Source organism: Osmerus mordax, chromosome 4 (assembly GCF_038355195.1).
Source record: "Osmerus mordax isolate fOsmMor3 chromosome 4, fOsmMor3.pri, whole genome shotgun sequence".
NCBI classification, from domain to species: Eukaryota; Metazoa; Chordata; class Actinopteri; order Osmeriformes; family Osmeridae; genus Osmerus; species Osmerus mordax.
Genome location: NC_090053.1, coordinates 2526331 through 2656964, shown reverse-complemented (window position 1 = coordinate 2656964; position 130634 = coordinate 2526331). Strand labels below are relative to the sequence as shown.

At 42.5% G+C, this 130634-nt stretch overlaps 13 protein-coding genes across 19 annotated transcripts; 8 read left to right on the top strand and 5 right to left on the bottom strand.

Moving 5' to 3' along the window:
- Positions 1 to 1830: 1830 nt before the first annotated feature.
- On the bottom strand, positions 1831 to 7105 carry LOC136942230 (mucin-2-like). The gene is made up of 18 exons (XM_067235071.1): positions 7028 to 7105; positions 6606 to 6867; positions 6379 to 6493; positions 6057 to 6147; positions 5870 to 5976; positions 5545 to 5758; positions 5252 to 5377; positions 4729 to 4846; positions 4492 to 4630; positions 4267 to 4374; positions 4088 to 4154; positions 3829 to 3966; positions 3554 to 3718; positions 3355 to 3449; positions 3116 to 3242; positions 2548 to 2803; positions 2083 to 2180; positions 1831 to 1971 (listed from the first exon to the last, which is right to left on the bottom strand). The coding sequence occupies exons 1-17, from the start codon at positions 7089 to 7091 to the stop codon at positions 2138 to 2140; spliced, it is 2235 nt and encodes a 744-aa protein (XP_067091172.1). The 5' UTR covers positions 7092 to 7105; the 3' UTR covers positions 1831 to 1971; positions 2083 to 2137.
- Positions 7106 to 8345: 1240 nt separating this feature from the next.
- Positions 8346 to 26641, bottom strand: muc2.1 (mucin 2.1). The gene is made up of 30 exons (XM_067234152.1): positions 26566 to 26641; positions 26196 to 26457; positions 25946 to 26060; positions 25670 to 25760; positions 25389 to 25522; positions 25014 to 25230; positions 24768 to 24893; positions 24552 to 24666; positions 24298 to 24436; positions 24065 to 24178; positions 23891 to 23957; positions 23601 to 23738; positions 23306 to 23470; positions 22962 to 23056; positions 22564 to 22690; positions 22192 to 22447; positions 21961 to 22019; positions 21662 to 21765; positions 21416 to 21567; positions 21189 to 21327; positions 20937 to 21044; positions 20624 to 20803; positions 20020 to 20259; positions 19735 to 19891; positions 19153 to 19281; positions 18866 to 19041; positions 9891 to 9989; positions 9665 to 9710; positions 9048 to 9171; positions 8346 to 8556 (listed from the first exon to the last, which is right to left on the bottom strand). The coding sequence occupies exons 1-30, from the start codon at positions 26639 to 26641 to the stop codon at positions 8346 to 8348; spliced, it is 4161 nt and encodes a 1386-aa protein (XP_067090253.1).
- Positions 26642 to 28902: 2261 nt separating this feature from the next.
- Positions 28903 to 34158, top strand: saal1 (serum amyloid A-like 1). The gene is made up of 12 exons (XM_067234815.1): positions 28903 to 29024; positions 29330 to 29556; positions 29839 to 30024; positions 30234 to 30313; positions 30457 to 30516; positions 30797 to 30912; positions 31027 to 31183; positions 31544 to 31626; positions 31758 to 31943; positions 32469 to 32653; positions 33008 to 33100; positions 33590 to 34158. The coding sequence occupies exons 1-12, from the start codon at positions 29021 to 29023 to the stop codon at positions 33680 to 33682; spliced, it is 1470 nt and encodes a 489-aa protein (XP_067090916.1). The 5' UTR covers positions 28903 to 29020; the 3' UTR covers positions 33683 to 34158.
- A 5581-nt stretch (positions 34159 to 39739) lies between these two features.
- Positions 39740 to 44405, top strand: tph1a (tryptophan hydroxylase 1 (tryptophan 5-monooxygenase) a). Its single transcript, XM_067234123.1, has 11 exons — positions 39740 to 39829; positions 41532 to 41669; positions 41780 to 41963; positions 42051 to 42151; positions 42254 to 42321; positions 42428 to 42624; positions 42931 to 43066; positions 43167 to 43293; positions 43394 to 43489; positions 43907 to 44040; positions 44174 to 44405. The coding sequence occupies exons 1-11, from the start codon at positions 39740 to 39742 to the stop codon at positions 44346 to 44348; spliced, it is 1446 nt and encodes a 481-aa protein (XP_067090224.1). The 3' UTR covers positions 44349 to 44405.
- A 990-nt stretch (positions 44406 to 45395) lies between these two features.
- sergef (secretion regulating guanine nucleotide exchange factor) lies at positions 45396 to 52765 on the top strand. Its single transcript, XM_067234949.1, has 11 exons — positions 45396 to 45444; positions 45652 to 45790; positions 45916 to 46065; positions 46142 to 46236; positions 46455 to 46515; positions 46617 to 46730; positions 46832 to 46894; positions 47010 to 47168; positions 47320 to 47486; positions 49195 to 49231; positions 51486 to 52765. The coding sequence occupies exons 1-11, from the start codon at positions 45403 to 45405 to the stop codon at positions 51662 to 51664; spliced, it is 1206 nt and encodes a 401-aa protein (XP_067091050.1). The 5' UTR covers positions 45396 to 45402; the 3' UTR covers positions 51665 to 52765.
- Positions 52766 to 56656: 3891 nt separating this feature from the next.
- Positions 56657 to 62899, bottom strand: kcnc1b (potassium voltage-gated channel, Shaw-related subfamily, member 1b). 2 transcript variants are annotated; one of them, XM_067234700.1, is made up of 4 exons: positions 62327 to 62899; positions 58573 to 59488; positions 57701 to 57874; positions 56657 to 56796 (listed from the first exon to the last, which is right to left on the bottom strand). In XM_067234700.1, the coding sequence occupies exons 1-4, from the start codon at positions 62897 to 62899 to the stop codon at positions 56657 to 56659; spliced, it is 1803 nt and encodes a 600-aa protein (XP_067090801.1). The 2 variants fall into 2 exon arrangements, with proteins under 2 accessions (XP_067090801.1, XP_067090802.1); XM_067234701.1 differs by lacking the exon at positions 57701 to 57874 and having other exon boundaries at positions 62327 to 62493; positions 62533 to 62899.
- A 1864-nt stretch (positions 62900 to 64763) lies between these two features.
- On the top strand, positions 64764 to 72888 carry LOC136942098 (CD81 antigen-like). The gene is made up of 8 exons (XM_067234874.1): positions 64764 to 64919; positions 67653 to 67767; positions 70698 to 70795; positions 70945 to 71019; positions 71251 to 71364; positions 71521 to 71622; positions 71857 to 71940; positions 72109 to 72888. Exons 1-8 carry the CDS (start codon positions 64854 to 64856, stop codon positions 72172 to 72174), a joined length of 720 nt encoding a protein of 239 aa, XP_067090975.1. The 5' UTR covers positions 64764 to 64853; the 3' UTR covers positions 72175 to 72888.
- A 2146-nt stretch (positions 72889 to 75034) lies between these two features.
- pkp3a (plakophilin 3a) lies at positions 75035 to 87751 on the top strand. Of its 2 annotated transcripts, XM_067234928.1 has the most exons (14): positions 75035 to 75178; positions 75829 to 76012; positions 79032 to 79123; positions 79642 to 80441; positions 81177 to 81300; positions 81678 to 81882; positions 82981 to 83155; positions 83315 to 83432; positions 83557 to 83721; positions 83837 to 84019; positions 84591 to 84744; positions 85158 to 85353; positions 85566 to 85653; positions 86568 to 87751. In XM_067234928.1, exons 1-14 carry the CDS (start codon positions 75176 to 75178, stop codon positions 86607 to 86609), a joined length of 2529 nt encoding a protein of 842 aa, XP_067091029.1. In that variant the 5' UTR covers positions 75035 to 75175; the 3' UTR covers positions 86610 to 87751. The 2 variants fall into 2 exon arrangements, with proteins under 2 accessions (XP_067091029.1, XP_067091028.1); XM_067234927.1 differs by lacking the exon at positions 75035 to 75178 and having other exon boundaries at positions 75644 to 76012.
- Positions 87752 to 87966: 215 nt separating this feature from the next.
- Positions 87967 to 92583, bottom strand: sigirr (single immunoglobulin and toll-interleukin 1 receptor (TIR) domain). The gene is made up of 9 exons (XM_067234663.1): positions 92417 to 92583; positions 90930 to 91134; positions 90678 to 90805; positions 90388 to 90528; positions 90134 to 90277; positions 89936 to 90038; positions 89617 to 89767; positions 88806 to 88983; positions 87967 to 88692 (listed from the first exon to the last, which is right to left on the bottom strand). The coding sequence occupies exons 1-9, from the start codon at positions 92502 to 92504 to the stop codon at positions 88520 to 88522; spliced, it is 1311 nt and encodes a 436-aa protein (XP_067090764.1). The 5' UTR covers positions 92505 to 92583; the 3' UTR covers positions 87967 to 88519.
- Positions 92584 to 92900: 317 nt separating this feature from the next.
- Positions 92901 to 101285, bottom strand: LOC136941841 (anoctamin-9). Its single transcript, XM_067234468.1, has 24 exons — positions 101107 to 101285; positions 99650 to 99724; positions 99288 to 99410; positions 99036 to 99175; positions 98427 to 98476; positions 98070 to 98128; positions 97620 to 97699; positions 97056 to 97190; positions 96869 to 96962; positions 96703 to 96763; positions 96502 to 96584; positions 96303 to 96407; positions 95727 to 95891; positions 95595 to 95631; positions 95357 to 95468; positions 95179 to 95236; positions 94973 to 95070; positions 94679 to 94872; positions 94438 to 94590; positions 94193 to 94340; positions 93904 to 94026; positions 93598 to 93691; positions 93368 to 93480; positions 92901 to 93284 (listed from the first exon to the last, which is right to left on the bottom strand). Exons 1-24 carry the CDS (start codon positions 101125 to 101127, stop codon positions 93269 to 93271), a joined length of 2337 nt encoding a protein of 778 aa, XP_067090569.1. The 5' UTR covers positions 101128 to 101285; the 3' UTR covers positions 92901 to 93268.
- A 2205-nt stretch (positions 101286 to 103490) lies between these two features.
- On the top strand, positions 103491 to 120304 carry ano5a (anoctamin 5a). Of its 5 annotated transcripts, XM_067234356.1 has the most exons (22): positions 103491 to 103654; positions 106689 to 106756; positions 107378 to 107506; positions 107826 to 107867; positions 110873 to 110983; positions 112137 to 112205; positions 112538 to 112822; positions 112974 to 113090; positions 113178 to 113293; positions 113501 to 113635; positions 113775 to 113880; positions 113968 to 114028; positions 114289 to 114440; positions 115223 to 115297; positions 115758 to 115986; positions 116202 to 116374; positions 116533 to 116630; positions 116742 to 116872; positions 117000 to 117205; positions 117337 to 117539; positions 117630 to 117735; positions 117965 to 120304. In XM_067234356.1, the coding sequence occupies exons 1-22, from the start codon at positions 103585 to 103587 to the stop codon at positions 118187 to 118189; spliced, it is 2907 nt and encodes a 968-aa protein (XP_067090457.1). In that variant the 5' UTR covers positions 103491 to 103584; the 3' UTR covers positions 118190 to 120304. The 5 variants fall into 5 exon arrangements, with proteins under 5 accessions (XP_067090457.1, XP_067090454.1, XP_067090453.1 ...); XM_067234353.1 differs by lacking the exons at positions 107378 to 107506; positions 107826 to 107867; XM_067234352.1 differs by lacking the exons at positions 107378 to 107506; positions 107826 to 107867; positions 115223 to 115297 and adding an exon at positions 114793 to 114873.
- Positions 120305 to 121116: 812 nt separating this feature from the next.
- Positions 121117 to 122088, top strand: LOC136941614 (P2Y purinoceptor 1-like). Its single transcript, XM_067234150.1, has one exon. The coding sequence runs from the start codon at positions 121117 to 121119 to the stop codon at positions 122086 to 122088; it is 972 nt and encodes a 323-aa protein (XP_067090251.1).
- An 847-nt stretch (positions 122089 to 122935) lies between these two features.
- Positions 122936 to 129776, top strand: slc17a6a (solute carrier family 17 member 6a). The gene is made up of 12 exons (XM_067234363.1): positions 122936 to 123021; positions 124390 to 124645; positions 124974 to 125092; positions 125746 to 125860; positions 127221 to 127308; positions 127453 to 127539; positions 127690 to 127832; positions 127923 to 128072; positions 128606 to 128738; positions 128848 to 128958; positions 129068 to 129195; positions 129447 to 129776. The coding sequence occupies exons 1-12, from the start codon at positions 122936 to 122938 to the stop codon at positions 129774 to 129776; spliced, it is 1746 nt and encodes a 581-aa protein (XP_067090464.1).
- The last annotated feature ends 858 nt before the right edge of the window (positions 129777 to 130634 follow it).

Here is a 130634-nt window from a genome sequence, read left to right as displayed (position 1 = left end):
CGCTGCAGCGTAGGCGGCAACAGCTGCACAGAAACATTCACAGTCTCCTCCTGTGTCACATGCACAGGAGTCTCTCTCGCAGGCCTTGTAGTACTCTGTAGGATTCACCTTTACAAAACATGACAGAATGAGTATCTCTCGCAGGCCTTGTAGTACTCTGTAGGATTCACCTTTACAAAACATGACAGAAGCGATGGTGCATCAAGTTAACAGAAGTCTTATTATGGCAAATGGTTCTCCATACAGACCGATTTTTACCAAAACAAGAAAGGTTACCAAAAAGGTAGCCTTTACTCTATTCTTATACAGATGTATGGAGGGCAGAGAGGTTTAGGTTGTATGGCATATTTCTTGAAACCCAAATACCCTAACTCTGTTCTGCTAATGTTTTTTGTGTGTTTGTGTTGTACACAAACTTAACACTTGCACCCACTTTAGTTAAACACATACGTGTGAATGTATACAACACTACATGAAGGATACCTTTTCACGTCATGATATTAGGTTTTGTCTGCTTACCTGTGAGTGGCAGGGTTTAAATACATCACTATTAATGATGCTGCAGTGTTTCAAAGCCCAAGCCTTTCGATGTGGTTGTGAAGTACAAGGGTCTTTTACAGTAACTGCATTAGGGCAACTTTGAGACACTTTCCAGCTGTTTCCAAACTCAACAGGGTCCACCACCACCGCTTGATTTCTGGTTGTGAAGTCATTTTTTGCATTTCCATCATAGTTTCCACACAGACCACAGACTTTTCCCTGGAGAGAAATTGTGAATAAGAAATTATTTAATATAGCACAAGTTCATGCTAGTTGAAGACTACAGTGACATCTGTCATGACTCACCTTGAATGTGGGGGCAATTTTAATGAACAGAGTTGTCTTCTTGTCCCATATGAGGATCAGTCCATTGCTAATTTCAACAACCAAGAATAAACCAATAGTGTGGACCTTATAGGAAACATCTGTTCCAGTGTTTTGTTTGAGGACTTGAATATTTTCCTCTGAGAAAAATAACTCGTTGTTCTAAAAGAAACAATTGCAAATGTTCAGTTGAATACAAAAAATAACTGTATACGTTTGTATCATATAATGTCCGTATTCTTTTGGTTAAATGTGTTTCCAGCTTACCCCTAAGAAGAGCTTGATAGCGGTGGAACAGGTTGTACCAGTGGTTCCGCAAGGTATGTTCTGTGTAGTCACGCTAAAGGTTCCGTTTGCATTGTTGCTGCACATGTCCTGGAACATGTCAATATACATTTTGGAGATGAGCAAAATTAGGTTCCAAATTTCAATTCTTATTGATATTGGTATAAAAATAAAAAAAAATGTACCTATGACATAAACCATTCCAGTATTTTAAAGCTCTCAACAGGCCGTAGTATTTGTGTATGTTAGTATGTTATAATATCACAGCTAATGGGTGTTGTTTGGCCTTTCGACCTGGGGCGAAGCTGTGTTTTCATAAATAAATAATAATGTTCAAAATACATGTACAAAATAAACTGAACTTGAGGAAGTAGATGTTCAATCAGATTGCTTGATTTGAGCAACATGTTTGATAAACAACATTATAGCCATTGCCCTACCTGTAGAAGTGTATATTCACAATTGCCATCGTAAGAGAAACTCCTGCCATCGAAAGTGATGTAATGTCCATCCCCATAAATGGAACAGGTCGCGCTACACTCATTTTTCGAACATTGCCAGTTTCTTCCCATGCAAACACTTTAAAATCAAAAACAAAAAGCAGCATTAGCAATGTCATGCCAGAGATGTGTAAGTGGCGTATAACCTAATCTATTGTAAATTGCAGTACCAGACATTGCAGTCCTCTTGGATTACGTTTCCAGGCTGATAAACGACCCCGTTGTGTGAACAGGGACAGTGTTCCTCCTCAGTGCAGCCACCGTTACCGTCAGACAACAGGCCCTCAGGACACACACAGCCTGAGATGCATTCTTTACTGACCTATAAAACAGAATGACCATTTCATTTGTAAATGGAAAAAAATCTACCTGGAGATTAGAATACTGAATGTTGTAATACTGCAGCCATTGCAGCAGTTTTTGAAAGACATACACATTCTGTTTGTGTTTGGCAGCTCTCCTGGCATTCTGAGCCCTTTTCATTGATTCTAGACCTTGTGCAGTTGAAGAACACCTTTGGTTTGCTGCATGCTGAAGGGAATAATAGTTAGATTTCTTGGATTAAACATAGGCTGACATCTGATTTTTCACATTTAACACACATAGTTGGGGTAGGGTGGTAGTACATACATATTTGTTTTGTTGTTCCTGTACAGCTTAATTTCCCATTGTGACAAAAGCTTGGTAAACAAAAAGGACAAGAAGACATGTTACATTTTCACCACAATAACCTGCACATTAGGAGAGACTTCACAAAGTGAAAACAATTTTAGGATTAAGGAATTACAAGATTTAAACACAGATTCACGTATGCGACAGGTAGGTCCAGTCCTTTTTCATATACATATCCCAATCAAGTGAACACACAAATGTTTTGGATGAACATGAGTCAACTCACCAAGTAGCCTCATACGTACTGAGCCTCTGCCCAGGGGACAGTGTTTTTTCTCTATAGTAGCAGGGGCACTCTGAGGCAGGGACACATTTTCCCTTTTCGTTTAAATAAGTTCCTTCGGCACAGCCACACCCATCCACAGGCACAAAGTCTACCTCACATGCTGCATCGGTTTGGCTGAGTGATCGACAGGTGCGACCGCAGCTTGTCATGCTGTAGTCATATACCATAGTTCCCGGGCAGTGTGATGTGTAACCACCTAATGAGTGAAGTGTATTATTCAATATTTTGGTTCTGTAAATCAAAGTTTTGTACTACATTTACATTTAGTCATTTAGCAGGCACTCTTATCCAGAGCGACTTGCAGTAAGTACAGGGACATTCCCCCGAGGCAAGTAGGGTGAAGTGCCTTGCCCAAGGACACCGTCATTTTGCACGGCCGGGAATCGAACTGGCAACCTTCAGATTACTAGCCCGATTCCCTAACCGCTCAGCCACCTGACTCCCCTACGTGAAACTATGAAAACATAAACGATGAAATAAGATAATACCCGTTTGAGGTGGAACTCACCACAGGTGGTGTTTCTCCATCCTTGTAGGATGACACCGGCCGCAGCACACGCATGGACATAGGAGGAGACCGCTGCACACATGCAGTCCTCACTCTTTTCACAGGTACAGCTGTCGTACATGCAGTACTTTGAAGAAGTAAAGAAACCGTTGTAGACACACACACACACTTACACCGGTGCAGATTTTAATATGAATCTGTAAAAAAATCTTTCAGAATTTTAAAATACTAGGACTTACTTCCTCATAACTCTCTGGATTTACTTGAGAATGACATTCAGAGAATATTCCGGGTTTTTTTGACAGCATGGAACACCAGTGTTTGGCATACTTTTCTGTAACAAAATTAGGACACAGCAAAATTAGTTATTTGCTGTATTGGCAGAGAGTAGCCCGAGTATTAAGGGACAGTTTTTTGTTATACAGAGGCTTAAACTACCTTTTTCAGAACTCATGGTGCAAGGATTATGAAACACATTGGTCACATCAGGGCAGCTTGTTTCGGTCTTCCAAGTGTTAGCAAAAGTCACAGCAGTCCCCTCAATCATTCCATGTATTATTTTGAAATCATCGGCCTCAACGTCATTAAAATCTCCACAAAGGCCTAAATGAAGTGTAAAAAAAAAAAGAGAAAATAAAATTTTGTCCAATACATAATATTATGCATTCTGTATATTATGTAACATTTTATTTTATCTAAATGAAAAAACATACCCTTCATTTTCCCTTTGTGGGAAACATCAGCTGTGATATAGACCTGCATCAATGGTACTAATTGAACCTTAAAACGAAGCCCATAGTTTGTCTGCACGACAATGTAGAATGTAGAGGGCTTGAAGATTGTTAAATTAGCTGTGAAAAAAAGTTTGACTTCAGATAACTTGTCACTAAAATACAATATAAGACAGAAATTTCCTGTAAATCAATAGTACTCAAAAATACCCATCTTGATTACATAATTGAAGCAACTGACCTATCCAAAGAGGCATTGGAGAAAAAACTTTATTGACAAAGACTCCACTTTCTTCAATCAAAACCGTCTGCAATTAATGAATGAACTGAAATTGTCACTTCAATCACCCAACGTATGCTAACATACAGGTGCTGATAACATACTGAACATACAGGTGCTGATGGACGGAATATTCTTACCATATCCCCTTGTGTAACCAAAGTTACTGACTTCAGGCAAGTTTCAATGTTAGACTTTCCACATTTTACTATGTCACCAAGGACGGTGAAATCCTGGCCCTTGGTTTGCTAAGTACAAGGTTGAGGGGTGATACGTAAAAATTCTGATAAAAATATCATGCCTCAGTATGATGCTGAATAAAAATATAGTACAAACATATTTCTGCATTTGTTTGTGTCCCTTACCTTTGACAGAACATAAGAGCAGTCTCCATGAAAAGTGTAGTCTTTGCCATCATAGGTGGTGATGTGAGAACCTCCCTTTATAGAGCAGGTGCCTGGACAGTCCAGATATTCACGACTCCACTTGCCGTTAGCGCAGGTACTAGCAGAGACATTCAATCAGTTTAGTCTGCCAATCTAATGCAAGTGCTTACACAATGTATTACTGCAAATACTTATTGAAAATGTGATAATTATTACAATTTTTGGCAAGTTCTTGAGTAGGATTCTCCAGGACTGTAAGACTTTCCATTATGGAAGCAGGAGCACAGGTTTACAGGAACACAGCCATGCTGAGTAATATCATCATAGACCGTTCCTTTGAGAAACAATGAATGAATCAGTTCTCGGATATGTTACAATGGCTTTGACTGTTAAAAAATGCAATCTGGTACAACATTTAAAGTACCGTGTATATTTAATCTCATTTATTTAATCTCATGTTATACTTAAGTACAAGGGTCCGGTTGCACAAAACACCCCTTAAGTAAATCCCTTAGCTAAGGAGAAATGTACCCCTAAGTGTCATAATTAAGTAAAAAAGTTAAGGTGTTTTGTGCAACCGGCATATGAACATTTGTAATATTTAGCGTATGGTGTTTAATGTCTCAAGCAGCTCACTTTTTAAGATCTACCGTGATATATGAAGTAGTGTCCACTATACAGTAATTCAGTATATTAAATATATTACTGTTTAAAGTATTTAAGGAAGGAAGGAATTTACCAGCAGGACAAAAGCAGCCATCAATGCAATGGTCTTCACACAAGTTGCGTCTGTGTTGGTTACTGCAGGTGTCAGTGCAGGCATTGCCACATTCCTGGTACTCCAAGTTCAGAGGACATTTTTTTGCTGTTGAACACAGAGATAATGTAAAGATGTAATGTATACTGTATCATATGTCATTGTGTGTAAATATCTGCAGATTAGCCTACAATCATTTAGCAAACATTTAACAGGCATTAAGTAATATTTGGAGTATTAACAGTATACACATAGAAAAGGGATCCCGTTCTTACGGCAGAGCTCTGCAGTCTTCCAGTTTTGGGGCTTTCCTCCTGTATGGGCACACTGGCGGGAATACTCGGACATGGTTAGACACTGACAAGAGACATTTCTACTGGTACAGTAGCACAAATCCATCTCACAGGCCTTGATAAAGGACTTTGTGTCTATCACGTCTTTGCAGCTGTTGAAGGCAGGATCCGACAGCAGGTGCTCGCATTGTCCTGTCTGCAAAATAAGTCAAGGTGGGACATATTCAAAATACTGGAACTATTCCTAGATGGAAGTCAATGACTGAGATTCCGTAACATCGGCTCAAGTCAGCACAATTCTAAGCACCTGATTTTCACATTTCAGTTGAGACAGAGGAGAGTTTTCCTTGCAGGTTTCCTTGAAGCTGTCTGTGTTCCACTTTTTACCATAAAATTCAAGGTTTGGACGGTTATCTGTAAAGGAAAACTTTACGTTTATTATTAACACTTGATAATGACACTTTTCTCTGGCTTGATTTCAGTGTTTTTTTTACCATTTTCTGGGACCATTTCATTGGTTTGAACCCCATTGAAGTCACCACACAGTCCACAAGTCTGATTCCTGAATTTGGTGTTCATTTCAACCTGATAACAAATGGAGGAAAGGGTTTTAACTCACATTTGGTATAGGAATGTAAAAAAACATGTAAAAAAACATGTAAAAAAAAAAAGTACATTCATTACTTGACTAAGCCATTTAAGATCAAATATCACCCTCCATCCTTGCTAAAACATGGTTTAATAACCCTTTGAGAGATGAATTGTACCCCCTTGTGGCACACTCTCAGGGCAGTGGGGCATCATAGGCAAACCTACCCAGAGGGCATCATCTTCATTCCACATGACGACAAAACCTAACTTTGCCGTGATCTTGATGTAAGATTGTGCCTTGACAATCAACAGTCCAGACTGACTAAATGGAATGGTGACTCTAGTGAAAGATCACAAAAACAATTGATGAGTGGAACCAACATAATAAGTTAATAATACGTTTCATTGGATATCATTCCTCTCTTTATTTGAACAGACCATTTCACACTTACCTTTTCTCATCCACACTGACTGAGTTGTTGGACAGCTCCACCAATGTCCCTTCCAGCTTAATGGTGACCTTTTTAATGATGGGATGATCATTTACTTCACCACGCTGTAGCTGGATGTAGAACTCCTCATAATCGCCCTTACACAGGGATGTCAGGACGTAGTTACAAGAGGAGGGAAGCTGGAAGAAATCTCCATCAAAGGTCTTGAAGTGGTAGTACCCCCATGTGCTGCATACATGTCCACTGTCAGAGGAGAGAACTCCTAAAAAATAAAAATAAAAACATATTCCTCCATATTTCCTAAACGTGTCTATTCGAGGATACAATCACAGATCATCCTTTCAACACTTTTTTACATTTTACAACAGAGCTGGGTAATGCTTTTAATTCAAATCCATGCATATGTCATTGAGCACACCAACCTTTCTGTGCAGCATATAATCCAAAACAGAGAACAAGCCATGGTTTCATCCATCTAAGAGCCATCCTTATGATGTCTGATGCCCCAAGACTGATGAATAGACTTGTTATTCTTAGTGGAATATATACTGTCACCCAGACATCCTTGTCATACCTGTTTTTTTATTTACCAAGTCTTCATCTGATGCAATTAACATATGGGTTAACCCCCCATGGCGTGCTTGATGTAGATGATAGGATCCAGATGGAATGTGATAGGCTCTTCTATTGTGGCAGAAGTTTACTCTCAGTGGTGTTCCTGATAATCTTTGTTTACCTTAAGAAGAAACAGATGAACTACCTGTGCAATTGAACTGGAGCGAATGTGGTTTAATGCTTGTGGTTCACCACATTTTTTTAAATGAGGATACATTTATTGACACTTGATATCCTGCGTAGCAGGATATCAAGAGTTTGAGTTTCAGCAGCTGTTCAAACTAGGAAACTCCAAGTGACCTTCGCGTTTCATTCTAAAGGAAGTTTTTAACAATAATCATGTGTCAAATATTGACCAATGGGATGATGAAAATATAACATCTTAAGCTTTTACAGTCAATCAATGTCATATACTATATTTAATGTACAGTATACATTTAATCTGATAAATGTAAGATCACATAATATGAAAGTATATAAAATATGGAATATTTAATATTGTGTGATTGATGTGGAATGTTTATGAAGCAGCTCACTTTTTAACCCTTGTGTTATCTTCGGGTCATTCTGACCCATCAGTCATTGTGACCCACCGTCGTATTGCGACAACTTTACCGCATACAAAAACAAAGTGAAGCATTTTCTTTTAACCGTTGGGCTGTCTCAGACCCCCCACATTGCGAAAGTTGAAAGAAAATTATTTTTATTTGTTTTTGTATTGAGTAAAATTGGGTAAACACAACGATGGTTCGTTATGAACCTTTGGGTCATGTGACCCGAAGGCAGCACAAGGGTTAAGATGTGCAGTAATATATAAAGTAGCATCCACTAAGCAGCAAAACAGTTTATTAACCACATTACTGTTTTGTAGTGTTTAATAAGGGAAGGAATTTACCAGATCAAAGTTAAACACTGCCTTTATGGGAAATAGGCCCTTAATACTGTACAATGTCATTATTCAGAAATAGAAACATGAACCAGTGTTGTTGTTTTTCAGATGCATTTATTAAGATAAATAGATTTGATTTCTACATTTAAAATATAATCTACAGTAGCTAACAGCTAAGGGGCTAGGGTAGACAACTTATTCATCACAGCAAAGTGGTGGGGGAATTGCAGTCCCTTTCAGACCAATCTGAGACTCCGGCTCTTGCGGAGAGACCATCTGCTGGCACTGTTGCAGTCAGTGTTCCCGCAGCTACATTCCTCCACGTGCATGTAGGTGTAAGGAACCTGATCTCCATTCAGGCACTGCAGGGTTACAGTACGGTTGGAAGAGCGCAACTCCTTGCAGCAGGTGCAGGACTGCTGCATGATTGCAGCCACTTCTGAGTACCTGCAACACAAAGAGATTCAAAGATTCAAAAAGCTTTATTGTCTAATATGTTGCCATGTTAGAAAATGTTCTTTTGATTGAAGGCAGAGTGTGTGTGATGTATCAGTAGCATGAGTTTTGAATATGTATTGCATTGGGAATGAAGGATTTGTTGTATAATGACTTTTTAGCCAGAGGCACTCTGAACTCTGATGGGAAGGGGTTCACACATAGTTATGAAGTTTACTCACTGTCACTATCTTTAGTATGCAAGAAACGGAAATCTGTTTGTGTCACTGATATCTTACTCACCGACTGCACTATTTCCTATCTATAATTCAAGGAATCTGTGTGTGTGTGTGTATCACCTACTTCGTCAAGGGCAATGTGCACTATCAATCTATAGTTCCAAGAATCTGTGTGTGTCCTTCTCACTGACATCACTGTCTGCATCACAGGCACTGTGCACTTGTTCATATTGATTTATAGTGCTTGTTAAATGTGTGTCGTACTTGGTGAAAGTGTTGCAGGCTCCTTCGCAGTAAGGCATGTCCACTTCCTCCACAGACTGGCATCCCTTGTAATTGATGCGGGTTTGCTTGCTTCCTATCTTACAGGCCATTTCCTTCTCCACACCTGTTCGAGAACAAGAAAAATACTTCCTTTTGTGGCAATTTTTGTATTTGAAATATGACTGAATATAATTCTTATCTTGTGACACCGCTTGTAGATGTTTTGAACAGAACTCATGTATAAAATATTTTGGAATTTCACCAAGGGGGTCAGGTGGCTGAGCGGTTAAGGAATCGGGCTAGTAATCCGAAGGTTGCTAGTTCGAATCCCGGCCGTGCAAAATGACGTTGTGTCCTTGGGCAAGGCACTTCACCCTACTTGCCTCGGGGGAATGTCCCTGTACTTACTGTAAGTCGCTCTGGATAAGAGCGTCTGCTAAATGACTAAATGTAAATGTAAAATAATAATAAGAAAATCCTACTCACAAATTTTACAGCAACCATTTGCTGCTGTCTGTATTGAATCCTGTGGTGTGGCAGAAATAAAAGTTTTACTTTTGACATCCAGATTTTTCTAGCAATGCAAATTGGAATTGTTGCATGTATCCAATATATACCGGCTGGCAGTTGCTCTGCTGGAATGGAGGACACTGGGTCTTGGAGCTGGTGGTTACATAGGTTGCACCATTCTTAAAGCAACTGTATCTTTCACATGTATTGCCAGACATTGGCCAGATTTCTCCTGGCTGGGTGGGCACAAACACACACACACGTTCAGTGTTTAAGCAAAGTTAGATTAATTAATAACTACTCAGAATTCTTTAAACAGGTAAGGACACTTACCTTCAGCAACTTGTTGGTTCCATTAATTTTGAGGATACAGTGCGTCTGCAAACACTTTCCACAGCATCCATTTGAGTCTGTCTCAGTATACTCATATCCCTGGGAGAAAAACACAATGAGACTCAGTTGACAGAGATAATTTATATCTTCACAGTTTCATGCTTCAAAATATCACTAGGAGCAATCAATATTCTCGTTCTTACCAGATCACACTTTTGATCACATTCCGGAAATTGACAGACTATTTTTAACAGGCCATCGACTCTCTCCTCCCTCGTACAAGTACAGACTTGACACTCCACCACTGGTACTAAGTCATCAGGCTAGGAACATGAAAAACATGTGAAATGTGTAAATGGAACTCAAAATATTTAACATTATAAAACTATTCTCATGTACAAATTGATTTTTTAGATGCAGTTGGTTAGACATACATATATCAGAGTGTTTATGCTTTTATTACCTGGTATTCCATATTTTTGTGCACACAAACTCTTTTAGCCTCTGGTATAAGGAGACAGAGACACTCACAATGAAATAACAGGGAATTCACAATCATTGTTGTTCTTGCTATAAAAACTTTGGGACAAGTTATTCTTAAAGAAAATACCACATGTGGTTTCTGGGCAGCATTTTCCTTCAGGCACTGAGACCATAGGCTTGAACCCAATCGGACAGTTCATGTCGTTAGATGGACAAGTACTGCTGACACACTCTGTGGAAAAAGCAATTGCACATATATTCTACTGTCTGAAATGAATAGTTTGCACATCATTATGTGATAGAATTTGTGAGAATGATTAGAGTCTGAATGAGTCTTACGGCAAACAAGGCTAGAGCAGCAGGAGTCTGATGGATTAGTCTGGTTGACAACGATTAACCCTGGATCAGTGCAGGTGGGTACAGGGGACTCTGGACAAACCTTAGGCTTGCAAGTCACAGTCTTGGTGGATTTCTCACAAATGCAGTCCTGGCATTTGTACTGAAACCTCTCATTGAACTGTATGAAGAATTACAAATAGGCGGTTGATTTAATTTAATTCAATGTGACAAGAATGGTTTCTATTACTTTCATTTGAACCTTTGTGAATAGGTAGTAATTTGTTTTACGTCTCATTAATTTACCTCTCGTGGTACACCTTCTGGATCAAGGCACCCTATGAAAACACGCACCACAATCAGTAATCAATTTTACAAAATGCAATGTCTTGTCAGAATCATCGATCATAAATGGGCCTCTAACAGTTTTAGTTGGTTTAACATCATGGATGATATGATCAGAATAATCTCAAAATGCTGCGTATACTTACCACATTTATCCACACAGACTCCAGACTTTTTGTTAAACAGCTTCATGCCATCTGGGCAAAAGCATCCCTCAGTTGTAAAATTCAAGTTGGTATCAGCAGGACTGTAAAAGGGAACTTAGTTATATTCTGATGTTTTTTTTCTGAGCATGCATGCATTTGAAATAAAATAAACAGTAATGGTTGGTCTCCCTGAATGACAAGCATAAGAACGATGTGAATGCCCGAGGGACCTGATGCTTGATGTAAGCATGACTTGTAACATGTCAGACATGTAAGACTTACTTATCATCACAGGTAGGCTGCTCTGCAGGACCACAGGGTTTGTAGACTTTGCCTGCCGGGCATTCGTTGGCTGTTGAGGAAGGAAAAGAAAGTACATCGTTTTGGTTTATCTACAGTATAATAATTGGTAACATTTTACATTAAGATTACATGAACTACCATGTAACTGCATAGCAACACGTACAGTGACAACATTGTAGGTCTATAGGAATGGCTATGTAAGTGTTAGGGTTGTAAATTATTACTAAAGTGTACGAAGACACACTGCGGGGGAGGGATTTAAGGGGGTGTTGTAAAGGGTCAGTTGAAGGATGTTTTACCAAAATAGGATCAATGTAAGCCTTGCCTGAAAAGCCCAGCCCTTACCGAGTCTCACTTGTGTAATAAATTGTACTGCTAAACAGTATGGGAGTAGCAGTTCTTATGTAACTACAATGTTGTTACTGTAGGAATAGCTATGTGTTTGCATGGTACTTAATGCAACCTTAATACAAAATGTTGCTTAAATGATTAAATAAATAATTGTACAACACACTGACAGGAAGGGTTGTCTTACCACATATTTGGACGTGGTTCCTCCAGTGTATGCAAACTCCAAACTGAATACAAGCAGCAGCATAAGTCTGCAAACTTGTGCACTCAACTGCTGGGTTGAGTACATGGCAGCTATCAAAAACACATCCCTCATAGAATTTGTCAGGTGAGACAAATGGATGGCATTCTGCAAACAAGCTGTGTAAATAAACCAGACAGAAAATCATGAGTAACAGACATTTCGAAGACACAATATGAAAAAAGGGTTTAAAATATACACCTGTGGCATGGCATATTGTTGTAAAACAAATTGAAATGTGTGTGTGTTTTTTGGGGGTACCTGCTCTTAAGAAGATCACAAATGGAATCAGGTTTGCATGGCATCGGCGAAGGATGAACCGGTGAGTCGGTCGGTGGGAACAAGGGTGGCACAAAACAGTCAGGCTGGTACAGGTCTTTGGCAGGCCAGTAATCTGCCATAACTGCACAGCTATTCACCAGCTGGCCACCTGGCAGCATGCAGTCATCATGCTGATTGTTGTTGCATGTCCCTGATAGGATACACAAATACAAATACTAATTATCACACTTTTAAAAGCAAATTTGATTTAGCGACAATGTAGAAGGGGATTGAAATCTAAATTGTCCACTACTGAAAGGCTTGGTCTGTAGAAAAAGGCTTCAACACTTACCACAATGTCCCTGTGTGTTGTTTCCAAACTTTCTAAATGGAAGGGCAACACTAAAGCCATTGACACCAAATGTAACAACCACTTCTAGATGAGGAATCTCCAAAACCATATTAAGTCCAGAGTTCATAATCTTCATCCCATGACGTGAAAAAGGTAGATCGAGGCCAACCCCACCAATAAGAGCCTTGATGAAATGAACAAAAGAACAAGTAATTTAGCCTTAATAATTAATGAACAAATGTTAGAATTTTACAAACCAGTGGGTCAATATAACTTAGCATAGAACATACTGCACAGTACCTCTAACTGCACAGCACCGATGAGGTTGTGATTCTTGAGTGTTATGACTTGGAAGTTATAAGACACGATGATTGACCTGGGACAAGACACTTCCTCAGTGGGATCACAGTAGACGTTGTCAATATAAATTCTTAAGTTGTGATTAGGTCTGATCTCCTCCATGAGGATGTATGTACAGTTTCCTTGATAACTGTAGAAGAGTCCATCAAATGTTATATAATGAGGGTCTCCCCAACCTTCACACACACCTGCAATAGAAATAGCATGAATCCAACTATTAAGATTGGGCAGTTATTACAAGAAGCAAAAAAAGAAAAGAAATACTGTGTATTTTTGAGACTTAGAAGAAGAGAAACTCACAGTCACACACATAGTGTTCGCAACAATATTCCTCATCATAAACAAGAACTGGATTATTGCCATTGGCACAAGTGATGTTCTCAAGGGGTGGACATTCATATGGAATTATTTCAATGGTATTATTCTCAATGCATCTGGCCAATGTGCAGTTGCAAATCCAGAATGTTTCGTTTTGCTGACGTTTAGAGGAAGAAGGAACAGGAAGACAATAAATTGGCAGTTTTCACAATATCCTAATAAACCAAATGTTGATTCACTCCATCAATAACATGAAAATATCAGCACATTTGTATTTGCTCAGTTTCATTTGAAGCATTTGTGTGGAGTGACTTACGACTTTGTCCCAATCTGGGCAAGTGGGAGGAGGTGGGGTTGGAACAACACATGGACCTGTTGTATTCTTAATCTCACAAATGTTGGAGCATATCATGGTAAGGCATATATCTGACCCCATGTGCTCCTGGTCAAATATGGTCTCTCCTAAATACCAAATTAATTGACAGTTAAGTTATCAAGTAATTATCATCCAATTAAAATGACATTCTCTTTCTTATTCTACAGCCATTTTTGTATTACCTGGTTTATAGTGCTTCCCATTGAAAGTACAAATGCATTCTGTAGTTCTGGGGGTTGTTGTTGTTGGTGATTGAGTTGGTGATGTGGTTGGAGGTTGACTTTGGGTGGTCACAGTAGTAGTTGTTGTGGGTTTTTCAGTTGTACTATGAGGTGTTGATGGTTTGGGAGTATTCACAGTAGTACTATTGGTAATTTGTCCACCTGTTGATGGAGATGTTTTTGTTGGACCAGTGATAACAGATTCTGTCGTAGTTTGGGCTGTTGTTGGTTCAGGAGTTGGAGGTTCAGTTGTGGTGGTTGTTGTAGGTGGTGGTGGTGTTGGTTTTTCAGTTGTAGTAGGAGGTGGTGTTGGTTCAGAAGTTTTCACAGTTGTCAATTTGGTAGTTTGGGCTGTTGTTGGTTCAGGAGTTGGTTCAGTTGTGGTTGTTGTAGTTGGTGGTGGTGTTGGTTTTTCAGTTGTAGTAGGAGGTGGTGTTGGTTCAGAAGTTTTCACAGTTGTCAACTTGGTAGTTTGGGCTGTTGTTGGTTCAGGAGTTGGTTCAGTTGTGGTTGTTGTAGTTGGTGGTGGTGTTGGTTTTTCAGTTGTAGTAGGAGGTGGTGTTGGTTCAGAAGTTTTCACAGTTGTCAATTTGGTAGTTTGGGCTGTTGTTGGTTCAGGAGTTGGTTCAGTTGTGGTTGTTGTAGTTGGTGGTGGTGTTGGTTTTTCAGTTGTAGTAGGAGGTGGTGTTGGTTCAGAAGTTTTCACAGTTGTCAATTTGGTAGTTTGGGCTGTTGTTGGTTCAGGAGTTGGTTCAGTTGTGGTTGTTGTAGTTGGTGGTGGTGTTGGTTTTTCAGTTGTAGTAGGAGGTGGTGTTGGTTCAGAAGTTTTCACAGTTGTCAACTTGGTAGTTTGGGCTGTTGTTGGTTCAGGAGTTGGTTCAGTTGTGGTTGTTGTAGTTGGTGGTGGTGTTGGTTTTTCAGTTGTAGTAGGAGGTGGTGTTGGTTCAGAAGTTTTCACAGTTGTCAATTTGGTAGTTTGGGCTGTTGTTGGTTCAGGAGTTGGTTCAGTTGTGGTTGTTGTAGTTGGTGGTGGTGTTGGTTTTTCAGTTGTAGTAGGAGGTGGTGTTGGTTCAGAAGTTTTCACAGTTGTCAATTTGGTAGTTTGGGCTGTTGTTGGTTCAGGAGTTGGTTCAGTTGTGGTTGTTGTAGTTGGTGGTGGTGTTGGTTTTTCAGTTGTAGTAGGAGGTGGTGTTGGTTCAGAAGTTTTCACAGTTGTCAACTTGGTAGTTTGGGCTGTTGTTGGTTCAGGAGTTGGTTCAGTTGTGGTTGTTGTAGTTGGTGGTGGTGTTGGTTTTTCAGTTGTAGTAGGAGGTGGTGTTGGTTCAGAAGTTTTCACAGTTGTCAATTTGGTAGTTTGGGCTGTTGTTGGTTCAGGAGTTGGTTCAGTTGTGGTTGTTGTAGTTGGTGGTGGTGTTGGTTTTTCAGTTGTAGTAGGAGGTGGTGTTGGTTCAGAAGTTTTCACAGTTGTCAATTTGGTAGTTTGGGCTGTTGTTGGTTCAGGAGTTGGTTCAGTTGTGGTTGTTGTAGTTGGTGGTGGTGTTGGTTTTTCAGTTGTAGTAGGAGGTGGTGTTGGTTCAGAAGTTTTCACAGTTGTCAATTTGGTAGTTTGGGCTGTTGTTGGTTCAGGAGTTGGTTCAGTTGTGGTTGTTGTAGTTGGTGGTGGTGTTGGTTTTTCAGTTGTAGTAGGAGGTGGTGTTGGTTCAGAAGTTTTCACAGTTGTCAATTTGGTAGTTTGGGCTGTTGTTGGTTCAGGAGTTGGTTCAGTTGTGGTTGTTGTAGTTGGTGGTGGTGTTGGTTTTTCAGTTGTAGTAGGAGGTGGTGTTGGTTCAGAAGTTTTCACAGTTGTCAATTTGGTAGTTTGGGCTGTTGTTGGTTCAGGAGTTGGTTCAGTTGTGGTTGTTGTAGTTGGTGGTGGTGTTGGTTTTTCAGTTGTAGTAGGAGGTGGTGTTGGTTCAGAAGTTTTCACAGTTGTCAATTTGGTAGTTTGGGCTGTTGTTGGTTCAGAAGTTTTCACAGTTGTCAATTTGGTAGTTTGGGCTGTTGTTGGTTCAGGAGTTGGTTCAGTTGTGGTTGTTGTAGTTGGTGGTGGTGTTGGTTTTTCAGTTGTAGTAGGAGGTGGTGTTGGTTCAGAAGTTTTCACAGTTGTCAATTTGGTAGTTTGGGATGTTGTTGGTTCAGGAGTTGGTTCAGTTGTGGTTGTTGTAGTTGGTGGTGGTGTTGGTTTTTCAGTTGTAGTAGGAGGTGGTGTTGGTTCAGAAGTTTTCACAGTTGTCAATTTGGTAGTTTGGGCTGTTGTTGGTTCAGGAGTTGGAGGTTTAGTTGTGGTAGTTGTTGTAGTTGGTGGTGGTGTTGGTTCAGGAGTTGGAGCTGCAGTTGTGGTGGTGGTTGGTGTTGGTGTGGTACAAATAATGCAACAATAAACACGGAGCTTGTAATTGTAGCATTTTCCTGGTCGCCTTGGCTGGTCCTCTTCTTTACAAATAAAACCAATATTTACATCACATGTCACAACTTGGTTGGTACTACTAAGCGCTTCTTCAAGGGTCAAATCAGGGTATCTTGTATCTTTACATTCAATATCCGATGGCTTTTCACAGACAGTCTTTCCACTTTGTGTGATATTTTCATATGTTTCCCAGTCACTTTTGTCTGAACTGTCATCCTCGTCATACCATTCTGACCACTCACAAGTAGGAATACATGGTGTAGTAGGAGGTGGTGTTGGTTCAGTAGTTTTCACAGTTGTCAATTTGGTAGTTTGGGCTGTTGTTGGTTCAAAAGTTGGAAGTGCAGTTGTGGTGGTAGTGGTTGTTGGTGTTGGTTTTTCAGTTGGTGTTGGTTCAGGAGTTGGTTCAGTTGTGGTTGTTGTAGTTGGTGGTGGTGTTGGTTTTTCAGTTGTAGTAGGAGGTGGTGTTGGTTCAGAAGTTTTCACAGTTGTCAATTTGGTAGTTTGGGCTGTTGTTGGTTCAGGAGTTGGTTCAGTTGTGGTTGTTGTAGTTGGTGGTGGTGTTGGTTTTTCAGTTGTAGTAGGAGGTGGTGTTGGTTCAGAAGTTTTCACAGTTGTCAATTTGGTAGTTTGGGCTGTTGTTGGTTCAGGAGTTGGTTCAGTTGTGGTTGTTGTAGTTGGTGGTGGTGTTGGTTTTTCAGTTGTAGTAGGAGGTGGTGTTGGTTCAGAAGTTTTCACAGTTGTCAATTTGGTAGTTTGGGCTGTTGTTGGTTCAGGAGTTGGTTCAGTTGTGGTTGTTGTAGTTGGTGGTGGTGTTGGTTTTTCAGTTGTAGTAGGAGGTGGTGTTGGTTCAGAAGTTTTCACAGTTGTCAATTTGGTAGTTTGGGCTGTTGTTGGTTCAGGAGTTGGTTCAGTTGTGGTTGTTGTAGTTGGTGGTGGTGTTGGTTTTTCAGTTGTAGTAGGAGGTGGTGTTGGTTCAGAAGTTTTCACAGTTGTCAATTTGGTAGTTTGGGCTGTTGTTGGTTCAGGAGTTGGTTCAGTTGTGGTTGTTGTAGTTGGTGGTGGTGTTGGTTTTTCAGTTGTAGTAGGAGGTGGTGTTGGTTCAGAAGTTTTCACAGTTGTCAATTTGGTAGTTTGGGCTGTTGTTGGTTCAGGAGTTGGTTCAGTTGTGGTTGTTGTAGTTGGTGGTGGTGTTGGTTTTTCAGTTGTAGTAGGAGGTGGTGTTGGTTCAGAAGTTTTCACAGTTGTCAATTTGGTAGTTTGGGCTGTTGTTGGTTCAGGAGTTGGAGGTGTAGTTGTGGTAGTTGTTGTAGTTGGTGGTGGTGTTGGTTCAGGAGTTGGAGCTGCAGTTGTGGTGGTGGTTGGTGTTGGTGTGGTACAAATAATGCAACAATAAACACGGAGCTTGTAATTGTAGCATTTTCCTGGTCGCCTTGGCTGGTCCTCTTCTTTACAAATAAAACCAATATTTACATCACATGTCACAACTTGGTTGGTACTACTAAGCGCTTCTTCAAGGGTCAAATCAGGGTATCTTGTATCTTTACATTCAATATCCGATGGCTTTTCACAGACAGTCTTTCCACTTTGTGTGATATTTTCATATGTTTCCCAGTCACTTTTGTCTGAACTGTCATCCTCGTCATACCATTCTGACCACTCACAAGTAGGAATACATGGTGTAGTAGGAGGTGGTGTTGGTTCAGTAGTTTTCACAGTTGTCAATTTGGTAGTTTGGGCTGTTGTTGGTTCAAAAGTTGGAAGTGCAGTTGTGGTGGTAGTGGTTGTTGGTGTTGGTTTTTCAGTTGGTGTTGGTTCAGGAGTTGGAGGTTCAGTTGTGGTTGTTGGTGGTGGTGGTGTTGGTTTTTCAGTTGTAGTAGGAGGTGGTGTTGGTTCAGAAGTTTTCACAGTTGTCAATTTGGTAGTTTGGGCTGTTGTTGGTTCAGGAGTTGGAGGTTCAGTTGTGGTGGTTGTTGTAGTTGGTGGTGGTGTTGGTTTTTCAGTTGGTGTTGGTTCAGGAGTTGGAGGTTCAGTTGTGGTTGTTGGTGGTGGTGGTGTTGGGTTTTCAGTTGTAGTAGGAGGTGGTGTTGGTTCAGAAGTTTTCACAGTTGTTAATTTGGTAGTTTGGGCTGTTGTTGGTTCAAAAGTTGGAAGTGCAGTTGTGGTGGTAGTGGTTGTTGGTGTTGGTTTTTCAGTTGGTGTTGGTTCAGGAGTTGGAGGTTCAGTTGTGGTTGTTGGTGGTGGTGGTGTTGGTTTTTCAGTTGTAGTAGGAGGTGGTGTTGGTTCAGGTATGGTAGTCTGTACAGTGGTGGTTGTCGTGGGTTTTTCCGTTGTAGTAAGAGATGTCACAGATTGGGTAGTTGTCGATGGTGGCAAAGTGGATGTGTTTGTTGGTGGGGTCGGTGTCGGAAAGCAAGTTTCATTGGTATGGATTACGGTTGAGTTTATGCAAATGGCATAGTAGCACATTCCCAGGTTATCAGTCACATTATAAATAACTTCGTGATCCTCATACACAGTTCCATTGTATATGCAGACGTCACACTTTTCAACACATGTCTGGTTCTTTTCATCAAATATGGGTTTATCCTCTGGGCACACTGGGTAACAGCCTATGTTGAAGTCAAATAACATTATTAGAATTTTAGCTTTTGATAATTTGTTCCTTTTACTATTTAAAATAACAAATATTATACTGTTGTAAAAGCAAAAAGATGAATTACCTTCCAGGTTTGGAATTGGGTTGCTGCATATGCCTTGTGGATTCAAGCAGGTCTTGTAGCAAGGTGTGTGACATGGGCTATAATGCCACTTGCACTCATTGGGCTCATTGTAGTAGTCACAAAACACAGCTGTATTGTAAAATGAAAGACAATTTACCATGCAATCAATCAAATACATTATCATCCATAAGCAATCAAACATCTATCTAATCTAATTTATTAAATCTATTGAATTCAGCATTTCGTAATGTAAATCTGCATAATTATTCATATGTATAAAAACAGGTTATGCACAGAAATATCAGCAGTAACAATTAATATATTTGAATTATTTTATATTTATCAAGCAGTAGAATGAAAAAAAAAACTTATCATAGTATATGATGATAATAAAATAGTTTTGAAGAATACTATGGGGAAATGGGTTATCTACAAATTAAACTGAATAAAAAGTAATGAGCTATGGATAAACTTAATGCTCCATACTTTGGGGCTTGATGTGAAATTCATTTATTAGTGTTTTGGCCAAATCACTGGCTTATTTCAGAAACTATTGAAACAATGCAAGAAATCTGTACTTACGACAGATCTCAGGTGTTCTCCAGTTAACACACACACCGGCTTCGTTGCAAGCTTGAGCATAAGCCGCTACTGCAGTGCATAAACACTCACAGTCTCCCCCAGTGTCACAGGCACATGAATCTTTCACACAGTTCTCATAAAATTGTGTAGGATCCACCTAAAAAAGCATGTGCAAAACATGCATGTTTTAATGAGTACTATTTCTTTAAAATAATTATTTCAAAGTCATTTATTTAATTTACATAAGATAATAATGTGTGTGAGAATGTGATAATTTTTTTTTACCTTTTTGTGGCAATCTTGGAAAGTAATTCCTTTTATAATGCTGCACTGCATTTTGGCCCAGTTATGACGATTGGGTCTGGCAACACACGGTTCTGTGTTTGCTTCTGCATCTGGACAATAGTATGATGTTTGCCAGCTGTTTGCAAACTCTAGAGCACTGCTAACAGTCATCTGGCCTTGAGTGGTGAAGTCATTCTGGCCATCCCCATTATAATCCCCACATAGGCCGCAAACTTCTCCCTGTACAGCCACACATACATTTCATTGTAAGTGCTTAGATACACAGATACGTTGGAATTGGAAGTAAATCCGTTAAGGCATTTCCTGTTTACAATGAGAGGTGTGTAAAATCCTTTCTGTATTTTTTGAGAACAAATTCAGGCATCTGCCCATATGATGTCAGTCTATTGTAAACTAGGATCTATTTCTAAGTAAGTGGATTTAACCTTCCTTTCATATTCTTCCATAATAATACAGGGGGGGATACAGTAAGACAGATTAAGTACATCCAGTAGTGATAACACAAGATCACAAGATTACAGTATAATAACAACAGTCAAAAACATTCAGCACAATTGTAGCTGCAGTTCGGGATCCAACTTACCATGTGATGTGGTTCAAGGATAATGCGGACTGTGGTTTTGCGATCCCACAATACAGCCAGTCCTATAGAAGACTCCACGAGCAGGTACAAGCCAACGTTCCTCACATTGTATTTGATTTGAACGCCTTCATCTGTTTCCGTCACTTCATATGATCCATGTGACAGTTTTAACTCTGTTCTCTGTCAGAGCAATAAGGTTATCACAGTGTATTCTTACATTCTTATGACAAAAATGTCACATTCAATTGTGATTTGTCTTTGAACAAGCTGTTTTGCTGATTGTCAGTGATATTTCAGTTCTATTCTCACTCACCCCCAGCTTAATCCTGACAGTCTTGGAGCAGGTTGTGCCAGTACTTCCACATGGTATGTTCTCTGTAATCACTCCAAAGTCCTGGACTGTCCCTTCCCCACATTTATTCTTGAACGCAGATGACAATGTTAACACAGTTTATTGATGATCAGTTAGTAGATCAAGAGGTAAAATAGTTGCTCAGAAAATAGCAAAACTATTTCTAAAACATTTCTGTCATTCCATATGGTTCTGATTTCAAAATGCATTCACCTGGAGAGCCACATAGCCACAATCGCCACTAAACCCATACGTTCGCTGATCAAAGGTGCTGTAATGACCACTGCCGTAAATTGTACAGGTTCCAGAGCACTTCTTATCTGTGCACTCCCAAAGTCCCCGCTTGCAGGTGCTAGATAAGGACATCATTCAAATACATTCAGAACATGTGTACAGTATATAATTCATACATCAGTCATATCATCATGACATGAGCTTACCATGTGTTGCACTGGACTGGGATACTTCGCCCAGAAGCATAGTACAACCCATCATGGAGGCATGGACAGTCATGTTCTTTCACACAGAAACCTCTGTTATCATCAACAAAGCCACTGGGACACTGACAACCGGATTGACACTCTGAGGTGTACTGGTAAAAAAACAAAATAAGCCAACTGATTAAAAAGGGAAGAACCTGGAAGGTGAAAAGCATGTACTGGGAAGATCATCGGCCATCAACTCACACAGTCGTCACTGTCCAGATTTCTACAGTTTTTAGCACATTGTACTCCTATCTCCCCTGAACCAGCGGTAGAGCAGTTGAAGAACACTTTTGGGGATTGGCAGGCTGTAACAGAGGGCATAGCTATGTTTCATACACAGAGAGAGAGACCATATTATGCATGTTCTGTACCAAAAAGGTTGTGAGGCCAGGCTGTAACAGAGGGCATAGCTATGTTTCATACACAGAGAGAGAGACCATATTATGCATGTTCTGTACCAAAAAGGTTGTGAGGCCATGTTGTGACTTGAGGCAACTTACTCTCTGAGTGGAGACGAACTTTCCAAGAACGACAGTGAAGTTTGCCATTGGTGCAGATACTTGAAGAAGAAAACGATACGGATGTGACTAACTATACAAATTTGACAATTAATTATTAACTGTAAAAAAATTAATGTCTCTGCATACTGCACAAGTAAAGGATCACGGACAGGGTGTTACATGTTCACCAGGAATACTTTCCCTTTTCATCGGTAGGCAGCAGTCACTCACCAATGCTCGTCTCTGACGTTGATGGACTTCCCTGGTTTGACGTGGACACCGTCATAGTAGCAAGGACACTTATCCATGGGCACACAGACACCCTTATCATCCAGGTAGAGACCCTGAGGGCAGGAGCAGCCATCAACAGGCTGAAAGTCCAAGGTGCAGCCCTGTCGCTCTGAGCTCAGTGATCTGCAGGTCAGCTGGCAGCTCTGTAGCTGGTAGGAGAAGGTCTGAGATATTGGGCAGCTCGTTGTGTACTTGTCTGTCCACAACAACAACAAAAAAGTATTTTAAGCGAGAGGGTTAGAATAGCAGAATTGTTTGTTGGAGATGTCTTGATTGTTTTCATGCTAAAAGGCATTGTGATGAGATCCTTACCACACACGTTCTCTCTCCAGCCTGTCAAGACCACTCCTTTGATTGCACAGGCTCGGGCGTAGGAGGAGAACACAGCACACAGGCAGTCCTCACTCTTCTCACAGTTACAACTGGAGTATGTGCAGCGCTGCAGAGAGGACCATACATTTACATTTAGTCATTTAGCAGACGCTCTTATCCAGAGCGACTTACAGTAAGTACAGGGACATTCCCCCCCGAGGCAAGTAGGGTGAAGTGCCTTGCCCAAGGACACAACGTCATTTTGCACGGCCGGGAATCGAACTGGCAACCTTCAGATTACTAGCCCGATACCCTCACCGCTCAGCCACCTGACTGCATACAATTATAAAGCTGCAATCATCCAAGGATTCAGCCAATCAGAACAATTATATATCTACCTTGAAGTACATTTCAGGATCAACTGAGGTGTGACACTTAGCAAAAGTGCTTTCTGGACTTTTTAGCAGTGAGCACCAGTGTTCAGCATACTTCTCTGAGGAAACAACAATAACAAGGTTGAATTTAAATATGGCTTCTACAGTACATACAGTTTCTTCTGCTGTTTTAGTGTGCACATTTGGATTACGCAAAACAGTATTTGCATTCATTGCGGTGATATGAGCAGGATTTTTAAAGTTGTCGTTAATATAATATAACATAAAATACAATACAACATTGATATGATATAACTTAAAAGTGTGGCTATGTGACCAGTAAAAGGCCAGGTATAATCAAAACGTACCATTCTCCACACTAAGTGCACATGGGTCATCCAGCCTCTCCACCCGGTCTGGGCAGGTGGGATTGCTCTTCCAGGAGCTCCCAAAGGAGGATGCTGTACCCTCCACAATCCCCTGAGGGCTCTTCATGTCATCACCCAGAACCATGTTGTAGTTTCCACATAAACCTACACCAAACAAAAGGCATGGTCGTCTTTATAACATGAATGAGAGTTGTTATACTGTAAACCTTAAATCACATGACACACCTTTGCACAGATAATCAGTGGGATAAAAAGTGATTATTAACTATATTACCTCTGGTCTTCATCTTATGCATCTGGTCCAGTGTCACATAAACTTGCATTATAGGGACAAGCTGGATTTGTAATTGCAACCCAAAGCTGGTTTGGAGAATGATGTGGAAAGATGACGGCTGGAATATGTTGATGTCAGCTGTGAGGAAGGGGGGGAAAGAGTTAACCCCTTCTCAAGCAATCTAAAATGATTCGATCACAATAGCAAATGTTCATTTCCATGAAGAAACGGAACGTTTGTATGTTTCTTAAACACATTTGATACATTAAATTTGGATAATATTGTCCAACCTGTGCTGTAAGGCAAATTAATCTCCGCATTGTGCTTTACTTTTCCGTTAGTTGTAAACACCAACGCCTGAAGGACACAACAACTTATTTGAGAAAATACACACATCAGAAAATAAATACACAAGTGTGTGTCCAAGTTAAGGTCAAATATATTTTTCCTTGAAGGATACTTACATTATTTCGGTCATTGTTCAGAAGGACCACCACTGTCTTTAGACAAGTATCAAGCTCGTAGCTCACACAGGGAGTCAGTTGGACCAAAATGGTAAACTTGGGAACCACACTCTCCTAACAAAACATTGACATGACACAGGAAATAAGTGAAATGCCTATGAATTCATTGAGATTTTTTGTGACTTAAAAGTCATATCTATGGTTCACATGTTATATTGTACCTTGTTCTCAACTTTAGCCAGAGTGTAGTAGCAGTCTCCGTGGAAGATGAAGCCTTTGCCATCAAAGGTGGTCACATGTGACCCCTCCTCAACTGCACATGTTGCAGGACTCGGAAGGCTTTTACAAGACCACTTGCCATGGTGACAGACACTGACAGAAAAATACATTGAGGTAATTAACAGGATATGACATAATACAATTGGTCCTTAGTCACTCCTCCTTTACCAAACATATTAACCTGAGAAAACAAGTTTTATAAACGTACCATTCCTCCTTGTCCTGTTTGTAGACATCCCCACTGTTGTAGACCTTGTCATGCTTGCACTGACACTGGTCTTGTGTGATGCAGCCTCTCTTTGAGATATTATCAAACACCGTCCCTAAAATATTGACCACATGTTTATAATAGTATAACAAAAAGTTTCAAAAAAAATATTAACGAGACATTGTTTCATATTTGAAAAAAAAATGAAAAACTGACCTGCAGGACAGAAGCATCCGTCCATTTTGTGTTCCTCGCACAGTGAGCTTGTGTCAGAGTGTGTGCAAGTGTCCATGCATGGAGAGCCATCCTCCAAATACACCATGTTGTATGGACACTGCTTAGCTGCAACCAAGAAAACCCAACATTACCAAGCAAACAAAAGAAAGTAAATCAAAATTTATCTTTGGTTTGATAAGAAAAAAAGGCTCTAAAATGTAGGGTGATGATAAGTAAAGGCAGTACCACAGAACTGTGGTGTCCTCCAGTTAGGAGGACTCCCTCCTGCGTGGGAACACTGGCGGGAGAATTCTGCAAGCGTGCTGCAGATGCAGAAATCATCTGTGGTGTTGGCGCAGCCACACATGTCCTGGACACAGGCCTGGAGGTATGGCTCAGGATCCAGGAGGGTGCCACAGGATTTCCAGGACTCTGAATGCAGCAGCTGGTTACAGGTGACCCGCTAGAAAAAGGGGTGGGAAATAGACAACGTTACTGGCTACTAAGCCAAATTTTCGGAAATACAGTAGCATCTGTTTGACATGTTATTGTTCCTGACATAATTTCTGTAGAAGTAAGTCTTGAATCATTTACATTACTTAGAGTTGAGTACAAACTTACAAAGTCTGTGCATTTGTCTTCTAACAGTGTGTTATCTGTAGGTTCATCATCATTTTCATAAGGATCTTCACAATCGTCATTCGGCCGATGGACTTTCTGTAGGTTTCCAAACTCGACCAGGCTTATCAAACGACCTGTAAACAACAAATCCAACAGTTTCAGTCACTGAAATACTGAAATTTACCATCACAAATTGTGATGGTAAAAAACACAAGGTGAATGCACCTAACCCTTGTATTGGTGAACTGCACCAGTAGTCATAGATTGCAAAACCAACCCACCGTTATGAATGAACTCATTGTACACAGAATCACCATTGAAGTCTCCACAAAGTCCACAGGTTCGATTGGCATACTGTGAATCCAGTTCAACCTAATATAGACAATGACAGCACGTCAGTGATTTAATCTGGTATATTCCAATTAAACAAAAAGTCAAATAAAGCCAAACTATTCAACATTTGAACCAAATTCAACCTACAATCGTAATAAATAGAATAACATACAGCAGCACTTTGACAAGTGGTCAAAGTGCACACATTTCTGATGGTATCTTACCATGACTGCATCATCACCATTCCACATGACAGTGATGCCAACTTTAGAGTGAAGCTTGGTGTAAATTGCATTTCGTTCCAGCTGAACTCCTGCATTGTAGTATGGCAGATCGATGCTGGAAGGGACAAAATATATAATTTAGATCAAGGATAGTGTATAATTAGTTTTGGAAAAGTACAATTTAGTGACATATTTTCAGGGGAAATTATTTATTATTTTGTATTATTATTTATTATAATGGACTACTTACACTTCCCCATTCACCCTGATCAAGTTCTTGGTCAGATGAAAGTCAAGGTTGCTGATGCTGACCCCTACATAACTGACAGTAGGGTTGCCACCAGCCTCACTCCTCTTCATCAGCACAGAGAACTCTTGGTAAGACCCGTGGCAGTGGGAGGCTAGAGTGTATTCACACATGCCAGGGAACTGGTACAGCTCTCCATCAAAGGTCTTGAAGTGTTGCCTGCCCCAGGTGCTGCAGATGCTGTTAACATGGTTGCTGCTGCGACCTGAAGAGACAAAAAAGGAAACAATACAACAAAAATCATATGAAAGTAACATCTGGTTTGTCTTTGAATACAATTAGTCTTTGTATAATCTTTTATTTTCAATCTTACCCTTTTTGGCTTTCAAAGCGATAACACCAGTTACTGACAAAGCCAAGATACACCACCACAAAGTTCTCCACTCCATAGTGGGCTTCTATTAGCAAGGCAGGTGTTGGTGAGACTGCCTGTAGATGGCCCTTTATATCGGGATTGTCTAATCTCTGCTCACACCCTTTACAAGATGGAACATGTAGGTCAACCTTAGGTCAAGGGGCCTGAGTAAACATGTGTTGAAACATTAATTGTGAAGATCCGTCACTAATCTGGTTGTTTCTTTTATTGGATATGCACATGTATCTTACACGCAGTATGAACACTTTGGACATATTTTATTTTGAGTTGTTGTTTTATTAATAAAGGAACACTTTATTAATTATCAAATTAATCATGAATGCACTTGACTTGTCAAAGTCATTTTAGGTGCAAGTGTATAATAAAATATTTAAAAATTATTGATCCATTGCCGATTGAAGATGGTGCAACAAAGACAGTTTCAGGTAACAATTGATTTGAGGAATCTACTGGAATATAATGTACAACAGATAATAAAATTACATGATCAATTATGTTATGAAACGGGATTCATTAAAGCACAACAGTAACCTGTCAGTTTGTTTGATTTAAACATAATTTGAACAAGCTCTTTCCAAAGTTGAGTACAGTATGTCAACAAAGCTTCAAAGTTTAATCTTGACATAGTTTAAACAACCTCTCTCCAAAATAGAGTACAGTATGTCAACAATCTTCAGAGTTTTCCTGGTTGGAGAGGACATTACGTGTTGAAGGACAGGGATGCGGCACCTGCCAGTCTACCATCTGTTCAACAAGGGGACGAACACACACAACATTTTATAATGCCTACTCCCCAGACATCCTGTGCTTGATTTCCTACATGGGCGCCCTTTTGGGAGTATCCCTCAGTGTTCATTGATGGCATGGGTTCAGTTTCATGTAGGCCTAAATGTGCACTGATTACCGCATAAAGCATTTTGCGAAGATACTTACCAATTTATGTTTTACGACCAATTATGTCTGTGGCCTATAAATAGTAAGAGTCTTGCTACTTCTTTCGGAGTACAGTATAATCACGTAACCTACAAAGTGGAAATGTCATGTTTCCTTCGATGAGAACATCAAAAAGACATAAAAAATGTGTAAAGGCCAAGGATCTGTCACATGAACATTCTGGATACAATGTCAAGTAAGTAAATATGTTAACTTAAGGAGAAGGTAAATGTTAGGCAGATTGAAAAGATGATGGCAAAAACAAGGGGTGTCAGGGGGGAGGGAAGAGAATGTGCCACCAGCAAGTATCTACCATCTGTTCTGAACTTGTTTCAATGAAAATTACAATTGTCTGCTTGAATACAACTCATTTAAAAAGTACTTGTGTAACAGTAATATCAGATAGCAGAAACATGTTTCTCTGTTATTGCTACAACTACTCTTACATTGTCGAGTTACAATGCACTATTTTCTCTCCAGGATATGCTCTCTGTTTCCTCCAGGAAAGAGGATGTAACTAAAAGAAAAATACACACATTTGTCACATTAGACCGCACGTAGGAACCACTCCAAGTGTAAACACAGCATATGACAGCTGCATGCCTATACCTCTCTGTTTAACAGCAGGCAGATTGTTGGTCGAGGGAGGCCCAATTTGACAATGTTATATTGGTTTACATACCTGGTAGGGATTGAGGGCTAATCAGGGTTGACCTATCGCAATATTATGACACCATACAAAATGCTGAAATGGAATAGCACCCAGCCTGAACGTTCCCAATGAGTTCCACATGACTCCTTCAATTAAGTCAACAAAGCATAGAACAATTCATCAAATTAACACAAAAGCAACAATGTTATTCTAAATTATACATTTAAATGTATTGCTCATAACGGAATGAAACATGTGTTCTCAAGAAATTCATTGAATATTTACTGAAAATAATTAACATCAATATTGTATGCAGGAGACAGTTTCAAACTTGAAGCAGGGTTGAACATTATCAAGATCTAATGGTGAATGGGATTAGTTTATCCTTTCAGTCCACATCTTTGATGTAGCCTAAAACAACCTTGCAATAAAACATAAATAGGTTTAACGACATTCACCATGGGCAATCAAAGTTGAAGACAATTAACACATTTTAGGATAGTGGTTTGAACCTGGGCCCGGGGACTAATCATAACGGTTACTGACCGTAGCATTTTGTGAGAGGTGTGGTAGAAGAAAGTGGAGCATGTGTCGATGTAATTAAGGTGGGCCGTGACTGGCATTACTCTCTTGCACAGTAGGTGGCGGTGTGTGACAGTACCATCTCGCGAACAAGGAGCGAGCCTGGGTAACTTGCCATGCGCAGTTGGAGACTCATTTGAAACTATTTGCTAGCTAAGCTAGCTGATATCTGTCTATTAAGCGACGGTATGCGCTTGCATTCATCTATCGCAGGACGGATTTAAAATGGGTGAGCTAAATCATTATGTTCACTCTGAATGTATGTCGTTAGGTTAGTTAGCTAGTACACGACAGGCAATTAGCTAACTTGCAAATTGTTCTTAGCAACTTAGCAAGTGCGTACAGCATCTGGTTTACCCGCTAAACCCCATAAACTAGCCTAGCTGCCACACACAGAGATGTGATCTGTGGTGTGGTCATTTTAACTACTATCTAGCGTTGCTGATGTTACTCCCGTAGCTGTAAGCTATTTAGCCATTGTCTTGACATAGGCCTGGCCTAAATTAGACACCATCTCTGTCCCATGTTAATCAGAGCATCGTTACGTTGACGGTTCGGGAGAGCTTAATGATGAGAACTCCAGCACAAGGTCCACCTCACCATCATCATCATTGGGTCAGTCTCCTACAATGGACCGTAATCCATCCCCACCACCCGAAAGAGATGGCGAACAGGCAGAAGATAAAAATGAAGTGGATGCTATCGGAGAGACGGTGTACAGCAAGCACTGGCTTTTCAGCACCCTGACACGTTTGATCCAGGTACTGTGGATAAGTTGATTAGTCTTATTAGTTGTAAAGAGAACCGTTGAGAGACTCTTGGTAGTGGTTACTAACATGAGCCCCACTAGTACATGATTTGACAAGAAATTACCAACTAGGTTTCCATGGTGAACTAAAATAATTAACTAAATGTCTGCTATTATGCCCATTTAAATAATAAGAACATCATCACTGTCTGAAGAAACAACTTCTAGCTTCATTTGGGATGGTGAAAGGACAAAACGATGAACATTATGGTGGTTTGATCGTACTGTGTTTCAGATGGTAACGGACTATTCACAAGAAGATTCTGAATCTCAGATGCAGCTGACAAGGGAAGATGAGGATGATTTGTGTAAAATTTGGGACATGGCGATGGATAAGGATGTGGCAGGTTTCTTGCAAGATTTCAAAGCTGCAGATATTCTGCTTGGAGTCATAGCAAAATCCCAGTGCCCTCGTCTTACAGTGAGTGAATTTCATAAAATGCAGAGTGTGGGCCAGAACTGGAATCCTGATTGTGGCCTGTTAGCCATTAGACCCTTACGGCTATTTTCCCACCTCACATTGTAAAAGGAAAACCTATTCCAATCACGTTGGCCTTGACTGCTGCTCATTTGAAACATGAACACCAAGTTGTCTGCATAACGTTTCTTCTTCCATTTCTGTCTTCACAGGAGATCTGTGTGGGCATCTTAGGTAACATAGCCTGCTTCCCTGACACCTGTCTGACCCTCAGCCAGAACAAAGACCTCGGGTGGGTGACCGTTAGTGACTGGCACTTTTCAAGTTAAGCCCCATAATAGAACCAAGTACATGATTATGTTTAACTACATGTTACTATGTCTTCCCATTCTTGAGGGATGTGGTTTCTTAGTGTGAGTCTCTGTTTCTCCACAGTGCTGTGCTGTTGCTTCTCCTTGGAGACACAGACCCTCCCACTCTACTGGAGACGAGCAGGTAGTAGATCATCGTTAGATTTGGAGAAAAATAGTGCTTCAAGTGGCCTGGCACATTCATTGCTGTAAGGGAGAATTAACATCTGAACCTAATGCAGGAGTTTGATGGCGACTGAAGATAAATATGGAGCAATTATGCTCAGTTATAAATAACAAACATTGGTTAAAGCATAGATTTTTTTTCTCTTGCATGCATGCCTGGTAGAGAAGTAGTTTGCACTGAAAAGCAAAGTCATCATGTTAAAAGTCAAAGTGTGGATTTGGTTTTTGGTTGTCAACAGGTTACTGCTCACCTGTGTCTCTCAGAGGGACGTCTCTGGTCTGTGGCTGGAGCGGATAAGGCAGAACACCTCTGTGCCCTCCAGCCTCTGCTTCATCATGAGCAGCTCCACCAACAGTAAGTCCCCTCCGCCCTCTTTTCATCTCCTTTGTTAGTTTGAAAGTTTGTATTCCTCCCAGCCAACGGTCGTGTGTGTGTGTGTGTGTGTGTGTGTGTGTGTGCCCTGCACAGTGGATCTGTTGGTGAAGGTTGGGGAGCTGGTGGACAAGCTGTTTGACCTGGACGAGGAGTTGATGAAGAGCTGGATCTCCCCCCAGCCCGCCGAGGAGGATGGGGAGACCCGTCCAGACTTGGCCTCCTCGCTGCTCGAGGCTGCCAAGCAACTGAGGTCAGAACATCCAGTACATAAGAAAAGCATGTATTATCAATACCCCTAAAGTATTGGGGACTGTAAATAAGAAATGCATATATTAAATGTCACGTTTTATACTTTTGCCAGATTTTTATATTTGAATCATTATTCATCTTGAATTATTCTTCAAGTAAATATACCTTTTAGACCTAGACTTATGACCTGCTCTCCCATTGATTGTCTCAGCATGTATGAAGGGCATTGTATGTCATTTCTTTAGGAACGCGCCTCATTTTGAAAAGTGTGAGTGACTGTCCCTTGCCCATTCATACGTGAATTATCAGTGCTTCAGTGATTGTTGATTTTCCATGACACCAGTGTGGTTTGTTTTCACAGACTAGAGAGTTCAGAAGGTCTAGAAGCCTACCTACATACCCTTCAGCTCCTAACTACTGTTGATGAAGGCATTCGGGCCTTGGGTGAGAGCACCACATTCAGTGTCGTCATGTCCTTAAATGGCAGTTTCCCCATGTGTGACTGAAGGGAGCTTGTAACTAATACATATACATCTCTTTTCTATATGTTGGTGTTTTGTGTCTCCTCCCTGTAGCCGTCCCTGATGGTGTGGGCCAAGCAGTCTGGGACTTTCTCTGTGAGGTTGTGTGTGAAGACCTTTGTCAGCCAGGTGACCCACCTCTGGTCTTACAGGAGCAGAACCTGCTCCTGGTCCAGGCGCTGGCTGTGCTCTCAGCGCTCTACGCATGCCCGGACCACAACCACCACAAAGCAGACACCTGTGAGATTCCAGCGTTTTTCTCGAGAATGCCTATTAATGTACTTTACTTACGGAAATGTTTGGGATACACTATAATAAAATGATTGGCCTATGCCGATAGCCGATGTTCACATGACATAATTGACTGACTGTCTACTCTGTCATAAATTTACATTTATGCATTTAGCAGATGCTTTTATCCAAAGCGACCTCCAAAAGAGTTTTACAAAGGTGCATAAATGAAATACAAACTTTGCTTCTGATGAGACTTCTAATTCGGGTTCTCAGTTGGCGCACCATCAGGTGGGGTCAGGTGGCTGAGCGGTTAGGGAGTCAGGCTATTAATCAGGTTGCCAGTTCGATTTCCGGCCGTGCAAATGACGTTGTGTCCTTGGGCAAGGCACTTCACCCTACTTGCCTCGGGGAGAATGTCTCTGTACTTACTGTAAGTCGCTCTGGATAAGAACGTCTGCTAAATGACTAAATGTAAATGTAAATCAGGTACTGTTTTATATGTGCATTCAAGATGTGGGATCTGTCTTCTAGACTTGCCCTTAATTGGAAGCATGCTGCGGGTTGTGCAGTACCACAGGGAGTACCAGCAGAGCAAGGCTGAGGACAGAGCCTGCTCAGGTGACCCTCAGAAGGGGAAGGGACAGGACGACCAGCTGCAGGCTCTGATGGAGACCACCACGGAGTTCCTGGCTGACATGGTGCCTCACCTGTCCAAGGTAATGTCTCTGGAACTTCTCAGACCAAACGTTCCCGGGACGTTTCATCTTCCCTAAAGTATCAGTAGACTGACTGCAGGATGGCTTGAAGACCAATGTGCGGGGTCCATGTTCGGCATGGTCCTGTTTCAGAACATTTGCCATCTTCTATAATTATGTGCCACCTCACTGTCCGGTGATGCAAACACCTCACTGTTATTCATTTCCTTTGAGACTATACCATCATGAGACTCATTTAACAAATTAGTTTTGTAATTTATCTAATGAATGGTCATGTGGGACCTTGATGAGCCTGATTAGATTTGTAACCTGTGGTCTGTACAGTATATGTACCATATGTGTGTTCATGTGTAGGACATGGTGGCTGACTTGTTAGGAAGAGGGTACCTGACAGACAGATCGTGTCTGTCAGCTACAGACAGTCTGCTCCCCCAGTACACGCCAGCGGTAAGACCCCTCCTCACCTCTAACACGGCACTCTCTGCTACATTTACATTTAGTCACTTAGCAGACGCTCTTATCCAGAGCGACTTACAGTAAGTACAGGGACATTCCCCCCGAGACAAGTAGGGTGAAGTGCCTTGCCCAAGGACACAACGTCATTTGACACGGCCGGGAATCAAACTGGCAACCTTCAGATTACTAGCCCGACTCCCTCACCGCTCAGCCATCTGCTCTCTGGCCTTTTTCTACATCTGCTCAGGTCTGCAGTGACTCATGCAACAACTCCCATTATATCGTAACTTTTGTATTTACCTACACAGAATGTGCTGTGGATCCCCTCTATTTAATATTTAATTATTTGCTGATGAATTACGTAGTTTTACCGTAGAAGTGACAGTTGCTTTTGTGTGTAGTCATGGCGTTACCTTTTATCCTCCCTTATGTGGAAAGCAAACACCGTTTTCCACCACTCTTTTCTTCTCTGATGTGCAGGTACAACACCTGGTGTCCATGTTGTCAGAGACAAATCCGCAAATGGCAGACATGGTAAAGAAGCAGTTTCCGGTCGTAGAAGTCCCAAGGTGATCTAGGTCTTTGCATCCACAGTTGGTATTAATGAAACTTCAGATATCTTTGTTGGGAAAAAGATTTTTAGAGGCTGTAGCTCTTTCGTTTGAGACTTTGATATCGAGACAGTTTCATTAAATCAGTCACGGACCGTACAGTGTAAGTGTCACAATACGATGAGAAACATACATTTCGATCTATATTTCTATCAAAATTGATTTGACTGTATGCTGTCACTTAGTTAACATATTTTTTGTTTGCGTATGTGAAGGGAATTCATATTTGATATTTGATATTTTTGTATATTTTATATTTATATAGATGTTAAAAATGTACTTGCTTTCAATACTACTCGTTGTGAATATTTTTTGACTTTTTCTACTAGCCTTAAAAATAATCTCAAACCACAATCTATGTATTTGCACCATGTCAACATTTCTGAATGGATATGGTTTGCTTTTTACATGTGTATTAAAGTCTCATCGCTAACTTGCTACCAATTTGGGTTTTTTTTTGTAGGGAAAATTCAAAGAGTATTCAGTGTGTGTATTGAGTCATTCTTTTCAAGCATATGAGTAATGTACATGGTGATGACAACATCAAGTGTTTACCAGAGGGTGACAGTCACTCTAAGCACGGCAGAATTAGATGAAAGACCACAGCCAGGCAACAATGAGCTCATTTGGTTTCCAAATGCGGCATTTTGCCCACCGGTGAGAGGGTTCGCAAGAGAACCTGCGCATTTCCAGTGAGCCTATGAAGGCAGCATGAATATAGCAGCTTTTTAATTAAAGCCTTGATTGAAATGCAGAATACTCTTTCTAATGGAAATACAGAGTGTTGGAGAGTGTGGGAGGAAGGGAGATGGACAGAAAAAAAAAGTTTCCTGCTACCTTGCAGCATCTTGATTGGTGTCTTGAGCTATTAAGGGAATAGCTTAGAGTACTGCTGCTTCGTGCCTGTTTCTGTTAAGAACAGTCGTGATCCAGGTACTACATGTGCTAGAACTTGGCCTTTAAACATTGCTTGTGGCCAAAGACTTGCACTTTGCAAGTACTCTGTTTGCAGGGTTTGCCTCAAGCCCCTTCATGTCTCAGAGATCAGGGTGAAGCTCGGATGTCTCTTTTTAACTGTCAAGTCCATTTCCTGCCTGCCTGTCTGTCTGTCTGTCTGAACCCTGATACGATGTGGCTCTGCACTCACGGTGCAGTGGAGCTTGCGGTGCAGAGCCCACTACTGTCCAAAGATTTCCGGCTTTAGTAGATGAGGTCATCTCTTTATTTACTTCTACCCACACAACATGTTGTTCATTTAGTTGAGTTGACGTTTTGCCTTACAGTGAAATTCACCTTTCTATTTATATCTTCATCCGTCTACGAAACATTGTTTTTACGGCCAATGAACTTCTAAGACAAATGGGGTCTGACAGTGGTTGTAGAGCTGAGGTAAGTTTGGATGTTTAGAAGGATACTGACAGGACCTGTTGCTGAGTGATGGGGAAGTAATGAAGGATTAAATATTGCATGTGCTTCCACTGAGAGGCACCTAATCTTGCCTCTGGCGGACTGCGTGCGTGCTGTCTATCACGTCAATCCCCCTCCTTTGATTCTCCTTGCGCTTTTGAACAGACCCACCTGGCCACTGACCTCAACGAAGAAGCCCCATGCAACTGATTGCAATCAGGACCCCTTCAACTCATTTCCGGAGTTCTCCAGTTCTCTATCTCATGTCAACACCGTCACAATGAAACGTTCACCTTGACGCTGCTTCTACTCTACAGACACTGACGTTTCCTGTTCACCAGAAATACACTGCTGATGTTTATGCCTTGATTAGCAGGGCCATTTTCCAGCCACTCTTAGTGTTCTTCCCAAACTGGGTGGTCTATTATTTCACTGCAGTGATGACAAAGGGAAGGATGCTGCTGTTTACTTCCTCCTCACTAATGACTTACCAGTGTAATGTGCCTTTATAAATGCCCATCATCACCAACAGCAATGTTGTTAGTTTACACATGATGTCATTGAAGGAGTTACCAGACAAGGGGTGAGAAAAATTGGAATTAGAAGATTGCATCCAGAAGCTTTTAACCTGTACTAGGGTTTGTAAAAATGGATAAATAAAAAAGAATAAAAGTGTATCTTGTGTGTAGGGTCTTGCTCATGTAGCTTATTTAATGTTACTGAGAATATCTTACAAAGCTGAAGGACGCTAGGAATTGTGTTGCTCTGACCGAGCAGCTGTTACAAGGTGCTGCTCCTTGTGCAGTTGTGTTCCCTGGGATCCTGTGGCTGTTTCTTCTACCATGAAAGAGGAGCTCATTAGATTCCCTGCCCCCCTTCTGGAAGTCAGGTGACTGAGCGGTTAGGGAATCGGGCTAGTAATCTGAAGGTTGCCAGTTCGATTCCGGGCCGTGTCAATTGACGTTGTGTCCTTGGGCAAGGCACTTCACCCCACTTGCCTCAGGGGGAATGTCCCTGTACTTACTGTAAGTCGCTCTGGATAAGAGCGTCTGCTAAATGACTAAATGTAAGTGTACGTGAGCATAGACCATACTCGGTACAGGTCGTTGTTACAGTAACCTTTAGTAGTGGGGTTGAAGGACTAGGTTTACAATATACAGTACAATATATTGTTTCAGCACATCAAATGACTTGTGGCTCCTGCTGTAGGCACTAATGTCACTACATGTCTTCCTAAATCCTTTTGGTATTTTGTGTGAGGAACCTAACTTGACCTCTATTTACGTTTAGGACTACAGAACAGACTGATGACAAACAAGTCTGTGTTGGTTTACAATTTGGGCTATCATGGGGGAGGGTATGAATAATGTGATATGATCCCATTGCTTGGCAGGGCCTGTTTGTACAATATGTGAGATTAGCCAGAGAGTTGTACAGCTCAATTCTCAGACAGTGTCTGTAAATCCCTCTGATTGAGATGAACAGAACTGGGCCAAACTGCCCATGGGGCAGCTCCCAGACTCTAGCAGATGATGGCATGGGCTCACATTTGTGTCTGGCTCCAAACACTTAATCTGGCAGTGTCACTTGAGAGAGATACTTTGTTCTTCCCAACTCATTTCAGATGAATGACTGTCATCTGCTTCTGAGGATACGTAGATGCAGAGAGGAATGGGACCGAATGCAAGAAAAAGCGTGAATGGCCTTACATTTAGCAGACGCTCTTATCCAGAGCGACTTACAGTAAGTACAGGGACATCCCCCCGAAGCAAGTAGGGTGAAGTGCCTTGCCCAAGGACACAATGTCAATTGACACAGCAGGGAATCGAACTGGCAACCTTCAGATTACTAGCCCGACTCCCTCACCGCTCAGCCACCTGACTCGCCTTCTCAGAGATAATAATTTTACTTCAACAAAACGCACGAGGAAAATTTGCCAGCGGTTCAATTTAACAGTTCACATTAAAACAGTATATTATTGGCTAAAACCAAAAGCTTTTCCATAGTGTCAGATTTTTCTCCGAGCTTTGACTGTCAGTAATTCGATGGGTGAATTCAGGGAACACTCTTGTCTCTCAACTGGAGATGAGGAGGGTCATGTGGCTCTTGAACAAAGGCTCAATGAAAGGCTGATGCCTACTCACACATACAACCTTAATCACTGTCTGGTCTGTTGAGACCAAGTGGTTATGTATGCCTGCACTACTCAGATAATTAAGGTAATGATCATGTATAAATCGAGTTGTATTTTTTTGTAATAGCTCAGATATGAAACCAAGTATTTATTAACCGTTAGAAAGGACTCTCCAAATTATTTCCTGGACTGTAAAGTACAAAACATGGTTTTGGAAATGGTCACATCATTATTAATTTAATAAACTGATATCATGAATCTAATTGGAATCATGAAAACATGCAGCGTACTACCAGACAATGTGTCAACATCATCAGGGGGAAATGTGCATGAAGACACATCTCAGATCACTTGGGTTTCCTCTCACTTTCCTGTTCCAGTATCCAATCACAATTATTTACATTTACATTTAGTCATTTAGCAGACGCTCTTATCCAGAGTGACTTACAGTAACTACAGGGACATTCTCCCCGAAGCAAGTAGGGTGAAGCGCCTTGCCCAAGGACACAACGTCAGTTGGCATGACCGGAATCGAACTGGCAACCTTCGGATTACTAGCCCGACTGCCTCACCTCTCAGCCAACTGACTCCTTTATGCAAAGATCTACACAACAACAATGTTCACAAAGGAACCTAACCTTCTCTCAGCCCTGTGTGACTAAGATCCAAATTAACCAGTCGTGATTATAATAATAGATTTTATTTGTAATGCACAAATCTCAAAGTGCTACAGATAACATTATAAAAGCAAGGTAAGAAGGTGATTATTGCTCAGGCTCAGGATAGGGGTCAGCAAAACTAAATGGTCCATGCAAGTCTTTTTTGCGAAAACAGTTCAGCAGAATATGTTTTGTACAAAGTTATCCACCAGTAAACTGAGGGCATTTTTTGTCATTAACATTAATCTGTTAACTTAAAAAGGACATAGCGTGACAGATATGAAACTAAACTAAATTACAGGTATCTGGTTGAAGATAGGCTAAGACCTGGAAGATCAAAGCCTGGAGAACACACCACATGTGGTGGGAATGACAGATGCTGTTAGGATAAGCAGAGATGTGATGTCCAGGACCTTGGTTTTGTTCACCATGCCTGGTAGCTGAGATATGCTTTGTGATGTGGCTAGTAAATCCAGACTGTTCCTTGACTGACCACCAAATACTGTAGATTTGGATGAAAAGCATTTGAAAACTGCATAGAATTTCAAATTCTAATATCCAAACGGCTCTCTATACTCTTTCTTGCACACTCCCAGGAAGGAGGAAGTGTCCCTGGCTGCCTTGCTAGTTTGATGCAGCAGGGAGCCAGGTCACGAGGGCCAGGGCACCACATGACAGGGACAACATGTGCATCAGCCACATGTGTGGACTTAGCTTGATGTCTCAGGGAAGAGAATCAAAGAAGACCTGACAGTTAATAACTGTCAGTTATACAGGCATTCCGTTCAGTTTTGAAAGGCATCTGACTTTTCCTAAATAGAGTTTCAGGTTGGTTTGGGTGCAGTTCTATGAGCATTATGTGAAGTCCTCTGTTACATTTCTTGTAAAAAGGGCTATAGAAAATCAAATTAGATTTGATTAAAGAGGCAGTGTGGTTGACTCAAGAGAGACAGAAGAGGATCGAGGTTTTGAAATTAATCAGAGGTGATGAAGGCCAGGGATTACCTGCTCATCCTACCTCGTTGATCTGCCCCTTATGGTATTGACTTGGCGAGAATAGATTACAACAGTTGCCACCCAAGGATATTGAGCCTGATTAACTTTGTGGTTCTCTGGTACCCCAAATGTGCACATGGTGCTCTACTGTGAATGTAGAAAGAGGCTAACTGGATATTTAATCACTGAAGAAAGGTGGGGATTCATTTGAATCATCTTACAAACGGACCTTTCCTGAACTTGTTTCTAAGGTTACTGAACATCAGACCCAAGACTGACAGGTTTGCACATTTATCTTGGAAATACTTATATAGACCTGTGTAATTCAACATATACAAGCCATAATTTTGACTATGAATAATTGCATAGAATAGCCTACACAAGAACGCAGAGATGAACAGACAACAAAGCCTCAAAGTGTTTTGTGTTGGAAATTCGAATTTAATTAGAATGTAGACTACGTGCACTGCATAAAATAGGTTTTTAAAATCATTGAGTGGTATGTGCTCTCGTGATTTAGCCTATACAATGGTCCACAGTCGTCTCTTTCAGGTCTTTAGAGAAAATGAAAAGGTGAATTTCCCCATGACGTGAGCGATGGTCCTCTTTTTCATTTGCTGTCGGGTGTGAGATTATTGCTTGTCCACCCCACACAGCTCCCCCACTGCCCCCTCCTCTCTCCTTATTGTCGTTAAATACCAAAGCGCGCTGCTCCTCGACGTTGGCTGCCACTTTACATAGTTAAAGCAAGATAAACTCTGATAAATGTCTAAATGCAATAAACATCAGTGAGAGAGGTAAATAAATACTACGGTGCTTCAATATGTATTCAAACAAAATAGAAGGACCCCGTAGAGGAAGGTCTTTCGACTCCATGAACATAGGATTTGAAGAGAAACAACTAAATAATGAGGTAAGTTTACTTTTTGATAGTTTTTAAAATACATATTTGCATAGACTTATTCAACTGAAAGCACAAAATCCTAAAACATATGAATTTGAAAAGTTGTCAGATGTAAGATGATTAAGATAGCGGATGATGTTAGTTTAAATAGTATATTGTTTTATTTCATTATTTATATTATTATTATTACTATTATTATTTATTGTAAACTACTGTAGATCCAGACTCAGGTTACACTAAATCTTTTTATGATTGTAGTTTTGTCGTCAGTGATTCATTTAAGCTGTCTCCAGGTCATTCAAATAGGCCTACGTCAAGCATTAAGAAGGTCAAAAACAAATAAAAAATACAATAACGTGCTCCTCAATGGAATGACACTATTGGAGCAATAGCATTGCTCGAGACAGCATTATAGTAACCTAATCTCCAGTCGTACTTTTTTTTATATAGCAAACTAGCCAGCTATTTTATTGGTAGGTTAAGACCAGATAAATATGTCGAAAATACAATAACAGACACCAAAATAAGAAGTTGCCTACAGTGTAAATATGTATTGCAGTATTCTTCGGCCAAAAAAATTCATGTAAATGCAGGTAGCCTATATTAACCTATTGAGACATTCAAAAAAATATATTAAACATGTATCCTATAGACCTAGAAATGTTAGGCACGTTTCCTAAAACTTGATACAGCACGTGAGTGCAATTCCAGATTACAAATGCGTGTTCGATTGATTAATAACTGCTTAATCCTCGTGTTAGATTACAATAAGAAGGAGCTAATAATAGGGGCCCTCACTCTAAATGGGATTGGTTTAAGATGCTTGGCAGACACTAACCCAACTTCGTTAAACCAAGACGTTGAATCTACTGCGCCATCCCGACCCGTGCGACACTTCTGAGCCTCTTTTGATGCACTAATGCTTCTAGGGATTCTGCTGACTCGGGGCCATCGGAAACTCGTTTCCAACGCTGTCTCGTCAATGCTTGCAGGGCGAAATATGGTAAACAATACGATACAGTAAATGAACTCCGAATGATAGTTTTCTTTAAATGGCTTTTGTTTAGAGTCAAGTTTTAGAGGCATTGCGTTGCCGTACGTTACATCGAGCCTTCATATTGGCCTATTTTCATACAATTTATGAAAATAGGCCAATTAGCATTTTTTTCATGCACTGCGAGGTTGTTGTCCAAGGTTCTGAAATGTATGCAGCCTGCCATGACTTGGCTACGTTGCATGTGAAAGTCGCTGTCCGTGGTGGTGAACGTTTTTGCTCTTGGCGGATGATTCACTTTATCCATCAATAATTTTGTAGAACTCGTTTTGTCATTACTATTTTATAATCAGTAATCATTATATCATTTTGGACTGATTTATGTTTAAGTTTGTTTCCTGTTTTATTTGTACGTAAATTTGATTGTTGAGCAAATAGGCCTACATATCAAGTAGGCCTACAGCCTATAATAACTTATGCAAATATATTTGTAGCCTACCCTTGTGTTTAGAAATAAGCATTACTAATATAAACAAATCATGTTTGTATGGTCATATGGTTTTTGAGGGTCACGCACATTCAACAGCTGTCACCATTACAGTTGACTGCATTTAAATGTCTGTCGGCAAACACGTGTCACTAGGCATTACACGTCAGAGTTTGCTGAATGGAGCATATATCCACCCCTCACTTGTTGACGTTAATATCCGCTTTCAGATGAACAAATCAACATTCACGAAGATAGAAGAGAATAGAGATAACAAGAACGAGCATTCAGAAAAGGGGACAGCAGCGATCGTGTTTTCCCTTAAAAATGAAGTCGGGGGACTTGTGAAAGCGCTCAAACTCTTCCAGGTGAGCATTGAATTACTTTGTTCTCCATTAAAATTCTCCACAGAATTGGCCTCAATGATTAGATTTGTTTTTGTATTATTTATTACTTATATATGCTTTGGTTCTTACAGGAAAATCACGTCAATCTTGTACACATTGAGTCCAGAAAGTCCAAAAGGCGAAACTCAGAATTCGAGATATTTGTGGACTGTGACAGTGACCACGAACAACTCAACGAGATCATTCAACTGCTACGCAAGCACGTGGACATAGTGGACATGGACCCCCCAGATAATTCGTGTCTACCTGAAGAAGGTAGAGGCTATGGCTTGATACAATTTACTTCTTTATACTTAATGAGCATAATGTATAGTATATAATTACCTTTAAAATGCATTTCAGATATGGATCATGTACCCTGGTTCCCCACGAAAATCTCAGATCTCGACAAGTGTGCAAACCGTGTGCTCATGTATGGATCAGACCTGGATGCTGACCATCCGGTATGCATTGTATCGCCAAATCTGTCTCGCAAACTGCTGGATCCTGGCAGCAGCTTCCAAATCTTGCGGCAGCACTCTCACACTAATGTCTCTTTCTAACAGGGCTTCAAGGACAATGTATACCGCAAGAGAAGAAAGCATTTTGCCGATCTCGCAATGGGTTACAAACAGTGAGTCGATAACTGAGGCAATAACATGTGCAAAAAACATCTTTAACCATGATGCAGTAGTTTGTTCTAGAAGTTGATGGATTGTTCTGTTCCCCCCCCCCCCCAGCGGAGACCCTATTCCTCGTATAGTGTTCACAGAGGAGGAGGTCCAGACCTGGGGTGTGGTGTTTCGGGAGCTCAACAAGCTGTATCCCTCTCACGCCTGTCGGGAGTACCTGAAGAACCTGCCTCTGCTGTCAAAACACTGTCAATGCCGGGAGGACAACATCCCACAGCTGGAGGATGTCTCGCGCTTCCTCAAGGGTGAGCCACAACACAGCCTGTGAGCCACAACACAGCCTGTGAGCCACAACACAGCCTGTGAGCCACAACACAGCCTGTGAGCCACAACACAGCCTGTGAGCCACAACACAGCCTGTGAGCCACAACACAGCCTGTGAGCCACAACACAGCCTGTGAGCCACAACACAGCCTGTGAGCCACAACACAGCCTGTGTTTGGATCATTGCCTTGAATTAGATGAATTTCACCGTGATCAATCACAGATAACCGTTACGGCTCGTTCCTGTACTTTGCGCTGTACATTGATGTTGATATCCTCTTCTTTAGACCGCACTGGCTTCACCATCAGGCCTGTGGCAGGTTACCTGTCCCCGCGAGACTTCTTAGCTGGCTTGGCCTTCCGTGTTTTCCACTGTACCCAGTATGTACGGCACAGCTCGGACCCTCTGTACACCCCGGAGCCGTAAGTGTCCTCACACTCATCGGTGAATCTCTGAGGAATGTGACTGAATTTTAAATAGACAATCCAGCTCATGGTGTCTTCTTCCTCTTCTCTCATCCAGGGACACTTGCCATGAACTTCTGGGTCATGTCCCACTGCTGGCAGAGCCCAGTTTCGCCCAGTTCTCTCAGGAGATCGGCCTGGCGTCTCTGGGGGCTTCAGATGAGTCAGTTCAGAAATTGGCCACGGTAAGTGATTCTTATACATCACTAGCAGGCTCAGTAGTGTCTATAAAGACACGTAAAAAGTTGAATCCCTTTGCTGACTTCGTCTGGTCCTGTCCTACAGTGCTATTTCTTCACTGTGGAGTTTGGCCTATGCAAACAGGAAGGGAAGCTAAGAGCCTATGGGGCAGGCTTGTTGTCCTCCATCAGTGAATTAAAGGTACAGTAATGACATCTGGAATGTACGATGAAGTGGCCATTTTTGTTCATTATGGTATAAAACATATACGTTTGAAATGTTTACGGAGTAATGAAATTCAATTAGACATGCCCACGTGTAATGATTACAGTTGTTACAGGACTTGAATCATGACAGTTCAGATTACACCAGCAACAGCACAGTGTCGCAGAACTGTAAATGTGCCCCCCGTTTTTACATTTACATTTAGTCATTTAGCAGACGCTCTTATCCAGAGCGACTTACAGTAAGTACAGGGACATTCCCCTGAGGCAAATAGGGTGAAGTGCCTTGCCCAAGGACACAACGTCTTTTGGCACGGCTGGGAATCGAACTGAACTTCTGATTACTAGCCCGACTCCCTCACCGCTCAGCCATCTGACTCCCGTTTTTCCACAGCATGCGCTCTCTGGCAATGCAAGGATCATGCCTTTCGACCCCAAGGTCACATGCAAACAGGAATGCATCATCACCACATTTCAGGATGTCTATTTCGTGTCGGACAGCTTTGAAGAGGCTAAGGTCAAAATGAGGTGAATTCAGAGTCATGCAATATTCAGTCCTAACATTAAACTCATCACTTGCTTTTCCGATTTAACTTTGTCATTCGTTTCAATGATTTAATCTCCTGATGCTAAAACATTTACACGTATTTCTATCCTTTAGGGAGTTTGCCAAGACCATTAAGCGTCCCTTCACCGTGCGTTACAACCCTTACACACAGAGTGTGGACGTCCTGAAGGACACTCCCAGCATCAACAGTGTGGTGGAAGACCTGCGACATGAGCTTGACATTGTGGGTGACGCTCTCAGCCGGCTTAACAAGCAGCTGGGTGTCTGATGACCTTCCCTCTGTTCTACTTATCTTCTTACCATCTACCAAGCCTGCCATACCATATCCCTGAGAACAGATGTGTAGAGACACTGCTTTTAGACTGCTCCTTTAGAGTGCAATTGATGTTCAGTGTTACTGGGTTGCTATGGAGAAAATTATTGTTAGTTCTAAAGTATCTGATTTCATTAATGCCAATAACTTTTGAGAGGTTGGATAAAGTTAAGGTTGATAGTTTGAATGACCATGATTCTGAAAATATTAGAACTGGGATGACATGAATTTCAGCACTGTCATCCATAATTAGAAAACACGTTTTTAGATAGGCTACACTTTCCCAAGTGCTATATCTTCTGTTTTATGTTTCCCTTATATAACCATGATGACTGTAATATAAATGGAAAACAAACACCCTAATATTGCTGTATTGCTTCCCTTTGACCTCCCTACTCTTCACTTTCTTATTTAATGTCCCCAAGATATGTAATTGATATGAAATTATATTTATTGTATATTATGGTGTGTCCAATATATTCCTGCCCTTTTGTGGACTTGGGTTTTGTATGGGACCAGTAAATTATTTGTGTTATTAGTTTAATCAAACACTCAGTTTTTCTTGATTTTTACATAATCCGGCCATGTTAGATTATGGATTGCTTGTTTTTTCATCGTTAAATGTTTCTGTAACATTGTCAACAATATGTCTACTCATGAAGTTAAATGTAATTGTAGTACATGTACACCTGGAAAAAACGTTAACATTATTTTTCTACTGTAAAGAAATGTAGACGATGTATGTCTAATGAAATAAATATGTACACGTGTCTATAGTTTCGGTGTTGATGATGGATAGACCCCGGTCATTTAGCCTATTGAAAATGAGGTCATCTGAGACCAGACTAGAGACTACCAGCGTCATGATTATTTTTGTGCGACAAATAGTACATGAAACTTCTTGTGCCACACTCAAGATGGCGAAAAAGCAAGTACATTTTTTCAGAATTAGTTGACGGTAACAAGTGTCGCAAAACGAATCGCCTTCTTGCTATCCAGGAGGTGTCCCATGGACACTAATTTGCGATCCAAAGTCTGTTTATACACGTGGGTAAGTTTACAAATCAAACATTAGTACGTTATTGTCAAGTGCATGCAGTTAGTCTGTCACTTAATGTAAGCAAACGCTTGCGTACGAGTTCCGTGATCGACAACAACGTACACTATTGAAATATTAGCGTAGTAGGCTAGTTTCCTAAAACAAGCCTTGCACTTTTCAGCGGCAGTACCTAAATGTCAATTACTCGGAACTTCGCAGGGTGCAAACAGCTACGGCCAGTTGGGGCAGGGACATGTCGAAGACCTGTCAGTGCCTAAGCTCGTGGTTGATGACTTGCAACTGTCAGGGACAGTGCAGGGTCTCAGTGGAGGTGGTGGACATTCCGCTCTTGTTTCTGGTGAGTAGAAAGTATGTTTTCCGCTGATCATGTGTCTCCTTCTCCTGGACAAGCCTTTTTATTTTATTTGGATAGTCCACAAAAGCTGTGTACACAGTGTCTGCTAATGGGAAGTTATTTTATAGATGGAGAGTTGATGGTGTGTGGGCAGAATCACAAGGGACAACTGGGAATCAAACACACTACAGAACTTGCAACCCTGCATCGCTGTCCTCTGCTGAACCAGAGGGTTGCTCAAGTGTCCTGTGGCTGGGATTTTACTGTCCTTCTCACTGGTAAGGGAACATATTATGTTGGCATTTGGGTTTCCGCTCTTTCAATTAATCTTTTAACAACACTTTTCATACGTAGATGATGGACAGGTTCTGACATGTGGGTCGAATGTCTATGGACAACTGGGTGTCTCACAGCCAGTCTCGCATTCTTCAGAGCTGCTCCCTGTTAAGGTGCAGTAGGTGTTTCAGTTTGTGCTAATCAGTCTGCATTTTGACATCATCATATCTCCGGTCTAAATCGAACAATAAAATCGGTCTCTCCAACTATGTATAATTGTAATTTTTCATATTGTGTTTAGGCTATGTGTTTGTAGTACTGGCTTCTTTCATAATTGTACATTGGAAGGGTGTGCGTCTCATTTATAAGCTGTTCCTTTTGTCCTATAAAGATCTTACAGGTACATGTGATTGGTGTGGCGGCTGGACTTAGGCATTCACTCGCTGTCACTAGTAAGCTGGCTTCACACCCACTGGTGAACATTGTTTAAGTTTGGATGTCTTTCCATGCACATTAACCACAGCGGTCCATTCTTCTCTCGTAATGTATAAAGGTACGGGCTGTGTCTATCAGTGGGGGATGGGTCTCTCAGGTCAGGCTAAGAGAGCGCTGAGTCCGCTCCCTGTCCCAGCTCACTTCAGCTCAAGAGAACCTTGTCTGGTCCCAGGTCAGTGGAATCTATCAGCTGAACATCAGCAAAGCTGAGGGTGAGTTGTATGTTGCGTGTATGAATTCATTTTTGTTGTTGTTGTTGTTGTTCTTCTGAAGGTCTGGATCAGGTGACGCCAAACAAAGTAGCCTCGGGCTCCGCTCACTGCGTCTGTCTAACCGGTGAGAAACAGCTGTAGTGCACTCCTGTGACGTTCAAAACTTAATACATGAGGAACAGTTCACTTGTTATGTATTGCATCCCTTATAATAGTTATTTCATTTCTTTGTTGTCAAGAAGGGGGTGATTTATTCCTGTGGGGAAGCAACAGGCATGGCCAGCTGACCTCTGGAGAGTCCTTTCTGCCCAAACCTGTACTTCTCGACCCCACTCTTCTGGATAAAGAAAGGGTTACTGACATATGGAGTGGTTGGACACATCTTGTAGCCAAAACAGGTGAGACCACTAACATGTTTTTACAGATGTATTTCATCTCAGAAATGATTGTGCTATTGAAAATGTGGTACATAGAAGAGTGTATTGATGGCATGTATCAAAATGGTGTTTGGGATAGGCCATATTTGAAAGAAATGATTCTTCCTTTCAGAAAGTGGCAGGGTTTTCACGTGGGGAAGAGGGAATTATGGACAGCTGGGAAGGACAGACCTGACCAATCAGAGCACAAAGGAGCAGTCAGGTGCTTCCTTGGCAGGGGCTGTAAACCAATGGGAGTGTGTCCCTGCTGAAGTTAAACACCTTTATGGAGCAACACAGGTGAGATAGTTCACATGTAGAGGTGTGACTTATCTGAGACTTTTCTGATGCTTACTAGATTTCCGAATATTTTATCGTCATTGGTAGAATATGACAACGTAAGGCAATCCTTTGTGTTATTAGTACAGCTCTAAAATAGAGAACAACTTCATTCTCAAACCAGTAGAGGGAAGCATAAACTAACCAACCTTGTGATTGAGTAGACCTCATGGTTTAAGATGCGCAAACGAAGACAAGATGTTTATCAGTAAATAATTCCGGTACAAAATATCCAGAACTGCTGCAAATATTCATAATAAGTTTTACAGGAATATTTTTTCTAATTTGATTACATGGTTATGGTGTAAGATATGCTAATGTGGATAGTTCCTACATGCACCAGGGATGAACTGTCTCCCTACATTGTGTGTGTTTTTTCAAGTGCTTAACTGTTCAAGTCAACATCTCCTAGCCCTGAGAGAGAGCGCATTAATGGACCACAGCATTTTGGTCAGATTTTTTGCTTTCCTCCCCAGTGAGGTGATTATGAGTGAGGAGCTAAGGGAAGGCTGTATTCAAGTTAAAGTCTTGACTGGCTGTGGGCACGAGAGCCCAGCCATTAAAGGGTGTGTCAAGGACAAGCTGTGCCCGTCAACAATCACTGCAACACTGAAAGCTCTGCCTACTGTAGTCACCTAGGCAGAGCATGTACAGTCAGCCAGCCAGCCAGAGCCTTGGCAGGTATAGTCCCCTTGTGCACGTATACAGTACTAATAGCGGAACATAAAATTGATTGGCTGAGTGGACTATGAATCTTGTTGCCTACCTGCCTCACACAGTTAACAGTCCATCTACACACACACTGATACGATCGATATTCATTTAGTCAACCATCAGATTTTTATGAGGTCTGCAAAGAAAATGAATGAAGGATGGCTTGGTTATTGGTTTAGAAACTGATTAGTGTTTGTCTATTCATGGCTTTCAACAGATGTATGCTGTATCAAAATGACAGTGAATAATATCATCTGTGCCTTTTTACCGTTGATGCGTTTATGACGCTTGGAAGAGTCAGACAGGTTAATCAGGGATGAGAAAGTTTCTCTTCTGACTTTAGTCTGAGCAGTACATTTAGTCATTTAGCAGACGCTCTTATCCAGAGCCCAAGGACACAACGTAATTTAGCACGGCCGGGGAATCGAACTGGCAACCTTTAGATTACTAGCCCGACTCCCTAACCGCTCAGCCACCTGACTCCCCAGTAGAGACATGGGGAAGCACAAAACCCACCAGAACCTTTATTTTTTTTACTCTTATTTTCCTTTACAGCAGCATTGTTCCAGTCATGATGAAACAGATTGTACAGAGCAGCCAGGGGAAGCACATTCCTTCTCAGGCTTTTGGGACAGTTATGCCAATTTATCAGGACAGTTCCACACAGTGTTCCTATCTGTAGGTCTCTTTCTGCTATGCTGTGCAACAACCACCAGCAAGGACACGGTTGTGGTTGTGTGGATTACTGGGATGGATCTATTGACCCAGTGACTTTCGGACAAATGCACTTGTCTGACGAGGTGGTTTAGACACGGTCTGTGTTGAGACAAAGTGCTTCTAGACGTTTAATCAAAGTGTCCGGAAGAGTAAATTGAGCACTATAAAAGTTGCTCAGGCTCTTCAAAAAATAGTTCACAAGGATGACTATGCTATCTTGTACTTTTTCTTTTTGCAGATTGCTTGTGGATCCGAACATAACCTTGCCATTGTAGGTATGTATTCATACTCCATTTTTGCACATTTCCTGCAATATCTACAGCATATTTGTTCTATATCGCTGACACTAATCATTATACAATCAGAGGTGGTATAAAAAGGACTACATAGTTGTGATACGATGCCATAATGTTGCATCCCTAATACAGTGCAGATTCTGTCCTAAGGTTTTTGTTAGTTTTTTTATCTGTGAAATGTCAATCCCTATGTTGAGGCATGCATGAGAGCTTTAAGGTCTGCATTTTGCCATACAGCTCATGTTGTAGGAAGCAATTATCATTGGACTAGATGACAATCGCTGACACATGCAAACTGCCCAGCTGTGTAAATCAGAAGAACATTTACAGGCTATTTGCTCTAATTTGTTTGCAAATGGCACGCCAATATTAAAATGAGAAAAGGCCTATTGGTACGCCTTCAAGAGAATAATGGGCAACATAAACATCTCAGATGTTTAATAAGTGCTTGTTTACACAGATCGTGTTCCTTCCTCTGTCTGGTAAGGCCGGTTCCTATCCTGGTTCCCTGTTGTCACCAGTGAGCACACAAACCATTTTGGAAGGAGAGTATTTCCTTATTGTCCAGCGAGTGTTTTGAGTCAGGGGTTCCAGAGACGATGAGCAGAGCCTGGTTTGGAGGAGCACCTGGGTCCGTTAGAGGCGAGCTGTCTCAGGTTCAGGTGGGACACAGTAGCAGTAGCAGCAGCAGTCACCCTCAGAAGTTTCCCATTCAGCCTCTCAATGACACTCAGGGAATAGCAGACACAGAAGCCGCTCTGGCAAAAATAAACAATCTCTGGGGTCAAGCCTTGTGACTTCCTCTCACTGAGCCTAGAGATTACAGAAGCAGTCAGGAGGCTGCTTGAGTAGGCCTCCTGTGTCCCACTCCCCCACTGGGCCTGGCTGCTAGTGTGAAACCCTAACCTCATCGGCCTGTCTTGGGCATGGTGGCAAGAGCAACCAAGCGGTTAAACAGGATTGGAGTGAGACCTGTGTGCAGCTATTTCTGGTGCTGAAGTAGGTCGGGCAGAAAGGAGGAGCTAACGTCAGCTGCTTATGGAGAGAGAACTGTTGCAGCATGTTCCAGTCATGCCCATAAACACCTGGGGAAGACCACCACAGTGTGGAAATCAAGTTTCCAGAGGTGGGGGATCCAGTCTTAAAAAGCACTCTCCAAGGTGGACAAGGATGGACTCATTGGACTTGATTCTTATGGGGGGTCTGATTACGGATAGACTGGAGGCATGCTGAGGGTCATGTGACAATGGGATACATGTGATTTATGCTTGGCACTTTCAATCCTGTGTAAAGATGTTAATTATGCTGCTTTCAGATAGGATTACTATCCTTTTTAATTGGGTGTGAAATGTCTGCTGTAGAGCTGACAGTGTTGTATTTGTGAGGAAATGGCTTTTTACCAGATAAGTCTCCGTTTCCATCCTTTGGTGGACAAAACATTGTGCAGGCACTTTGTTTCCATGACAACACCGGTCCACTGTATTCCAGTCAGCATGACCATGAATTAGCAGAGCGGCAAAACACCACCTTTTTTTTTTTCTCTTTTTTTTTTATGAACAAAGCTCTCCTCAGGTACAGAAGGTACCCTTGACAATACCTATCCTGGCGATTGTTAAACACGCTTCATATGATGGATATTCTCTGAGTAAACACCAGATATTGTTGTAGATTCGTCCCTGGAGTATCCAGACGTGCTTGTTCTGTGTGGCAGAACTGCACGCTGACATAAGCTGCTTATGTGACATTGTGGGGTCTGTGAGCAGAAGATGGCATATGTGTCTGTTGAAGATGCCATATGTGTCTTTTGGCAAACCTTAAAGCTTTGGATTGCCTTTAATTGAAGAGAGAAGTGACTAGAAATTCCCTGGTGGAAGGGACAAACACAGACAGAACACAACGATGGAGACAGCTGGAAGATGGGAGTTACCCTTGAGAGAGCAAGCTCCTTTTTGTTGCCATGGTGACGGGACCGATTAGGTAACCGTGTTGCCATGGCACGTGTCTCTCCAGTGATGCAGACCTGACCACACCCACCAACACGCTCACCAGCTGTGAGGAGCAGTATGTAGTACAGACCAGAAAGGCAAGGGGCACAGAGGCAATCTAGCACACACGCAGTTTCGTTCAGTGCATATGCAGACCACAAAATCCGTATGGTTTTCTAACCATTGTGCCTAATGCTGCAAGCTTGTCAGCTGCAACCAGCCAGTGACCTCTCCTTTCTCCTCTTCAGAGGGCTGTCTACTTTCCTGGGGGTGGAACGAGCATGGGATGTGTGGAGATGGATCCCAAACAGATGTCATCCAGCCACAGCTCATTTCTGACCTCAGTCCTCTTCTGATTGGCTGTGGAGCTGGGCATTCCATGGCCCTGTGTGCTGCTGAGTCAAGTGTTTCTGGAGGACCAGAATGATGGTTAACTTTGACACGGGAGGATGCACTGACTAGACATGAGGGTTCAGGCCTTCAGAAGAATTTACATGATTGATGTGGAATATCTGACAAAGAACATCGACATTTAATCGTTTGTTTTCATCAACAACCAAAAATGGCATGACTTGAAACTTGAATCCCCATGACCTGTAGCTAAGCTTGTTTTTAAAATACTGCATTTTGACAAGCCTCTTAAGTTCCACAAGCACGTCTGTATTTAAACTGTAAAACATAAATATTGTTCTGAGGTTAGAAACAGGTTGATTTATGTGTCACAAGGAGGGTGGCCATAACTTCCCATGATCAGTCCATCACTTTGATGGACATGATTGGGGGGGGGGCGGCTTTCCAGGACACGGCCGTGATTATGGCTCCCTGTCTGCCTGCCATGTTTGTCTTCCCCCTGAACAAGGCCGTTATGGAGCGTCTGAAGGATGGGCTGGACTGCTGTTGTAGTTCCATCTCACCATGTCACAGGTTTTATTGTAGTGATCTTGAGTGAGGAGACACTCAATCTCAGTCTCCTGTATCTCCCTCGTCAATACAGGAACTCTCACGGTCATCTGGTGATTTAGTACTTGGGTATAAAGTGTATATTATCCACAATATTCCCATTTCAGGTTAAGGTGTTTGAATGTTAAAGATGCCTGGTGGTATGAGATGTTACACTGTCTCGCCATTTCTGTTATTCCCTTTTTTGAGTAACACTGCTCTCAGATTATCATTTGTTTATACGTTTTATTGGATTGACCAATGTCTGTCATTATTAGAATGTTGAAATGCTATTTTGATTTAGCATCTGAAGGGTGCAGATCTTAACCATTGTCACCATGAGACTGTCTACACATTGCATTTGTTTTTCACGCTTAAAAGCTTTGAATCTTACTATGCAACCTGTCTGAACAAAGTTTTAAAATAATACAAGGATGTCACTTAAATATTACAATGAAAATGTACAGGAAATGATCAGAAAAATTAAGAATTGACCCACTCAAAAAAATAAAAATCAAGACTGTTTGAAAAGAATCATTTCTGTTTATTTTATTTTATTATTATATTTTTTTGTACTATTTATTGTACAAGCCTGAACTACTACCCGTCAGAAACACACAAAGAAAATCCCTAAACAGCAGATTTGTTTAAACGATCACTGAAGAAACACCTGGTTAAGACAAACTACCTACAATAAGCACTGTGTCCAAGCACACACTGAATTCTCAGAGAAGGGCACAGATTTGCTGCCTGTTAGTCAGGTTATTGAGTCTGTTAAGGATAGCAGCTGTCATTTGTTCCATGTTGGACAATGATCAACATAAAATCACCCAATTTACTCTTGCTTCAATTGGCAGTACCAGCTCTGCTGCAGTAGATTACACATGATTGTTGGCAGTGTGTTTGCAGTGGTTTTGTAAAAATGTTGGTCCCTTACCATTGGAGTAGCTAATTCATACAAATGATGTTGAATCATTACATGTCTTTTCAGCCAATGGTTGGCCATTATATTTGATATTGATACTTATGACTTATTGTTCCAGACTGCATTTCAAGCCCAGCCTTGCTTGGCCTGTGCAGTAATGTACTGTGGTGTCTGTTAAGTATTGTGGGTGAAACTGGGACAAGTCGTCACAGGGTCAAGTTGTCCTTGTGCCTTTCTAGAACTACAAAGTTTGGTCCCAAAAGTCCAATTAGATGATTTTCCTTTGTGATTTGAAATGATTTATGTTGGTTACAACAATAACAAATCACACTGAGATTTTGAAAACTTTTGTAAATTATTGCAAAGTTTGTTTTCATAGATTTGTTTTTTTGTTGTAGTTTTTTTAAATCATCTGTGGTCAACAACAAACCACAGCATAAGTTGATGGAAACATTTGATAACTTGCTCTGTTCTCCCAATACTACAGGTCCTTTATTGGACTGAATGCTAAATGAAAATATGCTTACATATTGTGATGGGATCATATATCAGAGGCACTTGTCCAGTGTGATGCATAAGATTTGGCAGTTATTTGATACAATTGGTACTGTATTACCTAATGAGTGCCTAAATGTTATTGCAATAAAGAAAACACTCAATTGTGAATGTGCTGTAGGTACTTAGGTAATACATAACATATTTGAAATGAGCTACATGTATATCTTATGCATGGACAAGTTGACAAAGTAACCTTAAATACAGTAACTGAAGTCATTATATTGGTGTTTTAGCCCTAAATGTAATTATTTCAACCAAAGCTGGAAAGCTTTTGGTCATTTGTAACAGGTTTGGTCTTTGCCTCGTTAATATATAACTAGTGCTTTAAGAAATTACATTATTCTGTTTGATGAACATTTGATGTGTAAAATATAGTCAAAAGAATGTTAAAGTTCACTGGTGCAAACAGTGCAAAAGGTTGTAAAGTTGTGACCATGACAGTGCAAAGTTAGTCGTTTTGAGCAGTTTTGCTTGGCTGACTGACAGGGACTATAAGATTGGATCTTTTGCTTTTTTTCCCTTTTTTTTACAGAAACAGACAAATGTTTGATTACCACTCTAAAACATTGGTATACACATCTTCAGCACACAAAAGCATATTTACAGCACCGACACACACAAAAATAGGCACACACATTACAGCACAGTAACCAGTCACATATACTGAGCTACATAAGGCTTGACAACAAAACTCTCAGTGCTACATCTATACTGAGTTTGTGATGTACAGGTTGTCACTGTCACCCATTTATAAAAACGCTAACTTACACACACACTAATGCTCGAGCCTTATCTGTTGGGAGATGGGGCAGTATGGGTCATACACATAGTGGTTGGTACACCATGGTTCATAACACAAACTGACTCTGTTGGCGGTCTGCTCCGGGCCTGTCGCTGGGTCTCTAAAAACATATAAAAAAAACAACACAAAAAATTATTACACAAATGATGTATGGCGAGTAAAATGATGGAGAGTATGGGTACCTCGTAATTATTGGGGTGTTTTGAAATGACACAGGCCTCGAGTCAGGAAAGTGCTGCGTTAGTCTGTCATGGTAAACTTAAAGTTTACCATGTATTTCCCATGCTTAGCCAAGGCACCAGACAGAGATGCATCATCTGTATGCAGTTGTTAGACCCTTGAGTAGATTAGTCAACATGCCTGGTCATGCTTTGTTTTACATTCGGATATACAGTCGTTTTGTTGTTGACATGCGCGTCTGGATCTTTGCATCATGCTCTCACAGGCACCTGATTGGTTCTCTCTTTGACAAGCTACGAATGGGTGAAACAGCCGTTAGATGTTCTAGCTTGATGCTAGTGGAGAGAGGAAACATACTGGATGTATACATGTTCTGTTGAATAAAAACAGAGTCTAAACACAGATTGTATACAAAATTTATTTCATGCAATGTCTTTATTTACATATTAAGTTTGAATACTTTTAATTTTGCATAAATGTAAAATACATGCATTTACCTTTCCCCAAATGTGTCCCAACCCAATGCTGGACCCTTATTTATTCACTTGCAGTAAGTATGATTGGGAATATAATTCACCTGCATCTCATCTTACAAAGTCTTAACAATGGTTCTACAGTTTACAACATTGACCACACAAGGAGACATGACTTCAGCAAAGTCAAACTTATCCAAACAAAAAAAAGGAATTGTGTTCCCTATGGGCAATTAAAAAAAGGTTTGATAAAGAAATCATTGAAAAAGATATCTTGTGATAAGGTAAAGTCCTTTTGTCTGTTAACGTTTGGTTTTGTGCATATGTATTTGCACAAAAAATCTTTGTTAGTATATTGGTATTTTCAGTATTTCAAATTGGGCAGTTTATATTTTCAGTTTGAATAAAGGAATCTGCTTTAAATTTCTAATTCCTATTCGTCACAAACCCTGAGTCGGGCATAGTGCTGTATAAACATTAATTACTAGGAAAGATAGCTGTTTAATGCATTGTATAACTTTCAGTTGTCAAGCATGTATGACACTGTTATGAGAATGATGATCAAGATACTGATACAGAGGTAATTATCAAACCTCCGGTTGGTCAAGAACAAAAAATATATAATTATTCAATTATTTTGCTCATGACAGCTTAAGTTAACTGAAATTTGAAGTGAAGTTGTAGTGTCTTAAAACAAGGTCCCAACAACTAAACACATACAAGTAGATAAGATAAATGAGTTTGGGGAAAGGCAAAAATGGTAGCTACATTGAATATTTGCTGTGACTGAGTCTCTTGCTGCTTCAAATGTGCATAAAAGTAAGAAGCTTTTGAAAGAAAAACATGTTTTTCTTACAGTTTCTCTGGCAGCTTCTTGTTGTACATAATTCATCATGCAGGTCATGCAAAGGAACACGGTTTTGTTATTGTTGACAAAAAACGAATCATCACTGATATAAAAGAAATCCTCATTATTTCCTCAGACGTTTCCATCTTTGATTTGAATCAACACTCAAATCAAAAAGACATAATAGGTCTCTGATATACGCAATCTACTCTCTACTTTCCAACAACAAATGTGCTTAACATTCACAAGCATTCCCAGAACACCTTTTTGCTGCCATCACAAGTTTAACAATGCCTTTTAATGAACTAGGAATGACTGTCATAAGGTAGCCGGGGTGACATCTTATGAAATCTTTCTCTTTCACAAGCTTTTCCTCTATAAAGAAGATGAAAAAGCAACATAGCAACAGGCAATGAGAAAACAGTAGAGGAAAGCGAGAAGGATAGCTTTCAGATAACAGGATACCAGTGCAATCAGTCTACAGCAGTAACCCATGCAACAGCCACTGGCAGTATTCTGTAGGACGCAATGACACAAGCATATCCCTCGGGGAATAAGTTACAGCTCTGTCTCAAGACACTTTTTTTTCTTTTGGAAAACGAAAAGAAAAGGAGTGAGAGCACTAAAGCAAAATATGACAAGAGAGAGAAGAGAATCAGCATGGAAAGGCCTTCGCTGTTTCCTACTCGACCAAGCTAGACAATGGTTGGGATGGGAGAACGAGAGGGCTGGATTAGTCGGGGTGGGCTGCACGGCAGAGTGGACACAGAGGATACTCCGGAAGCATCCGTGCTCATGCCAGACATGCTGTTAAGGCTCCAAGGCTTTTCATAACCTTCGGTTGGAAAACAGAGAATGTTTTGAGTAAATTGTAACGCGTCAGAGCGGTCTGGCGCTCATCTTTGATTGGTTACAGGTACACCTGTTGCTTTCTTGATTTTGTCTCCTAACAAGACGGCTGCAAAGACGTCAGTCAGGTCAACAGCATCACTGTGCATGCATCAAGTGCATAAAGAGTTCAAAGGCATGCAATAGGTGGTACTGGAATGGTTTAGAGGAGTAGGACATTGTCAGATAACATCAGGCAACATCAGATAACACTGTACCGTAACTACGGCAGCCTAGGTGATTTTCCCTGCTGGTTACACTTTCATTAGATTTCCAAGACCTGTTCAATAAAAGGGCTTGATTGTGTTTCAGTTTGGTAGTCAGTGTTGTGGATGTCTGCTATAATTTGTACTAAGACACAAGAAATGATCTCTTGTAGTAGTATTCAGTGCATTGTCAATGTGACAGTTGTTCTCCATCACCATTCTGATAACACCCAGCAGCAAGACACTGCATGCATCATTATGCTCAAGACCAACACACTCATAATCAGGGACAGCATGATTTGCTTCTGTAAAATATACATGATTCTCACACATTAATCTCATTTTCAGGACAGTACATTTGTGTTTCATATAAAACTCTGGAAATTGTGGTATCCATGCATGTATCAAAATAGATATTGTGCAGGTGTGGGAAACTCATGTTGAGAATTGACTTGCTAGTGATTGTGCTTGTGTTGAGTACAATGAGCTGTAGTAAATGTGATTATGAGCGCATTCTAATGCAAATGCTGATCAAAATGTTACAGAGGAATCTTGGGGTGTGTGTCTGTGTGGTTCTGACAACTCAGTGCATGGGAAAGGGTCAGTGTGTTACAGAGGCCTGGGATTGGCTGTTGCCATACATACCCCTTCTGACTCTTCCCCTCATGTGATTGGGCCGTTCAGCGGTGGTAACCAGGAAGCAGGGTCGTTCTCGCTCACTAGGGCTGAAGATCTCTTCGGGTGATATGGCCTGGTCTATATGAGGACAGTCTTCATTGGCCAATGCCGCGTTAGCTGCCTCACCGTTCAGTTTGGAATCTTTAAGCAAAGCGGAGAAACCGTGCAGAAGAAGAGGCGACAGTTAAAGTCAAAGCATGAGCATCTGACTTCAGACACACCACAACTCTTAGAATGATGCAGAGAGCAGCAACAACCTTCAGAGGTTGGGGTCAGGGTCTGCACATCCATTAACATAACCACATGATTATAATCTTGGATAATTCAATTGACTGTACTTTGAAACATGTAAGGGCTTGTGGTCTTTTGTAATGCTATTGTAATGCTCACATTGACTACTTGGTACTTGGACTCACTGATTACTAACATACATTAACACAACTCAAAGTTTCCAACAACACTTGTAGTTCAGTGACAGTGATGTGCCGTGGTGGATACGAGGACTAAGGCAGCTGGGTGAGTCACAGTATTTACAACAACTGCTAAATCAATACCAAGATTATTCATGGCCTTACTTAGTCTCTCTCTACAGTGTGTATGCTCCCACTGAATTTCACAATGCAAGTCATACACTCTATTGATCTTTCAACGGGAGATTCATTTGTTTAATCTGATATGGCTGAGTCATCTGTTTGAACCAATAAGAGACAAACAGTGAGACAGCGAAACAGTGATACACGGTTTCTGTAGAGCAGTGATGTGAATGCGAATGTTTGGTTTCTGGGATGCATTACTATTAGATGAATGTAGACAAACAAAGTACGTTTATCGGTTCCTACCTTGAAACTTTATCTCGAAAACGTTGTCGTGGGCTATGGGACTCTGATGTTGAGAGCTGACGCTGGACTTACAGTAGTTGGGTGAGCCTGGTTGGGGAGCTCGAGGGATGTGTCTGTTCTTCTTCTTTGGTAGCTTCTGTTTCGCCATTGCCAGGGAGTAATACATTCCGAAGTTGTTGACAATCACAGGCACGGGCATGGCGATGGTGAGCACCCCCGACAGGGCGCACAGCGCTCCCACCAGCATGCCCGACCATGTCTGGGGATACATGTCTCCGTAGCCAAGGGTCGTCATGGTCACCACCGCCCACCAGAAGCCAATGGGGATGTTCTTGAAATGCGTGTGTTCGCTGGCACGAGGGTCGTTGGGCGAGGCTCCGATGCGTTCGGCGTAGTAGATCATGGTGGCGAAGATGAGCACGCCCAGGGCGAGGAAGATGATGAGGAGGAGGAACTCGTTGGTGCTGGCCCGCAGGGTGTGGCCCAGCACGCGGAGCCCCACGAAGTGACGGGTCAGCTTGAAGATACGCAGGATCCGGACGAAGCGCACCACCCGGAGGAAGCCCAGGACGTCCTTGGCCGCCTTGGACGACAGGCCGCTAAGCCCCACCTCCAGGTAGAAAGGCAGGATGGCCACAAAGTCGATGATGTTGAGGGCATTCCGGATGAAGTCGAGTTTGTTCGGACAGAAAGTTATTCTCATTAAGAACTCAAAGGTGAACCAGACCACGCACATTCCCTCGATGTAGGTGAGGAAGACCACCGTCTCCGTCTCTGAGTAGATGTGCTCCTCAGTCCTGTTTCCCACCACCCTCAGCTCCGTGCGGTTAATGATGGGGTTGAAGGCCTCATGGGTCTCCAGACAGAACGTTGTAATGGACACCAGGATGAAGAACAGAGAGGCCAGAGCCACCCACTGAGGCACAGAGAGGCCGTTTCCACAAGGTTAAAGGGGGGAGGGAGTGGGAGGGAGGTGGTGGCGGTAGAGGGAGATTAGAGAGACAGGGGGAGAGAGAGGGGGGAGAGAAAGAGAGGGGAGAGAAAAAGGAGGAGGCAGAGTGAGGCAGGGGGGGGGGAGTGAGAGGGGAAGGAAAGAGAGGGAGAGCAGAATAAGAATGAGACTGAGCACACAGTAAAGCTCCTAATGTAATCAAGTCGAACATCCCCTGTGATCATTCATAGAAAGACTCTCTTATCCATTCAAATCAATCCGTGATACAGTTTTAGATACTCTGAAGTGGAGCGGCAACGCCATTGGGTCTCTTTCCTCAGCTTGGGCTATGGATGTGGCAGATCACCATTGCTTATAACTTTATAGATCTCAAGGGAGTCAGGTGGCTGAGCGGTTAGGGAGTTGGGCTAGTAATCTGAAGGTTACCGGTTCGATTCCCGGCTCTGCCAAATGACGTTGTGTGTCCTTGGGCAAGGCACTTCACCCTACTTACCTCGGGGGGAATGTCCCTGTACTTACTGTAAGTTGCTCTGGATAAGAGCGTCTGCTAAATGACTAATGTAAATGTAATGTAAGGTCACTGTGCTCTAAAAAACAAGAAGCACACGGAATATGAACAAGGCTTCTGCAAACGAGTAGACCATGATGTCTGAATGTTGCAGTTGCTCTCACTATGGCATGTGAGTCTTCCCTAACAAGGTCACGCTGGACAGAGTATCACCTCCAGGGACTGGGCGCATTCGGACCCTTGTCCTCATGTGACAGGGAAATGAACACAACACTCTGCCCATTAAGAAGCATCGCTTGTGATGTATTGATTGGAGGGTCACGTTGTTACACCTGGATTTTAGTGAATTGTTTATCTACATTACCTCAGACATTTCCTCTCCCAGATCGGGTATTTAATTTGTTTTTAATGTTATGAACTATACAAATAATAATGACTGGAATAACTCATGCTACAAGGTGGGTGTGGATATGTACTGTAGGTTTCGACTTGTTTAATTCTTCAGAGAAAATATGTGTCTGTTGTCTTTGGATCACAGCACCCTTCAGAACTTTAGCAAAGTCTGATCAGAAGAGCTATTGCTGAGACTGAAGACATTTCCTCTGGCTCTCTCTGTAGCAGTGCATCATAAAAGGACTTTTTTGTGCTGTGCCTCACCTGAAACAGCAGACATACCCTCACTACGACAAAGACAGTGGGACCAACAGAAATCCATTGATGCATGAAGACATCCAAGTGAAGGGCAGCAGAACTAGCTTTTTGAATCATTGTGGTGCTTCAACAGCAGAGTTTACTGTTGTAGCCTGCCAGCCCCTCTAATGAATGCTACAGGGAAGTGTCTCCACAGTGTGACGCATTAGCATTCAACATTGTTGTACACAACATTCAATATTAATTGTGTGCCATGATATAAAACAGGCTTTGACAGCTTTTTCTGTGTGTCTGGTGTACTGTGCTACTGAAGGTTAGACCAATCACAGGTAACTACTGGCTACAGGAGTCCTTGAAGTTGAGAACAAAGGCCTTTAAAAGCAGATCATGGGGGATGAACCGACACATCTGTAACACTAGCAGTTCTGTTCAATATGATAAAGGTCATTTTTGTCACCATGCTCTTTCATGTGGGCCAGCTTCCTGTTTCCTGTCTCACACCATCTCTGTCACAAGAGCTTGGCTCAACCGCTCAAATTTAGCGTGTTGTTTCTGAAGGTTTATCCCTGAAATGAGTTGCTTGGCCAGGCAGGAACCTCTTTGCCATGGCACATGGTAGAGATTGTTCTATACCATGATATTCACTAATCTCTTTGAATGCACCACAGACAGTCCGTGATCGGGCTTTTTGAAAGATGTGTCCACTGTGAATACAATTGGTAATTAACTCTGACACTCTTATCTAATTAATCCCCAAGCTGGGATCAGTACTCTGCCAAACGTCACTCCGCCTTTGTCATCAATACCCTGAATGTGGGACAAAGCTCAAATGGTTTCTTCAGTGTCACATTTTACTGCACCCAGAAGAGATGCAGAGGAAGGTTGTAGGGTATGGGCGCCATTACTCTTAGTTGAGGGTGATTACTTGTCAATATAGTTTACTACATGTTGGCAGTATTCCTGATCCCCACTAATTACACCAGTAACTGTTACAGCTGATGGAACAGCATGGCACACAGCAGGTTGAGAAGGGGGCTGTGGTCTGGAAAGTAAAAATATCTGAGGTGCATTAGCCCAGATGGAAGGGAGCCCATAACAAGACCAAGAATGTCACTTCCAACAGCAATTCGCTTTTGTTTTTGGATGTCAGCCATCAAAACCCGTTGGTGCCAAATATCTGGTTGACTAAATGTGTGGCTGACCCATTTAACCAAACTGCCAACTTCCTAGGAATTTTCAAGTCCTGGTGGTCTCCCACTGATGACCTGTTCAGTAGGCACGGGGTGAATCACTGTGTGTTCCCTGCTCACATGAGGGTTTGAACGGTGATCATTTGAATGTTTATCACAGCTTCCTGTCAAATTAAGTATTTGGTCAATGCCTTGTTGCTCTGGGTCACAGTGGTTTCCCCTGGAGACCCTGGGGAGGACCATTTCAAGGTCACAGACCCTCTCTGAGAAACATGCCTGGGGGGGGGACACATCAATCTTTAATTGACCATTGGTAATCAACCTGATACAATGACGATTCATTACCATACAGAGTGCCCCTAACAATTGTGTTTAATACTGAATTCCAATCATTGCGATGACAACCCCCATTTAGAAAGAGATATAAGGTAGGGATAAAAACATGTTACTCACCCTTGCATATTTAGAAGAGTATGGGTCTTCAAAAAGAGCCCAGACACGTTTCTGCAAGCGGCTCCAAGACCCTCCTGTTCTGGCATAGGGAGAATCCCCCTGCGCCAACCTCCTTGTCATCTCATCAACCTCATCCCCATCCGCTGGCTCCACCTGTGCTTCTGCCTCTACATCATCATTACCCAGGTCGAGCAGGGCCCCCCCACCGAAACTATCAAGGGCTTCCTCGGCCTCCCGATGTTGACGATAGGTCATCCAACAGCACGGCTCCACATCCGTCTCATCAATGCCCCAGAACGCCAACTCCTCCTCATACAAGGGTCCACACACATCTGCGGGGCAGTGCAATTTACCTGTCCTGTAGTAGTTGAGGATATGTGCAAAAACGCCAGGGTGGCGGTCGAAGAAGAACTCCTCGATCTTGGCATCATAGTCAAAGTGGTTGGGCGCATCAGGCTCGGCCAGCCATGATAATCGGGTGCCAGGAAGGGTGCGCAAGGTGCTGCGGTATGTCTGGTGTTTGATCCCTCCCACGTTTATAACAATGCGATCCTTGTCGTCGCTCGAGCCCATTGCGTCCCCTAGGCATGTCTCCAATAAGTTTCCGGCATCACAACGGTAACTCTATACGCACCGCGGGAAGACGCGCGCAACACATGCACTGTAGGGATTGTGGAACGACCAGGCAGGTGATGATAGGAAGGATACAACAATGCACAAAGAAACCTGTCCTTTCCCAGAGGTTATGAAAGATCAGCCATCGTTATTCCTTATATTCCCTCCTGTTAGAAATGCCTACGTAGCCTACCTGTTTAACTTAAACGCTGCCCAGATCCCTGGAAAGAATTGAAATCCAAAACGATTCTAGCCAATGACATTACATTAGGTATGGACGTCACATGGTAAATCCGTGTAATGACATTCATTTAGAATGATCCTGTATTGTGAATCCCAGATCACGTCTTTTCGGTTTTTCTTGTTGTTCTAAAAAACTGTTTCAGCGTTTATGACATTCACACATAGCAAGGTGACTGCGGTGGTGCTAAACGGACAGCGCTAGTCGTTTACGGAGACACCCTCTATTCACAGATCCTCCTTGTGTACTGCCGCTGAGCCTACGTCCTTTCCAACCAAAATTGAATCCCCCTCTCCGTTCAAGCTGGCATGTAGCAACTGGTAGATGTGGTGCTGATATGTACGTCTATGGCAGAGGTCTTAGCTGATCTTGAGGTAACGGTTATTTTCATGCTCTTGGTCCGAATGATCGTTCCACTCACGTTCAAGCTACCGAGGAGCAGTGATCCGTGAAGTCATTACAAGGCAAGTCTTCTGTTCCAAACGAAATTAGGCGGGGATTCTCTTTCAAATTGCATTGAGATACGCCAATAGAAGGACGCGGGCAAAAAGAATGAATATCGCTCAAAACAAATAAATATGAATCGTTGACAATACACTGTTGTCAAACCTCTTCTACAATGATATGGAGCATGCCCAGTAAATACCTTGTTTTGTTTAAATAGACTGGCAAGAGTTCTCACTTTTGCTTATTTGAATAGGCTGTAGCCAGACCCTCTTTCATGACGCTGTTTATTGAGACTTATTGAGTCATCTTCACCTGGGGATAATATTTTTAATCACATCTGAAAGAGATTATTAGCGCAGCTGCTAGTTTTAACCGTAAAATATATAAACATACGGCCTACATATATCTTAAACAAAATACCCTACTTGTTCGTAATGTTTAGATCAATACAATTTAATGGACACATTTCAAATCCATAAGAACTTGTAAACTGACTCAAATAATCTGATTATAGTCAAACTAAGTGTTGTTAAAAGGGTCTGCGGCGCATTTTCGTCTAACACTCCATTCTCGTGCGTAATTAGGCTTTATCAAAATTACCAATAGGGAGCGCAATTGGGCAATCCAGCACCAGCTATAAAATAACTAGAGAAAGAGACTAAAAATATATTTTTATCAAACATTGTCAATAGCATGTAATTTGACAATAGAATTCTCAGTCGGACGTAAACAGATAAAGGCTGTAGAATGCATTCTACAGACTCTATCTGTTTGATAAAAATATTTTCTTAGTCTCTTTCTCTTTATACCTTGCTAAAATGCTGACAGGAGAACATTCATACATTTTGGAATTTCCATATTTCCAAATTGCAATTGCAATCACATTAAAAAAAAACTTATTAAATTCCCTTAAAGATCCAATAATATTGTATTTGTGTTACAGCAATCATTGCAACAACAAGTGCCGAAGATATTCAGAGCACCATACCCTGTACTGTGCTCTCCCCCTAAACTCTTGGTGGGCAGTCTCCTTCTCGGCTTACACTAGTCAGAAGGAGGAGTTTGTTGCCTCCCAATGTGATTGAATTGACGTTGAAATTTCGTTCAGAGATTCGCGTTCTTTCAACAAGAATCGGTCTCTCCTTTTAGAGGTCTTGGAAAGTGCATTGGGAGGCTTTAAAGTATACCATCATAGCCAAAGGAAGCACCTGAAAATCTTACATCATGGCTCTGGCAGGCTGCACCAAGTGTATCAAATATATGCTGTTTTTCTTCAACTTTGTTTTCTGGGTAAGTTATTTATCCCCAATTTGAGTTCTTAAATCTGTGATTTGTGGTCCAAACCTGTGTTCTCTATGTTTAAAATGAAAGTTCTTCAACAGCTAAGTTTGCAGTGAAACCTTTAGATTTTTACACTTCTGTGTCCTGAGTTTATTTAGCTTTAAATGTCTTTTTTTTTCCTGCTGTTGTTAGTCTATTTTTCATAAAGATTGCAATGACATTCTTCATCTAGTCAGTCTGAAACATCCAGTCAACAACAGCAGTGGAGATGACTAACCCTAACCATGGCCTGGTATCAATTATGCTCCTCTGTGTGTGTGTATGTGTGTTTGTGTGTGCGTGTGTGTGTGTGTGTGTGTGAGGGGAGGGGTGGAGGGGCAGCCACAGCATCAATAGTGAAGATGGCGGGAGAACACAAAGTGTGAGGTTGGACCAGTTGAACTTCTTTTGCCCGTGATCAACAGTTGTTTTCTGCTTGGTTGGGCACCGAGGTGGGCCAAAGAGGAGGAAAGAGACACACTTGGCTGTGTGAGGGGATCAGCCCCTCTGGGTTTCTCACGGCCAGGGGGTCTGGGCTGGGATGCCCTCCCCCAGCCCTGCACAGCACGACCAGGGGTCTGTGCTGGGATGCCCTCCCCTAGCCCTGCACAGCACGACCAGGGGTCTGTGCTGGGATGCCCTCCCCTAGCCCTGCACAGCACGACCAGGGGTCTGTGCTGGGATGCCCTCCCCCAGCCCTGCACAGCACGGCCAGGGGTCTGTGCTGGGATGCCCTCCCCTAGCCCTGCACAGCTCCTAAGGCTCTGGGATCCCTCAACAGAGAACAGAGCCCACCTAGCCCACCTCAAACCATGCCATCACTTCAATTCAACACCACTTGTTTCCAAGTTATATCAAACAGAAAACAAACCAGAATCTAGCTGGGACTAGCTAAGATTTATTTGAAATCTGTACTGTGCTTTAGTTAATGAGCATTGTGTGTGTGTCTCTGTGTGTGTGTGTGTGTGTGTGTCTCTCTGTGTGTGTGTGTGTGTGTGTGTGTGTAGGAAGGGGGGTCTACACAGTTGTTACCAGATGTGGCGGCTCACAAATGGGGCACCACAGATTTGTTGGGGGAGGGGAGTGAGTGAGTGAGCCTTCCTGTAACAGTTCCTTTGTGCTCCCTTGGTTAGCCACCTCTGGATGTCTGTCAGTATTTAACAAAAGACTGTTGCTCAGTGGACAACTGTGCCCTATAATTTACAGTACCTTGAACTACTTGTAGTTCACTGTTACATGCATTCCAACGCTCTCTACTTTTCACTGAAGGAAATTACAGTTTCATTTACACATTTTAACACCAGTGTAAAGCCCCCCCCCCCCCCCCCCCCCCCAGCACCCCCTCCCCGAACTAATATCCCAAAAATTTAATTTCTGATCATTTGCTTTATTTTTCCTGTGTAAATGTCCTTATCTTTTAGTGAGATCACCACAAAAATTCAGCATATCCTGCAACTCACTTGACGTTATTTAGTGTTTCCTCTGTTATTTTTGTCAAAATGTAACAGCAACACTGAGAGGCCTGTCTTCCTCACCATCTCAAACTGATGATTCAGTTTCCTGTTTTCTGGAGAACAATGGAAAGCAGACGTCTAGTAAAAATGTGCTGAGAGCTTGTCATATAAACACAGCTAAAAGGCAGACAGCCTACTGATCCAACAGAAATTATTTGAACTTCTCAATGGCCTCACATGTATGACTGATGATTGTATAGGAGGAAAACTGTGAGGGGCCGTATGGAATTAATTCACTTACACAAAAACATGAAACACATACTGTACACATACACATAGGCCTACATATGAAATGCTCGCACAGATGCATGTGAAGCACATTCACGCACTCACATATGAAACGCTCAAGTCTTATAAGGATGAGTAAGAAGCTTTGAGAATGATAAGAGTGTGAGAACATATTTACTATATCCGGAATGCATTTCGGTATATACGTAAGTCAGTTCAGTTGATTCGGAATGCTTTATCTGGAAGTCAGTTCAGTAGTTTAGCAATTTGATAGAAACAGGAGCAAAATAGCTTTAAACTAGAATGAAAAAGTTTAAATACTGGGTGACCAAACACACAGATCTAGAAAAAGTCAAGAAAGCAGGGTTCTGGAATTTGATCGAGTGCAAATACTTTTTTGCTATCGCTTCACTGCGGTCAAATGACCGGTGTTGTGCCCTCAGATCCACCACAACAAACGTGGTCGCGCAAACTTCGTCAGCAGTGCATACACGTCCTAACCGCCCGTCTCTGTCTGGACTCAAACTCTGCACCACCGACTCTGCACGCACGACCGATAGCTTCTAACTACCAGTTATAGCTTCCAACTGGCGCAGGCTACTTATACTGAGGAATGAGTTAGCCAATCTACATCGGCTACATACAGACATCCCAAGTCTCCCGGAAGGTCCGGGAGTCTCCCGCATTTCAATAGCGGCTCCCTGACTCCCGCAAATGCTGTACAATCTCCCGGAAATCAGGGATTTTGTATTTCGAGCGAGCGAGAGACTGTCTAATGGCCATTTCTGGTAGAGATAGGCGCATATCGCGCGTCCTGAGTGCAACGGGGGGACGGGGACGTGCAGGTTGAGGGGGTACATCATGCGTGAGCTACCTCCCGGAAATGAGTCTCTGAAGGTTGGGATGTCTGTACATATGACTGAAACAGCAACGTTGTTCTGTTTCTCTCTCATCCTAACAGTTGGCTGGAGGTGTAATCTTGGGTGTGGCCCTGTGGCTTCGTCATGACAACCAGACCAGCAGTCTGCTCCTTCTGCAGTTCGAAGGCAACCAAGCTCCAGGCACTTTCTACATCAGTGAGTTAGCCGTCAGTGTGACCTGTTCCTCGTGTTTTCTATGTGTCTGCTGAATGTAATCATTTCCCCCTAATTCACCATTTTACTTGGTTTCAATCAGAGCTCCATTTCAGAGGTTTCTAGCATGTCAGTAATTAGATCGGTTTGTAAAAAGGGCTTGGATGTACAGCCTCTGTGCCGAACAACACATCACCCCCCCTATTTTACTGTCTGTTGTGTGTGGTTTGGCCTCCTTCGACCCCTCCCCTGACTCCGAAAGGGCCCTCCCACACCCACCTCTCCATGGCTCTATTTCCACTCCTGCCCATTAACCTCACGTTCAAGTCCTCCCTAAAGGAAGCGCCTGTTATTAGAGCTGCCATGCAAACTAGCGCCGCACAAAGGCCCTCTACACATACACCCAGGATCACGTGAGTGTAAATCCCCAAAATAGGCACTGACCTCAAAGTTAGGACCAGGAAACAGGACACACGTAGATCCGCAGGTCTTGGCTGGTCAGTCTGGCCTTCTGACAGGCCAAAGCACAACGACTGCGCTGTTACTATAATTCTGACACCATACAATGACTGCATATACACTTCCTCCAAACACACTTACACCCTCACATGTGCACTCGTGTCAAGCGAGGGAGGTAAAGAGAGAGAGAGGTAGGGAGAGAGTGAGGGAGGTAAAGAGAGAGAGAGGTAGGGAGAGAGGTCAAATGTTATGGGCAGATGTTTAGATGTGTGGGTACTGGACGTTGGGAATATAAACTCGGCACATAGCTCAAACAAAGCCACAATATAACTTCCAGCGGATGAAATACATCATACTATAAATATTCTCCGGGTAAATCAACTGAATGAACCTATAAAGAAGTTGCATGTGCTTTTCAGCATATATCGAATCCCATCCTGTCCATAAATAGAGGCCTGTGTAATTCACAGCCTCTTACTCTATAGATTTGCTCTCAGAAACATACAGGTCATTACCCACAGTTAAATGTTTCTACGGGTCATGTTCTCTGTTTGTTGTGGAAGCAAATCTTCGAGTGCACCCATTAATTTACATTTTGGCTTGTCCACTCCCAAACGTATGTTCCCAGTAAATATATACTGAAAATTCGAGCCCTCTGAACGCCATGCTTTTTATAGTGCAGCAACGCTCTCTTGATTTGAGAGCTGCTATGGTAAAAGAGGCCCACCCAAGAGAGATCAAAGCAGTTACTCCTCCTTTTCCTCCTCAAACATACGCCCTTGCATAATTCAAATAACCTTGTACATCTGCTCATTACCCCTCAAATTAGAGTATGGAGTGGATGTTTTTAGCGTCTTGGCACTCCAAAGCAGTGTTTATGTAGGACTGAAAATACACTCACTCCTACCTCCTAACAGCCGCTGAAATCATTACCGCTGGCAGTAACTGCTGCTCCAGTCAGTGGTACTCCGTGCACAGTGAAGTCCCCTTTAATGTGACTGCCCAGAACGGCAGGAGAACAGCGACAAGGGAGTGATGGATAGTTTCAGTGGCTGTTAAGAAGTCTTTAGAGGGTGATGAGGGAAGAAAGCAATTGTGTGGCGATAAGGTCATCAGAAAGTGCTTTGTTCTCTTTTCATTTGTTAATTTTGTTTGCTTTCATCGACCATAAATTATGAATTTTACTGGACTCCATTGCCAGTATATAACAGCATTTTATACTGGCATCACTGAACAACATGTATTTTAAAAGTATGTATACAAAATGTGTCGCATTTGTCATGTTTCGATTCCGGTATGGTCTTCTAAAAGCAGTTCTTGTACGAGGGACCACAGCCTTACTACGAATTCAAATACAATGTGTTTCTTCTCCACTGTGATGTTAATGTCAAGTCTAGATGTATTGCGACAGGGTCAATAGTGTCCTCGTGTTTGAACTGTGGGGGGGACACAAGGGGGGCACTGTTGGGTAGGAGCACATCTTCCCCAGAAGATTACATTGAGAAGCTAGAAATAAATGAACTTCCCTGGTGGTATAACATTGCCCGTCTCCCTAGAAATTTCAATACCCTTCAAGCCTTAAAGGGTGTTGTCATAGTAATGGAGGATAGTGGGAATAATGCTGCTTTACTGCATAGCTGAGCTGGCCCCAGCAGACAGTCCTCTCTACAACAAAAACATCAAGTCCTGAAAAAGGGAGAGGAAACACTGAAGAAGGTCTTAGGTCGAGGGAGGGAGGGAGGGAGGGAGGGGAAGGGAGGGAGGGAGGGAGGGAGGGAGGGAGGGAGGGAGGGAGGGAGGGAGGGAGGGAGGGAGGGAGGGGAGGGGTGTCAGGGAGTGTGAGAGCAGGGGGAGATAAAGAGAGAGAGTTGTGTTGAGACAGTCAAGGCTGGTACTGTCTGCGTCTGTGGCCTCTGCCAGGCAGCATTAGAAGTTCTCAGTATTCTGTGGAGTGTGTGTGTATGTACTGTCAGGCCAGATCCTGCTGCTTCCTGGGGTAGGCTGAGGCCAGAGGTGGAGGGGGGGGATTATTTGTGCGGGATGGATGGAGGAATTTTCTTTCTTTCAATCTCTCTCTCCTCTCCCCCTCTCTTTCTCTCTTTTTCTCTCTCTCTCTCTCTCTCTCTCTCTCTCTCTCTCTCTCTCTCTCTGTCTCTCTCTCTCCTCTCTGTCTCTCTCTGTCTCTCTCTCTTTCTCCCTTGTGGTATCTGGGTGGCACTCCCTTCCTGACATGTTCAGGATGTCCAGCATGTCATTTCGCTTCTCAAGCGAGTCATCCGAAAGGAAGTCCACTACACAATGAAAAGAGTTTCCCTTGGGATTTAGCGTTATCTTAGTGCCACCTTGTGATGATTGCTTTTCTGCATGTTGCCTTGCTTTTGTATGGGTTCACAAATTCTTTGAATTTTTTAATGAGATTCATACCAGGCTGAAGGGATGTCACTGACGGGATGTTTACTTGTTGTTCTTTCTAGGTGTGTACATTCTAATAGCCGTAGGGGCTGTGATGATGTTTGTTGGCTTCCTGGGTTGCTATGGTGCTATTCAGGAATCTCAGTGTCTCTTAGGAACGGTAAGTGTCCAGCAGAGGGCTCTCCTCCCCATTTCTGAACAGCCCCGGTTAGCAATCAAAGCCCAAATATACATCCATAAGAGAAGGTTTAGTAAGTAAACAAGCTTATTGGAGAAAAAAAACTAACGCTTTTTCTTTTTCCCTTTCAGTTCTTTTTCTGTTTAGTTATTCTCTTCGCCTGTGAGGTGGCTGCAGGAATCTGGGGTTTCATGAACCGAGAAACTGTAAGTCTCAGAACACACTCGCAAATTGTGTCAAATGCCAATCGTAGACCTACATGTATACTTACAGGAAACGAGTCACTCTGAATGGAAGCGTGACAGACAGGAGCAGGAAGAGCGATCAGCGGGTTTCTTATTCCCCAGTCACCAACAGTTACGGAGAGTGTTCGTCCTCTGCATTGATTTCCTGTCAGGCTCAGACCTCACCAAATCTGTCCTCTGTGTTCTCCCCAGATCTCCAAGGAACTGATCACCTTCTATGACTCAGCTTATATCAAGGCAGTGGAAATGTCCGATTCGCCCAGTAAAAAAGCTGCCCATCACGTATTGGAGGTGTTCCACGAGACGGTACCTAACTCAAACCCCGGCCTCTCTCACCCTAACCTGGGTTTACAATGACATTAGTGTTCTAGGGAAGGTGTTGAGGTTTTTTATGTTGATGTGCTTGAGGAGGGTTGTAAAAAAGAAAATGGCTGACAGTTTTATGGTTGTTCCCTTCCTCAGCTGCACTGTTGCGGGAAAGGAGATGACACTCCTCTATTCACTGCAATCTCAGGCAATTTGTGCCCCAAAAAGTCTGTTGAGGATGTCTTATTGAAACCTCAGGTATGTTTGTGCCACACATGCAGTTATGCGTAAGTGGTTTCCCATCTTTATGTATGTCCATTGAGAGAATAGGTGATTTCATGGCCACAATCTGAATAATTGTATGTCATTATTTTGTTATTTTTCCAATATTTGAAATGCAGTCAGTATGTGTCACCTCTGCATGATCACTGAAGTACTGTTCCCTGTTTGTCATGATAACTGGGCCGCTGACTTCCCTCCTCTCCCACTCAGAGCTGTCACATTAAACTGAAGGATCTGTTTTCTGAGAAGCTCTACCTGATTGGCTTGGCTGCGCTGGTGGTGGCAGTTATAATGGTAAGTATCCCAGCAAGGTGTGTGTACTGTAGTTAGAAACTACCACACACCTGAGCCAAGACTACCTACTACCAATAAATACCTGCTTGCACGCCTGGACGAGATACCATGAAGTGCCAAATGTACAGGTTTAATGAATGCCTCCTTTTCTATGTTTAACCTCAATAGATCTTTGAGATGATCTTCACCATGGTTCTCTGCTGTGGTATTCGCAATAGTACCCCAGTGTACTGAGAACAAACTTGGGTCTGAAGTGACACACCGCTCAGAAACTCGAGACAAGAAGGGACAGTGACGTCATGTTTGTGTGGTTGTGCCTTTGACTTTTTATTGTATTGTGGGACTACAGTTTGTACATTGCCCTCAGTGTTATTTTTGAAGAATAGAAATCCACTTTGTGTGTAATTGACAATACACCTAATACTGTTGCTTGAGTCTGTGTTTAATCCTTTAAAGTACTTCACATCGTGCAGTAGTTAAAGACAGCTCATGCTTCATGCTAAACCTTTATTGACCCTTTTTTATTCCGTGTGAAGTATTTTGAAAGTTCAGAGCTCTTTTATGGTTGTATAAACTGTATATATTCTTATTTCCTTTTTAAAACATTGACTTGTCTGAAGATTTCACCTGGTCATTTATGGTATACGTTTGTAAAGTACGTATCTTTGACATGAGCAGGGATTCATATGTTCAGGGTAACACTGCCCCACTTATAAGCAAGTGGAGCTGTGTCAAGAAACATTTCTACTTCTGTTTACCATTTTCTCACCCCTGTGTGTTTTGTTTTTCTAACATATAAACTATTTACTCCAGTTTACAGTTTCTCAAACACTTCTGACAACTTCATCTGTCCCTCCTCTATAAAAACCATGATTTAGCGTGGATTTTGTTCAAGTCTGTTTTTAATCATTGACAAATTTTAATAGCACTAATAAAGATATTTTGGCTTTAAAATTTGTGTGTTTATTGCTGTCTGAAGGCTAATAGTCAGTTTACTCTGTCTATGTCTTATATGATTGTGTAGAATGAGTATACAGTTTGTATGACCTTATTTGGTCCGTCTGTAGATTATGCCGTTTATTGTGGTATGTTCAGCATTTTCATTATTCACCACTAGAGGGCAGAGTAGTATCAATGGCATACGCCAGTGGTGTAACCTTCTATACTGTTACTTTTATCTTCTGTCATTTACACAGCAGTTTCCACCGAGCTAAACATGGGTGAAGTGTTTTTTTTTTTTTTTCAGAATTCAGAGTAAAACCCATACCAGTGTACCTAGGTTGAATTTGGAAGTTGAGTATATCCAAATAGCATTTGCAACTACTACAGGCCAAAGCACAACAGAATGCACGGCTATAGGTTCACTGCCCAGGTTCACTTATATTCTTTATATTCATTCAACTTCGAGGGCACTCTAATCCTTACCTTTGAACTAAAGGAAAACCAATGTCCAAACTCCCACACCTCTCCTTAGAGAAGAGAACACTCCCAGCCTCACTCGTTTGAAACCACCTTGGGGAGATGTACCTTCCCACCAGGGGGCGTAGCCACGGGTAACCCAAAAACGAAAATATCTCCGAAAAATTATGCACCGGGTGCACATCGCAAAGTAAATAAGTTACAAAAACTGAAATGATGCCTATCCATATTTTTCTAGGCTTACCCCAAAAAGATCATTCTGGCTACGCCCCTGCTTCCCACCTATTTAAATATGACTTTTAACTGAAAAAAGCACCTGCCACACCTATATGACTCTTTTCAGGAACCTGCCCACTTTTCCTTCATCCAGAATGAAATACAGAACATTCTGTTTCTCTCGTTTTATTCAAATGAGTTATTACCATGAGCCTGTCCTACTGGGAAGTAAGGGGTGGATACCATTGCTAACAGCTCCACCCTTAACTCCCAGGCGCCCACTTAGACAAACTCACACAAACAAACACTCACACAAACACACACAAACACACACTCACACCAGTCAGACAAACCCTTGAATATCTGGTTTCTGCCAACCTGATGCAATATTTCCCATTGCTGTCGTTAGTAGCAAAACATACAGTACCAGTCAAAAGTTTGGACACATTTTCCCATTACATTTATTCATTTAGCAGACGCTTTTATCCAAAGCGACTTCCAAGAGAGAGCTTTACAAAAGAGAATAGGTCACTGATCATGACAACGAGATAGCCTACCTGAAGCTAACATCAGGTCCAGCAAATCATTCCTAAGTACCGTTGTACTCCCAGAACAAGTGCGTCTTAAGCCTTTTCTTGAAGGTGGGGAGACAGTCTGTGTCTCTGATGGAGGTGGGGAGGTGATTCCACCATTAGGGGGCCAGAGAGGAGAAGAGCTTGGGTTGGGAGCGGGCGCTCTTGAGAGGTGGGACCACCAGACGGTTGTCAGAAGATAGGTAGGTGGCGGGTGGGGGTGTAAGGCTGGAGGAGAGACTTGATGTAGTCGGGTGCAGTCCCATTCACTGCTCGGAAGGTCAGTACCAGGATCTCAAGGTGCTACAGTTAAGAGTTATAAAACAAGGTAAAACAAGGTAAAACATCAATATAAAATACAATTAGACAATCAAAACTCATAAGATCTGCTAAAAAGAAATGTTTTAATCCTTTTTTTAAAGTCTCAGTGGTTTGAGGTGCCCTCAGATGGTCGGGGAGGGCGTTCCAGATTCGGGGAGCGGCGGAACAGAAAGCCTGGTCACTCATGGTGCTGAGTTTAGTCCTGGGGAGACTCTCTCTCTCTCTCCCTCTCCCTCTCCCTCTCTCTCTCTCTCTCTCTCTCCCTCTCCCTCTCCCTCTCCCTCTCCCTCTCCCTCTCCCTCTCCCTCTCCCTCTCCCTCCCTCTCCCTCTCTCTCTCTCTCTCTCTCTCTCTCTCTCTCTCTCCCTCCCTCTCTCTCTCTCTCTCTCTTTCTCTGGCTCCCTCTCTCTCTCTCTGTCTCTCGCTCTTTCTTACTCTCTCTTTACTCTCTCCATTTGTCTCCCATTTACTAGTGATGAATGCCAATACCATCCTCTTTTTGAGTCATTACTCTCTGTTTGTCTGTGGGTGTGTGATTCTGTTACAGTTCTGACAATGTCTCAATAATGAACTGTGTCGGGCAGGAAACACTTGGGGCGTTGACTATATTAGTCTATAACCTCATCACTTAAAACATTCAGTCAGATCACATCTAGCCCATCTATTGACACAGCAACTTATCACAGCCTTCTCTATCTGTAAGCCTTCATGGTAAGTTATGCATTTTCTATTGGCTACTGTCGCTAGATGTTTTTTATGGATTAGGATTGTTATTTATTAGTAATGTTGTCTAGGGGCAATATTAACATCTCACAGAGCAGATAATTGTTGTTATTACAGTCAGTTTTCTTTTCAATTTTGTAATACTTAAATAGGCCTACTATTTGACAGGACGTCTGTGAGTCCAGCCTCTCTTCTAATATACACAAAAAAGAAGTGATGAACTTCAATAACATACTGTAGGACTATAGTAGGCCTACAAACCCATCGTGAAGATGTACAGCAAAAACACAGTAAAATGATGCTAAAATACATGAATCACTTAATGTGTTTTTCATTTGTCATGGTGCACCCGTCTGAGAAAAAACGACTTCCCTTTTGTTTTACCTGGGTCAGGTATTTCAAGGATAGACTCCACCCCGTTGTTCAATCTAGTCCTGGTCGCCGTAGTCATTTTCCGGATTGCATTTAAACTGAGCCGAGAACAACAACTACGAGACAGGGACCTCCATATTTATTGATAAATACTGTATTTATAAATTGAGGACGGTCGGGGAGTGCTTGGAACTTTCCGATCTTGTGACTTACCAAATTCCACAATGAGTATGTCTTCAGAAAACGTTTTTTTCTCCGCTCTACAGCCCAACACCTCCGTTAGCACTTACGCGGTCCCCTCCGAGATCCATCTCGGGCATGGGGGGACTTTGACGGATGAGATGGCCAAAGCGAAGAGGGTCCAACAGCAGGTTCAAATGAGGATCGCGGAGAAATCCAGCCATTCGCTTCCTCGACAGAACGGTGCGGCAATACACTCTGCTTCCTCGGGTAAGATTCAACCAGCCTTACAATGTCGCTCTCCAAGTTAACTAGCTAACACCTGTCCTAAAAATGTCGCATAGAACGATTGATTCAAGTAGGCCCAGTCTCAATGTATTCTAATAGCCCTGACATTCCAAGCGGTTACATACGTGTTCGCCTGCTAGTAAGTGTAAATGTGTGTGTGTGTGTGTGTGTGTGTGTGTGCGCGTGTGTGCGTGTGTTTATTTCCAAACCAGTCAGCTTGCACGTTGTTTCTCTCATCTGAGAAAGTTGAAGAAAATGGTTCCATTTACTTTTAGAGTGAGCTGGACCTAAAAGATAATACCCATTGCCTTCATGCTTGCCGCCAACGAAAGGGGTTAATGTTTAACACTCCAAAACAAGCATTTCTTTCATGAACTCACAGATAACTGATTTGAATGAAAGAGTCTCAGAGGAGTTGGGTTTCTGGACTTGGTTGTATTTAAAGGCAGAAAGTTCAAGGACACCTGCTTTTGAGGTGTGTAGACATGTCAACGAATTCGTTTCAAAGCCCCATTGGCAGGGACAAAGCAAGCTGAATTTGAGCTTGTTACGTGAGATGTCTGGATGACGGACTTTTACGTTTTTGGCAAATACTTTGTGTTCAGACTTTATGATGCAAGATTGTAAAAATTCAATAACAAGCAGCAGCTAAAGGGAATCTGAATGAACAAGCTGTAATATGTGAGTGCACTTTGGCATGCAATTAGCATTGTGTTTTTTTTTAATCAGTTTGACTTGCTTGTTCATACTTTACTTGCTTATAGTATTTAGTTCACTGTATTGACATACATTACAGTGCAGTGTAGTGTCTAAGCGAAGACCATGGTCGAGTGAATGATCTACAGAGACTAATGGATTTTGCCCCAGAACTCTCACTCCGGCATTGTTTCTGGTACAAAGCAGGATCCTGATCGAGACCACACTCTGTACCTGCGGTTTTAGCTGTGTGTAATTTAAACAAGCACGCAAGTCCTGGTATCCAGGTGAACAGCCTAGAAAACATGCCATCAATCTGTCCTCCTGTTTGTTACTTCAAAAGCATGCCTGGTATTCTGTGAAGCACATTTGACAGCCTAGAGAAATAATATTTTGGATATTTTGACGTCTGTCCATTAACCATCAAGTGTACGACTATGCCCTGGGTTCTACTAAGGGACAATTAGCTTTATTGTTCAGACAGTCATATCACTTCCAGCAGACATCCGATTGTCTGTAGAACATGAGGGGGAAATATCTTGTAACAACAGTGTTCAACATAACATAACATAACCTGAATGCATTTCGGGTTCAGTGAAAGCTTATTAAAATTGTATGAACATTGAAAGAGCATTCAAAGATGGACACCCGGGGGGAAACATTTGCAACTATGCATTCACAAGAACTAACCGCTTTTGATACATGTTACAACAGAGCAGTTGATCCACAGATCAGGAATTCTGATGGGGCTTTTGGTTGTGAGGGAAAATACTGCATGTGCAGCACTTGCAGGACAGAGGACGACCAGGGCTGGGCCAGGGCGTGTCTCCTTTTCTAACCGGTTCTTCGTCTTTCCTCTGTTGCCCTGCCTTAACCATGAAGCCCTGTCAGACAACCCTTTCATTTCTCACAAATAATTAAATTCTCACTGAACGAAGGACTTGCTGAAACATGAAAGATTTGACATGTGATCAGATTATTTATTTCGTAGTGCTTATTTCGTCCCCACATGTTGCCTTTGTCAGGATGTTGCATACAAATATCTGAGTTATAGTCATTCAAATTATTTTAGGCTTCCATAAGAAGTCATGCTCTCTATCGCTCCCCATAAACAGTGTACACAAGCCTCAGGCTTTATGATAGTGTTTAACAGTAGGTTATTTGTACACATGGAAAATGACATCTATAACAACTGACGTTTTGCCTCTGAATATGACATTGTATTGAGACAAGAGAGTCCTGATTTTTTTTTTTTTTTGAGTGACCAACAGTGTCAGTGAGCTGGTTGTCTTCTGCTCCTGATATAAAGTGTCTTCATGCCACACAGCTCTCCTATCAAGAGCCCAGGGATTGTTGCTGTCAATGCTGTTCTAATGGAGCGAGTCTGACACTGTGTAGCCAGAGTGTAGGACCGGTGCAAGTACAGTATATACATTTAGATTTAGTCATTTAGCAGACGCTCTTATCCAGAGCGACTTACAGTAAGTACAGGGACATTCCCCCGAGGCAAGTAGGGTGAAGTGCCTTGCCCCAGGACACAATGTCATTTGGCACGGACGGGAATCAAACCGGTAACCTTCTGATTACTAGCCCGATTCCCTAACCACTCAGCCACCTGACTCCCCATATAAAGCACACTCTCCTAGCATTGGGTGACCCAGTGAGGTCATGCAGTTCAGCAGATCTGGTGTTGAATGTCTGGCTGTGAGGGACTTGTCAGATGGGAGTCAAAGGGAGTCAGATGGCTGAGCGGTGAGGGAGTCGGGCTAGTAATCCGAAGGTTGCCAGTTCGATTCCCGGTCATGCAGACTGACGTTGTGTCCTTGGGCAAGGCACTTCACCCTACTTGCCTCGGGGGAATGTCCCTGTACTTACTGTAAGTCGCTCTGGATAAGAGCGTCTGCTAAATGACTAAATGTAAATGTAAATTGTATATGTTACTGCATTCCATGAAAATATTTTATAGGCTAGTGTACTATGGTCTCAGTGAGGTGACACACTTTATGGGACTTGTGATTAAGTCAACCTTTTCTGCTTTACAGCCATTAAGTTTGTTCCTGAAGTGTAACTCCCAAATGTCCTTTTGAAACCACTTAGTCTTTCCAGACATCATTATGATAAAGGATATGATCCAGCTAGAATCATTCAATCAGTAGGTTTTATAGAAATCTATAAACTTGAGAGAAACTATTCGCAGAGGGTTCCTCTACTTAAATAGCCAATTGTACTTTCTTAGCTTCATAATCTGTCATATCACTAGTAAATGTGTTTATTTCAAACAATATCTATATATCTTTATTTCTAGAATATGGTGTTTCTTCAGCTATGAAGTACTCGACCTACAGCCCAGGGTTCAGCTCCAAGTCCTATGTGTATGCACCCTCCAGGCCAGTCATGGTGAGTAGAACAGACCCACATCTCAAAGCAAAACAACCACCCGTGTTCAAACCCGTCTGCTTGCATGAATCTGTCCTTTCATGAACAACTAATACATCACTGTCGTTCTGTTGGTTTCACACAGCCTAGTCAGCCTCTCTGGGTCTACTAGTGTGGTATTTTACACTCTCCTTCTAGCCAGTTCTGGGCCTTAAGTCCTCCCTCTAGATTCCATCCTATTTCCAGTAGCACCGGAGAACATTGTAATGCTATTACACTGTAGCTAATCACAGACTATTCCAACGAGATGTCTTGACTCATCAAGCCTCACAAAACAGTAGACTGACACTCTTCATTTTAAATGTGATTCACCACTTTCTGTCAAACTCAAACCCACAATTGAGCAAACCTTGTCATCATAAGTGAAAGACTTTAACTTACGTCAATATAGTCTACGGCATTCCACCACTCCCTTATTGCGATGACTCATGCTGGTCGTGTTCTACCTTGTGTTGACTCTTGCTTTTCCATTCACCCAGGCTCCCCGAATGTCCCAGACATCTCATGGTGGCTTCTCGTCACGCTCGGCTGTAGACATGGGCCAGTTCCAGAGGATGAGCATGGGTGGAGGAGGAGGAGGAGGAGGTGGGGGCGGTAGTGTGTACCACCATGAAGACATACGTCTAGGAGGCTACCAGGGCACCAGGCAGCAGGTGGTCCCCATGACCCGCACCCTCAGCAGACCTGATCTGGAGACCATATCTCTGCGCTCCCTGCGGCTGCAGACCCTTCCCCAGCAGCCCTCCCCAGTGGCGGCCTGGATGGCCCATGACGGCAGTGAGGGCAGCCTGATCTCCGACCGTGACGCCAGCTTCGTCCGCCAGCCAAACTACAGCTCCGTCAACAGCTACTCCAGCTCCCAGATGAGGCAAGGTGGGGGCTCAGTGAGTGGGACCCTGGCCCGCGGTGGAGGCATGGCTGCAGGGGAGGGGGAGATGATGGTCCAGACTCACTCCTTCAAGGGTCCAGCCTACCGCACCATCAGCCGGATTAACAACAGGAACAACCGCATGAGCATGGGCTCCATGTCCGGGGGCTCCATGTCCGGGGGCTCCATGTCCGGGGGCTCCGCCATGCAGCACCAGATGTCCACCATGGGCAGCGCCTATGGAGGGGAGGAGTTCATCATGCCCTCCGGTTCCCAGGGAAACATTATGATCATGCAGCAGCGACCGACCATGTCCCGCGCCATGTCGCTTAAGAGTGTCCACAGCGTGGGCAAGGGCATGGATGTCGTGGACGGGATGGACTTCACTGGTAGCATGAGTCACCTCAATGGGTAAGACACAACCATGGTCATCCCCACTGTCTCAAAGCTCCATCTGTGCTAGAAACACACAGCACTGTCGTGTTAAATTGACAGATTTCCGGAGGGTGAAATCATCAAATGACACCGTATGGCTAACACTTCCCCTTGACAGTTGAGTGAACAGACTGAAATTCAATAGGAACAGTCTATGGTTTATCTTAATCTATTTAATAGGTAGGTAGATGACCCTGTGTAAACAAGTATTGCACAGTTGGGACGAGAGCTGAAATGAGAACTGAGAAGACTTGAGGGTCAGTCACTAACTTGTTTGCTTGTGTAATATTTCACCCCTGAATTACTGTGTCAGAATTAACCCGTAATTTCACAGAAAGCGAAACATCTTCAGAACTTTGGCAGTATCTGAGTAATGGTATATCAGGAAGTTTAAGTGGGAGGTTTCAGTGAGAGAGTGTGTGATGAACATTTCACATGAGCTGTATTTTGATGGGTCTCCAAAGTGGAAGGACTGGTTTGGGTGTGTCACTAGGGCAGTTTCAGGCTTCATATTTTGCTCAACAACCTGAGGTTAGGAAGACCACAGTGTCATGAAAGTAATACAAAAACACACACCATACATTACACTCGTAAATCATTACATTCTTCCGGTTGTTGACGTGAGTGTCAACAGTCTTGAGTCTTGGCATACACTTGTTAGCCAATGAAGTAACTAATTTTAGGGTTTCGGGGTCTCTTTTTACTGAACAGAATCCAGAACCTGGACATGCCCACAGCCATCAGGTACCTGACTGACCCTGAAGCTAACATGCAGGTCCTGGGTGCAGCCTACATCCAGCATGAGTGTTACAACAACAGCGATGCCAAGAATGAGGTAAAAGGATCAACTGACTGCCATCTTGGTCTTCTTTGTCTGATCTTTAAAAAAAAGGAAATCTACTGTGTGTCCACAAATAAGCGTACATCATTATAATAATCAACAGTAGAACACAAACTGTCTGTGTTTGTCCCCCTCTTCGACTTCAACTCTTTCTTAAGTTAAATACTATTAAACTTGTACTATATGCCATTCATGCTAAGCAGTCTATAGTCTACTATAGCACAGACACAGCAAGAATACTAGGATGCTACCATATATTAGGTTCAAGCTCATATGGGCTATAGGGCTACTGGTACTGTACATTTTCCCGAGGGGGGGGGAACTGCACAGAGTTTTAACTTCAGACAACTCTCCCTCTCTCCCTCGCCCAGGTGCGCCGCTGCAAGGGGATCCCTGAGTTGGTGAGGCTCTTCAACAGCAACAGCGAAGAGGTGCAGCGCTACGCTACCGGGGCCATGCGCAACCTCATCTATGAAAACATGGACAACAAAGTGGCCCTGATCAAGGAGGACGGGATCCCGAGCCTGATCGAAGCCCTGAAGGAGCATGATGACGAGCTCCGCAAAAACATCACTGGTAGGATGACATTTACATTTAGTCATTTAGCAGAAGCTCTTATCCAGAGCGACTTGCAGTAAGTACAGGGACATTCCCCCCCGAGGCAAGTAGGGTGAAGTGCCTTGCCCAAGGACACAACGTCATTTTTCAAGGCCGGGAATCGAACCGGCAACCTTCTGATAAATAGCCCGATTCCCTAACCGCTCAGCCATCGGACCCCCATAACGAGGTTTACCTGTGTAGTAGCTCTGTTCCGTCAGCATAACCTGTGGTTGCAGCAAATTATTATTATTATTGGGCTTTTTGGATTTTGAAATTCCATTGTGATGAATTGTTCTTGTTATTTTACGAGGTGTAGTTATATAATATACCCATTATTTAAAGAAATCTGACATTTTATATGGAACCAAAAGCACATTTTCTTTGGTTTGTTGTTAATGAATAATTACAACTACCATATCAAGAAAGTTTTGCTACTGAAGAATTATGAAATGTAAATCTGTGACCACTTCATTGCGACATCCTTTTAGCAAATTAGCATTATTTCTGAATAAAAAGATAAGAAAAAATAAAATATATATAAAACCTAAAAGTCATAAAACCTTCGATCGTAAAAGTTTTACAATGAACTTATGTTGGTGCTTATACGTGTGCAGTCAGGAGTGGGTGCGGGAACACAGTCTTTTGACCTGGGTTGGGTGTGTTTGTGAGTGTACATAGTAGGAGGAGCCCTCAGTTGTCAAGGTGTGATAGGAGAGATGGTACGGGATTTGTCTAGGCCTGCAGAGCCTACAGTGCCACTCCCTCTATGAATCAGGGCCCTGTCACCATTTTAGCAGACTGGAGGAATAAGAGGTTTGTCTCGATATCCAGACATGTCTGTTGTATTGGGGGAGAAGCTCCACACAGCTGTTTTGACTGCATACTGATTTACATGACTTTTTCCGTGGCATTAGTCATAGGTCATTGGTCACACAGAACACCTCATGTCGGCATATACAAAAAGAGAGATTTTCTTTCAGTTACAACCAGGAAGACATTTGAATACAAACGAATCCTGGTTCTTGTCTGAGGTAAAACAAAATGCATCTCATTGACAGTCGGTTGTCTGTGCAGGGATCCTGTGGAACCTGTCCTCCAAAGACAACCTGAAGGAGAAACTGGCCAAAGAGACCCTCCCTGAGCTGACAGACAAGATCCTCATCCCCCTATCAGGAAGCGGAGACGCAGAGAGCATCAAACAGACCCCCTCCGAAACCGACATCTTCTACAACACCACTGGATGCCTCAGGTACCACACAGGCAGTACCACATACACACACAATACCATTCTGTTCGGTGTTTTCCACATTCCACAGGTCTGTCCTATTCTTGAGGTACTGTAAATTAGCTTACGTAACTATGAGTTATGTTCATTCTCTGGCTTGTTCGTGTGCCCTGCTGACCCCAGGAACCTGAGTTCGGTGAACGAGAAAACTCGGCAGCTGATGAGGGAAACTAATGGGTTGGTGGACGCCCTGGTGTCCTACATCCAGAGCTCCTTGGAGTGCCAAAAAGTTGAAGATAAGGTGAGGCGGAGCACAATGGACTGTCTCGAACCTGACTAAACCTTTACTAACCCGAACTCCCCCCCAAAAAAATGTTTGTTTTGATTTTGAACTCTCACCACTGTGTGTGTCTGTGTGTCTTCAGGGAGTTGAGAATGCGGTTTGTGTCTTGAGGAACCTCTCCTACCAGCTGTACAGTGAGATGCCTCCCTCCGCCATGTTGCGCCTAGAGGGACCGTCTAGGGCTCAGAGCTCCTCCAAAGGCGAGGCCATCGGCTGCTTCACCCCTCAGGGCAAAAAAGCCAAAAACGTACGTCTCTAGTAGATCCAGTCCAGCTGTCACTCAACCCACACCCCCTGACGAACCCCTGGATCCTCTCATTTGTAGTTTGAAGTGACTCCATACCCTGTCTCTCTTCTTACAGAGAAACAACCAGGACCTGTCCACGTTCACCGAGGTGGCCCGGGTGCCAAAGGGGCTGGAGTGGCTGTGGCACCCCCAGGTGGTGGGTCTGTACAACCGTGTGCTGCAAAACTGTGAGATCAACACGACGACCCGCGAGGCTGCCGCTGGGGCCCTGCAGAACGTCACAGCAGGAGACAAGCGGGTGAGCGGACGGACACACACACACACACACAAGCATACTCAGCGCCTCCAAGATCAGAACCCTCCTCTGTTGAGTTACTGCCCGTTGCTCTCTAAGGCTGTGTTTCAGTGTTCACAGAGATCAGAGGAGAGTAGACTATTAGAGAGTAGCACTATTGATCGCAGCTAGGAAATCACACTGTTACCGCAGTAGGTAGGTAGGTAGATAGGTAACACTATCCAGGATGTCAGAAGGATACAAAATATATGAATGACCAAATAAGTATAGAATATGCATTTACATTTAGCAGACGCTCTTATCCAGAGCGACTTACAGTAAGTACAGGGACATACCCCCCGAGGCAAGTAGGGTGAAGTGCCTTGCCCAAGGACACAACGTCATTTGGCACGGACGTTCAAACTGGCAACCTTCTGATTACTAGCCCGCTTCCCTAACCGCTCAGCCACCTGACTCCCTATTTACAATATATAGTATAAAGTATTGCGGATACAGTGAATAATCCTGCTCTGTCTCTCCCATTCCTCCCTTTTCCCCCTTTCCTGCTTTCCTGTTCCTCCCCTCCCTCCCCCAGTGGGCGTCAGTGCTGAGCCGTGTGGCCCTGGAGCAGGAGAGGATGCTGCCGGTGGTGCTGGACCTCTTACGGACCAACAACGACCTGGAGCTGCGATCTCTCACTGGCTTCCTCCGGAACCTGTCCCGCCATGCCAAGGACAAGAATGACGTTGGTCAGTGTCCTCAGTCACTCTCTTTATCATCGACATCAGTCGCAAGATCTCTCACTGGGATCTCTCATTGGGAGTCAGGTGGCTGAGCGGTTAGGGAATCGGGCTAGTAATCTGAAGGTTGCCAGTTCGATTCCCGGCTGTGCCAAATGACGTTGTGTCCTTGGGCAAGGCACTTCACCCTACTTGCCTCGGGGGGTATGTCCCTGTACTTACTGTAAGTCGCTCTGGATAAGAGCGTCTGCTAAATGACTAAATGTAAATGTAAGATAATCCACTTCCAATCATCTCCCTGAGAGCCATAGAGTACAACTGCGAGTCTCACATTTGTAGACGACTAACAAAGAAACAGGGAAAACTTGTCTCTCTTGTCTAGAAAAGAACAGAACCTTTGACTCAAATGTTTGTGCCCTCAGCTACTAAGGTGGTGAACAATTTGGTGTCCAAGTTGCCTAGCGATGGTCTTCAGACTTTGCCGTCCAGCGAAGTGGTTGTCAACATCTGTGGCACCCTGAACAACCTGGTGACTAGCAGCTCTGTTGCCGCTAGAGATGTCACCTTTTTTGATGGACTGCAGAAACTCGTGGCAATCAAGAACTCCCATGACAGCAGGTATGGAGTGAGGAAGGAATGCAATTATGTAAATTTGCAGCTATATGCATACACATACACAAATATACAAAGTGAACCAAAAACATCATAGTTCTTCACAAATGAGAGACCTCCTAGATCATGTGGTTGAACACTGAATTTCCCTCGGATTTGCATGCCCTCGCTGCCCAAGGACAGACGCTCATTGTTAACTTGCCTCTGTTGTTTTCCAGTCCTGGGAAATTGAAAGCTGCCAAGGCTGCCTCTACTGTCCTCTCCAACATGTTTCAGTACAAGAAGCTACACAAAGACTACAAACAGGTCAGTGACCAGAACGCGACCGTGTGGCCATTTTGTTACACCGATTCACTGTGAAAGTTTTACTCTCACTTTGAGGCTACTGACGATGTTTTAACAACACGTTCCGGGAAAGGGGTTCATTGAGGTCTTTCTGGGAGATGATAGTCAATGTTTTGGATTTGCTTCTGCAGCATGTTGTATTTATCAAATGAACTTACAGCAGGTGTTGGGAACATGTATTAATAATGACGCCTGAGGATATTCCCTGTAGAATTTCTGTGTTCTAACTGCTCCACATTCAAGTGTATCATGTTCCTGTTCTACCAGATCCCTGCCCGTAGATAAGCAGACACACACAAACACACACACAAAGAAATTATGACGTTTTGGGATTGATCTTCATCAGTTTGAGATTTCACTTGAATCCTTTTACAGAAATCCCCACATTCAGTCATCTACACCTCTTTCAAATCTTTGTCTCTCTTTCTCAGCGTGAGAGAGGGACACATTCCATACCCTGTATTACCCAGAACAGGGTGATTCATGTTCAGCATTTGAGACTCGTAACAGTTTTCACTCATGTGTTGTGTTTATAATCACTGACACACCTAGTAGGGAGAGGTCTGGCAGGAGCATGCCACTCCCAGCCCTGTGGCTTTTATATGACTTCCTGATCAGCATGTCCCAACAACTCAGTACTGCTTTGTTCACTTAGTCTGCAAGCTAGATGGAGTTTACTTCTAAAAGGTTGAACAGCCTGGGTCAAATCTGGATGAATAATGAAGTTAGTCTCAAAGGTCATTGTGATATTCAAACGAATAACAAGAGAATGACAGGTGTTGTCAGTGCCTCCCAGGATCAAACCCTACATTGATGTGGCGTTCATTTATCCATAAACAACGCTGACACTTGTTTTTCTCATTTGTCTCTTGCAGAAAGGCTTCACACGAAACGACTTTGCAGACTTGACAATATAAAGAAGAACAATACGTGCAAGGTCTTTGGGATCGGTATACCTAATAAACAGTTTGGTGATTTTAAGTCATGCACAACAGTGGAAGACAACGTGGACTCTTCCCATGCACTTGGAATGAAAGGACTTAACACTAACAGTGCAATGCAAGTCCCAATAAGATGGACCTTGTGTGGGTGTCCTCTAATGGACTTCTACTTTGAATTCACAAGCCCCTTAATGCCCATTTTAGCCTGTATAATTGCTTAATGTTCAAAGTAATCAGGGATTTGCTTCTCATCGTAACATGTATATGGATGTAAGTCATGTGACCAGTTTTGCATGCCTCCTTCTGTTTCATACACCCAGTTAGAATATGGTACCGATCCTAGGTTGGGCTGTTTGTGGTGCTGATAAGGCTTGAGACTTTGGCCCCTGTTGTGTGGCTTTACACAGCATCAGTAAGGGACCTGGGTGATTAGCTATCAGGCTTGAGGAAACAGTAAGAAAGACTCTGTTATGAGTTTGTCTCTGTTAATTAAAAACATATTCTCTAGTATCTAATCTAAATGGTGCATTCTTAATTTTTTTGATAATCACTGCTTTTTAGATGCTCTCGATTATATATCTATTATTTTTTTTCTGTGTTATATTTTTGGTAGGTTTAAGTTGTCTGGAGAACACTGAGGTATAATTCCAGTTGAATGTTATAATTGTATGTTTTCATAGATGTTTGTATGCCCAAAACTACTGATGTGTGTTTACCTGTATAAACATACAAATTATGGAGTAATAATTAATAAGGGGAAAAGAGCTGTTTTCCACATTTCTTTTCAAGTATTGGATGGAGTTTATTATTGAATATGGATCCACTTTCAGGGCCTGCTGCAGTACATATTTTGTAGAAATGTTAAACAATTAAATTAGTTACTACAGATGAAAACTATATTAAATGTAATCCAGGCTGATGTTGTAATGTCATACATTAACTTTGGTATTGCAATGCCGTGCCTGAAAATATGCATCCCCTCTGCTTCTAAAGTCATGACACATATGTCTATGACGTATGTGTGCCTGTGGATGGAATTATTTGGATGTACTTTTCATTAGGTAACTGCCGATGTGTAAAATGCGTACGTTTCAATAAACATGCAATGTATGAACATAGACGGGGCCTTAGGCTTTGTAATCCTGTTTGTCCCTCCCTGTTTCCTACCTGCCTCTGCCCAGACAGGGTTCATACAGTCCTTTGCTTGACACACCCTCCTTCCCTCTCTTTATACAGAGCGGAGTTCATGTCTTGCCTTGTCACCACACAGGTTTCTGTTTGAACCAAGAACAATACAATATTCACAACAAAGCTATTAGAGACCGTAAAAACACCATCTTATCTTTTTTTTATCTTCTTTACACAATCGTACACATTAATATCATACTGACAACACAGAGATATTATATGTAATAGACAAGAATAAGAAACATGTTATTCTATTGATATAATCCATTGTTGAATAAGGCATATTTGCATGAGACATCTGACTCAATTTTGCCCTCTGCTGGAGTAGAAGGAGATCAACTGAGTAAAGTTTGAGCTCTTATGTACAATTTCAACAGGATATTGTGGGAGGATCACAGATGTTTACATCTGAAGATGTCGGAACCATATGAAATCTGATTAGAATTGACCAATTATTAACAATAACAATCAATGGCCTTAACATTAAAGCACTATAGCACTTACAACAATTATGGTAAGTGTAAATTAGTGTATGGATTATTGAAATATAAAAACCTAACGTCTAGTAAAAATAACAGAAACGTTCAAATGTCAATAACATTTCAAATACAGTAACATATTATAACTTGGAAACTGAAAAATATGACACAGCTGGTGAGAGCCTATGTGTGAGGCTGGAGTATCGAGGGTTGTCCAGGTTACACGTCTTCGTCTGTAACCAGGCGGTAGAAGTCCGTGGGGGCTCCATAGTTACGAGAGCCCAGGTCTGACACGTCGATGTCTGACTGATTAGCTTTAGTCGCTGGTGCAGGAGCAGCGGGGAGAGCGGGTGCTCTGGAAGTGAGCGCCCTGCACACAGGCACGCGCACACCTGCCAGCAAAGCACCGGGTTACACTTCCAGGTAGCAAGTATCATGCAACAATTCTCCGCGTAGGCTACATCACTGTGTTGATGCTATGGCGGCTGGTCATTGGTGTTCCTACCTAGGTCACCTGAGGGGTCTGGGTCTGGACGGCAGTCCAGGTAGTCTGGGTTCAGGGTCAGCATGGGGTCCTTGTCGTCCTGGAGCAGGGTCTGGGGGTCTCCAGCGTCGTGACTGTGGAGGACCACGCAGCGGGGCATGGCCAGGGCCAGCTTCTTCCAGAACACTGACGATGGGGTCTGTAATAACACCATACTGTGCATCAAACTCTGCCACAGTTAAAGCTTGTTAGTGGGCTTTTGGGTAAGGGGTTCTAGCATAATGCTGTGTTCACACAACAAACGCGAAGCGATGATGAGATTACATGTAAAGTCAATGCAAACGCGAATTCGAGTCTATTGCGTCTTTCATTGAACATTTTCAACTCAAGCGAAAAATTCGCGTGACACCGTGTCGCGAAAGTTTATCAGTGTTGAGATTTCACAGACGATTAAGAAGAAATGGAGGGCAATAGTATCGTAGCTGTTTGTGGGCATCCTCTGCTATACGACACTACTTCGTATTCGTTTATAGTATACATTTCGGACATAGTTGACGACGAGAAATAAGGTTGCCTCCTAGAGATTCGCGCGAATAAACACAAACGAACGCGAAGCGAAAATTGGCTTCATTCGTGCGAATAATTCGCTTCGCGTTTGGTGTAAACACAGCATAAAACAACTTTTGATTTAGGTGCAATATGAAAAAATATAGGCTATTATATGGGCTACTACTATAACTGTACTGTACATCTATCTACATATTTCACCAACAAGTGATGTAATACAACATCTTCAACACTGAATGGAGCTGTTAGGTTTGCTTGGCCTTACAATTGAGTAGTTGCTCCAGTTTAGCACGGTGAGGTGCTTCTCGTGCTCCTTGAGCAGAAACATGATCTCCTTGCTCATGTGTTTGGATTGGCCCTCAAACATAATGACGATGAGCTTCTGGGACAGCTCCAACACATGCAGAAGGCTCTGCCTACGAAAAACACACATGCCGGGTGTAATGTTATGACAACAGTGACCACCTGTGGCGTCATGGAAAAATAGGCATGGGATCCACTGGGTGACACTGTTGCTTTCCAGAATGCATCACAGTCAAGTCAATACATTACTGCGTGGGTCTAACGGGCTGATAAGATCTGACCTGAAGTTGTTGGAGCACCAATCCTGTTCCAGGTAGGGGTGAGAGAGCACTAAGATTAGCCGCCGGCAACGGCTCACATTCATCAACAGCTCTGCGGACGGCTCTGCAGACAAAGATTTTCCTATTTAAGTTCATGCTTTTCAAGTTCCGATTTACGACCATCATTGGCTGCAGCAGATATCTGTGTTCTGTCGTTACCTGAACCAGGCAGGATGTTGTTGTTATTGAGGTGCAGTTTGTGTCCGTGCTTATTCTCCAAGTGAGGTTTGAGGATGAAGTTGACAAACTTCCTGTCGTTATCATTGTTTACGTAAGAGATGTAAGCATCATATATCTTTCCATCTGATGAGGTAGACCGAATGTGAATTTAAAAAATGAAAAACATTTCTCAAACATTGTGGAGTTGCAGTTTTCTTCTTTCAGCAAATGAATGTGGCAGAGGGGATCCTCACCATTGATCTCATAGTCCCCATATTTATTCCTGTACCAGAGTTGGATGTTCAGGTGGCATGTGGAGTACAATATAGAGGAGGTGGTGAGGATAAGCAGGAGAATCATGGAAGCTATCAGTGCAGCTGTGTGGCTGGGGCGGTCTACTCACAAAACCATGAAAACAAGCAGAAAGTCAAAACATATTATTTTTTACTTCTAATCATTTTCAGACTCTGTTCCACATACATGAGGCCTACTGTGGATGGTGAACACAATATGTACAACACCATGTGAGTTCCTGCCATCTTACTTATATTGTGCAGACTGAAGTCGGTGGAGGCATTTCCCACTCTGCAGGTGTACAGCCCAAAGTCTTCCTCCTCCCTCAACCTCACCACCAGCACACTGTTCAGCATCTGCTGAGAGGGGCTGACGAGCCTGGCACACACGTCCACAAAGATTAACACTGTAGCCCCCTGAATCTCCCCTGTTACGACAGCTACTGAAACAAATCCAGTTCAAGGAGTTTATCTGGATCCGGGCTCAGACTTTCTTAACTCACCATTTGGAGAGATTCCGAGGGTGCAGGCTATGATTTGAAAGAAGGCCGCCATCTTTTCTCCAGGACACGAGAGCGTCACAGGGTTGGTCCTGGGGGTCCCAGGATACGAGGGCGGTACAGTTCAGGAATGCCGTTGAGCCCAGTGTCTCCCGTAGCTGAGATGGCTTCCCACTGGGCTTAAACTCAGGGGCTTTGGTGCACAACTCTGTGAACACAAGCCCCAGCTCCCATTATTGACTGCAGTAGCTAAAAACAATACAGGCCTTCATGCTGTCCGCTTGGTCTTGAAAGCTTGAGACAGCCATCTAGTATCTGGAAGGCACGCTGAAACCAAATGCCTTCTTGCAGGTGTGGTGAACACAACCCCCTCACCCCACATGTAACTCATGGCTACCACAAGAAGCACAATTCCTTACTCACAAACACACATCACTAAGATATTATATTTACTAGCATTTGAGACAGCTGTGTTATTTTCTTCTTTAATATAACTTGACTGTTAAAATATGTCTTGCTTGAATCACCTTTGATGGTGAGTCATACAGTGAAGGAGTCTGACTTGTGGTTCTTAAGGTATAGTTACCCTGGTCCCATTTGCCCAAAAGCCCATTGAGCTAAAGCTTTGCATGCAGTCAGTAGATACTGTAGTCTCTGTGTACACTTCAACAAAAGTGTATTTTTGCTGACAACACACAATATGCAGGTGAATGTTAATGGTGCATGAAGGTTAACTTTTTTATCACAACGTTTTCACTCAGTTTGACAGACAGGACAATTGGGAGCAAATTGGTAAACTACTTGACCGAAAATGCGAAACTGAGCAGTGTATTATGGGCAGTTTAGGAAATAATTCAGAATCCTTACGCAAACACATCTGTCGAGATGGTGGTGTTTTTCACCTCAACTGACTACTCTCTTTAACCAGTTCTTCAAGATGCTCAGTCAAGTATGAAACCTGGAGTTCAACAACTGATCTTCAGTTAATAGGCTAACAAAAAACGTGTTAAGGTAAACAATTCAGGGATGGCAGGTTAACATGCTCCGGCACTGTGACTTTGCATCACATCCGGGTGCGAAGTCCAGAGTGACAAGTCACATGGTAACAGACAGTTCAGTAAAGTGCCAGATACAGTAATTTCATTTGTAAATCATCATGAGACTGTATGGCTTTGGACCAATTGAGCTTTCGATAACTTTGAACCACTGCAATACGAATACTTAAAGGCAACAATAATGAACTTTAGTTCATGATTCAACACATCTTACATCAACACTTTCGTCTGCTTGCGGATGCACACAGAGACTCAAGAAGGCTAAAATCAGGAGCCGAATCCAACATTAATTATTCCTCCAAAAGTGTATGACAAAATAAGGTCATTAGGCCTACATTAATTAGGCTGTTATGTCTGTGATTTAATTGTTTTATTAACTGGTGAATAAAGTAGGGAATACCTGTTGTACAGAACTGAATTGTAATCTTACATTACCTCCAGCAAAAACCGTGAAGAAACCGGAGCATGCCACTATAAAAGCAGTGAGTATCGATTCCATCGTTCCGTTCTTGACCGTAAACATAGATCCTTTATTGATGTGTTTTATTCATATAGCCTACTATAAAGCAAGCCTGTAACATCGCTGTTCACTTGCTCTACTGCCGAATTGTCTTATGAACTCACCTGTTCTGCATGACTTGTTTGGTGGTTACGTGTGACCACGTGACATTTCCTCACCTGTTTAATGAAACTACGAGTTTTTTTTTTTTTTTTTTTATCAGCGATAGGCTAGTCACGATCAAAAATAAATAAATAAGCTATTTCCCCACGCCATTAGAACAGGCAACGTTATTCGTCGGCACCTATTAACCATTGAGTGGAATAAAATTACATTTGTATGCCAAAACAGTCTTAAACAGTCTCAAATAGTCATAGCTTTAAATTGAATTTGATGACAAAGTATGACCTTTAGTTGTTTTCTGTACAAAAAAGTTGTATTTTTTATTTTTTTGAATTTCGTCCAGGAAAATTGTGAGGACGATTGGTAATCATCAATGACAATGTCAATAATCTACAAAAGAGGATATTAAAAAAACAAAACACTGCAAGGAAAGTAGTAAAAGGTTGTACCCAGGCCCAAGTAACTCCACACACACACAATACAAACTGTAACGTCAATAACACTTGCCAAAATGCATTTGGCCAGCATTTCAACACCAGACCATACATTTTAACAAATGCAAGTCGTTGAGGTAATAATATTATTCCTCAGTAGACTCATCAATCTGGGTATGTAGACACACTGAAGTGCTCTTCCTTCATATAACTCCAAGCTGTCTAAGGTTTTCATACCTTAGACGACCTGAGGGAAAGGAAATACAAGTTGCTTGCTCAAATTGTTCAAATAACAAAAGTATTTATGATATTCTCTCTAAAAACCCTTACCGAAGCTCTTCCTTCAGCCTACGGAGTTTGTCATGGAGTCGGTCATTCTTAACTTGCATGGGTGCACTTGGAACAAACCATGCTGCAATGAATTTGCATATGACGACCACATGCTGTCCACAGGAAGGAGAAGGAGAGACCAGGTGGGACATGGAAACAAGAGGTCATTACAAATGCTAGGTCAGGTCAGGAACTAGTCAAGCTTAAGAGTGCCAGAGCTGTGTTCCTACCTCAAATAGTATGACAAAGGCAAACCGCACTGCCAGTATCAGCCAGTACTGTTGAGTGAGGCTGAAGTCCTCATTACTTCTGTAGTCTTTATAACTGTGGACAGAGGAATCCCAGTTTTACACTGGACTCCTACTGGACTATACCGCCCTAACCATTCTTGCTTTGTGAGAATCGAGTCAAGTCAATTTAATTGATCCCACTAGGGGAATTTTTTTGTAGACAGGTATTAAAACACATTCAATCCATCATAAATACTACATACTACTATCTGATTGTTAAGGATATATGTTGAAGCGTGTTTGAACCTGCAGGAGGTGACGTTCACCCCACTGTGAGTCATCATCTGGTTGGGTAAAAATTCACTATGGATGCTCTGGTCATCCACATGTACAATGGACAGAGTGTTGTTGATGTAGCCAGCCATGCAGCTGAGAGTGTGAGAGAGAGAGAGAGTGTGAGAGAGAGAGAGTGAGAGAGAGAGAGAGAGAGAGAGAGAGTGAGAGAGAGAGAGTCGTTAATCTGCTTTGAGGTAGCACTTCCGTAAGCGACATGTACAGGCCACCCTTTTTTTTTGCTGTGTACGAACGAACTCACTCGACACCTGTCACATTGCCACTGGCGCAGGGGCCATAATGATAGCGGTACACCAAACGTGGGATGAAGTCGGATGATACCCCGATGACTAGCCCATTAGCAATGACTGCCAACACACCAATGGCCTCCAAAACACCAGTCCAAACACCTAACGAAGCACAGTACAAACAATGCATGCATACCATAGTTATTTACAGACACAGTCCCAGACAGACGATGATCACCCAGTCTTTATGGTCCCTCACCAATATCGTTGGTTTTCTTGGGCACCATTCTGCGTTCCAGCCGGACCATTTTAATGGCGTCCAGGCGTATCTCTATGATGTTATTCATAAGAGCAAGAAGGGGAGCCAGGGGAAAAGCCGCCACGAAGATGGTGGTGAAGCTGAACTGGATCACTGTGGATGAAGTGTAAAACTTCATACCGAATGCCCTTCTTTCAACACGCTGACCTTGATTGGTGAGCCAGCCCCATACATTACATACCCATCTCCAGGAACTCGTCGAAAAGGCTAAAGGAGTCAACATCATTGAGACGGTAATTGCAGAGTAAATCCTTTAGCTTGCAGTTGTCACACAGATTTGCCACGTCTTCGGCATTAGAGCCCTCTTTGCGGTAACAATGACCACACCTCCTCTGGAACTTGGTCTTCCTCCTTTTGAACCACCGGCAGAACCAGCTACACTCACGCACACACACACACACACACAGTTACGATGGTCCTGGGTCCTTTGTAAACTCACATACACACCTGTAAGACATTTACCATCTCAACTTACGGGCCTGCAAACTCAAAGACATTGCTGACGGTCTGTTTGAGCACCATAATTATGGCCATCTGGATAAATAGGTCAGTGAGACAGCCACTTGGGTGACACTGCATGAAAAGGACACATAGCATGAACAAGTAATTACTCCTAATTGAAAAAAAACATCCTTGTTTTCAAGTTTTTATGTTAAGTAAAAATCCTGTTTTCATGTTTACTTCTTCCAGTCTCCACTTCCCTGCAATCCGCACATAGCCACCTGGATGTCCATTTATCCTACAAAGAACAAGAACCGTGTTTGTGTTCTAACCCCGATTGCAGTTGATCAAACAGCTAAATGCCCCAGAGACACTGGAGATCTCACCTGCCACCTGACAAACCAACTGGAAACCTCACCTGCCAAGGAAAAATGCAACGTAGAAGAGTGAGGAGAAGTAGGTGAAGAACTGGAAGGTGAACATCTTGACAGTGAAGCTGCTCTCGGTGGCAGCAAAGGACCTCGTTTCCTCTGAGAAAAGTAAAAAAGAATAATATTAAGATCACGTCATTCTCCTCTTGCCCACTAGGTGGCCCTTGGAACACAACAGTGTAAATGAACAACAAAACCATTTTCAATACAATCAATCCCACAAACCTATTTCACAAAGCTTCAGTGCTACCTTCCTGTTGACCTACCAAAAATAGAGAGAGGGTCAGGCAGGGGAATCAAGAGTAAGAAGGCAATAACATGAACAGAATCATAATAGGTCAAAGGATGTCACTGTACATGTGTCATGATGCTAATGGTGAAGAAGTGCAACAATGCCCCCAATATCACTGCAGCTGTGTTGGAGTGGTCACGGAGAAATTCAGAGGGGGACTCCACCAGCAGCACAGTAGCCAGCACCCGGAACACCACCAGGGCGTGGGCCAGGCCAAGTATCAGCAGCATCTAGAACACACACAGCTACTTCAGGGGCCTTTGTGAGCATTCATGTGTAACAGACATGGTCTTGCTAGCTCCGTCAGAGGCATACGGGCAACTGTCCGCTCCGACCAGGAGTTGAACCTACCACCTCTGGCTTCCCAAGCGCCACCACTACCAACTACGCCAACGAAAAGCTAGCAATTCGTTGACGCGGGTGGCCTGTTACATACCCGAGGAGTGAGTTTCCCGATACACACGCACCGTCGTATATCATACATAACCTTCATAACAGTATTGAAATGTTGTTTGAAGCTGATTTTCTAAGTAAAAGTAAAAAAAAACAAAAAACTGTAGCATGAAAATGCATCTTTCGATTAAGATTAAAAAGGAAAAGATACAGTTTGGATGTCATGAATTTGAAAGGAAAGCGCTCACCATCAAGGTGACCAGGATCAGAACCAAGGTGCTGCGCAGATAGGAATGCTTATATTCTTTGGGCTCACATTCTCCATCATTTACAATCTCCAAGATCAACTCCTCCTGTTAACACGCAGAAACTCATTTTTAAAGAATGCCTCCATGTTGTTTAAATGTGTATTCCCACCACCAGAGACAACCAATCACCACACTGTACCTCCTCCTCGGACCAATCAAACACCTTCCATTCACAGACAAAGGAAGCCCGGTGTCTTTTCCAGAACTCCAAGAACAAAGTGGCTGAAAAACAAGGAAGGTGTTTCCAGGATTTGCATGGCTTGGTGCAAAAACATTGCACATCCACTTCCTGTACACATCCACATCCACTTCCTGTACACATACACACCACGTGACTCACCCCATATTGCCATGAACATAGCAAACGCAACTGTCCCCTCATTGTCAAATAGAAGGCTTACCTACAGGGAGAGACGTCATCTCAATCAAGCACGGGATGTTTCACAACCCAAAATGAAACGCAAAACCAACAACATCCCATGATTCATCCCTTCCTGGCCAAATACCTTAGCGTAATCGCAAGTGTCAGAGAGCTGCCACACTTTGCATCTCTTGTCACAAAGGGGACACATAACAGCGTCAGACTCACAAACCTCCTTTCTACAACACAAACATCGGGTGGAGCAAATCAGTAGAGCAGGCGTTACACAGTGATACAGCAGAATGACCAGCTACTAGTAGGGGGAGACTTACATGAGTGGAGAGGTGTTGAAAAAGGCCAACCCATAGAGGAATACAATGAGCCCTATGACAGCGGCTGGGATGAGCAGGCATGTGTACCAGCCCAGCCACAGGTAGTAAAGGGCTACCTTTTCTCCAAAGTAGTTTCTGACACACGGGCAACAGAATTAACAGTATGGTAATAATGAGAAAAATGTCCACATTGCTGATCCAACTCTGAGCATAACCCTTTGGACAATTTTTAAAAATATATAAAGATTGGGGTATTAAGTTTTACAGCAGTGTTTTGTTGTGATTCTAACCTAACTGCAGGTAATTGGTTGATTGTAACCGAACAAAGTGATTGGTTGTGAGTCTAACCTGATGGCAGTGATTGGTTGTGATTGTAACCTAACAAATTGATTGGCTGTGAGTCTAACCTGACTGCTGTGATTGGTTGTGAGTCTAACCTGACTGCTGTGATTGGTTGTGACTTGTGAGTCTAACCTGACTGCTGTGATTGGTTGTGAGTCTAACCTGACTGCTGTGATTGGTTGTGACTCTAACCTGACTGCTGTGATTGGTTGTGAGTCTAACCTGACTGCTGTGATTGGTTGCCCCTGGAAGAGAGCGCTCCATCGTGCCCAGCTTTTCGTTAGTTCCTTCTGTATCTTTTTCTGAAAGCGAGAAAAAACAATCTGACATCAGTTATTACTCATGTTTTAATGACTGGACACTTGGGGGTTTTCCCAGTTAAACAGCTCACAATAAATAAGCATTTCCCACGAACAATGCCAGTGTTTCACTGATGCCAAGTCACTATATTTAGCCCATAGGTGTATCACTGCATACCAAAACAGTCTACGTAACAATGGCAAGCATTTTTGTGGTTCACCCTCATTACTCACCCTCCACCTTTTGAAATGGTTTTGTGACAAAACTACCATGTCTCTGCCAAACGCATTGCATGGCTGTCAGACAACCACCACACAGTATAACTACCCAAGATCAGGAAGACAACTGACAGAGAGCACCATATTGGTTTACCTCATGCAAACAAAACTTTGCGTCAAAAACCTTCTTCTTCATAAGACCCCGCAGGTGTTCTGGAGATGGAAGTAAGAGACAGCAGAGATTATTTACATTTAGTCATTTAGCAGACGCTCTTATCCAGAGCGACTTACAGTAAGTTCAGGGACATTCCCCCCGAGGCAAGTAGGGTGAAGTGCCTTGCCCAAGGACGCAACGTCATTTGGCATGGCCGGGAATCGAACTGGCAACCTTCAGATTACTAGCCCGACTCCCTAACCGCTCAGCATTTTGCATTGACCCTTTGCATTCGTTCACACTCTTCCAAAGGGGGTCCCTTTGGAAGAGTGTGAACGAATGCAAACACATACTCACCTCCTGTGTCAGTGCAGGTGTTATTCAAGATGAAGTGGACAATCCGGATTCTGAAATCAAGAAAAACTAGGTTGGAGCCTTTCCAAAACTGTTCCACATCGCGGCCCACAGCTCAAACATCCGTTCACTTAATTTGGGTTTATCACAACACCACGGGAGACAAACTGTTTGCTTTCACGGAAAAATGTACTTGAGCGCACAAAGAAGACAAAGTGTCCTTCAGCGCCACAGTAACTATTAGGGTTCTGGTCATGATGAATTAAAGGCAAAATGTCATTTTCAAATATGTACAATTTTTTTTTTTTATATATACATATCTTTATATTTATAAATGTTTCATATTTGGTTTGGAGGCCCAACTGCATTACAGGTTGGGAATCCTGCTCAATTAAATAATGTGAATGATGGCAAAGGAGGAGCAGACCAGCTTGGCAGTCAGTTAATAGTGATTGTGGAGAAGGATAAAGAAGTAGAAGCAAGTCTGTTCGATCAACCTCACAAGTAGCATCAAGGACATCCAACACACTGCCATGTAAATGTTTCTGAACACAAGAGGTATAAAGTCTACAAACCCAGGAGAAGACACCTGTGCTGTTCCATGTTTCTTACCTGGTGGAGAGTGGTATTGTATCCTGTTGTTCACAGCTCCAGTTACATGCATCCGACACCTTTAGCAGATACCTGTACTTATCAAATATCTCTATGGGGGCTTGAATCCCGTAGAAGACTATGTCGTCATCTATGATTTTCTGAATCATGAATACAAAACAATTAAAGATGAAGAATGCTTTAAGTCATTTCGACATGGCATCAGGCAGTTGATCATACTGATAGTGTCGGATGTCAATGAACACAACTCACTGTGATTTTTAAGTTCTTCCTCTTTAGTGCTTCAATAAATGCAACTTGCTTCTTGAATGCCTCATTCTCCTGGTCAGTAATTTCTTTTGCAACTAGGATAAAGTCATATGATGGTGGAGTGTGCTGCAAATGGAAAATACAAAAGCAAAAGGGTCAATACCCATGCATACACAAATGTAGACAACTTGTCTAATGCTTAGGCTAGAATCATTAGGTGCGTTCGACTTCATGCAGCGCCGGCGTCACCTGCAGCCCGGCTGACTTGAAGCAGCCAATGGGATTCTCAGCTTCACTGCAGCGGCGGCTGTCGGCGCCGCCGGCGCTGCATGAAGTCGAACGCACCTATTCAGTCATGCTCTTACCACAGGTGGAGATGCACCTGACTCACAGCCATTCTCCTTCACCACTCGCATAAATTCCAACAGCTCAATGCTGGCCTACAAAATCATCAAAATGCTAAATATAAGTACAGTATACAGATCAACATGAGATGCATGTTCACAACTTATTCTTTATGGCATTACAATCAGACTTAAAATGGACAAACAGTTCTGTACCAGGTTAATTATATTATTTAAATACAAAAAGCCAAGGTCCATGGTCCACCTAAGCCATTCTTAGGTGGGTAGTGTTAACTCAAATAGACAACAAAATAATATCAAATATATCTGACTTTACTGGAGCTCTCCGTACATATGCATCACAGGCATTGTTCACTTCTAAAAACTTCCCGCTCCGAACCGCACATGCGCAGTTATACTTAAACTCCCCCTTTTTCTTATGGAAAGAAATTAACAACTCAGTTTCTTATTTTAACTGAACTGTTCACTAAACAAAGAACATTTTTTTCAGTCTCTTTGATTTGTTATTGATCTGTAAATGCTGTTGCCTGGGATAGATTGCACCTACTCATCCTAACTCAGTGAGGACTGAGATTGATCAACAGAATCTTAGATCTGTATGGCGTCGGAATTATGGGCTGGGGCAGGAATCTAAATTAGGATGTCTGGGTGAGAGATTCTTCCCCACTAAACCACAGGGAAATGCTTGAACCCACATGCAAACAAACAGAACATCACCGACACTGGATATTTAAGTGTAAAATCAAGCAGTAACTCTAAATAGAAATGTGGTCATCCAGGCCGAGTTCAAAAACAAACCCCTTTCAAAAAAACTAAAGCTACAGGGCAAGAGACAAGGTTTCAAACCATAGGAAGACTTCAAGACTGAGCAGTAGACACAGAAAAAGGCAGGTCTTAAATACACAAATGGATTGACAACAGGTGGAACAAACTGACAATCAGTAATCAATCAATCAAGTCAATGAATTTTCTAGCACATTTCTGAACATTTTTAACACACCTAGACACACATGGTCCCAAAGTATGGCACCATCTTGCGTACATTGACAGAGATGATAAGAAAACGAGCTATTGTTTGTTATCTAAAAGTGCTGTTGTGAGTTTGGGCAAATAGTTGTAGGTGGTGGTAGAGCAGCCTAAACCCAATGAACTGAGAATATCCACCAGAAGACAATCAGACTATCGGTTTCATAACTGACTGAAAAAGTATTCTCTGTTTTATTCTGACATCGTTTATTTCGTTATTATTTTGTAATAATTGCTTTGCTTATGCAATTGCATTGCTTAATACATTGTGTAATAATGTAATGTTATTGATCCTGTATCTGATTAAATAATCAGGCAAGCAACATAAATCGTATTAATGAAATTGTTTTCTTAGACTTAGACTTTACCATAGCAACAGAACTATATACGGTAAGAAGGTGAAGACATTGAAGATGATCGTTGGAGCCTACCTGCCTCCTGTGGCCTGGCATGATGAACAGGTGTTTAATCCAGGTAAGACTTCGTATGGTCTTCAATCACCAAAACTGCACGGGCCCACAAGAAGCCTTTCGGTGTAGTCTACTCAACAAAAGCATCTGTATTCCTGAAAATACAATACAGCACTTAAACAGGTGAACAACTTCCGTACTTAGCCAGGAAACAAATGTATTTTTGTAGCGTACTCTGCTGTAGTTAAGGAATGTCAAAGCAACTTTACCTGTTAGAAACCTGAGACGTCACGTTTTTTATTTGTATTGCTTGCTTCACGCTGTGGTGTGTTCTTGACCTTTGTCAGGTTATGACACACACACAAACCCTCAAACACTAAGTTGTGCTTCGTGAGAAACATTTCCAGAACCAACTTTAAGATTTTTTCGTGCATATTTTACCGTGAACCCCACTAAGAACGTCGAAGTGATTTTTATTTTCGTTTGTAAGTGACGTTACGCTTGTATTTTACACAAGATGGCAGCAAAGTACACATTGCCTTTTGCCTTCTATGATATTGACCGATCCAGATTAAGCTTTAAGGTACATTTTCAAGAATTAAGCACACTAGCTCAGGGAGCCTTTTTATTCAGTCGACTGTGAGAAATCGGAGAAAATAAAGGGATAATACCACGTTGTTTATCATTGTACTTCTTTAAGATAAGACTTTAACTCAACAGATACGTAGGACTATGATATCTCTTCTGGTGCCCTTGGAGGCCAGGGTCAATTGTATCTTGCAAAATATTTTTGAGATAGAAATTTCATATTTTGTGTGGGGACATTACATCCCAGTGAATTATAACATTCGAGTTTGTTTAATTTATACTGTTACAATCATTCTCAACAATGTTGGAAAAACAGGACCGTAGCCAGCCTAGGGAAAGGGGGGGGGGTTCTCCTTTTCAAAAAGTTTTTTTTTTTTCTTTCGAGCTACCCGAACCCGAGCCTGTAAAGTTACCAATGAGTCACACTTAGAATATATATATTTTTTTAATTGCTTGTAATAAAAATATTAAAGCAAAATTGGCTCATCTGTTAAAAGTTTATTCTTGAATACAAATATTTTAAATACCTGAATTTAAATGTAAGATACCAAAGTGTCAGAAATAATCATATGAGACAATTAAAAAAAAGTTTGATCTTGGGTACACATTTACTATAACATTGTCTTGATGTGTTTTGGGCAGTGGTGAAAATATGCTAAAAAATTTGGGGGGGACAATTATGACATTTTCTCAAGAGCAATTCCTGAGGGGGACACAAAAATGAAATGTTTACATTATTTTTGCCTACATTGTAATAAGTTAAATTTATATTATTAATATTATTTAAATTTCCTTATGTTTACAGTGATTTATTGGGGGGGACAAATTATATTTTTCCCAGGATGGGGATTTCCGCCTATGGTTTTGGGGGATCTTTATAAACATGCATACCAACTCATAACTAACTAACTGAGCGTAGGCTATAGCTTACATCTGCCTGTCATTGTGTTCCTCAGCAGATGTGCTTGAGACAACAGAATAATATAAGTGTTGTAGTGACAGAGATATAAATGATCAAGTCAAGTATAAGATACCTGAGTACATTTAAGTACCTTAAAGTATTTCTACTTTGTTAGGCCTACTTTACACCATTGCAATTAACCTCAATCTCCCCTTTAGAGGAAAACTGGTAAAATGGAGACCACCCATGCCCTGTTATTTATGAAGACATAGGCGTCACCATTAATTCAGGAAACCTAGGTTTCTAGAACACACCCAAGACTTCCACACGTCAAAGAGAATATATGATGCTGAATGAAAAGTGGTTGGGCAAATAAGCAGCTTCATTTCTGCACATGGCCACACCCCACATGTAGGGATAGCATAATTACATGGGCAAGGGACTTTGAAAACCACTTGAAGGATGATGGGGTCAAAGTGTTACTAAATTTGACCAGATGGGAACGTTGTGAACAATGATATGGCTGAGAAAAGGCACGGTACCAGATGGATGAAATGAGGGAAGCCTACAGGACTGGCCTGCATTGATATTCCCTTACTGTAACAACACGTGCCTGGAAATGAAACGCAATGACGGATGCCCTGCCCTCAATTCACTGAATAAAAGGAAATGGCACTGCAATGCAGAGATTGTGATGTTTTGTCCAATTATGCATCTTCACACATTTTAGACATTTAGCCCTTGTAGCTTTTAGTTTAGCCTTGCCTCCCAGTTTAGCGAGGAGAGCCATTTGGATTATAATGTGCCGGTTGAATCTTTCCAGTCAAGCCACTCCCCTGTTCTGACGAGAGTTTATTTCAGGCAGGGTATATTCAGAAGGGGCTACCGGCGTTATAGTTCATAGATTCCTTTCTCAAATGTATGCAGGTGTGGACTGCGACTGAGACTTCTCTTTAAAGAGAATCGTTTCATCCTCCTTTATCGTCGTGCCAACGGGCTGCAGACTAAAGATGAATCGAATAACGGCAAAGTCTCGGGATGAAACTTTGATAGAGATGAGCCCGGCGGTGTCTTTTAGTGGTGAGTGTCCATGGTATCGGAAAACTATTTTGTTGCCTTAAACAATTTGACACAGGCCTGTCCGTTTAACAATCCATTTATTTTGTAATTTGTTATAGGCTATGTTTATCTATTCACCAGCTGATCGGGAAACATTTGCTTAATTTATTAACTTTGTTGAAATCTTACCTATTTATCTGCAAAATAGGCATACCAAAAAAATGTAGGGTATAACCTACTCGTGTTCAGTATGCAAATAAGTACTTTCATTGAACGTTGTAATTAAAGAAGTCAATATTATTAGAGTGATAATTTATGTTTCTATGTTCATCTGCGACTTCGTCTTCACCAACTTTCTCTGACAGTTCAGCTAAAAGGTTTCGGTTCTGTTGAACCCATAGATTAGTAGCTACTTCATTGTCTTATTTCCTGTTTTGCACAATATGGTAATAACGTACAGTACCAGTCAAAAGTTTGGACACGTGTCCAATATTTCTCAACCTATTTTCATAAATTTACAACCATGACTCCAGCTGTAAGACCTATCCTTTAACCAACAATTTAGCCAGTTGCAAAATGTTTGACAAGATATCATTTCACCTTGTTGAGATCAAGGCAAGACATAAAGATGTCAAATAGAGAGATAAGACTTAACCACGTTTCCTAGTAACACATACCGAGTTGAAACATAAACAGCTGAAAATATCCACAGGCAACAACCTCTGCCTTGAAGCTTTAACAGCAGGCCAGTGGAGAGAATCACTGAGAAATTGAGTTGGCAGCTCTCAGTTGAGAAGAAAATGGCCATGAACTGAGAATGACACAGCACATCTTATGAAAAACATACAGTACATGACTATCAGATCACCTTGGGCATGAGATTAGCCCAAGAATCAGCCACCCTACCAACAACACATGCTCAGCTTGAACTGTCAACATTGTAACCAGGCCTGCAGTGCTAACAGCTAGCCAGTGGAAAATGAAGTAACTTTGAGTCGTTGTATGGATAGCACTGCTCATTTCAGCAGAGAAAAATTATGAGAAGTAAAAACAAGTCAGTCTGCTGCGAAGGTTCATCCACGGTGCTGGGAGTGAGACGTGAATCAGGCTGGATGTTCCCCAGCAGTATATTAAAAATACAATTGTGAAGTTAACCCTTGAAGACCGCGCTATTCTAAAGAGAATCTTTAGGCTCAAACCAAAGAATAATCTGTAAACTTAAGATCATTCTACCAAGAAGATGTTGGACAAAGTACCAGAATATTTTATTGTAATGGTGATTAGATTAGGATAAACATCATAAAGATATCACATGGACAGATAAGATTTAGCCGTCTCAACCCTAACATTCAGAACATAAACACAGATACAATCTATGTACAGATGTCACAATAAAACTGATATACACTTTTAGGTGGCCGCCTTCTTGGTATTGTGGCTACGCTGTTTATTGGTGTTATATCCATATATTTTTTCTCAGTACCTAGAAAAGGAGTAGCCCACACCATCTGTAATAGCTTCAGCCGTATCTGAGGTTGTTTCCCTTGCCATCTCATAGTCTTCAACTGTAGAATACTGTACGATTTGAGAGATTGGTAGCCCTCAGTGTCAATATAATTCATTTCAATGGTTATGCATGCAAATATTGTTCCTCATTAATCATGGTATTATTACATATCCTTTTATTACTCTGTGGAGGCTATGGAAAACAGAAAGGAAGGCCTAGCCTGGCAGTTGTGATCAGCTGCTCTATGTGTTGAACAATGGCAGGTCTGTTAAAGCTGCTTTGGCTAAGCGAGCATGTAGTTTAACAGAGTTTTACATTAGTATACTAAATCCCTCGGTTTCCATGGACTCCAAGCAGTTGTACAGTCCTCATATGCTATGAGGTTCATAGATGCGAATCCAGTCACTCTCAGTGCTTGTTAGTTGCCTAAAAGGGGAGTCAGATGGCTGAGAGGTTAGGGAGTCGGGCTATTAATCAGAAGGTTGCCGGTTCGATTCCAGGCCGAGAAAAATGACGTGTCTTTGGGCAAGGCACGAGCCTAGTTGCCTCGGGGGAATGTCCCTGTACTTACTGTAAGTCGCTCTGGATAAGAGCGTCTGCTAAATGACTAAATGTAAATGTAAGATATTGTGAGAGTTTAATTTACTGATTAAATGTCTTCAATACATTTGAATGTTAAGATCACTTTAGCATAGTGGATATCTTCACGCATTAGTTGAACTTGTTTCAAGTTGGTATGAAAGAGGATGTGGTTTGAGGTGGCAGATTTTACACTTCACTTTATCCTGTTGCTGAAGTTTCCAGAGAAGCATGATGTCATGTGTTCTGTCTGAGCTAAATATAGCTTGAGGGAGTTTATATTTTTGCCTTTCACTGTTAGTAAAGTGATTTCAGCGATTCGCAACCTGTGGGCCGCGGCCCACTTGTGGTCCGCTACAGTAGTACAGGTGGGCTGCCAAACCGATGAAAACTAAAGTATGAAAAAAATTATATATACTGTTGGTAAATTATTATAACAATTCTACTATGCTGATTTTAAAATGATATTTTGCCTTTAAGTCAGGGGTAATGCAGGGCTGAAATGTTACGTGACCCAGTTTTCAAGTGATAGTATGAGAAGGTATACAAAGTACTTTTAATCACCAGCAAGATTGTACCAAACATTTCACATCACTTTCCTCAGAGCTAGAGAAACAGCTGAAATGCAATTCAAAGTGGAGTTTTCTTTTAAGCAGTGAGTCACCATAATCTGGTAAACTCTGAATCAGAGCCTGAGTGCCAGACAGAGAACATGCTTGTAGCCTTACTCAGTGTCAGATCTTCAGATTCAGAATCAAAATCAGAATCTGTGTGAAGTGTTACCACTACAGAGAACACATTCCGACCACATTTCGTACCGCCTGCCAAAACTCCTTTCTCTGATTTCCCCTGCTTCCACAAGGCCCTGTTTTAGGTTTCTCTATTAGAATAGACTGGTAATGACTCTTAATGTTAACAAAATAATACTTCCTCTCAAGTAAACTCCCCTGCATCTTGCTTGTTTTGCAGAAGAGAACAATGGCTTCCGGTCACACTCCATACACAGCAGCGGATCCCCCCAGGATGAACACCCTGAGGTAAACACTCGCTCCTTCTCTTCCACATGCAAATCCAAATGTGGTAGACCATGAAACAGAATGGAGAAGGAGGTATTTCTACCCCTGGAAGATTAGATCTACTGAAACGACATTCAGCTATTTGGCATAGTTTTAGAGTCATTTTAGAGGTCATTTTAGCTCAAAAATAAAATCCAATAAAAAAGATCTTAGTCTGCTGCATTAGTGTTGATTTGCATATTTCATTATCTTATCATGCAAATGGCGAAGTACAATTTGTTTATTTCCATTAGGTTACATTGCCTTGTCGGGTTTATTGTTAACTTTGAAAAAAGGAAGTTCACGCTGTCACTGAGGAATTGTGTGTTTATGCAGGATCTTTATCTTACTTCTTGTTCTTCCTCAAGTGGCATAGCAACAACATGAGTCATATACTGTACTTGTGCAGCCGTTATGTTCCAAACCCAACAACATTCTCAGGTCAGGAAGTGGCTGCTGGCTGCCCTTCCCAGTCCAGCACTGATCTGTCCTCAGAACGCCTTGCCTTCCTAGCCCTAAAGCTGTTGGATACTGTACTGCTCTTGTTTTTGCATGGAATCTTTCCTCCCCATATCTCCACTGTTCCCGCCATCTGGTATCAAGTTACCTTTAACCTCTGCTGAGTCCTGTGAGTCACTGTGCTCCAGCCTGGCCTCTCTCCCCCTCTCTGAGCACAGTGACAGTCCCATGTCAGAGCCCCCCTCCGTGGAACGTATCAACACTATGACAGGGGTAAGACAGGAGCCATGGCAGGAACTGCTGCACTCCTGTGTGCGTAACATCCCCATAGCATGCTGTAAACAGTGCAGGTTTCCCCTTAATATCTACCTCAGAAGTTGCCTTAACAATCCCATTTTGGTTAATACTATTGACTGAAAATAGGCCTTGGATGCTTGTCTTCCTGGGATCATTCAGCTAAATTGAATTGCATTATCAGTCTAGAGTTCACTGAAGCGTATTGTTGTGTATAATGAAGAATTTGAGGTACCAGTGCTTCTTCTTGGCGCTACATTGTGTTCCATCCTTCACTGTCCAGTCGGTTCGTTCACAGATTTGGAGAAAGAGGGCCCTGTTTCTGAAGCATCGCTCCAGGGTATGGCATGGTAAAAGGGCTTGGTGTGTTGCTTTCGTGTGTTTCTAAATCCTACCTCCAACCCCTGGGCTTCCATGCTAGTAGTTCAATGTCTCTTTGTAGTAAATTCTATTGTCTTCAGTATAGCACCGTAACTTGAGAAAGCTAGTGGACAAGCATGTTTTTCGGAAAATCATAGTGAGTCATGTAAATATGCTACTGTAGAGTTAAATGTTTCAGTGCATCTTGTGTGCCTCATTAAAACTGGAGGAGCCTTTTTGAGTTTCTCACCTGTGATTACAATTTGCATCACTGAAGAGAAAAACAAATCAGGGTGCTGTAACATAATGAGAAAAATAGTACTGTACACACACACACAAATGTACACACTCACACACACGTCTTTTCATATATAAATATCTACCTAAATAATTGAATGATACAGGCCTACAGTTTATGTTATGGGTAGGCCTGTATGAGCTGTTGGTGCCATCATGGGTTGTGGTCTCCATGAGTCCTGTGGTTGCAGGCAATCCTAGGTTTAAATCAGGGTTAAATAGAGGAGTGAAGAAGCTGCATGGTCTGTATGGGGCGGACCAGCCCTGTGTGTGTGTGTGCGCTAATCATAACCCTGCCCTGTGCTCATGATAGGACTGAACTTAACATGTGGTACGCGGGGTTGCGTTCCCCCTCTGTCTCTGTCAGATGTGGTCAGAGCTCAGCGTCGTGTCTGAGGCGTTCTGATCCTTCTACGCTTATAATCTTTGCTCAGAATGCTCCGATAAACACACTTATGTGTTGCTACTGATGTTCACATTCCATTGAAAAGCATAAAAAAACACACCAACATTTCTAGAGTCAGCCTATTCCCCTGTGACTTTTGAATACTGCTAGTTTAATCCATAAATACAATAGTATTAGAATAGGGAACCATGAGCCTCTTTAAGTAGCATAACTGTAAGAATGTCCCTTCAGTCAAACTCCCAGTCCCTCCACAGTGTTCTACATTTATCCTCCTTCATTCACATCCAAGTTACGCCTAGATCTATATGTCATTACAAGCCGTGGTGAGGCTTTGGTGGGTAAACGTATAGAGGGAGGGATCTAGGCTATTCCACATGTAATCTGTAATTACAGGAAATTAGAGAGAGCTGCTGCGATGTTCCAGTCAGAGAAAGCAGCCTCCCTTCAATGCACAACATGGACTTGGAGGTTGGGTGTGGGGGGTGGTTCAGACTGCTAGTTAAGAGCTAATTTGAGCAACAGGGAAAAACTGGCCTTGTTCTGTACACGTGGAGACTGATGCTCCTAGCTGGCAGTGACATCTGAAGGGTAAACATGTAGAGAGGACTTTAGAGTCCTCTACTTTATGTTCTATTGGCCCTTCTCTGCCTTGCCTAGATAACAGGCTACTAGTGTGATTTGTTAGAGCCCGTACTTTGTCCAGTGATATTATCATCCAAGGTTGATTGTTTTTAAGCAACGACTAGCCAGTATAATATGCTCATATTCTGGGATCGTTACCAAGCCCCATAAATATTTGACAGAACCTGCCATGGAGATCCCAAAGAGTTGTGTTTGAGAGACGTTTTGGATTAGATGATCAAAATAAGAATTGTGGCTCTAGGTACTCTCTCCCCCAGTGTTGTGATGTCACTTCCCCTCCTGTGATGCTGCTGAGCTCTTATTACATTAGTGGGCTGCTGGCAGAGGCGGTGCTGATGGCATGCTGATGTTGCTCTAGGAGCCTCCCTTCCCCTCCGAGCCTCCCACATCCCTCCCTCATCCCCATCTGCCCATCCCCCCTCTCCTCCCTGCTCTCCTCCCCCGGCTTCGGATGAGCGAGCGAGTGCTGGCTTGTCCTGGGATGCTCGGGGAGTAGTCCGCCTTAGACAGGGAGAGAGAGAGGGTCTGTGGCTTGACCGTGCACTCTGGGGAAAGCACTCTCTCTGTAAAGGACTTTCGGCTGATGCAACACTGCAGACATTGGAGAGGCAGAAAACCATGGAGGTAAAGCTCTCTTCTTCTGCCCTCCTCGGCTCGCTTGCCGACTCCCTGACTGTTTGTTATTGTTAGGTGCCTGACTAGTGCCTGCAGTGCTGTTAGCAGGGTCTGAGCCCTATCCAGGCAACTACAGTTGTAATGTGAAGCATTTAGCTCTAGAATGCACTGTGCAGTAGTTATTTATAGCTTTGTGAACAGCTGTAGTAGCAATAACACTGAGCACTATCTCCTTCTCTCTGCTCTCTCTCTCTCTCTCTCTCTCTCTCTCTCTCTCTCTCTCTCTCTCTCTCTCTCTCTCTCTCTCTCTCTCTCTCTCTCTCTCTCTCTCTCCCCTTTCTACTTCTCTCTTCTTTCTTTCATTCCTGAGTAACTGCAGAGGGGATTGCAGGGTTTCTTTCTGAACAGGCCACATGGCCTGACCCACTCTGTAAGCTGCATGGTCTGAGATTAGATGGCTGCGTTCAAAAGAGCTGTGTTACCTCTTGATAACAGATGAGTAACGACTTGAAAGGTCAAGCTACACCGATGATGTACAGTGACGAGGCGTATACTGTAGTTCTTTGTATGGCTTTATTCAGACTCTAACATCTGACAACCCTTTCCCTTTTACACTATCTCAGCAGTCGTAAAGTAAACTCTTGTTAGCTGCCATAAAAACAGTGTAATCAAGAATCATGGGATGCTGGATATCTCTCAGGGTGTCATTAGGCACTACAGCTTTCTCACAAAAATGCTCTGAATCCAGCCTTGACACTAAAGTATATGTATCTCCTACCTTAATCAAGGTGCAAAAGTACATCTTCAGCTTCACAAAATGCAAAAGCTATTTGCATGTAACTCCTCCGAGAGACATTATGATTACAGTGGATTGCTGTGGTTTCAAATAACAGGTTTGACTTTGCTCACAGACTCTTGCATAAGTAATCAAAACTGCGGTGGTGTATGCATAGAACTGTGTTCTCCTGGAGACTGCATGTGTTTGCCTGTGGATGATGTCAGCTTCTCTCACCATCTCCCACCAGGTTGACAAGCATCAGCAGAGTAAAGACTCTATATTTTTCCGGGATGGAGTGCGGAGAATTGATTTTGTCGTGTCCTACATCGTTGAAGACAAGGAGGGAGACAGGAAACCAGTAAGCCATTTGCTATGTTGACAGTCTCATGAATCAGTGCTAATATAATGTAAATATCACACAGTAAATAAATACAGAAAGTGCAATGGTGTACAGAATTGTTCCACTGTGTTTCTGGCTCATAATGTCCATAACTGGTGATTTAAGATGTAGCCAATGCCTTGTTGGTGGTAAATGCAATATTCTGGTAATAATGTGACCACTATAAATCATAAACACTATTAAGTTATTAGAACAAATATAATCTATGTGTTAATAATGCCTAGCTTCTGCAGTCATTATTTTTAACCCAAATTTCCAGGCTGAGGGATAGACCTTATTTAGATAAAGGCCAGAGTGATGAAAGGCCCAGTGTTTGTGACTATGCTGTTAGCTCTCACACCTGGGTGTTAAGGCTCCATGTCTGTCAGCCACGTAAATCTACCCTCCCACACTTTCACTGCCTCCTCTCTGACTCAGAACCCACACTTTCACTGCCTCCTCTCTGACTCAGAACCCACACTTTCACTGCCTCCTCTCTGACTCAGGACCCAGGACTTTCACTGCCTCCTCTCTGACTCAGAACCCACACTTTCACTGCCTCCTCTCTGACTCAGAACCCAGACTTTCTCTGCCTCCTCTCTGACTCAGAACCCAGGACTTTCACTGCCTCCTCTCTGACTCAGGACCCAGGACTTTCACTGCCTCCTCTCTGACTCAGGACCCAGGACTTTCACTGCCTCCTCTCTGACTCAGGACCCAGGACTTTCTCTGCCTCCTCTCTGACTCAGAACCCAGGACTTTCACTGCCTCCTCTCTGACTCAGAACCCAGACTTTCTCTGCCTCCTCTCTGACTCAGAACCCAGGACTTTCACTGCCTCCTCTCTGACTCAGGACCCAGGACTTTCACTGCCTCCTCTCTGACTCAGAACCCACACTTTCACTGCCTCCTCTCTGACTCAGAACCCACACTTTCACTGCCTCCTCTCTGACTCAGAACCCACACTTTCACTGCCTCCTCTCTGACTCAGAACCCAGGACTCTCAGCCAGGGCAGGGTCTCACTCTCTTCTCAGAGTGGAGGTCCACCACTATGTCTTGAGTTCTAATGATATGTTGTGTGACGTTAAGCTGGCCACCACGAGCCAACATGCTGTGATGGTTTTGTCTGCAGGAGAGGAGGAAGGAGTATGAAGCGAACATGCAGAAGGCAGGTCTGGAGCTGGAGTTGGAGGACAAGGCGGTAAGAGATCTAATGCTGATCAAATTACATCAGTCTTATCAAATTATGTCAAGGCTCCAGCCTGCCATCACGGTAGATATTTTTACGACGTCAGGCCGGCTGTCTCTGCAGGTTTTTGAATTAGAAGTCATTACTGTTTGTCACAACCAAAGGGATATAAATCAACGTAAAAGCGTTGGTATGAGACCATCCTCTTGACTCAAAAGAGCAGGAATCACCATAGTTCCTCTCCAAAGAGAGTTAGATTGACACAGAAGCATGAACAGAACCACCACGTCATTGAGCTTTCCTAACATCATTTCCCACGTCTGTTCATGTCTCTCTCTCACCAGGAGTCAGACGATGGGAAGACGTACTTTTTAAAGATCCATGCCCCTTGGGAGGTGCTGGCCACCTATGCAGACGTGCTCAAGATCAAAGCACCGTTCAAGGCCAATGACATCCCCAACAACACAGATGTTCCCATGAACTGGCTCTTCACGCCCTTCCGCCTGCCTGACCACATCATGAACCCAGAGCCGGACTACTTCACGGCACCCTACAACAATGGCAAGGAGGACTTCTTCCTCATTGACAACAAAGAGACCTTCTTCTCTCCTTCCGTTCGTAACAGGATAGTAAGTGGACCGACACTTTACAAAACAATCGTTCTACCACACGATAAAGCATCATTAAGATCTCATGCATTTTGTTTCTGCGGCCATCACCTTTCGTTTGAAAGGGAATTTCTCTAATGATGTCTAATCCCTAACCTTCCCTCTTCATCAGGTGTACTACATCATGTCCCGCTGCCCCTACAGCAAGGAGGACAGGGATAAGGACAAGAAGGGCATCAAAAGACTGTTGAACAATGGGACCTACACCTCTGCTTTCCCATTACATGATGTAAGATGATGTTTGGTCTCTTTTGCAGATGATGAGGATAATGTGATGTCTGCAGTGGTTGACTGGATGCTTTCTATATGTGTGCAGAGTTCCTACTGGAAGAGATCAAAGGATCCCAACTGTGAGAGCGACAGATACGACCTTTACAAGCACTGGGCCCGGTTCTTCTGTTTCTTCAAGGAACAGCCCCTCAACCTTGTAAGGTAAGAGCAGAAGAGGAGAACAGAACCTTTTCTGCATGGTTAAGTTGTCTGGCATCTTCCTTTTTGTCAGCTTTTGTGGCTCCCCAAAAATGGTTTTACACCTGGAACTTTACCAGGAGTTTGGTTATGATCTTAAGGAACTCTAGGTTAAGTGGGAAAACAGGACAGCTACTGGTTGCGGATGTTCTGATCTTTTGCTGTAAACAGGAAATACTACGGGGAGAAGATAGGAGTGTATTTCGCTTGGCTGGGCTTCTACACAGAGATGCTGTTCTTTGCTGCAATAGTGGGCCTCATCTGCTTTCTCTATGGACTTTTCACCTTTGATGAAAATGTGACGAGGTAAGGCCAATAGTGGAAAAGAACTGTTCTGCACATACATTTAAAATAACAAATATATATTATTCAATAAAGTATCTTGTACTGTATTTTTGTATAAACAAATACAATTTAAATAATAATAATCATGATCCTCCTTCAGTAAAGAAATATGCAGTGATGAAATTGGAGGCAACATCATTATGTGCCCACTGTGTGATAAGAAGTGTGGATATTGGAAACTCAACTCTACCTGTAACTCATCCTGGGTAAGTGACCATGGCTGTCTGACTTGCCGAAGAATGCATGCGTTTGTGTTTATAACATTCGAAACAATGATGCCTTTTTCCTTTCAGCAATCCCATCTATTTGACAACTTTGGGACATTGTTCTTCGCCATTTTCATGGGGATCTGGGGTAAGGGAACTTAATGTCTTGCACAGAGCGCCACCTAGAGGCAGTTTATGGTTACTACAGGTAGTCAGACTACAGGCCATCAGTTTGGAACCAATTACAAATTTGATTCGACCCATTGTAGCACTACAACCACCAATATCGAACACCAGAGGCGTAAATCCTACCGTGCTATTGTGATATTCTTAATAATTAGTTCCTAGTTTAGAGGTTTCCCCTCTTAATAGTTCTCGGTCTGACCTCTCGCGTCCCTTCCCCTGCAGTGACCCTGTTCCTGGAGTTCTGGAAGCGGCGGCAGGCGCGGCTGGAGTACGAGTGGGACCTGGTGGATTTTGAGGAGGAGCAGCAGAAACTGCAGCTGAGACCAGAGTATGAGACCAAGTGCACCAGCCGGCGGATGAACCGCGTCACCCAGGTGCTTGTGTGCCCATGACTTTGAATTCACTGGAAAGGATATTGATTTGCTACATGAGGTATCTTAAAAGGAGTTGTACTAATGTTCATCACATATTATTTTTTTGGGATGTGGGGGTACTTTTTAGTACTCATTTACTCATTAGTATTGAGTAAATGAGTACTTCTTCATTTTTAAGCCATGTGATTTATTTGTGCAATATGGGGATGTTTTCTGTGGGAATTTAGTTACTCACATCACTGCAGATGATCCTGTTTCTTAGTCCTTCTGACGTAAATGTTTGTCACAGTTATAATGGAGGGAGGACTGCAGGCTGTTATGTAGTCCTGACCCCCTCCTCACCTACCTGTAGGAGATGGAGTTGGTTTTTGAAAGGACTGTAGGGGATCTGGTGGCCAAAGTGCTGCTGTGCTGGACTACTGTGCTCCTGTGGGTAAGACTGGCACAGACCAGGAGGGCGCACCAGGTTCTGCCGTGGGGGTGCAGGTGTTTGGCAGGTGTGGCCTGGCTTGTGTTGACCCCCTAAACATGTCCAGAAGACTCTATAAGCCAGGATGTTCGATGGCACTTGCAGCATTTGGTGAAACGCATACTGTATGTCTTTTAAGGGGATCTAACTTTATAGTATGGGTTCACCAGATTGCTACAGTGTTCAGTGGACGGAGCTTAGTGTGACACGAGGAGCTGTGTGTGTGTGTGTGTGTGTGTGTGTGTGTGTTCTGGGTGCAGTGGTAACCAGGGTGATTGACCTCCTTGTCTTGCTTCGCCTGGTGCTTGTGTAGGAAATGGAGCCTTACTTACCCGTAACAAGCAAGTGTGCTCGCACATGCCTGTCTGGAGCCACCGTCATATTCTGGGTGAGCACGCTCTATTTGCTTCTTTTATCATCAAGGTCATCTTCCTCCTCTCACTCTCTCCATTATCCCCGTTTATGGTTTCATTTAATTTGTTTACCATCTATATTATCACTATACCATCTATTTCACCTATACCATAACTCACACTGTAGCATAGGACGATATACAGTTCATAGGTGTCGATACATATGGCCGTTAAAAAGTACCACATGAGTAGAGTTACTGGTTACAGGTCAAATAACATATCTTTTAGTTTTTCTGATGTGCATGTGTGTGAAAGCATGTAGATGGTTCCGGTTTCATGTGACCCAAATTGGTGTTTCTGTGTGTGCTTGAATCTACTTTTGCCAATCACTAATACATTTAACTACTTTTATAAATCCCAAATACGTTTACAAATGTACATCTGTCATTGTGTCCTCTTGGTTGTGGCCTGCCTCCCACCTACTCCGTTTTATAGATCTCCTTAATCATTGCCTGCATCATCGGGGTGATAGCCTACCGCCTGGCAGTGTATGCCGCTTTCGCCAGCATCATGAAGGACAGCCCCACCAACAATCTACAGGTGGTGGGCTCGCTCATCACGCCCCAGCTGGCCACCTCCGTCACGGCCTCCTGCATCAACTTTGTCATCATCATGATCCTCAACATGATGTACGAGAGAGTGGCTGTCTGGATCACTGACATGGGTGAGGGACCGATTCACGATACATGTTTTACCAGCTAGGGATGCAAGATATATCGGCGACCATATCGGTTTCGACCGATAAATATTTATACATATTTACATATCGGTGGATCCCTCCAACATGACCACCAGCCTGCCCCTGTATTTGTTAGCCCCAGGAGAACCTGTTTAGACTGCCTGCGGTTCCACATGAATGGGTTCTTCCTTGCATTGCAGAAATCCCAAAGACTCATCTGGAGTACGAGAACAAGCTGACCATGAAGATGTTCCTCTTCCAGTTTGTCAACTACTACTCCTCTTGCTTCTACGTGGCCTTCTTCAAGGGAAAGTTTGTGGGCTATCCTGGGAAATACGTGTACATGTTTGGCAGCTCGCTGAGAAACGAGGAGGTAGTCAAAACCGTATCCTTCCCCTACCACATAGTTGACAGATATTTGTACACACACTGCATTGTTTCATATATTGTTACATACGTTATGTAACTTATGTAACATAACTGTAAGAATGAACACAACTTATGTTAATTCTGTTCCGTCTTTGTGTGCAGTGTGACCCAGGAGGCTGTCTAATCGAGCTAACCACCCAACTCGTCATAGTGATGGCTGGTAAACAGGTGTGGGGTAACATCCAAGAGGCTCTTGTCCCGTGAGTATCATTAGCATCCAAACACCAATAGCTCAGCTCTCCCCTGCTGGTCACATGCCTATATACAAGAGTCATTGTAAGCCACTTAGATGTAATGTATCTCCCCTCCAGGTGGCTAATGAACTGGTGGAAAAGCAGAAAGGCTCGTAATCACCCAGAGAGTCTTTACAGCCGCTGGGAGCAGGACGAAAACCTCCAGAGCTTCGGTCAGCTGGGTCTCTTCTATGAGTACCTGGAACTGGGTGAGCTCAGGCAGAAGGATAACCAAGCTTAGCCTGCGTTCAGTTGTACCTGCTGCTGTAGTGTCCCCTGCTGTCCTGCAGAGGGCACTGTTTCCCTGTTCCTGACTTCCGCTCCTCTGTGTCACAGTGATCCAGTTTGGCTTCATCACTCTATTCGTGGCCTCCTTCCCCCTGGCCCCTCTGCTGGCGCTCATGAACAACATCGTCGAAGTGAGAGTGGATGCCTGGAAGTTCACCACTCAGTTCCGACGGCCGGTGGCCGCCAAGGCCCATAGCATCGGGGCCTGGGAGGAGATCCTTAGTGGTGTGGCGGTCTTCTCCGTTGTCACCAACGTGAGTGTGTCACCTGGTGGCGATGTGTGCTGTTCTTCACATGGCCTCTTCTTTATTTGTTACTTGGTGGTTCTGTAAACAGATTTAGTTTCAACTACATTTTCCCTACTTTTTCTCTATCCATCCCAAAGGCGTTTATCGTGGCCTTTACCTCAGATATGATTCCTCGACTTGTGTACATGTACGCCTACCAACCGGACGGGGATTTCAGCTTGAAAGGCTACATCAACAACAGTCTGTCAGTGTACAACATCTCAGAGTTTCCCTTCGAAAACGCACCTGATGATGGAGAGAGCCCTTCCTGGTTCAACAGCTCTATCTACACCACCTGCAGGTGAGCCGAGATGTGTGTGTCTGTGTATCTTTGCGTATTTGAGAAGTTTCTCTGTTGATATACTGGTTTTGATTTATTCTTTCTCTTTAGGTATCGTGACTATCGCTACCCCTCAGGCCATGAGAGGCAATACTCCTACACCATGCAGTTCTGGCACATTCTGGCTGCCAAGTTGGCTTTCATCATCATCATGGAGGTACAGTTGGGTTCTAGCCCTCCCACTTCCTGCCTACTCCTGACTGAGAATAGATAGTGCTAACACTCATTCTTTATTATTAGTATCACATATTTTTTTCCACTTTACTGACATCCACCCAAATGACTGAACAAAAGATGTCCTAATAATCATTGCAGATGACTACAGCAGTAAACACCAGTGTAAAGCTGTTCACTGAACGCTGCGCTGTCTCTTCTGACTCCCTCAGCACGTGGTGTTCTCTGTGAAGTTCTTCGTGGCCTGGATGATCCCTGACGTTCCCTCGGACGTGAAGGCCAGAGTGAAGCGGGAGCGGTACCTCGTCCAGGAGTACCTCCACGACTACGAGGTGGAGAAGCTGAAGAACCAGCTCAGCCAGGGGAACGACTGCACCTGCACCCCCATGATCTACCCGTCCATAAACACACACGAGGTACTCTCTCAGTGTCTCTAGCCCAGCGCCCAGGGCCCAGCGCCCAGCACCCTTGTCCCTGTTCTCCCGCCTTTTGGAGCCTCGTTTGGTTCCTAGTGCAAACCTGGATGGAGGGCGAATCCCCTCGCATCCACTCTGTTCCTATCTGCTGATGAAGTTCAACATGTGACATAGAGGATACGTTGTATTGGCAATGTGATAGTGCCAGGTGAATTACCTTCTTGTCATCCGTCCTCCCATTATTCCTTCCTCTACGCAAGATTAGATTCTTGCCGATAAATTGTGTCAGGGCACAGAGAATGAGTGCCTGTTGTCAGCAACTGTTCTGCATGTACATATGTAGACGTACACTTGAAGTTTTAAATCACTACGCTTATTGCTTATTTATGACTCACTCTATTTACCACTAAGGGTTTCCCTGACTCTGAGGTAAAGAGGCTCGGCTAGGTGAAATGCTGTACAAACACTGTGCAAGCCAGGCAGCTTCTACTGTAGTGCTTAGAACATCACGACTGTGTTTACTTGATAAGTGCCACTACCAGTAACCAAAGACAAATGCCTTAAAGAGAATCATTATTAAGTTAAGATTTTCTTTATCTTTCTAGTAAATTGTCCTTATATTATTATTAAACCTAATATTAATGGAAGATTTATAATTTTTTGTTGTTTTTGTTAATCTGTTTTGAAGAAAATATGTCAATCAAGGGTTCCAAACTTTGTTAAAGGCTTCTTGAATGCAAAGAATACATCAAGGATAGGGCATGAAGAGGAGATGTAACCAAATAATCAGAAATGTTTGATGAAAAACGTTTTGCCATTGACAATGTATGGTCCATTTATCATAGATGAAGATATGTTTTTTTCTTTTTTTACCTTGTGTAGAAGCAGTCAAACTATCTACGTATGTTTAATTAGATTTGCTTAAAATGTCACTCATTTGACACAGAAGATGTGAAAGAGTTTATGAAGAAAATGATCTAATCTAACCTAATTATTTGATTAAAATTGTTTTCTCCGAGATCCTGTTTTCAGTGTTATCCTCCTGTAAGTAGATCCATCCATCCAGATGCATTGCTTTCAACAGTGTACCAGCAGCACAGACTTCAGCAAGTAGGCAACAGCTGGTGCATGTTGACTGTAATTAAGTCTGTGTGTGTGTGTGCGCGTGTGTGTGTGTGTGTGGAGGGGTTCTTTTCCTGGAGGTAAGAGTGTGAAGCCCTGAGAGCGCTGAAAGATCCCTTTTTAATGTGCCTCTGTTTACACACTCGTTAGTGCTAATGAAAGCTTGGCCTCACCGACTGATGCCTATCGGATCCCTGTCTGCCTCCCTTACACTAAACCCTGTCTGCCTCCCTTACACTAAACCCATCCGCTATCGGATCCCTGTCTGCCTCCCTTACACTAAACCCATCCGTTATCGTTTAGCTCTTGTGTCTCTGGTTTAATTTCTCCAAAGTGTCTCTGATGTAAAGGACGGATTTAACTTGTGTCCTTTTTTTTGTTTTGCACAAAGCACTTAATGAAACCAATCCCTTCAGTCAGAGTAAATGCTCCATTGTCACTAGGTCATCAGTGCTGGGAAGCAAGGATCGCTTTTAGGCGTGGAACAAGTGATTGGTAATCTTGCCAGAAAAAAAAAACCTCTTTAATTTCCCCTGAAAATAACATGTTAAAGCATGTATAGGGTGAAAAGTAACTTCATCTTTTCAGTTGAATAAAAGTTTGTCATTAAATGAAGGATATATACATTAAGTGTAATAAATGTATGTAAGAGCATGAGAGGTTTTATTATTTAATTGTGCCCTCTGTCGAAGATTGCTGACTGTCTCTGTCTCAGGTCCACACACATCTAGTTTGAGATGCAGAAATATTAATGTGTTTACGACAGGAAGTGACATGATAACACCTAAACATTATTGGACAGTTCCAGTTAGCTTTTTAATTACATTTCTATATTAAATTAACGCCTCTTTAATGCCTTAATGATCAAGTTTTGTATCTTGAAAAAATACTGTATTTTTCTCAAACTTATTTTTCTTATTTTACATTTGACTTATTTTTCATCTGTTGTGTTTCACAAAATGCTTTTATTGAATATCTGTTTTCTATTCCCCCCAATAAACTGGTGGTTTACAATACATTTCAATGTTAGATTTTGTTCATTTTATACACTTCCTTTGGGTAATGATATATATATCACTGTGCTTGACTGTACTATATTTAAAAGTCAAATTTATAAATTACCATCAGCAGCACCACTGAATCCCTGTGCAGATATGTACAGTATATACACAGTAAATGCAGTGTGTGTACATTTACATTTACATTTACATTTAGTCATTTAGCAGACGCTCTTATCCAGAGCGACTTACAGTAAGTACAGGGACATTCCCCCCGAGGCAAGTAGGGTGAAGTGCCTTGCCCAAGGACACAACGTCAGTTTGCATGACCGGGAATCGAACTGGCAACCTTCGGATTACTAGTCCGACTCCCTCACCGCTCAGCCACCTGACTCCCTGACTGAGATATGTACAGTATATACACAGTAAATGCAGTGTGTGTATATAATTCATACTGGCTACTGTTCATACACTGTAACAGAAGGTCTGAGTATGGATACGGTATCAGCAGGAGGTGCTCTGTGTTTGCTCACACTAGTGGGTGTGCCTAATACCTCAAACATTCTGCTTATGCAAACTCACTCTCATTCTGTGTGACACAAAATCAAGGAGCCACAACACTAACATGGGCAACAGCCAAGCTCAGGTAAGTCAGACTAGTCCTCGGGAGTACACTTTGATTGTTTGGAACATTTACACATATATGTTCCTAGTCGAGCCGTTCCACATCTAGACAGGCCCTCTGTTCTGCTGCAGCCTCCGGAGCGTGTCTTCTGTGACGTGGGTTCTCCTGGGGAGGAAGGGATGCTGGTGGTGCAGCTGTACCTGATGCCGGCCGTCTTCCTGGTGGTGCTGATCTTGGGTCTACCTCTCAACATCCTCTCCCTCTGGATCTTCTACCACCGTCTGCGGCGTTGGACCCGCAGTAGCGTGCTCCTTTTCAACCTGGCTCTGGCCGACACTTTCTGGCTGCTGGCCCTACCCGTCCTCATCTACTACCACCTGGACCACGTCCGCTGGGGCCTGGGCCGGCCCCTCTGCAAGGCCATGCGGCTGTTTTACCACAACTACTTTTACCTCAGCATCTACTTTGTGGCCTGCATAAGTGTGGATCGCTACTTGGCCATCGTGCACCCTCTGCGCTCCTTGGTCTTACTGGGCCGCCGGCAGACCTATCTGCTCTGTGTGACGGTGTGGGTGGTCACCGTGGCGCTCAGCTCGCCGGTGGTCAACATGTCGACCACCCAGCTGTGTCCTAGGGACAACCGCACCATCTGTACCCTGTACCTGCTGCTGGAGAACACCGTGGAGACCATGCCCTACTCCCTCTGCTGTACCTGCACCGGGTTCCTGTTCCCCCTGGTCTCCATCTGCTACTGCTGCCTGCGCAGTTTGAAGGAGCTTCGTAGCCGTCCGCACCACCCCCATCGGCACAACAGGGGGCGCCGTCTCAGGCGAGTGCTGAGCGCCGTGTTGATTCTTTTCGCCTTGTTCTACCTGCCATACCACCTGACCAGAAACGCCGCCATCATCTTGCGGATGGTGTACCCAAACGACCCTACTTCCTGGCGGTCCGTGGACATGGCTTTCTCCCTGGAGATGTGCCTGTGTAGCCTTAACACCTGCATCAATCCGCTGTTCAGCTGCTTTGTGGGTCGCCAGTTCAGGAAGGAGTTCCTGGACACGTTTTGTAGTCTCTGTCACAAGCGTCCGCGACCAGGCGTGGTGACAACCTCACAACTGCCCAAGCAAGGGCAGGGAACCATGGGACATGGGATGAATGTTGTCACCCCATTGTAGATTTTAGAGCAACAGAGAGGCTGTAGCATACCCCATCAACTGTGTGCTCAAAGGTCTTGTATGTTTTGTTTTGTGTTGATGAACTTATATAGACCCTCAAATTGAAATATAATTTTGTTTAGTAGCACATGTAAATCCTGATCAGACTTGTCTTGTATTAGGTCATTTTCTCCCATCGCCTGTCTTGTCACATTGTATTCTATCATCTGACAGTCTGTTAAGCCGCTAACAATGAAACTCTTAAATGTACGAAGAAATATAACCTTCTGCGTCTATTTGCAGAATTTGAACGTAGCTGACTTAGGATAAGATGAGTAAACGCTGCGCATGTGCCATGTGTATCGCGTACCACTGAGGGGAGCTGTTGACAGGTAGGCTTCATGAAACAGCTGGTCGCGCGCAGGCTGCCGCTCTCCTTGGTGCTGAAGGTTCTTTCAGTTTCACCGGAGATCCACACCTTAGATAAGAGGGCTGCTCTATTTTAGTGTTATAATTTTTCGACTTCACAGCACAATAATCTACCATTTATTTCTTACTATTATGTTATCTTGATGGATTATTGGGTGGATCATTTCTTTCTTATCATTGACAGGATATCTAAAGGATGGCACTGAGTGGATTTTATTTGTGCAAACCGAAAGGGGATTTATCACAATTTTGGATTTGAAAGAACATCCTGGTGTACAATCCTTTTCCATCTCTTTCCGTATCTCAGGCACTGGATGTGAAATTCCTATTCTTGTTAGAGGTGCAAATAATTTGGAAGAAAACATGGCAATATGTTTATTAACATTGTTCGTATAAATTCGTTATAGTAATATCATATAGGCTAATAAGGAATTTGAATATGGAACCAGAACAGGAACGGGTTTTCCCCCCCACTAAACAGGGTCTGAAGAATTTAGCAGGAAAGGCCCTTGGGAATCTGCACAGGTATGGCACACAAATGATTTTGTATGTCTGACATATCTGCTTTTCATACATTAACTAATTCACGTGTATATGTTCACATTTCACGATCGTAGACTATAACACCTTCACACTGCGAAATTATAATTAATTTTTTTATCACCTCAAAAAAATCCTTAGTTGTTCAATTAACTCGAGATAACACGTCGTATGGTTAGAATAATTATGAACAGGAAGTTGAAAAACGTCGGAGAGCAATATTTAAGCATCAGATATTTCCCTGGAGAATGCATTCTCTTCCATACAACAGCTGTGGTTGTTTTTAATATTTAATGCAACAGAACAAGTCGTGCCATGAGGTCGAGGAATATCTGTTACATAGGCCCATTCATGAGTGTATTAAAAAAGATCGATCTAGGTATGTTTTAGGCTATCAGCTTTTCTTCTTTGGTAGGGATGAGATTCGATGGATTGTTTAATCAGTGCAAATGACAAACGTGTGTAATATAGATCGTTTTTTAAATTCAAGCACGTTGAATAATAATAATAATAATTCTGACTAGATTTGCAATTTGAAAACGTTATTATTTAAAAAAATATATTGTTCATTCAACGTTATTTACTGGGACTAAAAGAGTTTGAAGACAACGACACTTTGCACTGTATTTCTAGATTTGTCCACCATTAAAATAGATTTGCGCTGTAAGAATAAAACGTCTCACATTATCCCAAGGATAAAAACCCGAGTTTCCATAATTTACACGAGTCTTTTTAATACATCGAAATGTGTTCATTTGTTTTATTTTGCATATTTTTTTTGTTATCGACACCAAATGCATACATTGACAAGCTTGTAAATGCAACCAGGGAAAAGGAACTAAACACATTTGTATTGTTGCAATGCGGTATGTCAGTTTTTTTTTTGTGCCAATGATCTCTTCTCTAAATCGCTGCCAATTAAGCAAGGAACGAAAAGACCAATTGAAATAGCGCACTTTACCCATATTTTAACTGCATTGAATGTGCACCTTTATAAATGATAATTTAGTTTTGTTAAAAGGAGGTAAGAGTCTATAGGCGCACAGAACAAAGAAAACATCTACCCTAGCCTACTAAAGCAGGCCTACGGACCAACGGATTTGAACACGTCTGTACTATTAACTACTAACTATTCTCACTTATAGGCCTAATAATCTTAATTCATTGGGGTTGAATAGTTTAATTTAGGCAAGGCCCGTGCCTTATTTTTGCAATCCGTCCTTGCAGGGTGGAACAAATTTTACATCTTAAATTAAAGTATGCTAGGCCTACTAGTCTATTACAACGAATTCTTGATAGGCTATGTTGTAGGCTTTAATACAATAAAAACATGTTCTTCTTCCTCTTCGGTAGAGTACTGGAAAAACGCCAGAATACAGGTGAAGTGATTGAACTGACCGAGGATGGACGGCCTTCTGCGACCCAGCCTAAGAAGGCCCCTTTATGTGACTGCACGTGCTTCGGGCTTCCACGACGCTATATCATCGCTATCATGAGCGGTCTCGGTTTTTGCATCTCCTTTGGCATCCGATGTAACTTGGGCGTGGCAATCGTGAGCATGGTCAATAACCACACCGTCCATGAAAATGGCAAGATCGTCATCAAAGAGGTGCTAAAGTGCTCCGCCCATTCTTTAAAATTCACGAAATGCCTGTATTTAGTCGGCATACACACATGTTGTACAGGGCCTTCAACGAATGCATGATATGCTTTGGGCTAATACACAACATGTCACTAAGCAAGTGCCTTAACGTTCACATTCATAATCAAATGGACAGGCTATATTTAGGCTACAAAAACATTCTTAGCACGAATGAAATTCAGTTAGTAGGCTATGATGTAAAGCAATTCATTAGACTATAGTCTGTATAGGACTGGGTTTCGTGCTTGTAGTTGTCGGAGTAATTCGTGGTATTTTTGTATTTATTTTTTTAAAGAAAGCGCAATTCAACTGGGATCCAGAGACAGTTGGGATGATACACGGGTCTTTCTTCTGGGGTTACATCGTGACTCAAATTCCTGGAGGGTATATTTCAGCAAGACTAGCAGCAAACAGGTAAGCAGGGTGAAGAATTGTCCAAACTGACTTTATACCGATCCTAAAACTACAGTAGGCTAACACATTAAGGCTGCCCACATTCCAATTTATTAGCGTCTTGTCCTGCAGGCCACATTACATTGACCGGAAATGTGCCGTTGCCAAATGAATATTAGACCGATTGTCTGGGAGCAGAGGCAACTGACCTTAAAACATGTATTGTTTTTTAGTTTTTTTTTTTTATTGATGCCAGTAAGACATAGGCTACTTACTCATGTTAATTGGATCCCATGGGACAACCGTGTCTAATCCTTTACAATCGGAGGCATGGCAACAGCAGAGAAGAACGCTGCATGCCAAGGGCGCGGGGCAGGCTAGGAATTGTGTACTGGAGGAAGAGCTAAGAGGGAATTCTGCAACGCAGACGTCCTCCACCGAATACATATTCCCTTTCACATGTGTAATCCTTATTCTTGAATATCTGTTTGGCTACCTAAGTCTTCTAATTAATGTTGGTCATGAATATAGCAATAGCCTATTTGGTTTGTGGTAGTAACAACGTTTTCTCTCTTAATATTAATGGCATCAGTGGATGTTGCTTGCACAATATGCAGTAATGTGACACGGTAGCAAAGACTGGCATATAAACCATGTTTTCGTTTTACTCACAGGGTGTTCGGAGCTGCCATTCTCCTCACCTCTATACTCAATATGTTCATACCCACTGCTGCTCGATCGCACTATGGCTGTGTCATCTTTGTGAGGATATTGCAAGGCCTTGTTGAGGTAACATTGCACTCCTTTAATCTGGATATCAATTGATCGATTATTTCGTGGGTTAAGCGTATATAGTATGAATCTAGTTTTTTAGTCTAATAAACTTATGACCATGGAGATTCCTAAATTGTATTCATATAAAGCACCTTTTTCAGAAAAGAAAGTGCATTATTTTATGTTTCTGCTGGTCAGGATTGTTTATTTTCCATGTGTCTTGACAGGAGACCACAAAGCTTTGATACCTGTAGATTGCACAGAGGTCATTTCCAATGCGCGAACACATGGGCTTTAATGGATAACTTATGTGCAAAGCTTGAAAGGCATCATCCTTCAATGTTTTAGAATACAATGTTATAATCCTTTGCAAACAATCCTAGAGAATGTGTATTCTCTTATACCTGACTCAAGCATTAGTGCAGCCAACTCACCTAACCTGATAGAGATGGACTGATGTCCACATAGAAACACAAAGAAAAGACTGAAACCGCATGATGTCATTCCTATTTCTTTTTAACAAAATGTGTTGTGAAAGAGGATGTATGATGTTTCATTGAGGGGCCATTATCAGACCGAAGGTCATCTCTCTTTTGTAACTTTGGTTCATTCAACCTTGTCTGTTGAATAGAAGCACACTTCCATTGAGAAGCAACTCTGTGTGCCTCATATTGTCTGATTACTGCAAAATAAACATTAGCATTTCAGGATGTCTCTCATAGCAAGCCCTAGCAATTTGTGTCTATCAATAGTTGATTGTGTGCCACTTAGTGAGTAATGAAGATTTAATAGGAACAAATCTCTTTTTGCGGTGAAGTGCCAAGTCATCTTGAATTTGCACTCGCTCCATTAATCTTGCTTATAAAGTTAAACTCAGATGCATGGAAGTTGGCTTCTTAATAAATGTAATTTGTCTTGCATGTCAGTGACTAATGTGAAACAAATTTCTGTGGTATTGATGAGATCTCTGCACATTTTTCCATTTTAATCAAATAATCAAGTATCCATGAATGGCTCACATCTTATTTTCTTTGTTAATTTGGCATAATTTTATATCAGTGCAAGATTACTAGAGGGGATTGGGGTCATTAGGGGAGTCAGGTGGCTGAGCGGTTAGGGAATCGGGCTAGTAATCCGAAGGTTTCCGGTTCGATTCCTGGCTGTGCAAAATAACACTGTGTCCTTGGGCAAGGCACTTCACCCTACTTGCCTCGGGGGTAATGTCCCTGTACTTACTGTAAGTCGCTCTGGATAAGAGCGTCTGCTAAATGACTAAATGTAAATGTAAAATGTATTGGGTTACCAGTGTATCCCATCACAGACCGCGTCATTGAGATTGTCCCACTGTTACAGAATGTTCTGTGTTTCTGCCCAGGGAGTAACCTACCCAGCCTGCCATGGGATCTGGAGTAAATGGGCTCCACCCCTCGAGAGGAGTCGTCTTGCCACCACATCTTTCTGTGGTGAGTATTTACACCCAACAGACGGATTTTTACAGTCAGCAACTGCATAAATGGAAAAGTAATACACTTGATTCACCTGTCCCACAGAGTGAAAGTGAATATACACGATATGAACTTATCTACTCGTTGCTTTCCTGTCTCTAGGATCGTATGCTGGCGCAGTGATAGCCATGCCTCTTGCCGGAATCTTGGTTCAGTACTCTGGCTGGTCATGTGTGTTTTATTTGTATGGTGGGTCCAATTTGTCTAATATTGAATATGAACCATATATTCATATAAAGCACAGCTCGTCAGATTGTGGATTTTGGAGGTCCAGCTTCGAAAACACAACGTGACGTCCGTGTGTCCTCGTTGATCTTCTGCATCTTTATTTCTGCTCAGGAACCTTCGGGATCATCTGGTACATGTTCTGGATCTTGGTGTCTTATGAAAGTCCAGCGGAGCATCCTACCATCACACTGGAGGAGAGGTGCTACATAGAGGAGAGCATCGGAGAAAGTGCCAACCTGATGGGACCAAGCGATGTGAGTCTTCCGATTCGCAGCTCCAAACTCTGTCACGTCAAGTGAAAGGCATCGGGCCAACTTACGCTGTGTGTGCCGTGATTTCCACAGAAATACAAGACTCCTTGGAGGAAGTTCTTCACCTCCATGCCGGTCTATGCAATCATTGTGGCCAACTTCTGCAGGAGCTGGACCTTCTACCTGCTGCTCATCAGTCAGCCGGCATATTTTGAGGAAGTGTTTGGGTTTGAAATCAGTAAGGTGAGTTGAGCCACTCAACAACAGCCGGTATCAGTTTCTCCCCTAAGTACTGTGATTGGATTGCATTACCCTGTTGGAAATTGTGTCAACTGTAAAATACGCAGAGATAAATCATTGTATTTGAATTGATCTGTGGCACCTAGTAAGAGAAAGATGAATAAATCAGACAGGCCTGACAGGAGCAATCCAGACACACATTGGATTCTTGGCCTGGTGATTACTGTGGATGAAATATAGCTAGAGTGTCAGCGATACCAGAGCCTACTAAGATTTGTTTGGAGAGAATTGTTTGGGGAAATCCACTCTTAGCTGTTATAGGAAGATAAATCAGTGGAAAATATTTGCTGAATATATCACTTTGGAGACCTCTTTACCCCCTTGCATGCTGTGCTAATAAAATATTTCATCACAGGCCTTCATTAAACCTCCAAATCCTGTTCAATCATGTAAAATATAACACATTTGAACATAAGTTAACTTTTAAAATGCATTTGCCATTCAGTGATTGAGGGGTGTTTGTCCTGTGTTCTCAGGTTGGGATGCTCTCAGCCCTTCCTCACCTGGTCATGACTATCATAGTGCCCATAGGAGGCCAGCTGGCTGATTACCTTCGCACCAGGAACATTCTCTCCACAACCACAGTCAGGAAAATCATGAATTGTGGAGGTGAATGTTAATAACCAGAGGTTTAGTTCCAATACAGAAAACAGTGTACTTGGTCCTGCAGTTGCTCCATGTAAAGATCGTCATGGATACGGTTTGTTCTTGTTTGTAGGGTTTGGGATGGAAGCCACATTGCTGTTGGTGGTTGGTTTCTCTCACACGAGGGGCGTGGCAATCTCTTTCCTTGTTCTTGCAGTGGGTTTCAGTGGGTTTGCTATATCAGGTGAGCTACTTAACATATGAAGTGACTTTTATAAGGATGTCATTTGAACCTTCTACCTTGTTTGCATGGGACATCACTGATCAGTTTTAACACAGTTTCCCTTCTGTAGGTTTCAATGTCAATCACCTGGACATTGCCCCTCGCTATGCCAGCATCCTTATGGGGATTTCCAACGGTGTGGGAACATTGTCAGGAATGGTGTGTCCTCTCATCGTGGGAACCATGACCAAAAACAAGGTAAGCCGTCAGGTGGCTGAGCGGTTAGGGAATCGGGCGATTAATCAGAATGTTGCCGGTTTGATTCCTGGCCGTGCAAAATGACGTTGTGTCCTTGGGCAAGGCACTTCACCCTACTTGCCTCGGGGGGAATGTCCCCTGTACTTACTGTAAGTCGCTCTGGATAAGAGCGTCTGCTAAGTGACTAAATGTAAATGTATAATACTTTTACACGTTTTCCTTAAATCCTCATCTCTTTCTGTTTCTTCTAGACTCGTGAAGAGTGGCAAAACGTGTTCCTCATCGCTGCCTTGGTGCATTACGGGGGCGTGATCTTCTATGGGATATTTGCTTCCGGGGAGCAGCAGCCATGGGCGGACCCTGAGAACACCAGCGAGGAGAAGTGCGGCTTCATCGATGAAGACGAACTGGCCGAGGAGACGGGAGATATCACTCAGGGATACGGTGCCACGGCAGCCCCAGTCAAGAGCTATGGAGCGACCACACAGGTGAACGGAGGTTGGGCAGCGAGTTGGGAGAACACAGAGGAAGCCATTCCAAAGCCGGTGAGCCACACCCGCACCGAGGGAGAGTTTTCATAGAGCACACATGCACTTGTTAGCAATTATTAGGAGTCAACCGACTGGGAGAGAATACACATTGCCATTTGCACAAATTAGCATAAAATGTAGATTAAAAAAAATAGCAGTGCTAGTGTTACAACAAAAAACAGATACTTTTTCAGTGTAACTGATTGTTAGTGTTAAAAGTAGTTTGGATTCACATAGATTGGTAGACATTTGTCATCAACGCCCATCTAGATTATCGAGTGTCAGCAATCATACAATATAAAAACGCAGGCCTAAGTTCTATGTGTTAGGCTTACTAACCTCTTGAAACTACTTGAAAAACACGAGCCAGATATATTGCAGCTGACAAGTATATACAGTAGGTGTATACTTTGTCTGGAGTACAAGTTGATTGCACTGATACTATATTCAAAGTATTCAAAATCAAAAGCTATTCTATTTCTTATAAATGTTCTATGTAATGTATAAACTGTTTCTGTGAGACTGCAGTGGATTTGGGTCGTTGATCTGTGTGAACATTACTATAAAAGGCCATATTTTTCATGGACAGTACCTTTTCAGGGAGATGTGTGCTTGCCAAAAGGTCTCATACTCATGAATCCCTGTCATAATAATATATTGTATGTAAAAAATAAATGAGATCTCCAAAAATAGAATTATTATGTGGAATGTTGCATGAATCTTCTTAATTCAGTGTGCAAAAACAGCGTTTTGTTGCCATGATAATCTTCATTCAGTCACTACAGACACAATTAAATGTGTATTTCCTGAAGTAAAGTTTCAACTTACATTTTGGTTTGCAAGGAAACACCTAATAATGTACATTTAAAGGACAATGTTTTACTCAAATCTCTGTTAATTTGAGCAACT

What these genes read in the sequence shown, in the direction of transcription:
- LOC136942230 (XM_067235071.1), bottom strand. Translation starts at nt 7,091, where the DNA reads ATGGCTCTTAGATGGATGAAACCATGGCTTGTTCTCTGTTTTGGATTA. An exon ending in GCTCTTATGTTCTGTCAAAG is followed by an intron (nt 4,375 to 4,491) that starts GTAAGGGACACA and finishes CCTTGTACTTAG; the next exon opens with CAAACCAAGGGCCAGGATTT. An exon ending in ATGGAGAAACACCACCTGTG is followed by an intron (nt 2,804 to 3,115) that starts GTGAGTTCCACC and finishes TTCACTCATTAG; the next exon opens with GTGGTTACACATCACACTGC.
- muc2.1 (XM_067234152.1), bottom strand. Translation starts at nt 26,641, where the DNA reads ATGGAGTGGAGAACTTTGTGGTGGTGTATCTTGGCTTTGTCAGTAACT. An exon ending in ATCAGGGTGAATGGGGAAGT is followed by an intron (nt 26,061 to 26,195) that starts GTAAGTAGTCCA and finishes TGTCCCTTCCAG; the next exon opens with CATCGATCTGCCATACTACA. An exon ending in TCCTTGAACCACATCACATG is followed by an intron (nt 20,260 to 20,623) that starts GTAAGTTGGATC and finishes GTGGCTGTACAG; the next exon opens with GGAGAAGTTTGCGGCCTATG.
- saal1 (XM_067234815.1), top strand. An exon ending in CCCTGACACGTTTGATCCAG is followed by an intron (nt 29,557 to 29,838) that starts GTACTGTGGATA and finishes ACTGTGTTTCAG; the next exon opens with ATGGTAACGGACTATTCACA. An exon ending in CCCAGTGCCCTCGTCTTACA is followed by an intron (nt 30,025 to 30,233) that starts GTGAGTGAATTT and finishes CTGTCTTCACAG; the next exon opens with GAGATCTGTGTGGGCATCTT.
- tph1a (XM_067234123.1), top strand. Translation starts at nt 39,740, where the DNA reads ATGTATTCAAACAAAATAGAAGGACCCCGTAGAGGAAGGTCTTTCGAC. An exon ending in TTCGTGTCTACCTGAAGAAG is followed by an intron (nt 41,964 to 42,050) that starts GTAGAGGCTATG and finishes AATGCATTTCAG; the next exon opens with ATATGGATCATGTACCCTGG. An exon ending in CCTCTGTACACCCCGGAGCC is followed by an intron (nt 43,067 to 43,166) that starts GTAAGTGTCCTC and finishes TCTCTCATCCAG; the next exon opens with GGACACTTGCCATGAACTTC.
- sergef (XM_067234949.1), top strand. Translation starts at nt 45,403, where the DNA reads ATGGACACTAATTTGCGATCCAAAGTCTGTTTATACACGTGG. An exon ending in GCATTCACTCGCTGTCACTA is followed by an intron (nt 46,516 to 46,616) that starts GTAAGCTGGCTT and finishes TAATGTATAAAG; the next exon opens with GTACGGGCTGTGTCTATCAG. An exon ending in ACCTTTATGGAGCAACACAG is followed by an intron (nt 47,487 to 49,194) that starts GTGAGATAGTTC and finishes TTCTTTTTGCAG; the next exon opens with ATTGCTTGTGGATCCGAACA.
- kcnc1b (XM_067234700.1), bottom strand. Translation starts at nt 62,899, where the DNA reads ATGGGCTCGAGCGACGACAAGGATCGCATTGTTATAAACGTGGGAGGG. An exon ending in ACTCTTCTAAATATGCAAGG is followed by an intron (nt 59,489 to 62,326) that starts GTGAGTAACATG and finishes TCTGTGCCTCAG; the next exon opens with TGGGTGGCTCTGGCCTCTCT. An exon ending in TTTCGAGATAAAGTTTCAAG is followed by an intron (nt 57,875 to 58,572) that starts GTAGGAACCGAT and finishes CTTTGCTTAAAG; the next exon opens with ATTCCAAACTGAACGGTGAG.
- LOC136942098 (XM_067234874.1), top strand. Translation starts at nt 64,854, where the DNA reads ATGGCTCTGGCAGGCTGCACCAAGTGTATCAAATATATGCTGTTTTTC. An exon ending in TGGAGGTGTTCCACGAGACG is followed by an intron (nt 71,365 to 71,520) that starts GTACCTAACTCA and finishes TCCCTTCCTCAG; the next exon opens with CTGCACTGTTGCGGGAAAGG. An exon ending in ATGTCTTATTGAAACCTCAG is followed by an intron (nt 71,623 to 71,856) that starts GTATGTTTGTGC and finishes TCTCCCACTCAG; the next exon opens with AGCTGTCACATTAAACTGAA.
- pkp3a (XM_067234927.1), top strand. Translation starts at nt 75,787, where the DNA reads ATGAGTATGTCTTCAGAAAACGTTTTTTTCTCCGCTCTACAGCCCAAC. An exon ending in ACAGCGATGCCAAGAATGAG is followed by an intron (nt 81,301 to 81,677) that starts GTAAAAGGATCA and finishes TCCCTCGCCCAG; the next exon opens with GTGCGCCGCTGCAAGGGGAT. An exon ending in TACACAAAGACTACAAACAG is followed by an intron (nt 85,654 to 86,567) that starts GTCAGTGACCAG and finishes TGTCTCTTGCAG; the next exon opens with AAAGGCTTCACACGAAACGA.
- sigirr (XM_067234663.1), bottom strand. Translation starts at nt 92,504, where the DNA reads ATGTTTACGGTCAAGAACGGAACGATGGAATCGATACTCACTGCTTTT. An exon ending in CTTCACGGTTTTTGCTGGAG is followed by an intron (nt 91,135 to 92,416) that starts GTAATGTAAGAT and finishes TTGTGTTCACAG; the next exon opens with AGTTGTGCACCAAAGCCCCT. An exon ending in AGACCCCTCAGGTGACCTAG is followed by an intron (nt 88,693 to 88,805) that starts GTAGGAACACCA and finishes CTTTGCTGGCAG; the next exon opens with GTGTGCGCGTGCCTGTGTGC.
- LOC136941841 (XM_067234468.1), bottom strand. Translation starts at nt 101,127, where the DNA reads ATGCCAGGCCACAGGAGGCAG. An exon ending in CACCTGCACTGACACAGGAG is followed by an intron (nt 98,129 to 98,426) that starts GTGAGTATGTGT and finishes TTCCATCTCCAG; the next exon opens with AACACCTGCGGGGTCTTATG. An exon ending in TTCAACACCTCTCCACTCAT is followed by an intron (nt 96,963 to 97,055) that starts GTAAGTCTCCCC and finishes TTTGTGTTGTAG; the next exon opens with AAAGGAGGTTTGTGAGTCTG.
- ano5a (XM_067234356.1), top strand. Translation starts at nt 103,585, where the DNA reads ATGAATCGAATAACGGCAAAGTCTCGGGATGAAACTTTGATAGAGATG. An exon ending in CCCAGGATGAACACCCTGAG is followed by an intron (nt 106,757 to 107,377) that starts GTAAACACTCGC and finishes TCTGGTATCAAG; the next exon opens with TTACCTTTAACCTCTGCTGA. An exon ending in CATTTTCATGGGGATCTGGG is followed by an intron (nt 114,029 to 114,288) that starts GTAAGGGAACTT and finishes CTTCCCCTGCAG; the next exon opens with TGACCCTGTTCCTGGAGTTC.
- LOC136941614 (XM_067234150.1), top strand. Translation starts at nt 121,117, where the DNA reads ATGCCGGCCGTCTTCCTGGTGGTGCTGATCTTGGGTCTACCTCTCAAC.
- slc17a6a (XM_067234363.1), top strand. Translation starts at nt 122,936, where the DNA reads ATGGAACCAGAACAGGAACGGGTTTTCCCCCCCACTAAACAGGGTCTG. An exon ending in GCCCTTGGGAATCTGCACAG is followed by an intron (nt 123,022 to 124,389) that starts GTATGGCACACA and finishes CCTCTTCGGTAG; the next exon opens with AGTACTGGAAAAACGCCAGA. An exon ending in GAACCATGACCAAAAACAAG is followed by an intron (nt 129,196 to 129,446) that starts GTAAGCCGTCAG and finishes TGTTTCTTCTAG; the next exon opens with ACTCGTGAAGAGTGGCAAAA.